This window comes from Solanum dulcamara, chromosome 5, assembly GCF_947179165.1.
Source record: "Solanum dulcamara chromosome 5, daSolDulc1.2, whole genome shotgun sequence".
Taxonomy (NCBI): Eukaryota; Viridiplantae; Streptophyta; class Magnoliopsida; order Solanales; family Solanaceae; genus Solanum; species Solanum dulcamara.
The window spans coordinates 72,847,398-72,991,576 of record NC_077241.1 but is presented as its reverse complement, the minus strand read 5'-3'; the positions used below and the strand labels follow the sequence as shown (position 1 = coordinate 72,991,576).

The following is a 144,179-nucleotide window of genomic DNA, read 5'->3' as shown; positions in this document are numbered from 1 at the left end:
CTTTTTAAATAAATATTTGTGATTATAAATTTCTAATTACACATAATTTTATAAAGATTCACTTGTCAACAATAGGAGTAATTAGTTATTCTTTAATAGCTCCGAGCATGAATTATTATTTTTTGAAATACAACATATAAACTTATGCATCAAGTTTACATTTAAAAAAAAAATCGTGATATAAAATCTCAAATCATATTTTTTTGGAAAATTTGGGGCATAATTTAAACTTGTAATATCAAATCACATGTTAATTTAAAATCATAACTTTATACATATGTCCAAATACGAGCTTACACTCCTCCAATAACAGTTACTATCATCAAACATAAACTTGCACTCCCAGATACACAAAGATGAATTACCACTAACTAACTAATTTGGCACATGCTTAAGAATATGTGTGGTTACTGTTTATATTAGCAGTCATCGTGCTATAATTAAAGAAAATTTCAAGTAGAAAAATCATTCCATATACACATCAACAAAAGTCAAAACCTAAGCTAGAACTAGAATGACACGTAAAAGCTACAGATGGTGCAACTTTGAAAAAATCGTTACATAAATTAGATTATCGAAAAAAATAAGATTAACACGAAAGCGTGGGGCTTACTTTCAAGGTGATGTGATAATGATCTTGTCAAGACAACAGTCCAATCATTTCAATTTTGACTCCTTTGAGTTAATTAATTAAATTATTTTATTTAAATAGATGATCTTTCTCTATCAATGTTTCGATATATTAAATTAATTCAAATTTATGCCACCTAAAATTTATTAAAGGAGAAAGCTTTTTCAATTAGATATTTTTCCCAAACTTAGGAGTGAGGACTTAAATTCAAAATCTTAGAATGTTATCTAGTCTAGCAATAGAAAAGAATAAGATTGGGACTACTTTTTATTTAGAGAGCTTACTATAAGAGTACAACAACATATCTATTATAATTCCACAAGTATAATTTGAGTATGTTATTTAAAAAATAATTTTTTTTGTAAGAAAAAATTAAAGAAGTTGCGTATACATTTTTTTTCTTCCAAATCTCACTTATGAAATTACATTAGATATGTCGTTGTTGTACTCTTATAATAAGCTCTCTAAATAATAGATGCTCCAATCTTATATTTCTATTGCTAGATAATGATTTTAGATTTCAAATTTAAGTACTAACTCCTATATAAGTATGAAAAAAATTATAATAGAAAGCACTTTTTTCTTTAATATGTTTTACAAAACGTGATCCAATAATGATACCATGTACCAAATGGCAACCTAAAAAGATTGACATTGAAAGGCAAATTGAAACAAAAAAACATTAAAAAAAATTCTATGGCATCGTAGGTTTTAAGAGTGTTAATGACGAAAAGGAGGTATATATATATATATATGTAGTCAAGCATATAGATAGGAGAGGCCCGCCTATCTATAGATGTTTCAAAAGTGATCATTAACATTAAAGTAAGATACTTTATAATTCTAATTTTAGTGGAAATTAAGGTGCGGTCGATTTGGTTGGATTGTGTGTATTACTACTTACTAGTTTGATTAATCAGTTTTTGATTTGTAAATATCCTAAATTAATATTAAATTAATAAACTAGTTATTATTATTTTTTGATTAATTAATTTTTAATTCTTAACGATTTAATTTACGATTTAACCAATAAAAAATTTGTTCCTCTACTTTATTTTATTTTCCCCTTATTTTCATATATTCATATATATATACTGCCTTCGTGCATAAAAGTCTACACGAAGTACAAATACAAATAAATTCAAATAAATTATTACTAAAACAAATTTATTTTCATTTTGGTTAAATAGAAAATTTGAATGCACTGTAATAATCTCTCTAAAGACAAAAAAAAAAACAAGGCCAATTGATGCTGATAGATAAAACCCCACCAAGCCAACAACTTTTTTTTAAAAAAAAAATCACCAACACAACAATATAAAACGAAAAAAAAGAGAGTTTGTACTTAAAATATAAAGTCATTACATATTATGTAATTAGGGGGGAAAATAAATTAGTATAATCTGAATTATCCGTTTAACTACTAACTAAAACCTTAGAATCGAAAATTGAATCGATAGCCCAAAAAAAATTCAAAAATAAACTAATGACGGTTTTTGTACACACAGAAAAAGAGAATGGGGTGAGAGAGGCTCGAACTCTCGACCTCAGGATTACTCAGAAGCTATGAGACCTACGCGCTAGCCAACTGCGCCACCACCCCCTGATGCCTTTTAGGCTCTCCAAAAATATATTTCTTGTAATGATGCAAACGCAAATTTCTGGTCCCTTAATTGAGTTTAGATGTATGCTATCTTGTACTAACTATTATTCACTGCCTTTATTAATTTAACTGACTTCTCATCCTAGAAGGTACAAAACTGGAGGAAGTAAATGCACAATCATAGTCAATGAAGTAGATCGAGAATCATGAGCTCTGATCAGCTCTAATCATAGTGAAAGTAAGACACGCTAGTGCTTTCTTCCCATTTGTCCAACTATTGTTTGAGAGAGTTACTCGATAGTTGTGTTGGTGTGGATAGCAATATACTTCGTGTATTTGTTTCAGTTGAGCACAAACTAGTCCGAATACTGCACAACGATAGACACATGCTGGTCTACTTTAATTTTAATTTCTTTCATAATTTGTGTTCTTTACTCTTTTGCATGAGAAAATTGAGTATTCTTTTCTTGGCTGCCACTGCCATTTCATCTATTTGTGAGAAATGCTTTAGAATTTGCAGCATATACAATAACTATGCTTTACATACAAACTTGCTGAGGAGCGTTATATGAATTATGAATATCCATTTCAAATAATTATGCATGATCACTTACCAATAATGTTGTATGGAATCGAATGTTGGGCTACTGAAGCTTAAGACATTCACAAGATGAATGTCACAAAATTATTGATGGTAAGATGTGCGGTCATTCAAGATTAGACAAAATTGAAAATGGCCACATCCACCAGAAGATTCAAGTAGCACATATTAAGTACTATAAAATAAGAGATGTCATTTGAGATATATAGTTTGGTTATTTTCTGCGTGATTCTCTACATGCAACAGTCTAAAAACGTAAAATAATGGTGAGTGAATGAGTTAAAATGGTCAATGTAGACCTGAAATTATCACATGAAAGAAAATTGTCTCGAAAGACTAGTATCTCTTATAATCAATACAAACTTAGCGAAAGAATAAGACTTATTTTAGTCATATTAATATGTTTATTCTAGGTCCTATATATATGCTTTCTGTTACGCCAGTAGGAAATATAGATAACATCTAGTTCTTTTTCAGTTTTATTTTTCTTTTGTAAAATATATATTTGCTTGAAATGAATATAAATAGGCAACATGGTCAGCTTGTTTTATATAGTCAACCCCAACTTATTTAGAACTTGAGTGTATTTTTGTTGGTCTATTTGGATTCAAGACTCATTCCATTAAGTGTACTTTTTTATATATAGTTAAAATTATGTTTTATGTATATATAGTAGATGTTGAACGTCCTTCAAATTCTTCGTGTGTTTACTTCTTTATATTTTGAACCCTTAGTGAAAAATCCTCGTTCCGCCATTATCGGTATTTATAGAGTTTATAGCACATTTAGCTACAAAATCAAGAATTTTGGTTCTCTGTGATTGTTACTTGTCGTCTATTGCTCACCGGGAGACATGATATAACTCATGGACTCACTTCATCAAATGAAACATATTGAAGCTCGATATATATGTTCCGCTCAGAAAATTATTGCTTCTGACTATCAGAGCTGCTATTTTAAAAATTTTAAACGCCGCCTTAATTCTTTTATATTACCTTCCTAGTGTACATGTAAAGATTGAATACATTTGTTAAGTGTCTCTTCTTCTTTTGATCAAATTCTGGGAAAGTTCATTAGTTGCTTCAGTATTCCTTGTTACTGGTCTAGAATCTGGATAGCAAGTAGAGTGGCATCAATGCTTAAGTGACAGAGTACTAATTGTTATGTTTAGTTTGAATACAATGTTTTTCTTCTGTGGGAGTGATGGGGATATTCTTTCAATTGGTGTTAACAGCACTAGAATATCTTAAATATTGTTTGAAGACAACTAGTGATTCAAATTTTGAACCATGTTTATGTTAGAGTGGGTTAGAGTTCCACATCTGTTGGGGAATAGACTGACGGTCTACTTATATAGACTTGGGGATTCCTCCCTTGCATGAACTGACTTTTGGGGTTGAGATAGTCCGAATGTCGTATCTTTTCATGGTACGAGAGTCAAGTCCATTCCGTATGAGCTTCCGGTCCACGCTTCAGTTGGACGAGTATTAGGGTGGGTTAGAGTCCCGCATCAATTGGGGAATGGAATGGTGGTGTGATTAAATTTGGGGATTGAATTTGCCATCTTTATTATGTAGACTAGAATGAGAGTGACATTTCACGAACAAGTAAACATTGGCAATTAAAAGAGAGTCCATTTCAAGAATATTGAACAGTGAATTAGCCTTTATAAGTAATTCACCAAAATTGGCGGCTAATGCTACTGCAAGAACTTTTTTGCCTCTTCATATTTACAGGACCATATGCTTTTCCAAATTTCTCAATAAATAGCAATAGGAGTAATCTAGAGAATTAATTTATGCATCACATTTTTTGGTTTACATTGTTACTCTAAAGATATAATCTCTCTTTGTTGAATAGTTACTCTATTTATGTGTCATAATTGAGGTGTTTGTAATCGTCGAGAACAATTACTATTAAGGATAAAGTGGGAAAAAATAATTAGTTTTGTTTTGAACTTCTTAAATAACAAATATTTTGACTATATTTAATAAAGACGACAAGTATATCAGAAAAAATATAATATATTGATTGCGCCTGCTATATATATGTTACAAAGAATGAAAAACTTTTTACGGAAAAAAACCGAAATTTATACCAAGAATACATATTTATACCTGTACCCCTTCTAATCCAACTTTGACCAAAATTACAAGTCAAACGACATACTAGTATAATTCACAAAAAGGAAAAAAGATGTTAGTAAAATTGAAATGTTTTATCAGATAAAATTACGGAATTGGCCTTGTGATGATATATTTGTCGATGATCAACCCTCATTCATCTGCCTTCAGAGATCCTCAAAACTCCAATCTCTTCTCATCCCAGAGCACCGTTGCAGCCTCGGTGTGACACTCGGAAACTCCATCGGACCACCACCGCTGTTTTGAAGCCGGTGAGCACCGTTATTCGACGTTCAACTCATCATATTCTCATAGCCAGTATTAGGTGCCAAGCTCCCTGGCCAATTCCTGTCAACTCGTGCCAAACACGACCTAAAATCAGACATTTCTTGACTATTGTTGTCAACATTGTCTGAATCTGTCCTCCTCAAAACTTGGCATGTCAAGCAATTAAGATTCATTTTGACTCTAAATTAAATCAAAGAGATAGAACCAAGAGGGTTGTGTATTTGGTTTTGGAAAAATATAGTAATAGGAAAGAGAAATGCTAATTGTTTAAAGCCTAGACAGACAAAGTTACTGGAGGTATCAGTTGTTGGTGGAAGGTAAAATATATCCTTAAAATTAATTGAGATATGTGTAAGCTGGTCCACGAATGATTGAAGTTTTGTGAATGAATGTAACAATTTTAATTGCAAGAGAAAATGAGGAATTAATTTTATATGTTATGGAGAGGGTGAGTATTTGAGGTAGGTTCTGTTTTATTTTTTTCTTCTTATTATTCCTACCACCCTCACACCTTTTCCATTGTGTCTTAATCCCCTATTTTAAAGGAGAAGTTTAAGGGCTTGTGTTAATAATGTCCATTAATTTTTGGTCTTTGAGGTTTGATTCCTAGATTAAAACTCAATGTCAATTTTTAGTTAGTGGCTACTATTAATTTCTTGCTTTAACTCTAAACTTTGAAGGAGATTAACATTGCAAACACATGAATCATGATAATGATTTGTAGGTAACCATGCATTTATAAGAAATAAAAGAGTATTTTTCAATAGAAAAACAGATAGAAAATGATGAAAATGATCCCTTAAGGGTAGATCCAAAATTGTTCTTCAAGTATGCACTAAACAATTTGATGGGACATGAAGTTTAATTTAATAAATATTTTACCAAGACTCGACGAATTAACTTTTGACAAAAAAAGCATTTGACTTATTTTAAATAGTTTTCAACCCTAAAGATTATTTGGATGTTTTAAAAAGGGAAATTTAAATAAATGTACTATATTAAGAAAATATTTATCATTTATAGCAATAATATTTTTTTACTGAACACTTATAATACAATTATAATATATATTAGCGAGAATAATTTATAAAACTCATTTAATACAAGTTTTATTCATAGATAATATATTTATCACATACTTTAATACACTTATAATATTGTGTCAATTTCTTATCAAACAAATATAATATATTTTAAAACACTTATAATACATTTATATTGCATGTATAATTCACTTTTAATACATGGCAGATATATCTATATATTGCTATAAATGATAATAAATAAAAAATATCACTAAAATCAGTAATTACTTATTAAAAAATATTTCTCTTAGTAATTTCTCTTTCAAAAATGACTTAAAAAGTTATGGGCCCTAAATTACCAAGTACATGCTTAGGGGCTATTCGAACCAGTCCTCAAACTTAGGGGACAATTTTTGTCATTTTTAACAGGGACATTTTGAATCACGTTGAAGTGTTCAATAGAGGCTCCACTTATCATCACAAGCGTTGCACTTCACTATGGAGTATTAACAAAGACATTAGCCTGAATTTGCAAAAATTAAACTATAGCCTAATTTGCAAAAATCACTTTAAATTCAGTTTGTTTTAGTTTAAAACTTCAGAACAATGTGTCCTTAAATTCATTTTTTTCAACTGAAACTTCAAGATTTCAATTTTGATGTCCTGAATTTCAGCTTTTTCAGTTCAAACTTTAAGGACATTGTGTTCTGAAATTTCAATTGTGTAGTTCAAACTCTTTATCTATGTCCTGGAGTTCAATTTTTGTAGTTCCAACTTCAGAAAATTGGAGAAGAAGAAAAAAAAAACAAGAAAAACATACTTCCTTCGTCCCAATTTATATATTAGTTTGACTTTACACGAAGTTTAAAAAAAAGACTTTTAAAATTTGTAGTCTAAAATAAGTCATAGATATTTGTGTGGCTAAAAATTATTTCATTAAGAGTAAAATGAACATTTTAAAGTTAAATTATTACTAAATATAGAAATATGTCACTATTTTTTAAACGGACTAAAAAGAAAAGTAAGTCATATAAATTTGAAGAGAGGAATATAAAAAAGGAGCAATAGTAATAACCAACTTGATATAGTTTTCTTATGATTTGGTTATTAAAATGATGAATATATTCACGAAATATTGTGTCCTTAAATTTAAACTGTATAGCTTAAACTTCAATTAGTAATTATGTATGAATAAGGTGACGAATCTTAAATTTATGCTTAGTTGTGAAATAGATATTAAGAGGACGATAAGTATTTGCTAAAGTTTAAATAATTTATACATCTTGATTAAAGCTTAAATAGCGGTCCATCTTGATTAAAACACCCATTTTGATTGATGGTTTCTGCAAAGATAAAGCATAGATAAATTATATGGTAAATTAGGCGGATAAGCAAACGTATACTAATTAATTAGCTAATATAGTTATAGTTTGAATTAATTATGGCTCGCGTCAAACATCTAGTTGTAATTACAGTTTGAGTTTTGTATAATTCGCGCGATTATACAAATGTTGTGCGTGAATACAGTTTGAATTGTGTATAATTCGCATGATTTATACAAACGTTGTGCGCGAATCAAATTGTATAGCGAAATATACAAACATTACAAATTATATAGCAAATTATACAAACGTTGTTCATGAATTGTATAGTGAAATATACAAACGCTATATAAAAACTGCGAAATGTATAGCGAATTATACAAACGTATACAAACTCTGCGCGAATTATATAAACATTGTTATAACTATAGCAATGAATTGTAATTAGCAAACTATAGTTATGGAGCATAATTAAAGTATTTTTCAGTGGCTATATGCGAAAATTCCACTAAATTATAAGTATAAACCACCTTTGAACTTTCTTGCATCTTTCGTTTTAATTTATTTTTCTTACTCTTTTTTTTTAGTTTATTTAAAAAATAATTGTTTTCCCTTTTTAGCAACTTTATAATTCTAACTTTCATCTGATATGTTTAAAATTATAAAATTAAATTATATTAATTTAATATATTTTATATATTTTTAATTTAAGATCATAAAATTTATAAAATTTTCTTTATTTTCTTAAATTTCGTATCAAATTAAAATAAGATAAATAAATTGAAGTTGCAGAGAGTACTATTTACTATTTCCAGAAAAACAAAATGAACAAGATTTTTGCTACTGTTTTTTAATTAAAAATGACAATACCGCTGCCAGACAGACCCACCTACCTTGCTCTCAACAATTATGAAGACACAAACTTGATGGACCAAACTTTTATTTTTCTATTTCGCTTGGTTCATAGAAGAAAGTGTGTGAAAATAAATGAGTGCAAACAAATTGGTGGGTCATATGATATTTAGACTTATTTAAATAATTTAACCAATTACACATGTAAAACATGATCTTTTTTTGTCTGCAAGTCTACTTCCAACAAATTTGCGTCACCTCAGTCGTCACAATTCTTTGTTTTCTAGTGTATAAAAAATGTACTATTAAATTATAAATATTATACAGTACATGATTTTATATACATTAAATTTGTCCCTACACTTTTGTTCAATAATTAGCCGTTGAAGCGAAGGAGGATCTACCGTTAGGGTGTCCGGTTCATATTAATATGAACTCTCACAATAAAGTGGAGCATAAATTTATATGAAATATTTTATTAAAATTATAATAATAGTAAATTTAAATTTATAATTTTAAAAAAGATTAAGTTTAATATTAAAGATTAAACTTATAAAATTAAAATTTTGAATGTTTTTCCAAGTTAAAGTTGCCACATGTCCACCAATAATAATAATAACACATCTAATAAAATTCCATTAAGTAGGATTTGTGAAAAGTATGATGTACATAAACTTTATTATTGCCTCATAAAAATAAAAAAAATATTTCCAAAAAACACTCGACTCAAGTGAATACTAATATTAAATTGACCACATATATACACTGTACATGTGTATTAGTACATATACACATGTACTAATATATGTGTTCAAATGAAGTGCATTTGAAAAGTTGCTGTCAGTCCCAACCTACATGGCATTGTCATGCCAATACGATTATGGAAATAATTAATTTATTCTATTATAAGACCATAGGGTTGAGACCAAAAGAAGAACCAAGTTCAATGTATTCTCCATAATATAAACGAGCAAGCAGCCAAACGAATAAATGGATTAATTCCTTCTAGTTGCTTTTTTTAATTTTTGATGATGCATCTAATCTAATCTAGTCTACAAGACTATTTTCACCTGATATTATCGTTCTTTCAAGAAATTCCTTTCCCTCCATTGTAATTTGTTTGTTTAAGTTTAGACTTTGAAAAAAAATAAAAATATAATTAGAATGTATCAAAATATCTTTTAATTATGTGATCCTAAATATATCAATTAAAAAAAATTATTAATTTTTTTTAAATGGATTAAAAAAACAAATTAAAACGGAAGGAGTGGTACTTTAACAAACTCATAGGAAAGATAGTTTTTTCCAAGGTATATTTGTTTGTATATATAAGTAAATCCAAATATTCTAATGAAATAATCCCTTGTTATTTTAGTCAAAATGTAATGAAATGAAGGACGTAAGCAATTACATCCATTACAATTTTTTTAAAATTTAATTTAAACATGAAGTTTGAATTGAAGAAATTGTGCATAGTGTTGCTTCTGAATGATCTCTTTCACATTTTTCTCATGAATGAATTGCTTTAAATAATTCCCCCAAATCCTAATGCAGCTCAAATTTGAGTATAAAAAATCCCAATAGGTGTAAAACACAATTACTTCAAAATCAAATTTCTTCTTCATTTATTTATATCTAAACAAAGAATACATAAAGCTGCAAATTTATCTTTAATTACAAGAAGTAAAGCCCCGCCCCCATTATGTTGACTTATGGGGCTTAACATCTACGTACAATAATATTTTCGACAACCACCTAGATAGCCTTGGTCTTAATCTCAAGCTTCATAACAAAAACATTAATTAAGAGCTTGCAGCCTTTAATTTAAGCATAGCCTTGAACGCACTTCACAAGGTTAGGTTAATTCAAAGCCCTCAACACTATCTTTGAGCTCTATCTACTTTCTAAGGTCTTATTTAGTGTGTTTCAGCAATTCTCGATGTCAATGCTATCCTAAGCTGCTCTTCAGTGTAATGTCTGCTACCCATTTTCACTGTGGCTTGCTGGATCATCAAATCGTTGACAACTGAAACACTGGCATGGTGCACGTCTAGGTCTAATTCCATGAGGGCTGCCATTAACCTTGCGGCTGGATGATTCTTTTTATTGCATTGTATACGAATCATTGCATCCCATCCGATTATCTTAACGTCTATATCCACGTCTATAATCTTGCCTCCGGTGTGGCTAGACATCTTGAGATCTTGGTTTGGTGGTGGAGGACCGGGGCGCCTTGATTCTTTACTAGCTAATTCTTTCTTTATATCTTCTATTTGGATCTTCAAGTCTTCTTTATCTGACTCTGTATTATGAAGCTTCGATTTCAACTCGTTTATATATGAAATTGCATCTCCAAGAAGTGATGCCTTGTCCATCTTCGACACATTTGGTACAACAGCTCTAAGAGCATAGAATCTTTGGTTCAATTTCTCCCTCCTTTGCCTCTCTGCCTCGACGTGATTCAAAGGTTCCTCCCGTCCATTAGCTGGCTTCCTTCCTCGCTTCCTTGGCTTCTTTTCCTGTTCTACAACTCTACTACTATCAGCTTCTTTCACCACCGAAGCCTCAAGATCTGAATGTTCAGAGTCTTCGCCTCCACCTCCGCCTGACTTCACACCGGAAGAAGCCAAAACTGTACCTGAAACAAATGAAAGCATTCCTTCTTCACAGCTTCCCCTGGAAGTAGCTGATCTTTTCTTGTTCTTATTAGTCTCTTCCCCTGCCCCAAATTGGGACTGACCCGAAAACAAGTTCCCGTTTGCACTACAAGCACTTTTCTTAGTACTATCACCAAAATTCAAGATTTCCCCTGACTCAGGCTTGCAAGAAACTGATGAATTCCCATTCCTATTACTACTTCCATCGAACCCGAATTCCGAAAAATTCAACTCCCTCGTGAAAAATCCTTGTGTTTGTTGCTGAGGAGGATTGTGCTGTTGTTGCTGATTATAAGAACTGTGACCATTTCCAGACTGTGTGGTTGTATGGTTGTTCTCACTCCCAAAAGCAATTTGCTTATTACTATTACTGGATGGAACTGAATTTGTTTGAACTGTGTTTAAAGACTCTCTAACTTCCATACCTGAGGACGATGGATCAGTGAGCCAAAGCACCGACGGGTCGCTCTCCGGCTGCACAGCCCATGAACCAGACCCCAAGTCATTACTGAAGTTGAACAATACTCTAACCTTGTTCATGAGATCAGAACTCTGGATTATCAACTCCGTCGATCCCAATTCAACCACGCCGTTAGCTGATGGAATACAGACAATAGTCTGAAGCCCGAACCCTTGCGCCTGCCTAACCCGTTCGCAGTGGGAAGCAGCCAATTTCTCAGTTCCGGCGACCCAAGTAGGGCTGGAACTGTACAAAGCCTGACCCGGAAGCCCGCTTCCGCTGACAAACGATTGAGTCATGGAGATTAAAAAGAACCATTCGGTGTCGGTAACTTCTTCATCAATAGCATCATCGGTACCGGTTTGTGTTCCGGAAATCAACGAATTCAGCTCCCGGAGAACCTTCTTCCGGTGCTCCTGCTCAGCAATATAAGCTGGAGAAGAAACCGGTAATTTCCTCTTGGCTTTATCTTCTTCACCTTTGTAATAACCATCTCCCCAACCCAACACAGACGGACTCGAGAAATCAACAGCAGACGATTGCCAAAAGATAGCGTAGGTCCACGTCTCCCTAGCACCGTCGATGAGGGCTTGAAGACGCTGCTGGAGTGATTCTTGGTTGAAAAAGGGCATAGATTTGGAAGCATCCACAGGCGCAGCAGCAGCCGTTACAGTGGATGCACAAGCAGATGTAGAAGAAGATGGAGGAAAAACACATGGGGTATTATTAGTATGAAGAAGATTTGAATTGACGGCAGCAGTATTAGTAGTAGTAGAATTAGTAGCCCAAAATGAAATATCAGACGACATAAAAGCTTCCATCATAGAAACGTTGTCATCGCTAGTACTATTGTTCCACAAATTCATGGTGGGTAAGCTGTATTCAGTCATTCCATAAACTCAGCAAGAAACAGATGAAAATGGTGGATAGAGTTAGAGATAGACAGAGAAGATAGAGGGTGGCGGAGATATATGAGAGAGAATAAGCAATTGAAAGCTAAAAGATTTTGTGGATTTTAGTTAAGAGTGGAATTTGAGTTTGGGTTTTATTTGAGGTGAATTTGAGCTGAATTTAGGGGAGTGAAGGAAGGAGAGTGGACAGAGGATGGCGGGTTCCACGAAGGCCCCGCCAATTAATCCGTAACTCTACTCCTCCTTTGTCCTTTGTAGTAAAACTCTCTTTAACCCCTTCTTTGTTATTTTATAATCCTTCCGTTCATCTTTACTTTTTTATTATATTCAAAAAAAAAAAAAAAATTATATCAGGCTAACACATTATATATTCCAAAAAAGGTAAAAAAAAACTCATTTTCTTAATTAATTATTTAAGTAAACAATTATTATTTAGGTGGTACTTTCTCTGTTTCATATTAATTAAATTTGTGAGGTAATACACGTATATTAAAAAAAATATTTAAAGATATAATTTGAACCATATTTTTCACTATTGCTCTTTGTAAAATTATAAATATAACTTTTAATGTTGTGTGATTTATCTCTTACAAAAAATATAAAACTTCAATAAATAAAAGGACAAATATAAAAAAAGTTTCAAACATTCATTTTGAACTTTAAACAATTCAATTATTTTAAATAATAATAAAAAAATTAATTAATATAAAATAGAGGGAGTATTCCGGAAGCAAACAGGGACATTGATCAAATGAAAAAGGAAAGCAATTAGAAGTGGTACATCATAAAACCAATTGAAGTAAGTTTTGTGCGGCCATAAATTTATTAGCATTAAATATTCAAACATTACTCAAAGTGTAATTATCAACCTATTAGATAAAGGGTCTTCTTTATCTACATTTAGTGAATAACAAATAGGAGGGTTGAATCAAATTTAGACGTATTAAACATGGATCAACATAAAATATCTAATAATTCAATTCACCCATACTTAATAAGAGTAAAAGTGAATTGGGTGATAAATAGGTTGGGTTAAAAAGTGGATTGTCTCATATTCCATGAACAAATGATACTCTATTTTAAAAATCAATATACGAAAAATACTTTAAAGTTTACAATGAAATAAAGTACCGCGTCTTAAAAGTAGTTTCATATACCTTTTCAACATAATTTTTTTTATGTAATATATCATATGTTCATTTTTATTTATCTATTTTAAGTTTTTACATGTTCATTAAAAAAAATTAATCTAGGTATTTTACGATAATACCTATGTTAATTAATTTATAGTCATAAATTTTAATAAATAATTAATATTGAGAGTATACCAAAGTGAAGGTGAAAGAAAAAGTAACAAGTGAGAAAAAATATTCATAACAGGATCTAGACACAAGTATTTAGAATCTTTCTACTTTAAGTTCAGAATATTAAAATTTGTGAGAGCTAATTAACTTAATCAATCAACAGGTAAAGTACTTTCTGAGGAGGAATAGTTTGGTAATGTCGGCCTTATCGATCGGTTAGAGTAGGGGTGTTCATGCTTACTATTTGAATAAGTTATTGATTAAAATAAAAATTATAATTAAATAATTTTAATTGATTTTTAAATTTTCATAATTAAATCAAATTAAATTAAACAAATAATCATTGATTTGGTTGTTGACGATTTGATTTGATTTTATTGATTTTCTTGGTTTTTTCGATTTGAAATTAAAAAATTTGTTGAGGGCATATGCATTTTGATAGATAAAAACATCTAGTACATGAACAATTTACAGTAAAAGCTACCATGGATACAATTGAATAATAATAAAGTTATTATTATACGAACAAAGTAATTTAGTTAAGCAATACTTAAGTCATTATACACCAAAAATTAAAAAATTTAATCTCTATAGTAAAAAAATAACCCAAAACTCAACAATTGAGGAACTACCTGGGAAAGGGTACAAGAAAATTATATACCAAGACGTTAGACATATACATAAGCAAGCCCCAATCTTGTAGGGCCGTTTGCTACAGTGTATTAGGAGAATTAGTCCATGTATTATATATCATATTATTTAATACTGTGTTTGATAAGAATTTCGGATTCATGTATTAGTTATACACCTTACATGATATTATAAGGGGTATAACTAATACCTTCTATTTGGTGGTACTAGTAATATAAATGATTTAATACCATGAGATTAAATACATAAAGACAAAAATACCTTTCAAATCATTTTAATCATTTTTTTTAATTTTCTTGATTCTATGTTTTATATTTGTAGTTTTGTACTAGCAAATTTATTTAAATAAATTATCTTATAAATTTTATTTATTTGTGAGTGCATATTTACATAATATAAAAAAATCAAATTTTTAAATTTTGGAGAAATAGCCGCCGATCAGATAGTCCCAAAACTAAAAATTTGGAGTAAATGTTTTTTTTTCCGGCTTCGAGAAATAGCCGCCGATCAGAAACCAATTAATCGTCGGCTGCGTTCCTCAAAAAGTGGCCAAACAGTTCAACAAACTTTTATTCAAACAAATATATTCAATTAGTGACGTCTGACCTTTTTCACCATATTTTAATTATAATCATTATCCTTATATTCGAAGGAAGAAAATGCTAATAAATAAATAATTAAAAAATGAAAAAGATTAAAATATCAGAGTTGAGTGCGTTGGCATCACGAAGATGGGTTACTAGTTGGTCCCTCCATGTTTATTCCTTTTTCCAAAAAGTTTTGAATAATATTATTTTTTTCTGCTAATAATAAAATACAGTTAAGACACGTTTTTTGATATGCCTGGCGTAGAAATAACGTGATTTTTATTTTTAATTCATCCACTTCTATTTTCTACTTTATTTTATTTGGGTTTGTGTATCTAAAAATATACCCCAACCCCACCAGCCAGAAAATGAATATATCAAATAAAACTGAAATCAACAAAGTATATTATAAAAACTGCCTTATTCCTATCTGATAAAATTTTACAAGAGGAATAAAGAAAAAAAGTGAAAAAGAAGATCAGGATCCTCGAAATTATTGTTTATTATGTATTTTTTGTTTTAATTTATGTAGCACAATTTATTACATATAAAATTTAAGACAGAAATAAAAAAATTAATTTCTTACTTAAAATATATTTTAGATTTATATAATTATAAATTATTTTATTAAAAATATGTCAAATAAATTATAACGGGAGAACACTTATTACGTCTCTTTTTCACTTAGTAGTGGACTATGTCGATCGACTTAAAAAGTTAAATCCAATGTATTGTCTTATCACAAGATTTATGTTCACATAAAAAATGGAAGCTTTCAAATCAAGCTAATTGTATACAGGAAATTACTCTATCCTTCCATTTTTATTTTTTGTTATACTCAAAATAGATGTTTAATAATATTTATTTAATTTTAAAATTTAATGAATTTTTTTTTTTATTCATTGTACTCTTGTTATAAATATTTAATATCTATTTCATTTTTCAATGCATTAAGTTAAGAAAAAATTATAGAACAAGACAAAAATATCAACACAATTATGAAACACAATTATAATTTTAAAATTACAATAAACTATTATATATTATTTTTATAGCAAATTCCTCTCTACTCGCTACTCTCTCCCTCTCTCCACTGCCTCTCCTCCTAATACCCCCCTCCCTTTCGCCTCTGCCAATAAGAAAACTACATTCAAAGGTATTATATATCAATTGTATTCTATCAAATATACGTGAGAGATTTGTATTTTATTTTATATTAATTGTATTCAAAAAACTATATTTGTATTTTATATCAACTATATTTGTATTCATATAAATATAATATGCATTCATCCTCTCTATCAAATGTATTATATATCAATTGTATCCAATCAAATTTAGATGAGAGATTTTTGTATTTTAGATTAATTATATCGAAATATTCAAAAAAAACTTAATTTGTATTCAACTGTATTTGTATTCTGTATTTTTTGTATTCGAGATACAATGAATCCAACATGTACTCATCCTCTCTCCACCCTCTCTCAATCTAGCTCACCTCTCTCCTCCCGCTCTCGATTTGGCTCGCCTCTCTTCTTCTAATATGTATTTATTTTGATACAAATCAGTTTGTTTTTGTATTTCCTTCTATGAAAGCTGCGAAAAAATATAAAAATACTAATGTGTAGCAAACCAAAGTGTAACTGCAAATTGTAATTAGTGAAACTGTAGCGAAGGAGTCCTATTTAAGGCCTAATGTTTGCCTTTTTGAAAATTTCTCTTAAATTTATATATTCAAACGGTAATATAGTTATATAGCCCTCATTATTTATTATTTCTTAAGATGTGTGTTAAGTGGACAACTATTGTTAGACGAAGAAAGTAACTGCTTTTATTTATATGAAAGTGCAATTTTAATAGGAGTAGTAGTTGTACAAAACAATAATCTTCAAAGCTATACCAATTCGATTTAAATTTGCGTAATTAATGTGCATGGCGTAATTTTTTTATTAAACGGTCAATCTAATTTATATTTTATTTTTTGGCAACTGTTATAATGAAATCATTTTGGGTGTTCCTCGACTACATTAATATATTCCTAAATTGCTTATACCAATGTGAAAAATTGATGGACCAATCGCTTCCTATAATTAACAACTACAATAATATAAACAAATGATAAAGAACGAAATGGGGAGCTAGAATTTCTATCGCTAAATAGAAAAAAGTCACTGTTTAATTGTATTTAATAATTGATTAGCGACGGATTATTAAAGAATCTTATCATTAATAACTATTGTACTTCCAAAAATTTATGTCTTGTTATTTATCTCATCTTTGTTTAAAATTGTTTATACCTAGGTAGTAAAAAGAAAAAAGAAATTAAAAAAAAAATAATCAACAGCTTCCTCTATTCATGTACAAAACTTCCACCATGTAAACAAAAGATAAGAGAACAAAATGGTGGACTAGAAGTTTTGTACATGAATAGAGATACAAGACACAAAAAACAGTAGATGCATATGTTATAAAAATAGAAAGTACTAATCTAATTGGTTCATTGACAATAACAAAAAATATGTTTTGACAAAATTCATAAATAGCACTACATATTTGTCACAAGATTTATGAAAATTGTGAGCAGTGAGCTTTTGCTTGCTTACGTAATATATGTAGCATTATTTTAATTTCGCAATATAGTGTACTATATTATTTCCTCGCCCTTATGGGGGCGCCCGCTCTATCATACACATGCACCACTAGATTATAATTTTATGAATTTTTTTAGAAGACTTTTTTTTTTTGAATATTATTTAAGAAAATTTCATATTGTCCAGTATTCCATCAATTAGTAATCCAAGATTTCAAACATTTATTAACTGAGTGCGGATGTATAGGGCGGGCGAAGTGCGAAGGGAATGGATGTTTGAGTGGTTAAAAGATTCGGTCTTGAAAACTGAAATAAAAATACATTGTATCTGCATGCATAATAAGTATATTTGCGCATGCGCATGCATATACAATATCTTTGTAACAGGATACAATGTATATATCCGTGCGCGTAACAATAGTGAAATACATTGTATTCAGACACTTAATAAATATATCTGTACGTATACAATATCTCTTTATAATTTATATCAGCACAAATAATAAATGTATCCACGCGAATTTACTATAAAACCCTAAACTATCACTAAATTATTTAATTTTCTTAAACTATCACCATTTCAGATAATTACCTTGAGGAGATCTTAATATGTCCATGACTGGAGAATAAGATCTTTAAAAGAAGAAGTCTTTCCATAGAAAATCTATCTGAAGATATTCTCTTTTTTTTTCTTTCCCTTTGATATTACACATTATACAGATTATACGGACTAATACATTTGGATAAAGTAAACATAAATTCACTAGAGAAAATATATTATTCTTTTAGTAATGTATTATTAAGTTGGTGTAAACAAGAAAGATATAAAAATAAAATGGAGTAAGAAAGAAAGATAGTGTTTTTTTTTTGTTTTGTTTGTTTTTTTGTATTTATTCAACGTCTACCAACTCCAAAAACTGCTGTGGCCTGTGATTAATTAATTAAAAGAAGAGATTATAAGGATTAGGTTTTTCAACCTAAGCATTTTCTTGAGGTGGATCTTAGCGACAAGTTTGAATAATTAAATGTAAAATGGCTTGGATAAAAAATATTTTCAACTGTTTTTTCTGCTGTCCACGTGCTTAGTCAGATTAATATTAAACCTAAATATTAAACTAATTGCTTGTTATGAGTTCGAAATTTATATTGCTCCAGTGCATAATCATCTTTATTTTGCTGGTAAGAGTTTAGTAATTTATATTGAAAACGAAATCATCTTTGAAAGAGCATTTAGCTTTTAATGTGAAATTTTTTAGTATAAATTTAAATTAGTAAAGCTTCAAAATTAGTACTCGATACTCAAATAAAAGAAAAGAAAATGGTGTATTCTTATAGCACTAAAGGATCGTTTGATTTGCGAATAAATTATGTTGAGATTAATTATTTTGATATCATTATTATTATTATTACTATTATTATTATTATTATTATTATTAATTTAGTTTGTTGTATTAAAATTATCTTACATTGCAATTTCTAAAAAACTAAATTTCCTTGTTTACAAAATATCCTTCATATTATTTAGGAGAAAAAAGAGTTTGAGGACTTCAACGATAATTTTCTTATTTTTCTTATTTTATCACATGATAATTAATCTCGATACTATTATTTCTATCATCTGATAAATACAACTTATAAAAATATTAATTACTAATCTTAATATTTATAACTTATCTAGAATTAATAACCAAACAAAAAATAAAACATCACTACATTTTTATCTCAGGAATCAGGACTCCATATATGTTTGTAAATTTTAAAATAGTATAAAAAATTATAGTTTATTGTCATTATTGATCAAATCAGTAAAGTTTTTTTAGACTATTACACTATTTGATGAGCTCCAAAATAATTACTACCACCTACCTCTTCTTTTTTTCCCCAAGATCTTCCTTGAAAGAAAAAGTTGACCTGCACGAAGATTCCTTTTCACTTTTTCTTTTTTTTTTATATTTGAAGTGGTTGTTTGAATTAACTTATAAGTTGTTGTTGTTTTTTTTAATATTTAATTGATCAATTTAAATTATTTTGTGCTTAAAATAAGCTCTAATAAATAGTTGAATTTATTGAATGAATTTATTTTAAACAGTTTATAAGTTGAAAATAGCTTATAAGTCAAAAAAAAATTAATCTATCTCTATTTTTTTTAATTTATAAACAATTTTCAACTTATATTTAAAAATAAATCAATTCAAATGGGCTATAAATCATGTCCATTTTTTCACCTGAAACTAATTTAGGTAAGTTCAACTTGCCTTTTTCAAACACGAAAACATTTTTGACACATCCAATTAGTGGCACACGTTTCGATTAGGTAGGCCCCATAAAAATTAAATGGGCTTAACCAAAACGTGTACGTAAAAATCACGTGGCCCACACAGCAAGCAGAGTATCCACATAAAAAAAGACAAAATCCACGTAATTCAATCTCCGTATTTATTTTCAATAATATTTAAAGAACAATGACTATAGCTAATAAGAAAATAAATTATATATTAATTTTTAAATATAATAAATAAAAGCAAGCGTTTATAAATAAATATAAGTGGAGGAAAGGTATTAGAGTAATAAAGTAAAATATAAAAAAGCCGTTTGGTACTTTTTGACGCAGAGAGGTAGCTGCACGTGAAATACGCTTAGAAATGCCATACTCGGTCTCTTGGACGACCTCTCTAAAGTTATGTTTGACCAAAATGATAATATCTATCTTGTTTTTCTTTTTTGAGCTGACGGTCTTTCGAAAACAATTGTTTTTATTTTTTAAGGTGAAAATTAAATTTGCGTACACTTTACCCCTTTCAGATCCTACATAGTGAAATTACACTGAATTTGTTGTTGTTGTTGTTGTTATTATATCCGAATTCATAATTTTAATAATATAATTAGTTTAATATTAAAGTATGTAAAATATAGCCTATTAAATTCAAATTACACTTAATAGAAATAAAAGAATATAATTAAAAAATGTTTCCTAGCCTATCGAAAATTCAATTGAAGCTAGTTAGCCAACCAATCAAACATCGAATTAGGTTTGACCTTTCATTTTAATTTCTAGATAATTATGTGTTTTTTTCCCTCTACAATATGATAAAAGTTAAAATCAATCCAATTGAAAGTCTTCATTAAAAAAATTAAACTAGGAAGATAATAATGTAAAGTTAGAAAGAAAATAAAATGCCATCATAAGGGAATCGGCATGTAAACTTAAAAGACTAAAAACTCTTTTAGCTCAATAATAAAGTTAGGATCGGAAAAGGCCTTTCCTCTCAAATGACTCAAGCAAGTCATTAGGCGGCATTGCTTAGTTAAATTTTCACCTTATAAATTGAAGTAATTTAGTTTATAATTTTTAAATTATTGGGTCTTCACATATAATCATGGAATCTGAGTTTTTAGTGTAATTTCATAAATAGAACTCGAAAAAAATGATGTGTAATCAAAACTTATCCCTATATATTATATTTATATTTATTATATTTTCTTAATAAACGTAAAATAAGTTAAATGCGACATTTATTTCGCAGCGCATCGAAGGGAGTATAAAGTATGCTTTCAAGTGTCATTCTTCTTAATAATCACTGGATAAATACTTGAGGCTTAATGAAATATGACTTAAAACTCACGATTACAAAAATATTTCTCATTAAATTTCACAATAAATATTTGGTGCCTATTTTTTATGGATATTTTGATTAAATAATTATGAATAGAAAAAATAATAATTGTTTCATATTAGAAAAATAGAAATTTTATTATTATTTTAATGAGAATTTATTTTCCATTTTGTATTTTCCAAGTGAGCCAGCTCAATAGGTAATAACTAATTAGTAAGAAAATCAGGTTATATAAGCACAAATTTTTCAATTCATGTAGGAAAAAATCCTTTATTACTAGTAGTGAATATATAATAGCACAATAATTTAATTTGATCCTTTTTCATGGAAGTCCCCACAAACTATAGAATAGTGACTTAACTTTCCTACAATTAAAGCAGCCAACATTACAAACATTGATACTTACATTCCAACACTACAAGAGAAACCAAACATTTCCTCACCACACAAATACACAACATGAAAAAAATCCTATTCTATAAATGGACCAACTTGCTGTCTGTCTCTCAGGCAAAGGAGGGGGGGGAGGGGGAGGTAGACTAGTATTTAAATTTGACATGAATTATTAGTTGCACATTTAAATTATTCGTGTCAGTTATCTCAGATTACCTACTTGGTTATTTGATAGTTCTTACTCTCTCGATGTTGATATGACAAAGAATGTGGCTACACTCCTTTTTAGGATCGTAGGGATAGGGGGAAAAATTGAAAAAATCATTTCTCAAGTAAATTATTTTTCAACCATTAATCATCACATAGTCGGTGTATTTTGTATGTAAATGATTAGTAGGTAGAGGGGTGAAAGAATGTCAAAAAAAAGAGAAGAGACCAGAATATAGTTGCATATTTAATTTCTTTTTCTTTCACTTTCAGTGTTGTAAAGCACGCGGATGATGGTATTATTGTTGTAGGGACATTTATAAAAGGAAACAAAGTCACTCCAATTAGACTGACACTTATAAAATGTGCATGTATTATGATCCGTCCATCAATTTCAATTTATTTATCAATATTTTTTTTAAGTTAGTTAAAAAAAAGAATCTTTCTTTTAAAAAATTCTTTAAATATTTCAACTTTCACAAGATATGTGTAAGACTAGAATATTAAATAAAAAATTTAATATATTTTCTTACTTTGTTAAATTTTATGACGATTCAAATAGGACAAACAAATTAAAATGGAGGAATCAAATATTTTCCGTTCAACAATTCACCTGTGTCCTCATTATATGTAATTGCTGCGTATGTTTTTGGGGTCTCTTTTTTGGACGATGTTCTCTGTTATATGTCTTATTATCTCATATACCACTATCTCACTGTCTAAAATTATGGCTCAAGTCGCTTAAGAAGCAAAAAAGTGAGAGCTTCTATAGAGGAGTAAACAAGTTTTTTTTAATAAAAAATGTATTTTTTGTTATTTTATTGCAAACAGTATGAAACATATATCATATTATATTATTAGACGGTATATTTAGAAAAGAATAGTAGCTATTATAAATAAGAGCACTTAGGCTCACTTTAGGGAGATTTTAATTTGATGAATTGGTGCTCTTGACGAGCCTTTATTTTACTTTATGATTTTATGTTTTATGGTTATGGTCATCTTAAGTTTATCTTAAATTCTCTTAATTCAATCTCCCTCTAATTACACTATTATATTGTACGGTAATTATATTCTTGTATAGGTTCTCTTTCTCCCTTAGATTGTTCAATGATTTGAGTATTATCTAATAGTGTCAATTAGTCCTCTGGAATATTCTTCAGGTTAATTGATTGTGCTCTAATTAATTAAATAGTTTCTTCTTTTGTGCATGTTTATTATAGGAATTTCATTCATAATTAGATTTTTATAATTTTCTCTATTCTAAATCCTAATCTTCTGCCCCTTTTATTTTCTTGTTTTTCCCTAGTGGTGAAACTACCCATTACTTAAATCTTGGGTTCCGTTCCCTATCAAAAAGTGAGATTGAACAATATTATACAAAGAAGAAAAAAGATAGAGATTGAACAAAAATGGGTATAATTTTTGTACTATACTGAAGATAAAAAGAAATAAAACCAATACATGACTGATTACTACATTCTTCCTCCCAAAAATATGTATTGTGTTCACTTTTCGGAAATTAAGCTATATAAATTTGATTGCCTAGTAGTTTTGTCACGAGCCTAATCTATTGTGATTGACTCCCATATTAACTCTCCAATGGGAGAATCGATACTACACCCAAAACTTAACATACTTAACGAAACAAAAGCATTTAAAGATACGGCAATAGTTTTAAATAATGAAATAAGGATTGGATTTCCATAACTCAGTAAGTTAAACCATTCAATCAAAACATGCGAAAATTTACCTCTAGAATCTGAAAGTCATTATTCAAAACTATTAATAAATCACTAGTCTAAGAAAGGAGATGCAACTCCGAAAAATCATAAAAATAAAAGCGTCTAAAAATCTGAGTCCGACTCATACGAAAAGACAAAATCATCACCTACCTCAAAACCAAGTTTTGAAAACTCTAATGAGCTGGAGCTTTCTCTTTACGATCTCTCTCGACTTGTTCTTGGTGTAAAAACAACAATTACAAGGAATCAATAAATAATGGTCCACAATACTCGAATTATATCAAAAATCTTACACGTGACCACTTTCATGACCGTATCACCCATCTAGGGCTATTTCCCATTATTAAATTCAAGTCAAGAACCCTCTCCTAAGTTATCCCTCATGGATTCTAAGTACTAACAATCAAGATACGAGTTAGGGAGTGACTAACTTACCTGAGCACGAAATTTGGTGGAAAACTATAAGAATTCGCCCCAGGTCACTTCCGGCTTCTTAAGAACGGAGTGGGATGATTAAAAATGATTTTGGAACTTTTTCCCATTTTAATTCAAGAGTGTCTTGCCAAAGAGGGACCATCCCACTACAACGGCCCCGCCATGGCAGGATGCACGGAGATAGAAAGTCGATTTTTGAGTCTCAATCTCTCATTTTACAACATAGATTACCCTAGACCTCATCTGACTCAGAGTTCGTCTAAGTCTGGCTTAGGCTCACTGTTTTCAAGTCACGATATACCCAAAAGTTTTCTGACCCGATTTTCTTTTCCATTGGCTTATCCATAAAGACGAGAACAAGTCATTACAAGCTTAAGATGATTTTTTTTCATCATATTGATATGATCGAATTACAACATATAGTATCTTTATAGTCCTTCTATCACTTATACTTGTCAATTATTTCATAAAGAGATTTTATCACTTTTAATAGCATATCAAGAAAAGACAATTAATTGTTTCATATTTTTTTCTTTAAATTACTTATTCCCCAAATCATTTTTCAAGATCTAGTACTGTATATCAATAATTAATAGGATTAATGTGATAAAATAGTCATGTCAATTATTATTTTATGAATATGTGTCAAATTCAAATATAAAAGATAAAAATAAATTAAGAAAGTATATTTTTTAAATATCTATATTTTAATTTTTATATTTTAAATTACTTTAATTCAATTTAATTAACTCTAAAAAGATAAAACTTGACAATTATTTCGAGACAGGGAGTAGCACCAAATTGGGGTGTTTATGAATTATATATTATATTCCTTCCTTAAAAGAGTGGACGTCTATAGAGAGGATAGAGAGATTGATATTCTTTTTGATTTAAAAATTTATAAAGAAGAAGAAGAGGTAATGATTATTTGAAATAGTAATTTGTAATTGTTTTCCGTGAATTATTGAGTGTCTTAATTGATATCGATATCTTGTGAGGTGACTCATGTAATAAAGCAACCTTTCTAATAATTAATGTTACACCCATTTTTTGCATATCTAAAAGTTATGGGGGCATCGGGCATGTGCGTTTTCGTTAGTGCTTACGATATACATATGAATCCTAATGGATTTTTTTTTTTTTTAGAGTTTCGGATTGAAATTCGATTAAATTTAAATGACATATTATAAGGCCTATTTGGATGGCAATGCTCCTAACAAAAAAATTTTTGGATTCGGATTTGAATTGGATTAATTTTGTTTTAGTTAATTGATTTTTACAATGAATAGATAGTGACACGTATTAAATGTGAATGTTAATTAAATAAACTAATCAGGTTGTTTGTGAAAATGATATAAAACGGCCACAAAGGTTAGCCTCAGGGGTATTTTGAGGTCAATAGATTAACGAAATATATTTTTGTACCAATTTCAATAGTTTAAGTATATTTTAGGCTATTTTCCGTTGTTTTTATGCAATTTATTGATTATATATTGCGAACATTACCAAATATCAACCCCGAAAATAATTCTTAGTTAATCAATTAAGGAGACATTTAGGGTGGGGTTTTCAAGAAAATAGTAAAATTTTTACTTAATTTTTTTGTTTATATGTAATTAAAAATATTATTTAAAAAATATATGTATATAATCTTGATAAAATACGATGAAAGATATGGCGGAGGTTAAGATGGTGATTTTGAGGGCTATGGAGGAGAGGGTAAAAATGAAATGTGTTGAAGGGTAGGGAGAACATAACTAACTAACTTGAAATGCCACAGACTTATTTTCCTAGAATAATATTTCCTGAAAACCTTAATCAATCGTAACTATTTTCCTCCATACCCTACACTCCCTTACTATTGATTGGTAATTTAAAATTTTAAACTGTGTGTTTGAAAATTATTTAAACTGTGAATTTGAAATTAATTCAGAAAAAACAATATTGAAAAATCTAACTTCGTGATTTGAAAGTCGTGTTTGACAATTAAGTCTTAATTAGTCATTATCATTTGCTCTATAATTGATATGAAAATCACTTATCTAATTAATCCTAATCTGGAAAAAGCATAAAATGCTTTCCATTTTTTTCTCTTCGTTTCAACCATTGACATACGTGAACATTCTTTAATTTATTTTCTCAAAACTCAAATATTAATCGTTTTGACAAGGTAAATTTATTTTTTATTTTAAATAAAGTCAATACCTTTATAATTAAGAACCTTCGATATTTCCCAAGCATTTTCCACCATTTTTTTTATTTCAAGACTCAAATTCTAGACCTAATTTGATTAGGTAATATCACTAATATTGTTCAATTGTCTAAATAAAATTTATTAATAAATTTAATAAATTATCAATACCTTTAAATTTTAGGAAAAACTAAGTTCATCTCTCATAAAAGCAAACTAATACAGACATATACCTTTTGTCCTCTAAGTAATTATAATTAATACCCCTAATTGATATATGTAGTTTTTAGAAACTTGATTGAATTAGAAGAAGGACGTTAAGTTCTTGATGAACTCTATGGAGAGCAGTACAAAGAGACTTAGAAATAGAGAGAGTAAGCTTTCATTGATTAATTGTGGTAATTGGAATGTGTAGTATATTGATGTATATATACACAACAAACTAATAGATTTCTAACCAACTCTGGAAGTTAACTACTTTTCGAAATGGCTTAACAAACTAACTACTTTTTAACTAACTACCTATTGCTAGTATTAACACTCCTCCTCAAGTTTGAAAGTGAAAATATGTTTTGAACTCCAAACTTGGAGCTAAGAAACTAATGCTGAATTTTGATCAGTCCTTTGGTTAGCATGTCAGTAGGTTGCTCCTAAGTTGGTATATATTTTGTGCACACTAGACCTTGTATAATCCTATCCCTTATAAAGTGACAGTAAGTTTCTAAATGCTTTGTTCTCTCATGATAAACTGGATTAACAGCTAATAGAATTGTTGCTTTGTTGTCTGTGTAGACATTTACTGGTTTTTGGACTTCAATACCTAAATCCTTCATGAGACCTACTATCCAAATAACTCCAGCCACAGTAATGACTATACTCATGTACTCGGCTTCTGTAGAACTTTTGGACACAGTGGTCTGCTTCTTTGATTTCCAAGAGACTTCAGAGTCACCAACCTTGACAAAGTAACCAGTCACGGATTTTCTTGTTAGAGGGCATGATGCCCAATCTTCACCACAATAGGCTGTAATGTTGTTATTTTTTGTACTTTATAGAAGACCTCTTTGACCAGGTTGACCTTTTATGTATCTAACAATCCTTAGAGTTGCTTCCATGTGAGTCTGTTTTGGTTGTTGAAGAAATTGACTTAAGGTTTGTACCCCAAATAATATATCAGGTCTGGTCATAATGAGATAGAGTAGCTTTCTTATCAATCTTTGATAGGCACCTTGATCAGCTTGAGGGTCAACTTCAATAGTATCTAAGTTAATGCGATTATCATACTGTTTTGAAGTTAATTTGCAATTGTTGTCAATAGAAGTAACTGTTGGCTTTGCACTTCCTAATCCAGTTTCTAAAATGAGCTCTAATGCATATTTTCTTTGGTGTATTAGTATTCCTTATCCTGATCTTGCAAACTCAATGTCTAGAAAGTATTTTAGATCATCTAGATCCTTTATTTTGAAGGTTTGGCTTAATTTGATTTTAGTTTCCTCAATAAGTTAAATGTTGCTTCCTGTAATCAGCATATCATCTACATAAATAAGGACAAACATAGTACTTGTTGAAGTGTGGCTTGTGTATAGATAGTTATCATGCTCACTTTGTTTGAATTGAAAACTTAACAATGCTTCAGAAAGCTTTGCATTTCATTGTCTAGGTGTTTGTTTCAATCCATACAGGAATTTAGTGAGTCTACATACCTTGTTATCCCCCTGGCTCTTAAATTCCTTTGGTAGTTGCATATAGATTTCATCAATAAGATCTCCTTGAAGAAATGTATTGAATACATCCATTTGATGAAGGTGCGAATCTCTTTGTGCAGCAATGGCCAACACAATCCTGATTGTCTTCATTTTCACAATAGCACTGGAGGTTTCTTGATAGTCTATTCCCTCTTTTTAACTATAACCTTTAGTCACCAGCCTTGCTTTGAAACTCTCAACTTACTCAGTAACCTTGTACTTAATGTTAAATATCAATTTGCGACTATTCATTTCTGAAAAGTTCACAATCTCCCGGTGTGATTATCTTGTAAAGCCTTGATTTCAGCATTCATTGCTTCAATCCACCTAGGATCAGTAAATGCCTCATTGTAGGATTATGGTTCTATATCACTTGACATTTTAGATAAATAGGCCATGTAGGTTGAGCCAATATTATCATATGAGTTATATTTGTCTAGACTATTGGTCCTTCATGAATATTCATAGAGATAAATTCTTTCATCCACAATGGTGGCTTAGTTCCCCTTCCTGATTTCTTGGCTGGTGCCTGAGGGATTTATAGTTGACTTATCTGAGCTCCCTCGGGTGCACTAATTTGAGTTTGATGTATATCTGCAATCATATCTATAATAGGATCATCATCTTGAACTTCTGATATTATGTTCTGATGTGCAACACTTATTGGTATAACCTTTTTGAGCTTCAGCATACCCCAAAAGTACACAAGCAATAGATTTAGACTCTAACTTATCAGTTTCATGCATTTTTTTAGCAAAACATTAACAATCAAATTCTCTTAAGTGATGCAATGAAGGTTTTCTATTGTACAGTTTCTCAAATGGAGACTTATTTGCAATCACTTTACTTAGTAGTCTGTTCATAATACACACTGCAAATTATACACATAAACCCCAAAATCTTAAAGAAACATAGGCTTGAAACCTGATAGCTCTTGTTATTTTTAGGATATGTCTATGTTTTCTTTCTGCTATTCCATTTTGCTGAGGTGTATAAGCACATGAAGTCTGATGTATTATGCCTAAATTTTTAAAAAGTTCTTTATAGTTTGCATTATAAAATTCAGTGTCATTGTCACTCCTTATAACTTTTACCCACTTTATAAACTGAATCCTTATGTAGGTGAAAAATTCTTTAGAAATGGTACATACACCAGATTTCAACCTTAACAAAAATATCCAAGTCATTCTAGAGTAGTCATCAACAACAGTTAAGAAGTATTTGTCACTATCAAGGTTGTCTAACTTGCTTAGCACACAGACATATAGTACATTTGCTTATAGTGTCTATAATATCAGATAGCTTTAGATTTAACAACTTTTGTAGGGCAGAACTAGATACATGACTCAACCTTTGATGAACTAACTAAATATCTAACTTTTTCATGCTATCAGTAACATGCCTAGAATGACTAGCACTATTTCAAGCTATATGAGAATGAATTGCTTTCAGAATGAGTTTTTCTTTATTTATATTGCTTGACAAAATGTACAATCCTCCATCTTATTTATCAATCATCTTCACCTTCCCACTGAAGAGTTCCTGAAATAAGCAAAATTCAGGAAAAAAGAAAGATGAACAATTCAATTCCTTAGTTAGTTTTGAGACAAATAATATATTGAACTTAAACTGAGAAATAAAAAAGACTCTTGATATTGTGCCTTTGCCATTTAGTGTACTTGAACCTAAGTGTGTAACTAAGGCTGTGTCATAATTGGAAAGATAAACTTTCTTTGGATGTTCAATTTTGGAAGTGGACTAATCATCCAACAAACTCAGATCAACCACCATATGATTGATAGCTCATGTATCTATTATCCATTCTGGATTTCCTTTATGGGCTACAAATGCAGTATGCATACCTGCCATATTTGCACAATGTGGAACCTCTGACTTCATGTTGAGAAGCTGCAAGATTTGTCTGTATTGTTCCTTTATTAAGGTACATGACTCCCGTTCACTAGACTGAAGAGGATTAGTTCTTGAACTTTAACCTTGATCATACATCACATTACCAGCTTATGTAGACCTATAGTCGTTAGATCTCTAAACTACCTTCTCACCTCGTGATTTTCTGGTATCCTTCATTTCAGTAACCACATTGTAAGCAAAATTGTTCCCTCTTTTTTTTCTTGAATTTGGAATCATTTGAATAACCAATAATCTTGAAATAATTTTTTGCTTGTATGACCCTTGAGCTCACAGAAGTCACAGAACAAATTATAGTTCTTCTTGAATTTTTGTCGACTCCTATTTGCTCTTGAATACAACATAACATCAAATGCCCCTACATTCCTTGTAGATATGCAGGACCAGCACCTAACACTCTTGCAGTAGCCACTACTGATCTCTGGCTTGCATCACTGAGGATCATAGAGAATGCCTGATTAATATTAGGCACTGGATTCATCATAAGAATCTAGCTTCTTGCCTACAGATATGAGTCATTATGACCCATAAGAAACTGAAACAACTTCAATTTCTGCAGATGCAGGATGTATTCTTTCGAACCTTCACATAAACAACCAGGTGATGAAACTAGAGCTTCAAACTTTTCCCACAAACTCTTGAGTTTAGAATATTACACTGATATAAAATTAATTCTTTGATTCGGAGTTACAATTTCTTTATGAAGGTTGAAGGTTCTTGACATATCTACCTTGTTGAACCTTTCATATAGATCATCCCACATTACTTTAGCACTGGAATCATACATTATGCCTCCTAACAAACTCTTGGACACAGAATTCATGATATAAGACAGAACAATTGCATTCACGCTTTCCCATTTCCTCCTAAACCTGGAAAGTCTTCTTTCTTACAAGAACCATCTACCATCCCCAATTTGTTCCTAGCCAACAAGGCAATCTTTCTTGATCTATACCAAAATGAGTAATTCTCAACTCCAGTTAGTTGAAAGGAGATGATCAGAATACCGCTTACATTTGAAGTATGCAGGAACAATGTATAGTTATGATCAATTCCCAATAATGATCCATCATTGCTTCCAGTGTTTAGAGGTTGAGGGTCAGCAGAGTTTGACACCATTCTTGAGTTTTTCAAGGTTTAACAGATTAAATCACAGAGCAAACAATAAAATTCTTTTATGGAAAAATCACATAATCAAGCAAAAAAAATTCTACTTTAGAGCTCTGATACCATGTAGTTTTTAGAGACTTGATTGAATTAGAAGAAGTAATTTAAATTCTTGATGAACTCTATGGAGACTAAAGAAGAAGAAGAGAGTAGTACAGAAAGACTTAGAAATAGAGAGAGTAAGCTTTCATTGATTAATTGTGGTAATTATAATGTGTAGTACATTGAAGTATATATACACACCAGACTAACAGATTCCTAACCAACTCTAGAAGTTAACTACTTTCCGAAAAGGCTTAACAAACTAAGTACTTTTTAACTAACTACCCATTGCTAGTATTAACAATATATCACCCAACTCTAATTTAGAGGCCGCAACTTTCCTTCCTTCAGCAATATTATTTCGTTTGAATTAAGATTTTTTAGGGCATTTAGTTCAATTGCTTGTATTTTCCATTTTCTATGCAATTCAATTCACTTAATGGCTTCAAACCCAAGTTTGGGTTACTTCACGCGGAAGGAAACAAAGGTAACGCTTCCTACAACTATGAGGGTGAAGAACAAAACCCTAACCCCAATCCAAATCACGGTGGAGCAAATCTATATGGCATATTGTTATGGTATTATTGAGGAACAACTAGACATTCAATAATATCATAACAATATATTACATAATAGAAAATTGCACAAATATTAATTGATATCATCATATATATACTGTGATGGTATCATAAACAAGGACAGATCTATTAAGACCCCTGGGGGTTCCACACTACCCACAAGCTTCGACGGAAATTCTATGTATATAGGTATATATATAGAACATACATATAAATTAAAGTCGTGCCACCTAGAGAACAAAAGTACTCTTAATGTGCCAGTGTGGGCGGAAGTTTGAGATTGAAGTTTCGGGATTGAATTCTGCTAACAACTTTTCTTTTTAATTTTTTTTAAAAGCTGCCACAACCAAGCTTGAAAAACGTTTTCTTTTGCTCTTTTCCTTTTTAATTTTTCACATAGATCGAAAAGATAAATAATTCGATCCGAACCTAGAGTTGATTTAATCAATAAATCTACTTGGCACCTAGAAACTCTAAATTCTGAATCCGCCTATGATCATAAAAATTTCCTAATTCATTCGATGGTATATGAATGATATTATCACAGTATATTTATATATTATCATTATATTGAAATTGTATAATTGAGGAATAACTACTATTTCACTAAATCAATCCTTAATGAGATATTTTTAAAATCCTCAATGATATCATAACATACATTAAGGATAAAAAAAATATTTAAAAATTGAATGATACTATCATAGACTAGAAAAGAGGCACGCAGAGTAATTTAGTTTTGATCGAATGTACATTAAGAGAGTTAAGTAAGAGTGGACTATGGACGCATAATTAGTTTATTTTTGTGTGTCCAATAAATATAGTTTTCCCCTAAAGTTTATATCTAATCAAGCTAATATGGGGTGAGTGGGTGGGTGCGCGTGGGGGTGGGGGCACCGGAGTGAGTAGGACAATTTATCATGTTGCTTCCTTTTGTCACCTTTCAATATAGTGCATAACTTTATCAATTAGTAGGAAAAATCTACTTCTTGCAACGTTAACCATTCGTACAAAAATGAAAAGTAAAGGATGAAGAAAACAAATAGAAAATTAATTACTCCTCTTCTATTTGAATTAATTTTGATTAATACTACCTACGATCCATTCAAGAAAAATGATTTTATCAAGAACTTTCTATACTTAATGCTTAAAATTAAGACTTTTAATTAAAGAAAAAAATAATCTTATTCATCCACTGCACAATAATAGATAAAGTTAATTACTCTTTACAATGTTTCATCTCTTCTTTCACTTTCATTCACAAATAAAAAGGAGGTTGACTCTTAAGCACGTGGTTAATTTGTAGGGATTTTATCTAAATTCCATTCACTCCAAGCCTTACATTTTAAAACGTCCAATTAATAATCTTTTGGTCCTTGTTGTAAATGATCTTTGCATATATTTTGAGGGTCCCTTTTAGACGGTGTTTTTCACTGCAACCTCACATTCCCTATCCAAATTAAGAGCCACTTAAAAAAACAAATAATTAATAAAAAATATATTAGTTAAGTAATAATTTTAATTGATTTTTTTAAAAATGGTGTCAAATTTTATTATAATAACTAAAAAGGACGGATAAAATATTTTATTTTTATCTCCATGAATTTACAGGATTTTTGATTGCATGGTATTATTTTGTTTAGGAATTGATAGCATTTGAAATTATGTAGAATTATACGCAAAAAAATCTTTTTTGGGTGCCTCTCTAATCCCATATCTCAACTGATTTGTCTGGAAATATTCGTACCCATATTTTTCCACCACAACGTGCATTTTGTGTCATTATTTCAAGGAGGTTTTTCTTCATTAGTAGTGTCGTAGTCAAGTTCTTCCAAAAAAAAATATTTATTATAATGTGGACAGCAAACAAATCTATGCTTTTTGATTTTAATAGAATTTTTTACGACCATCATTTTGATCTATTATTATTTAAAATTAATTAAGTTATAAATGAACACACGAAACAAAGAAGTAATTCTTCACATGCGAAATTATAGAAGATCCTTTTTTAAAATCAAACAACTCCATCAAATTAAATATGATTGTATGATATTTATACCTGTGAAATAGCAATTATTACAATTGTTGAAGATAACCTTTTAAATTTTTAGGATCTATTTCTTAATTTAAAATCCCTCTTTTTAACGGCTGGAATCAAAGTATTAGTAGATTTAATTTTTGAGAATTGTTTTTATACATATATCATGCACAAGAATTTTGAAGACGAAAACTCTTACTATATTAACTTAATTTGATCATGAACTATTGATAATTACCCATTAAAAACAATCTCTTTTACATATAATTAAACAAATCAATCCAGATATATGAACAAGATACTTTTACATTGACCGCCTAAAACCATACATGTCTAGTTAATATTATTCTATGACTTAAATTGTCCATGTGAGCTCTGTTGCTTGAATATTCTTTCTTTCTTGCATTTTTAATTTTTGGGAATCGTGAAACAGTAAAAGTAAAGCACAGCAGCTAGAGAACATATCTTTAATTTCAAGAATTAATTTAATTCCAAGAATAGTGAAAACTGCCTCAGCAATTGAGAGAGTGCAATGATTATGTGAGAAAAAAAACTAAGATATATACAATGTGTGGCCAAAAATGAAACCAAATGATTTTTTATTTTTTTTTATGTTTTCAGTAAAAAAATGTACACGGCCCCCTCCTTCCCAACACCCTACAACCACTCACCCAAAGACCTCCCAACTACTTTTATATATATATATATATATATATATATATGAGTAGGTGTGGTCTGTGTGTATATAAATGGTAAATTAAGTAAATATCTACTTAATTTTCTATATACATTGTAAAAAACAGGAAACTACACTATGAGATTTACTTGAAAGTATTACAAGTTATTCGGTTTCGTTTCATTTTATGTGACTTGATTCAGATAATAAAGTCAAACTCACTATTTTCCTATGTGAATTTAGGTATAAAACTTTTTTTAAATTTATATATTATAAATTATATAAAGAATACTACACTATAGTTATTTAAAAAGTATTTGATTAGATCATGGTAAAAAAAAATATTATAGGTGATCAAACCCAAAGTTAACATAGATAGCTAGGTATATGATTTTCCTTTGGAATTTAAATAGGGAAATTAAGAAGGATGGTTAAGACCATTGCATGGAGACTTGGATATTAGAGATTATATGGCCCACATTCATATATAAATGGTCATTTCAACATTGTAATTACTAAATGCATCATGCATGCACTTTGTTAAAACACATTGTTAGGTGATTATTTTTTTGAATGATTATATTGGTTGAAATCTAATTAGTTGGAATGCTAACAAGTAACAACTATATAAGCCAGGGAGGAAGGATATTGGTTCAAGATCGGCCACTTTAGGTTGCACTTTTTCCTAACAAGTACCTCATGGAAGGCATAATGAGAATTGAGAAATGGTCATGAAGTCAAATGAAGAATCATGGTGTAGTAGTTATATTAGTAATAAATTAATACTTTAAAAAAAAGGAAATAATCAAAACTTTAGGGTGTGTTCAATAATTTTTCAATTTTTTCATATCTGATTGGTCAATAATTTTGGAGAACATTTTATCTAGAAAGCTTATACTTCTAAATGGCTTTCTTCATAGTTGGAGGTTAGGATTCAGAGTCATAGGCATTCTTGTAGCTGTAAAAGGCGAGGCCACCCGCTTAAAATGCGGGTGGGGTTGACAGATGAGGGTAAAAACAAGTTTCGTAAAATGAGAAAAATGATTTCCCCAGTAAAATAGAAAACAGAAGTTCCACAAATGGCATTTCATGTGTATTGTATCCTCTTCCCCACCGTCCAACACTCCTCACCTCATCTTCACCCAACCTCTGTAGCCCCGATTCCCACCTCTCATAGTTTTTGTCTAGATTATATATAGAAATATGTTTAGAATATTTTTTTTTTATTTACATACCAAACACGAGCAAATAAGTATGAAATCCACCTATTTCATGAAAACATGTTCTTGAAAAATGTCAACACACCCTAATTAGTAGTTAAAAATATTGAGCCTTCACGTAGGCTTTAAACAACCAATCGGGGCCACTTTATTTATCTCAGCTAAATAGCCTACTTTGGACTTACTGCTTATCAAGTCAGTAAACCTTGAACCTTGGGATTTCTTTTAGAGTTTGTAACTTCTTTTTTAAAGATAATCAAATACAGATATTCAAAAACTGAATTTTAAAAAGAGGTTAAGAAAGAAACGAAAATTTGGAATAATACAAAAAATGAAAAGGGTATCTTATTTTCTTTGTGACCTAGGTCTTTTAAATCTATGTTTATTTTGAACTTTTGTTTTCAAGGTTGAAAATGCTTTTCCGTATTTAAAGATTCCTGCCAGATAATCAACATAAGTTCTAAATTACCAACCTGATTTATGGTGAAACGATTGGATCCCTCCATCTTTAATTAGCAGTCTCGAATTTGAGTCCTAAGAATTAAAAAAATCAGGTTGAAATCATTGCTCCCAAAATGGGTCATGCAACATGTGATTCGAATTTAATCAGACTCCAATACAAGTATCGGATACAAGTATCGGACACCAAATAAAAAAACAAAAGAAATAAACATAAGTTCTAATTTAGAAAATTCAAATGAAAATAAAATAGAAGGTAGCAATTTAATCTAAGGCGATGGCTACAGTGTTTACCCCACACAATGGGCCTTCATCTAAAGCCCATCCATTCTTTCCATGAACACACACATAACTCAAAGCAGCAGAGGGCCATAGATTTGCCTAATCCAAACCTAATCATTTAAACAGAAAATTGGGTATCTTTACCCAAATATCCGGTCAAATTTATTATTTACTTTTTTTAATGTGTGTAATAAATTATACATTTACATATATTTTATACATAGATTATACATAAATTATACATATATTACATATTCATCGACTATTTAAATTCAAGTGATTGAACAAACGGCTATTTGACTAATTCTTCAAATAGTTTAGCGAACCAAAAAACTCAAGACACTATAAAACCCAAACTAGACCCACTTCTTGTCTATTTCATTGAACCCTAGAAACAAGTTTTTGCACCGACCGACCCTATTTCGGGATGGCCTGTAATTTTTATTCCTTAAATTTGTGATTTTTAATTTTTAACTTTAGATTTTCTAGAGAACTTTATTTGGGGGCATAAGTTTGTCACTGAACTTATGTCTTGTGACATAATTTGTGTCACTGAATTTATGACATGTGATGTGACTTGTATCACTAAACTTATTTCATGTGGCATAATATGTATCTTGTACCATTAATCTTGGGCCAAACCCACCGATAACCCTTTAAAGTCGGTACCAACTTTCACTTAGACACTTAAACCAGGAAATATTCATTTTAGACACATAAGGGTCGAATGTGTCATCTTGACACTTTTTACACAATATGTTATTAGACTCAAGCGCGTGTATTACAATTTTGTCCACATGAATTAGTTGACCAATTATGTCATGCCAACTTTGCCTTCTTTACACGTCATATAGCTTTAAGTTTAAATGGTCAAAAATTGATCTTCAACACCAATTTCTCTTCAGTTCAAAGGCAAAACCTATCTTCAAGTTCACCGATCAAAACCTAGGTAAGAATATGAAAGTTCAATCTTTCTTGATTTTCATTCAATTCTTAGTTAGCACTAACTGTTATGTTAGTTTATGTTGCCAATTTCCAGGTTTAAAAGTTGAAATCAAGTGTTGGAGATTGCATTTTTGTTGGGCTTTTTGACATTTCTATCAACTACTTCTTGTGTTTGCATGTTTCATCCTTGAAGAAGAAGGTGTATGTTTTGGTTGTGTCCACCCTCTTTTAGCATTTTGGAACTAGTTTTTTTTGTGGAAATTGTCCTGATAAAGTAAGGGGATTTTTGGGTATTTCATTGTGTTGGGGTCTTCTTTTTGAGATATAGACGACTATATATTGACATGTTTTCATCATGGAGGTCATGTTATCGCAGACCCTAACCCTACTTATAGAGAAGAGATAGATTTATTTATCGTTGCCATTGATAAAGATCATTTTAGCCTTATCGAGTTTGTTTGATACACTAAAGACCTTGGGTACACAAATGTGAAGGCTTTTTACTGTCAAAATAAAATTAACAATAAATTTATCTAAGTTACTTCTGATATTCAGTTGTTAGACTATGTGAAAGACTTAATAGATGGTGATGAATTTCATGTTTATGTGGTCCATGAAATTGATAAGTTAGAGGAATTGCCAACTCCAGTTGGTCTTTGAGCATGGACAGACTCTGTTGATGTTGGAAATATGGAGAATGAGGTTGTTTCAGATGTGAATGAAACTAAGGATGTTTCAGATGTGAATGAGTCAGATCTGCATAGTAATGACTCAGATATAAATGTCATTCCTGATGAAGATGGTTCAGATGTTGATGAAGAGTTAAGATCCTTTAGATATAAAAAGAGGAACAAAAGAAATCTTAATCCTAAGAGAAAAAAGAAAGTACCTGAAGAAATACCAGTAGATGAAGCTGGTATTGATAAAGGCTTTGAAAATATTGGAAGAAATAAGAAGGATAGATATGTTGGCAGATTAGGAGGAGATGAAGAGTATATTGATATCTCAGACTGTGATAGTAATAATAGCACAGATGTGGAAGATGTAAAAACTGTTAGGGGTGTTGATCAACCAGGAAGAAGGAAGAGTAAAAATGTTAGGTATGATGCTGAATGTGAAGTCTCTATTTTTGAAGTTGGAATAATTTTTGAAAGTGCTAAACAATTTAGAAAGGCTTTGGCAAATTATGCTGTAGAAAATAATTATCAGATTAAGTTAAGGCCTAATGAAATTCATAAAGTGAGGGCTAAATGTAAATTCAAAGAAAAATACAAATGGTTGTGTTATGGTGCAACTGATAGAGATTCTGGTAACTTTTTGATCAAGAACTACCATCCTATACATAAGTGTTCTTCATCAAATAAGAACAAAATATGTATAAGTAAATTCCTAGAAAATAAATTCAGGGATGAAATAACTAAACAATCATCTATCACGATTTGGGAAATACTAGAATTGTGCAGGGAGAAGTTAGAATTGTATGTGGGTAGGATCATCTATTACAAGGCGAAGCTAATGATTCTTAGAGAATCCATGGGTAACTGAAATATGGAATTTGCAAGATTATGTGATTATGTTGAGGTTATAAAACATACCAATTCTAGTAGTTCTGTTTTTTTAAGAATGGATAGAGAAACTACACCATGAAAGAATTTGTTTGTATACTTCTATGTGTGCTTGGGCCTTGAAAAGGGGGTGGAAGGAAGGATGTAGAAGAATAATAGAATTTGATGGATGTTTCTTAAAGGGTGCTTGCAACGGTGAACTTCTAATAGAAGTTGGCAAGAATGGAAACAATCAGATGTTTCTTGCCCGGGCAGTTGTAGATAAGGAAACTAAGCATAGTTGGAGTTTCTTTATCAATTATTTGAAAAAGGACCTACAGTTGGGTACTGAACAAGGTCTTACTGTGATGGCAGATATGTAAAAGGTAATTACCTATTACATTTGCTAAAGCTATTAGATTATCTATTAAGTATTGAATTGCAATTTGTTTTCTTTGTAGGATTTTCATGCAGTTGTTGATGAACTACTACCAAATGTTGAAGTTAGAAGGTGTGCTAGACATATTTGGTCTAATTGAAATCAAACCTAGAAGGGAGAAGAAAGGAGAAAACAATTCTGGAGATGTTCAAAGGCAAGTTTTGAAGTGAAGTTCAAGGATGAGCTTTATAAAATGAGCAAACTTGGTAAGGATATTTGTGCTGACTTATTGCATTATCCAAAAGTGTCATGGGTTAGGGCATTCTTTTAAGAGCATTTCAAATGTGATGTAGTTGAAAATAACATGTGTGAGACCTTTAACTCGTGGATCATATCATGTAGACATAAATCTATAATAACCATGTTGGAGGAAATTAGAAAAAAGATAATGATAAAAACTGTGGACATGATTAAGTTTGCCAATACCTGGATATTTGATATTGCACCTATGGCTAGACTTATCTTAGAGGAGAATAAGGACAAGTCTAGGACATGCAAGATGCTTTGGAATGCTGATGTTGGGTTTGAGATTGGAGAAGGGGAGTACAAGCATACAGTTAACTTGGCTGATAGAGTTTGTAGTTGTAAAACTTAGTAACTGAGAGGCATTCCATGCCAACATGCTATTGCTGCTTTGTGCCACATAGAACAGGAGCCTGAACTTTTTGTGGAGCATTGATATAAGAAGGATATCTTCTTAAAGACTTATAGTCATTTCATCCAACCAATTCCAAATATGAAGATGTGGCCTGAAACTAACAATTCAAGGATTGAACCTCCTGAACCTAAACCAATGTCTGGCAGACCTGCAAGAAATAGAAGAAAGGGCAAAGATGAACCAAGAAAGAAGTATGAAAAAATGTCCAAATAAGGGGTGAAACAGACTTGTTCCATGTGTAAACAACAAGGTCATAACAAGAGATATTGTAAGATAACACCTAAACCAACAATCTTTACTGGTCAAAGCTCACAAGGAAGAAGCCAAACTGAACCAAAAAACTTCAGCCAACCTGAATCAACAACATTCAGCCATCCTGTATCAACAACATCAAGCAAGCATGCTTCTTCAACAACAGTTTGTGTTGATACAAATAGAGTTAAGAGGGTGGATGATACAAGCTCAAGCTAAACACCACCATATGTGGATACAAGTATTCTTTTTACAAGAGGAATAACAAGTCAACTACCTCGGAGGAGAAAAGAGACTGTTGGACAAAAAAGAAGAGGAGTTGCAACTGGAGAAGATTCTGTAAGAAGGGGGACAAAGAAGCCATCATATGGTGGATCAAGTAATGTTAGATTTGACATATTCACAAGTGCAAGTGGAACCCAAATACTCAATGTATGTTGTTTTCTCCTTTGGTTACATACTAATCTTCACAAGTGCAGTTTACTTACTAATTTTGGTTACTTTTTTTCTGTAAAAACAGTCAGGGACTTCAAGTCAAAAAATTCTACCAATAGGTTCAAATTTTAAGAATGCAAGTTCAACAGGCATAGATCTTGGTTTTAAGCCCAGAGGCTTAAGATGAAAAAACATAGATGCTGTCACTACCTCCCGATTGCAGTAAATGGCAAACAAAAAGAAAAAGTAACAACAACACCAACTTTGAATACTTTTTGCTATGTAACGTAATAAACACTTTTGAGGATTGTAACCTTGTTAAACTAATCCACTGATCGTGGTATTTAGCATAATGCTAACTTTGAGTTCATTGTGGATTATGTTTTTGAGTTATATTGTGATATTGTTAATTGTTTTTGGTATTAAATTATCATGTCACATAATGCAGTTGTCGCCTTGTTTCTCAAATATCTTAAAGTTTACCATTGATGAAGGCAATGAAAAGCTACCACAATATCCAACAATTTGTAGAATTTTGAACTTTTAATAAGTGAAATATGTATTCACTTCAACAAGATGTGAATTGTGAATTGTATACAACAATAACATCAAAATACATACAAATGTAGCCTAGCTAGAAATTTACAGCAACAACAACAATATGGAGATTCATTTCATTTAAAACATAGACAATTTTACAGCAACAACAACATCAAAATAATACTACACCACCACCTATACCTAATGATAGACCACCACCTATACCTGAACAACACAACACATTTTAACAATTAGGTTTCAATCTCCATATTCCAAACATTACCAACCTAGAAGCGATCACACCAACAATAAAAATATTTCTTGCTCTATTTATTTTTTCATCAAAAGCCTTGACTTTCTTCAACAAACCTCAGATCACCTTATTTACTCGAGGAGGTTGTCGATCTTCATACCAATACAAAAAATCACAGCCACCTATTTTCTACAAAATCAACCAAAAAAAATAAATTAGAAGCCCACAATTAACTATATAGTTAACTTTAAGTGTCACCTAATAAAAATAGAAAATACTAAATTAAAACATATAGTAATATTTTTTCTTGAAACAACAAATATATATAAAAAAGGTCACCTAATTAAAGCAGAAAATACTTATTCCTCTTTTGTTGTACTTACCGAAAATAAATGGAGCTTTAAGATTCACATTGAATAAAAGTTATAATATATGAATAAAAATATTAACATAATGAATTACTTTACCTTTGAAAGTTTACAAGTAAAAAATCTACGACCTGGATTTAGTTGGATTCAAGAAGTCTTTAATAGTGCTTTATTACCACATTTATAATATTGACATTCATCTAAAGAAGCCATGGAAGAGTTGGGGAAGCTCGACATGAAAGTGTAGGAGAAGCGTGACATGAAAGAGAGAAGAACAAAGAAGAAGAGAGAAAACTGATTTTTCTTTTTTCAAATCAGAGAAAGAAGCTAAGAAATTGGGACAAAATTGAAGAAGAAAGGGCATAAATATATAGATAGGAGAGATATGACTGTTATAGTCCAAGTATGATGCCACATCAGATTAAAAAACAACTTTTACGAGACTCAGATAGGTGAAAAACACTCGAGATGCCAACTGTGTAAAAAGTGTCAAGATGACACATTCAACCCTTACATAAGTGTCTAAAATGAGCATCTCCTGATTTAGGTATCTAAATGAAAATTAGTGTCAATTTTAAGGAGTCACCGATGGATTTCGCCTTAATCTTGTGCTCTGGAGCATAATTTGTGTCATTAAACTTATGTCTTAAGAAATTTTTTTACCTTGTGATTTTTATTTTTTGCCTTTCAAATTTTGTTTTTTGCTATTTGAGACATGTGATCGTTTTCATGTTTGATTCTAGTCTTTTTCTTTTTCTCTTTTTGTGAAAAGGGTATGATATACAGTAAAACCTCTATAAATGCATATGTTTAGGATCAGAAAAAAAAAATTATTTATCGAGATTATTAGTTTATCGATAAATGCATAAAATATTTATAGAATATAAAGAGATTTTATGTTAACTATAAAAAGAAAAAGTTAGGTGTTTAAAGATCATAATCCAAGTAAAATATCTTTTCATCATTTGAAAGGCATACAAAAATCATCTTTAACCAATAAGGATGAGATTAATTTTGGTTTTGGTGGGAAGAAACAACAATCAACTATAGAATCATATTTTAAAAAGAAAAAGTTATTGGTCTTGTATTATTGACTTATTAAATATATATAAATTATTGATGTATTATAGTAATTACTACTTTATATTTTTTCTAGGCCTTTAATACTTTATTTTTAATTATTATCAAATGCATTTAGCGAGAATATTACTTTAATATAACTGGCTCAAGTCGGGACTCAAAAAAATATATTTATTTAGCGAGATTATTACTTTATCAAATATTACTTTATCGAGGTTTTACTGTACCTCAGCTTTGCTATTTGGAGTTGATATATTCTTCGTTATGAAAGTGACTCATATATGCCCCTATTGATATATTACCTTTTCCCTCTAATTGAAGCGATTTTTTTTTTAAAATTATTTTTCATAAAAAATAATCCACATGGGGGTATATTTGATCTTTCTCATACATATTTTTTTTTTGACTTTTTTGTTTCAACGACTAATTTGAATTTATTATTTTGATAGTTGAATTTATTTATGTTTCACTAATTTTCTTGTAAAAATTACTATTGATGCCCTCAATTTTTTTTAACAAATACAAAAACTAAATTATAATATATCTTCAAAAAATAGTTGTAAATTACAATGTAGATGCAAAAAAATAGTTTTAAATTTCTTTCTTTTACTTTTTTCTCTTTTTCATTCACACTTCTTTCTTTTTATTATTCTTATTTTTACACTAAATAATAATTAAAAAAATAAGAATAACAAACTCAAATAATGATAATCAAATAAGTCAAAAATAATTTACGTGTGTAAAAAAAATTAAATATACCCCTAAACTTTGCTAGAAAGATCATATATACCCATACATGGATTTTTGTAAATTAAAAATCAAAATTTAAAACTAATTTTTACACTTTCGTTAGATGAAAGATATATGTGAGCCACTTTTGTAATGGTAGGGATATATATGCGCCATTTTTTGTAAGGGTAAAAATATATATGAGTCATTTTCATAACGAGGAGTTTATCCGCTCTAAATGAATTAACTTCATTTGCTTTAATATGTTGTAAGAAAAAATAATTAAGACTTCTTAACTTAGTTCTCGATCGTTTTTCTTTTAGGGGAAATTCATCTTTATTTTGTTGAAATCAAACGTGAGATTCAAGAAAGGAAAACCTTAAAAAGCAAATAAAGAATTGTGCCCTTTGCTTAATGAGAGAATTGCTAACTTCTTTGACTTTGAGATAATGATTGTAGTCTTTACTTGAAAGGTGATTTTGCCAATGCCTAACAGTCTATGATTAAGATTGCTAACGGTATATTTTATATTTCTTGTTTAGCAATTTTTTAATTCTAATCTAAAATAATCAGATTTAAGAACGTTTTGAAACATTTAACATATCTCTAATTTAAGATCATAAGATTCAAAATATTTTTTTTTAAAAAAAATTCACAAATCAAAATATAACAGACAAAAATTAAAATTCAGGGAGTAAAAGTTTCTCTCCATAATTAGTATAAAGTTTGATTCTGACCAAAATAATTTTTCAAGAACTCTTAAAAGAAAATCTTCTATGCTGTTGGAACTCTAGTAAGCTGTCTACCTCAGAGGACTACCCGTTTGTTGAAAAAGAACCACTATAGTATGTGATGAGTGGATGAAACTGTTCCGTTAAAAAATTTTAATTTTAAGTTTTTGATATAGAAAAATTCTTAATAAAGAGCGCTATCCTAAATGAATCCTATCCAGCGATGAAAATTCATATTAGTTGAATACAATATATTTATCGAACGTCGTATAGTATAATAAAAAAAAAGTTGTTGAATAAGAAACAATCAGCTGTTGGGATATTTCTAACAAAGAAAATAACATCGCACCGTATTCAGTTCCTAATATTCCCTTTCTTTTTTTAAAAAAACATAAAAGACAGGTATTTACTTAATATATATTAAGTAAAAAATTACATAAATTTGTTAGTAAAAGGATGAAAAGTGCAACACACTTAACAATAGTTTGATTCATATACTAGTTAGGTGAATATTATAATTCAAAAATTATTTATATGATGATTAATAATAGTAATTTTAATACAATAATTGATAATTAATGAATTATTACGCGTTGATTAATGATTAAGAGATAAACTTTTATATAAAATTCACTTTAAGTAGAATTTTTTTTCATGCAATTATTTCTTCATGTACAACCAACCAAATGTAATATTTCGTGCAAATTAGTTTGGTCAGATTTTTTTCTAAGTCAAAGTTTATCAAAAATAAATTTTTTATCTCACAAAAATAGAGATAAGATCGGTGTATCAATATCTTTTTAAGATACCAATTATGAAATTTTCACTGGATGGATATATTGTTGGTGTTTCAATAATAATTTGGCTAGAATTACAAGTGTCAAAATTTGAATAATTAAGGGACCAAATTAGATTTTTTCAAAAAATAAATCACAAAGAAAAAGAAAAAAATATATATTTTACATTTGCAGATTAGCGGTTTTACATATATTCCTCTTTCGTGCACCATCTCTTTACATTCCCTGAAGAGGCAATTATCGTCGCATTTCTCTCTTAACAATCTCTCCCATTTCAATTCTCTTCTTGGAACTTGTAGAATCATCTATTTCTACAGCCATGGCTTCCGAGAACTTCAGCGACAAAAACGCTGTTTTCCGGAAGCTCAAATCCAAGCCCGATAACAAGGTTTGTTGTAACTCTTTTATTTTTAATTTCTTAATTTTGTTTGATTACATAGTATTTTATGAGATCTGTTTTAGATCCGTTATTTTTGGCTGATTTTCTACATGATTTAATTTAAAATTTGTTTTGTTTTCTTGTTAGATGTGTTTCGATTGCAATGCTAAGAATCCTACTTGGGCATCTGTGACATATGGGATCTTCTTGTGTATTGATTGTTCGGCAGTTCATCGCAGCCTTGGCGTTCACATCAGTTTTGTTAGGTAAATTTTTATGTTTATTTTTTTCGTTTTAGAATTATTGTTTTGGCTTAATGAGCTGATTTCTTGCTTGGTTCTTGTTTTACGTGGCACTTGTACGGTTTAATATGGCTGAATTTTTAGTAAAAAAACGGTGAATTTGGTGTAAGTTAGACACTAGTGAAATGCACCTTGTCTTAAATGGCATGGTAACGTTCACTCACTTATATTATGATATTTGTGGTTTTTGGTAGATATGAATTCCTCTTGTTGTTCAATGTTTCAATTAATGTGAAGAAATATTGGAAGATGACAGATTTTGTTGAATAGTTGTGAGCGAATCTCAGATATAGATTAAATTGGTGGCGGTAGTCTTATGCACCTAGTTAGTTTCCGATTGAAGCAAACCCTTGCTTGGACTAGAACAAATTGGTCAAAACCAATAGGCAACTACCAATGAAATCACAGTATGACAGCCTTATGAGTTTCTTATTATATTTCACTCCCCTTTCCATTTTGGTTGGACAAGGATAAAAGAAAAAAAGGGAGAACAAGGAAAGTGCCTGGCTGATATTATTGGTTTGGAACATGATGACGAGTTTAGGAGCAAATTACAGGATATGCCATGGATAGTCACACGGCTTATTGATAGTTTGACAGAAGTCAAGGCTTATAATTGGTAAGGGGGAAGGTTGTTGGAGATGGGGAATACAATTTAGATCAGGATGTGTGGAAGAAGAAAGGGAGGCAGGGAGATTGTTATTGTATGATTTAGTGAAAAGTAAATCGGAGGATGACATTCAGCTCCTAAAACATCTTAATATGTACAATTAAGAATGAATGGTAATATAGTGAGACTAGTAAGGGCAATGTCTCCAGTACTTTGAAGAATATGAGGGGGGTCCTTTCTTACTTGCTGATAGATATATCTCCCCAAAAAATCCGTCAAATTCTGGAATACTATACCCCAAGCTATTTGGTGGACTGTCTGAGAAGGAAGGAACAACAGAATCTTCGAAGGCAACTAGTGAAACATACTTAGCCATAAGTACGAACTTTACCTTGCTAGTTTTCTGGGGTGCAAACTGGTATTTCTATGGGATTCAGTTTTCTTGTTAGACATGTGAGAGGAATTGCACAACTCGTAAGTTGTAATACAACTACATTTTGACGCTCTAGATTGGTGCTTATTCAATTTCAATACAATACCTTATCTTTTCTCAAAATGGACCCTGGTTCCTTTTGGTGGTGAAGTTAAAAACTATTAGAGAATAAAATTAGAAGAAAAGAAATGATATTACAAGGCAAAATGGAGTAGAAAAAAGTAGTGTCTCCCGGAGAGTACATCCTAGTAGTCAGGGAAACTTGTAATGTTTTGATATGATCTTTGCTTGTTTTTGCATTCTTCCTTAAATAACTGAGCATTGTTGGTGCCCTTTCTCATTTCCCACAATTCCATACACAACTCCTTTCACATGTGAACTACTGTTGTGGGACTTGTGGCGACTCTGCCTGTCCAGATTAAGATATGGCCTGGGGAATAAGATAATGAGTATCTTTGCTGTCTTGTTGGGATTGCTTGAAAAGCAAACAGTGACTGACGTGGAAAGGATATGTCAATTCATGTCCTTTTTTTTGGATTTATTAATATTATTAGTATTATTTATATACATTTTAAACAAAATTTTCAGTTTTAGTTTATTTGTTTTGATAATGATATGATATGAGCTTAAATGAAGAAATGAGGATTCATCTAGCCGACCCAACTTGTTTGGGACTGAGGCATAATAGTAGTAGTAGTAGCTGTTGATAACCTTGGTGTCTAGACCAACTGTCAGTTCATGTCATTGGTCACCCTTTGTTTTAATGAAAGGGAGAAGAGGGTAGACTAGCTGTTAGTATTTTACGTTTGTTGTTTAAAATGTTGATGGCAGTATGATAGGCTTTTTTTCTTTACCATATTAGGGTTGGGAAATAGGGGTTGATGTAGTCAAACAAGAATAATAGTAATCTTCTGTTGTTGCTCTGTCATAGACTCATATTATATTTCTATTTCCATTTACTGAGAAGCTGAGTCTTGCAGATCGACAAATTTAGATTCGTGGTCTCCAGAGCAGTTAAAAATGATGTACTTTGGTGGAAATAACCGTGCTCAAGTTTTTTTCAAGCAGCATGGATGGAACGATGGAGGCAAGACTGACTCCAAGTATACCTCAAGGGCTGCTGACTTGTATAGGCAGTTACTCTCAAAAGAAGTTGCTAAGAGTACTGCAGAGGAAGCAGCTTTGCCAGCATCTCCTGTTGCTTCTCAGGCTGCAGAGGCTACTAACGTATTTCCGGATATTAAGACTAGTGAACCTTCAAAAGAAACGTCTTCATTGAAGGACGAAAAAACCGAGGTTACTGCTTCACCCAAAGCCTCTCAAGTTGTTAGCACCTTTCTTAAGAAACCTACAGTTGCGAAGAAAGCTGGGAAGTCTGGTGGACTTGGAGCTCGCAAACTTACTCAGAAGGTACATATTAGACTTGCAACGAAGAAATTGGGCATATATGTAAAATTTATGCTTTGAAATTCCTGCATCATGCTTATAACCCCCTTGCCCCTAAGAAAAAAAAGAAGAAATATTCCTGCTGTTTTAACAAGTTTGTTCCAGTCATTTGGTTTCCAGTCTATTGACCCTTCACCATGTACAGCCTAGTGAAAGTCTCTATGAGCAGAAGCCTGAAGAACTGCCTGTTCAAGTTTCCTCCTCCAATGCTGCAATTAATGCACCAACTGTTGGTTCATCATTCGCATCTCGTTTTGAGTACACAGACAATGTCCAACCTGCTGAGACGAGTTCTGGAGGCTCTCGTGTTCTTAACCATGTGGCCCCTCCGAAGTCCTCCAGTTTTTTTTCAGATTATGGGATGGACAGTAGTTTCACAAAGAAGACGAGTTCCAATTCTTCAAAAGTTCAAGTGAGTTCTTATCCTAGCTTTTATTTTCCCTGATCATCTAGGATTTTGTTAAAGCTGCTTCAGTGAAATCTGTCATGTATGTTGTTTATTTGCCAAATTAAAGGAAGGAGAAAGGGTATTCCTAGACTGCCTAGAAGTAGGTTCTTGCTTCTCTTTTTGCATCATTAATTTTGGATGTTTCTTTTTGTGATTATGTTCCTTTTCTCTCCCAGTTCTTTTTCTCCTGATCTGTCGGTTGTGTACTTGTGATGTTTGTGTAACATAAAGTTTTTCCTTCTCTATGCCTCCTTGATCTTTATCCAGTGCTATAAATATGTTTTGCCTTACGTGTTTGCGTTATACTCTAATCAGATTGAGGAAACTGATGAAGCAAGGAAGAAGTTTTCTAATGCCAAATCCATTTCATCTGCTCAATTCTTTGGTGATCAGAGTAAAGCTGATAGGGAAGCCTCAGTTTCTCTACAGAAATACTCGGTATGCTTGCTTACACACCTCCTCCCAGTTTACGTGGCTTATTTTGACCATCTTCCAGAGTGATAATTGACTTCATTATCACGGTTTAATTAACAATAGAATAGACATTTATAAACTAGGATAGAATTGATATAAACTAATTAAATTTGATGTTCCAAAAGACTAAAGAAGTCACAAATATATTTTAATCATCAAAAGACTAACGCTGCCCTATATAAAACATCTCATTAGCCTTTTCAGATTCTTCTCCATTACCAACTATTATAAATATCCCAGAAAAATGAAATGAAATTCTTTTGGTAAGGCAAGAAAGTCGCCTAAGGAAAGTAGAAGTCTATGCACACTAATCGGATCTTTGGGGAAGGATGGTGGTGCAAATTGGCCTTTTCCCTTCTCCTTTCTAAAGCAAAAACGAATGTCAATCATTTTGATCGTTACTTGCGGGGTAGAGAGGCTGTTTCCAATAGACCATCAACTCAAAATATAAGTTATTCGAAGCAGGATTTTAAGAAAAATATGACAACAAAATATCAAGATACAAATAAAATGAAGCAATAGATAGAATATTCTTAATAATTATGTCACATTTAATTTGGAACCTAAGATTAAATTTTTTTTATTTCACATACTCGAACTCCTGTGTAAGGAACTTTCTTATACGTTGTTGACTACTCAATTCAATAAGTGAGATATAAAAGGCCTAAACATGATTTAATGATCCTCTTCCTATTGGAGTCTTTTCAGAGACTTCCTTTTCAAAAAAAAAAAACCCACCATTTCAGAGACTTCTCAGGACAACTTTTGGTAGGAGTTGAAGAGGTTTGAAACCATTACCTTTTCTCATCCAACAAGCCTTCCACGGATCATATTACAGACAAGTTGTAAAGATAATGCATCTGTAATGACTCAAAAATAGTGGAGCTCTCTAATGTAGTGCTTAAATATTCAACCCCTAGATTCTTCTAATAACTGCTTGGTGGCTGGTTTTAATTTAGCAGATTCAGCTATTATTATGATAATCAATAATCCAATTGTTTGTTGCAGCTAATAATTGTATGCTATAATTAGGTTATCAACTATTACTGTAGTTTGTCTGATGGTTTTGAATGTGCTTATGATGCATAATTGACGAAGTTTGCTTGGGTGCCTATCTTTTAAAACAAGATTGAAACTGTATCTGATAATAAAGCTGATGTTTCACTGCTACATGAAGTTTACCTGAAAACTGAAGTACCAAACTCAGGTTCTAAAACATATTTTCTTTCCCTCTTTGTATTCATAGGGTTCAAGCGCCATTTCTAGTGCTGACCTCTTTGGTCAAGATGATGGGACAGCTTTTGACATTACTGCTGGAGAACTTATTAATAGGCTCTCTTTCCAGGTATAGTGAAAATTTTGATACAAAATGCTTTGCTTTTCACCAGTTTCTATATGAAGGTGTTGATTGGATTTTCATTACCAATGTCTCCTTTTTATGCTTCCAGGCGCAACAGGATATGTCCTCTATCAAAAATATGGCTGGAGAAACTGGAAAGAAGCTTTCCTCCTTAGCATCCAATTTGATGTCTGATCTTCAAGACAGAATCCTGTGAGGAGACTGTAATGAAATGGAGATGACAGTATCTACATATTGCTTGTAGAGGTGATAAAAGTACGACATTTTTCAGAACTAGAATTCTAGGGGCTCTTGAGAAGCTTTGGTATCTTATTTTATAGCTTAAAGATATGTCTTTTCAAATTTCCTAATGTAATTTTTTTTTTTTTGGGGGGGAGGGGGTTGCTTTTTACTCTTATTCTTGCCCAAGGCTCATAGATGTTTGTGAGTCGAATTTTTTGCTCTGTATTATGTGCTGTTAGAGTTGAAATAGAAATCATCGACTTGTAATCTACCAAAAAACTGTTTTCTTTTATGTGCGCAAAAAATAGAATATGGTCTCTGACTTTTCTTTGACCCCTAGCATGTTCATGTTCGGAGTCTAACCCACGAGTTGTAAACTTTGCCGCTAAAATCATAGCTCTTAATTACAAAATTCGTAGGTTAAACAAGCTTGCTTCTATTATAGAGCGTGTAGGAACAACAAAATATAGATAATAAATTCAGTAAATTATAAAGAAGAAAAAGTATGATAGAGTGAGATTGGTCTAATTTTTGTAATTCAAGCGATGAAATCATAATGAAGTATTTACAAGTTTATGAAATATAGCTAGCCACTAAGGATGTGAATTGTGTCAGAACACGTGTCACAGGATAGTGACAAGTTTACACTTTGATTTACCACGTTTGTCCACCACAGTGGCACGGCAAGCCTCAAGGTTATACCAATAGAATCTTTTCAAATATTTTATTTTGCCAACAAGTGGAAGATTTAAATAGTTATTGTAAAATTATTTTAAGACAATGGTATAAAGAGATGAAGATAAGAAAAATAATTCAAGAAAATAGAAACATTAAAGATCAAGTATACTCAAGTGTGTACACGGTATAATTAGGAGTGTGCAAAAATTGAACTGATGAATAAATTGAATCGAAAAAAGTGTCATTGGGTAAATCAATAACCCATTAAGACTATAATAATTTATTATTTTAAATTTTTACTCATACATAAATATCAAAGTATCAAACAAAAGATATTAATATAATCACTATATCAAATTATTAGTACCCTACATAATTCACACTGTATTTATCTTTTAGGCGTTAGTATTATCCTTTAGGTGTTAGTATTACTTTAGATTCACAATGTCAAAATCTAAAGAACTAAGAACGGTGGCAGCTACGATTTGTAACGACAACGGCAAGGATTAGGCGATAACTAGAGTTGTGAATTGTGAGTATTCACAACAAGAACGTCTGATTTGCTTGTTTCATTGTATGACTATATTGCGTCAAATTATTGGAGAAGTCTTATATTTCTTTTGAAAGCATTTTCTTATTGGTTAAATCGAAAATCGAATCGTTAAAGACGAAAAACTGATAAACCAAAAACTGATAACAAGTATTTTATCAGTTTGGTTATCAATTTAGTATATTTAAAAGATGTAATCAATAAACCAAATCAATAATACTTCAAACCAAACTGAATCAATTGATACACACCCTTAAGTATAACTTTACATTCTCTATTTATAGAATTACATAGAGGTACGTAAAGAAAATGTTATAAACATGAAACTAAGGGGAAAGATCACGGAGGAGGTGGAAGACACAGCATTAAGGATTTGAGGTCATAGGTAAGGTGGAACATAATGATAAAAGAGTAATGGGGAGATTATATTCAGTGTACATCCACATAATAATATATTTTATAACAATAATCAAATTCTTTTATTAACAAATTAGGATAAATTGACACTGGACAAGCTAAACAAGGTTGTTTTTGTTTGTAGACTAAGTTAAAATCAAATTGGATGGGATAAAATGGTATATTCAAAATTAATCACGAAATATCCATCTTATCCTACGAACAAAACGACCCACAATACAACAAGGCTATGAAACATATACGACTATATACTTATTGATTACCATTTGAAATGAGTAATATTAGGACATTTGAACTTTTTTTCGAAATATTTTATTTTATTTTTAAAGCTTTTTAATTTACTAAGAGATCAGGACAAAATGATAAAATAAAAATAAAAAAATAAAAATAAAACTCATACATATTTTGTGAGATTCCATCTATAGTAAAAAATGTATAATTTTGGTAATTCTTCAACACTATATACATTTGGCTCCTTCCTAATTGAAATCATTCTTGAAAAATCCAAAATGGCGGCTGATATTTCCCTCCCATTTCAAAACTCTCCGTTAATCTGAATAATTCCTCGAGATTTCACTTCCCAATTTTCCCAATTTTCATATTCAACCTCTTCCCTCTTCTTCTCCTTTCCCATTCCCTCCATTCTTCAAAACCTTTTAACTTTGCAAGTATTCCCAAATCCAAAACCCTAGAAAACCAATTTCACCTATTCTTCCTCCAGAAGTCAACTCTTACAGTAAGTTTTTTCAACATTTCAATGAAAACGCTTTGCTCAGAAACCCCAGTAACCGGCTCTAAACCGGTTGCTTTAGTAAGTTCTGATGAAACCCTAGATGGGTCTTCACCAATTTCTGATGATGATGGAAATCTACCGAGTTCTGAAAACCCAGCCAATTCTATCGAATCGGAAGAGCTATGTATGGAGGAGGAAGAATTGGACGCATCACCTGTTCGTACATACTCTGCTCCATATTATTGCAGCCGTTGGGCTCAGCCTTGGGGTAAAATCACCAACTCCAAGCCTCTGTATTCACAACCGGCTGCTGCTGAGCCTGAGGACGAGCCATCTCCTGAGAATGAGCCATCGCCTTTTGATTGGACGGACGGGTCTTCGGAAAGTAAAGTAGAACCTAACAAGTCGGTACCAGTTGAGTTACAGTGGAATTCTTACAGAGACGAGGAAGCTAAGTGTTTGCTGGTATTAATCTTCAAGCTTCAGGAATTGCACTAATTTTTTACTGTGTGTGGCATATGTTAATTGGGATTTTGGTACTTTTTGTTTTGTGTTGATTTTTTTTTTGGATTGTTATCAGGGTGCAGGGCTTGCTAATTTAGGCAATACATGCTATCTAAATGCGGTTTTGCAATCGTTCATGCATACAGTACCTCTGATTCAGGGCCTTAAGTCGATTGATCACACCACACCATGTAATAGTAAGAACTAACCCCATTTGTTCCATTTTTTATGTCTCTATTAGTGTTCATAAAAAACTTTTGACTTGTAATAAATTTGTAAATTTTATTTTTGATAAATTAAAAGAATCTATGTTCAAATGATGAAATGAAAAATTGAATAGTTCAATCCCTGTACTCCAAACACTTGAAATTTTGTTTTGAAACAAAGGTAAGAATTAACTCTGCATTGGCATTGTTTTCAATCATTTGAGTTATGTTAGTGTGTGTCGTCTGATTAATCTGGTCTGGTGGGTAAAAAACATCTTTTTCTCTCTCTCTATTCCTGAGGTTGATTAGTATTTGTCTGTGTATCAATTGTAGGTTACCTGAAGGGATTCTGTGTAATTTGTGCACTGAGAAAGCTGATTGATGCTTCGCTGTTTTCTGAGGCTGGTGTAGTCTCTCCCTGGAAATTTGTTAACAACTTGAACTGTATCCTTTCAGATTTTGTTTTTGATTTTTGGGATGATATTACATTTTATACAAATATAGATGCATGTTTATTTTTTCTATTAATCTTGTTCATATCTTCAAATTTGTCCTAAGATGCTCGAGTTTTTACCAAAATAGAAGAAAGATGACAAGGTTTTGGTACAACACACACTATTTGTACATTTGTTTCTTCGTTCCCTTTTATTATGACATGTTTTGTTAGGATTATGTTAGCTGATCTAACCAGTTAGGATTATGTTAGCTGATCTAACCAGTTATTTGTCTATTGGAAATAGCCTCTCTACCTCCTAAGGAATTAGGGGTAAGGTATGGGTACACACTATATCCTCCTAACCCCACTTGTGTGATTGTATTGGGTATGTTGTTGTTGATCTAATCAGTTACTTTTATTACATTGTTCCATTTATCACAACCAGTGTTTAGTTTTGTCCAAAAATAATTTACTAATAATAACTAACTATTATACCTCAAATAATTTTTTTTTTCAATTCTCTAATAAATTTCCTTTTAAAATAGGGTAAATAGTACTTTTGGTTCCTCAATTATTGGTAAATCTTAATTTAGGTCATTATATTTGATTAAACACATTCAACCTTCAATTAATTGAAATTTGTACTTTTGATCCCTTTGCTAGTGAATAGTCACACATTTTACATAATTATTGGTTGTTCCACTACTTAATTACCCACATCTTAAGATAAACTTTTTTTTTTACTTTATATTTGATGTTAATATAGTTCTAATAAGTAGTAATAGTTCAAATATAACATACTTTCTTCGTAAAGGGTTTAAAAAACAAATTTCAATTAATTAAAGGTTAAATGTGCTTAGTCAAATATCACAAGGATCAAAGTTAAAATTTACCAATAATTGAGGAACTAAAAGTGCTACTTATTATCTTTTTAACTAATTGTTTACTAATTTGAAGATTCAATTGAGACATGCCAGCTAGGTATGAAGGTTGTATAAATTCATTGTTTTGTTTGCAAATCTGTAGCTGTGTTTCCCTGTCACCCTTAACTTTGTGAAAAACCAGATTTTTCTTCCACTTTCCATCGGTTCCAACAGGAAGATGCTCACGAGTTTCTACAGTGTTTTCTGGATAAACTTGAAAGATGTTGTGATGATTCAAGACCAAAAGACTGCCAAACTTTGGAGACTGACAACATTGTGAAACAGGCTTTTGGAGGTCGTTTAGTTAGCAAAGTAAGAATCAAACATTAGTGAATTCTTTGTGCCTTGTATTTTGCAATTGCATTCACATATATGCTATGGTTGTCATTTTTAAATACAAATGTGGAACTAATATTTTACAAATGCCTTTTTGAAATTGCAGTTGCGGTGTTGTAATTGTGGCCATTGTTCTGACACATATGAGACTCTAATAGATCTGAGTTTAGAGATTGAAGATGTTGACAGTGTAGACACAGCTCTAGAGTCCTTCACAAAGGTTGAAAAAATTGAGGACTCAGAAACAAAGTTCACATGTGAAAAATGTAAGGAGCAAGTCTCCATCGAGAAGCAGCTTGTGTTGGACAAGGCTCCCTCTGTTGCGGCCCTTCATCTAAAGAGATTCAAAACAGATGGTTCTATTGTTGAGAAGATTGACAAATATGTATCATTTCCTCTAGAATTGGACTTGCATACTTATGCTGATAACAACCAAGTTGATAATGTGAGTTCCTATTACTCCTTCTTAGTCTATGTTAGTAACTAGTGTTGCAGAGGTTCTTTTAATTTTAGGAGATGGAAAATATGAAATAAAGTGAAATTTTGCTGGTAGAGAACACTATGAAGAGTCATTACTAGTGCTTAGGAGTAATAGTTTTAGAGGTAAACTTTTCCTGCATAAGTTTTAGTAGCTGCAAGTTCTGGGATTCTTACAATGTAGTTTTGGTAAAGAATTAGCTGATAGCTCTAGAGACTTATTTTTGTGCAATGAGTGCAAATTTTTCTCCTTTGTTTATGTAAGATAAGATTTGGGTCTAAGCAGGGTTAATGTTGCCTACTGAATTTCACTTAATTTCTATTAAAGATCTTTCTTTTGTTTGCTTGATCTCTGAAACTTTAAATGATTTTGAATTTTCATTCTTGTGCACAGGAAGAAATGAAGTATGATCTTTATGCAGTTATAGTGCATATAGGATTTTCATACTGTTCTGGGCACTATTACAGCTTCATTCGTTCTGCTCCAAATGAATGGTACAAATTTGATGACTCAAAGGTATATACTACAAAGTTTCCTAATATTCTGTGGATTTCTAACTTTGTAACCATCTTTTTTTTGTACCTCATTAAACATCATTTCATCTTTGCTTATTTTTGTTATACGGTACCCTTCAGTTCCCCTGGCAAAAAGGGGAAAAACAAGCATTTATGATGAACTGATATTTTATTTGTTTTAACTTGATAGGTTGTTCATGTTCGAGAAGATTATGTTTTGTCACAGGAAGCATATGTTCTATTTTATGCAAAGAGGGGCACTCCTTGGTTTTCGGATTTTATAGAAGGGCAAAAGCCCTTTATAGATCCGTCCATCCGGAGTACTTCTCCCAAATCGGTTTTAGAGAATACAGATGCTGTCTGTGTTCCTTCTCCGCTTCTGCCAAATGCCCAGGCTTTCGATGTCAAAGAATCCAATGATGCTGCAAATGAGTCATCTCCCAATTCTCTCAACAAGGTTCAGGATAGTGAAGGAAAGGAAAATGTGCAGATGATGTCTACTCCTAGACCACCACTTGGTGCAAGTAATATTCTGTATTCCAAGTCACGTGAAGTGGATAAAGTGTCGTCACCTTCAGTACTCAAAGATGTGTCTAAACCAATTTCCAGGGTTTCAGTACTCAAAGAAAGCTGCAGTACTCTGGACCCTGGTTCAACCAGCAGAACTTTATATATCACACCCGAAACACCGCCTAGATCTCCAAGCCCGGAGATATATAGAGAAGATCCCCCAGGTAACCACATCTTCCACTTCTATTATACTGTCAACTTTGTCGCCTATAGTGAATATGGAGAAGCTGGTGCTAAATCATAGGTTTTCATTTGCAGATAATGATTACCATATTCCTTGTGGCCATCTAAGAACGGTAGGCCAGGTTTCTTGCAAAAAGCAACTGCAGAAGGACCTAGAGCAGGACATGGAAAGAAAGCAGGCATGCTCTCTGATAAAGAAAAACATGCCTGGGTCTAGAGCCCAGCAATTACTAGCTGCTGTGCAGGGTTCGTGCAGTGAAGGTTCTGCTAATAAGAAGAGGAGGAGAAGAATGGAAGTATCTCCAACTAGAGATGACACTAATTCCACCAGTCGCCGAAGGTCTAGCATTGGCTCTACGATGCGTACTGTAATGGCTGGCAGCATGAGATAAGTTATGGGCATATACTAGTAATTTGTAACTGGAAACTCTGAACTAACCGAATAGGGTCTTGATACCAAGCTCTAGGCGTCCAACAAACATGGCTCTGGTTAGTTTTATTGATGTTAGCTGTTTTGTTGTTCATATTTTAGAGTTTCATTGTATAGTGCAGAGTAGAGATTTTATATTATATTTCTCATAACTGAGAATTATAATTACTCTCTTATACCCAAGAACTTGGTGAGCTCTTGTAGTATGAAATTTTATCATCTACACTGAACTTTAGTATGGTAAATACCAATGCTTTTATTCATTTACTAGATTTTGAGCATGTGTGAAAATGAACTCATGTCAAAAGTACAAAATAGTTGCAGGAAAAATAGTTATTCTATGTCAATAGAACTCCCTAGCCACCAAAAATAAAATAAAATATAATTCTATGAACTAAACTGGTGAAATTTCCAGGGATTAATTATATTATACAGCTGCATATCAATATGATGAATGAAATTAACAATTCCTTGTTTGTGGTTTCCATCAAAAGGTTCAAATTAGTTTATTCGAACTAATATGCATGAGAATACGATGGTTACCTTTCTTTTTATTAATCAAAACTTGTAAATGGAGCTTGATGGAGGAAAAAGTCAGCTAACAGGGCAAAAGAAATTTGCATCAAGAGTCAAGTGAAAAAAGGCAGATATGAGAATATATAATTTAATGTCAACATACATGTATAAGAATTTAATGAAAGTTTCAAAAAATGTAAATTCACGTATCACGACTAGGCTTTATAGCTTCCAAGACAAACAACCTAATGCACTCCTAAAGAGGCCGTGGTTTACGTTTTGGGGTAATTAAGTGTGAAAAATTAAAGTACAACTATTGAACTTCTAATTAACATTTATGTAATTAAAATATTACTCTATTTAATTAGACATTTATGTGCTTAGTTGAAAGTTAACTTTGAGGTTGTCTGAAGAAAACATTTGGATTCAAGCATCTTCAATCAACAAATGGAGATCACCACAAACCAGGCAACTTTGTTTGGCTTCATTATACTACATCATAGGTTACATAAATCATTCTAAATCATTTTCTTGTTAATATCGAACAAATTACTTTCCTGTTTCAAAACTTGTCCTATATAAGTATCTGAAAGGCCATGATCAAAATTCCTTCTTTTCTCCTTCACGAATAATTATATTTCCCCATTTCACTTCAAAATATGGAGGTTTTGTGTGGTGATATAGAAGAGAACAACTTGTGGAAGCAAACACCAAAACAAGAATTCAACTTTCAAGAGTCATCAGATGTTCCCAAACATGTACTTATAGTGATGAATGCATTGAAAGAATTCTCCATTGAATCACTTGAATGGACCCTCAAAAATGTTGCCTTGAAATCATGTTGCAGTGTTACCATTATTGGCATCATGCCATGGCTCAATATTCCTCGTATATATACATATACTTCCATGTTGAATCATTTCAATATTCCTCGCGTCATCAAATTGACGAATCATGTTTTTCATGGACTAATTTTGTCAAACATAATCATTATATATTTAGGATATATACTTTTGTTCATGTGTATTTTGTTTATTTTTTTACTTTACAGTCTCATCGAAGACATGGTCGGACATCTGGAGCGTGGATTTTCAAGAACTTTCAATGATTAGAGAAAAAAGTGATCAATGGAGAAGTACTGAATATGCTAAGTATCACAAAGTTCAATATCTAATTGATCTTTGTGAAAAATATGGGGTATCAATTTCCCTTTGAACTTCAACTGTCTTAATAATCATATAAAATCTTGTTTAATTATTTTCTGATTTATCAAAATTCATTTAGGTAGAACCAAAAATCAGAACAGAGATGGGCCATCCACTGAAATTGCTCGTAGTTGATCTAATCACTCGCCTTCAACCAACTCTAGTAGTTTTCGACAGGTATTGATAGCCTCCATTTCAATTTGTTTATTTTACTTTATTTTTCAGTCCGTTTTAAAAAGTATTTCTCTCTTCTTTTTGATAATTCTTTAATTCTAACTTTGCACGTGACATGTTTAAGATCACAAAATTTGTAGGCACCACGACAAGAAGAATATAGAATACTATGCAGAGAAAGTACCAATATATGACATGGTATTAATAAACGAAGATGGAGAACTGGATATGATGATCAAAGCAAAGTCTCAGAAAAATATTAAATCCCCTGCAGCTTCAATAGTCACAAAACCCATGATTTCTGGACAAATTATTAATTTTTTCAAGCCAAATTGTGTCAAAACTTGAAACTTTCCGGAGGAAAAAGAGCATTCTGATGTCTTACAATAATATAAATAAAAGGTTTAAATGAGCTATAAAAAAATTGAATAACGTTCTACTCCATGCTTTGTAAACAGCAACAAATTAAAGAATGCAGCATCTTCAAGAGTCAATATTAGTAGTTGTATTTTTGCTACTATTATAATAAGTACAATTATATTAATTTCTCCCTTTCCTTTCTTTTGTGATTTTATTATTAATAGATCTTTGTTAACTTAAGCATTCAACTTCAGAATTAGAGCCAACAGATATTGAAGAACTTTACTTCCTCCGCTCATTTTTACTTATCACACATTGCTACACAAAAGTCAATGTTCGACTAAATTGAATCAGATTAATTCAATATTTTTAATTTAAATCCTAAATGTTCAAAAATGATATGAAAAATATTATAAGCTATAATATATCTTTTTTATATTAATATGATATGAAAAAATATATTTTAAAATATTAATCAAAATTTATCCAAACTCCTTGCTCTATTCCGCTTAAGGTGGCGTGCCTTAGTCCCATAATCTTATGCCTATACCTGACTAAAAGCGAAACATTAAAGGTAAAAGTGAATGGAAGAAATAACAAATTAAGGATGCAACTTGCAAAGAAGTGCCATCTGTTTCATCAACTTGTAAAAATACTTTTTCCGCATCAAAAGAAGTGTCTTTTAACTCCTATGGATGATGATCATACCTAATCAAAATAGCTTGAAGATCAGTTCTTCAAGGATTTTAACTTTACTATATGGGAAAAAAGGGTAATTTCACCTTCTGACTATGACAAGAAAATGCATAAAAGGAAAGTGGCAAAATGGAGAGTTTGATAGCTTTACCTTACTCATTGCGTCTACAATATCTCCCCCATATATTTATGTGCTCACATGGGGATCACACTCATCCCAGCCACCTACTAGGGGACCAATTATTTTCCAATAACAATATGATCATCGAAATTTCGTTTGCATTTTATTGGTATAGGGTGTCATGTATAGACCCTTATGGGGGTGGGGGGGGGGGGGGAGGGGGTAAATATCAATTTTTTTTCTTAATCTTAGTAACAGTCTAAGTTAGTGGTTATTGAACATTGGAAGAGAACTTTGTTGTAGTCTACTATTTCTACAAGTAGTAATTGCTATTCAATGAAGATTTAAGAAAAAATTACAGATGATAAAAATAAATTGATTATTATATATTTTAATATCAATATATATGAAGGTACATTAAGGATAACAATTGAAGCACAATAGTAATTGACACTACTTCAGTAATTCTCTTAAGCATTCTTTACTAATGGGAATCCAACCATGCATGCATTAAGACCACACTTCGACAGGAGGAGCATTTGTTATAGGTTCTTTTAAGGTTTTGAATATATATATATATAGAAGTTATGAAGTTCAAGGAATGTAGCCACCATGGCCACCTCCACCACCACTTCCACCACCACCGGCATGCCCACCTCCATAAGCTCCTCCTGCACCACCACCTGCTCCTCCACCACTTCCATATCCACTACCTGCAGCTCCTCCTGAACCATAGCCTCCTCCACTACCTCCTCCATGGCCTCCTCCTCCTCCATATCCACTACCAGGTAAACCCCCTGCTTCTCCATAACCACCACCACTTCCTCCTCCTTCTCCGCCTCCATAACCGCCTCCTGGAACCCCTCCCGCACCATAACCACCCCCTCCTCCACCACCATATGCACCTCCGTGTTCTGCACCTCCACTATATCCACCACCACTACCACTACCACCTCCTCCACCACCAGCATATGTACCTCCGTGTTCTAAACCTGCACCATATCCACCACCGCTACCACTACCACCGCCTTCTCCACCACCATATGCACCTCCATGTTCTGTGCCTCCGCCATATCCACCACCACTTCCTGTTCCTCCTCCACCTCCATATCCTATTTCATGATCACCACCTACACCATAACCTCCTCCTCCACCATGCCCACCACCACTACCTCCTCCATATCCTCCTCCATGCTCTCCACCAGGTGAATAACCACCACTACCTCCACCACTACCACCACCTTCACCACCCCCACCCCCATATCCACCATGATTAACTATACCTTCATAACCACCACCACCTCCATAACCTCCACCTCCACCACCTCCATATCCCGCAGCTCCACCACCCCCATAACCGCCTCCGGATCCACCACCATGCCCTGCACCATAGCCAATGGTGACACCCACATTGTAGCCAAGACCTCCCTCTAGATTGAGGAGAGCTCTAGAAGAAGCATAACATATGGTTACACTCAGTAGCATAGAGAAAAACACAATAGAAACCTTATGATTAGCCATGGAGGAATGTTTTGTGAATCCCACAAATTTGGTTTTGATATGCAAACAATTAAGCCTATATATATATATATATAGATATTCTCCCCCCACAAGCATGTTGTGGTAGGGTGATGGTCCAAAACCGTGTCAATGAGCAAAGAGTGGTTGAAGCACATGCAAGAAGAAATGTTTGCTTCCCCCACTATAGCAATCTTCACAAAAATACACAACAAAGTGGAAAATGGGGAAAAGAAGACATACTCTAAAATGAAATACCGTTTCCGTTTTAATTTGGTTGTCCTATTTTTATTTGATCGAAATTTAAGAAAACAAAGAATTTTTTTAATTCTTATGGTCTTAAACATGCAATGTGGGAAGTTAAAGTTAAAGAGTTGCTCAAATAGAAAAGATGCTTCCTTTTCAAAACGGACTAAAAAAAATAAGACAAATAAATTGAAACGAAGAGAATATCATCACTTATTGCACCTAGCTAGTAGACAACAGTATTGTGCTTTTTCTGGCATCCACAACTTTGATTATCACTGCCATTAACAACCCAATGCACATGACTTTGATGATGAAGTTATTCTATCCAATATTCCAATTCAAACAGTTATTAATCCTTAACGAAATATTACTTCGTCCATTTTAATTTCACATTTTTTTTTGGTAAGAAAGGATAATTATATTAACACTTAATATGCATCATTACAAGAGAGTGACAGTGCTACACTATTGTTAGTGTTTGGGGGTAGAACAATATTATTACTATTACAAAAAAATCTGTCACAAGATGACTTTGTTAGTCAAACAAAAAAAATTTCAGTCTTGTCTACCTTTATCTTCTCCAAGACAAACATCAGTGGAACTTCCCAGCAAAAAAAGGAGTTGGCTTGCGACAATTTGGTACCATCCTTAGCAAGTGCATCCGCCACTCCATTTTCCTCCCTGTAGCTATGCTGTATTTGGGAGGAGGGGGGGGGGGGGTTCCAGACGGTGTAGCAGATCCCTGCAATCAGATAAAATATTTGCATAAGATGGGTGATCGTTTAGTACTAAATTTGGGATTTTTTATAGTTCGTATGGATTTTCAGTGGTATGGCAGAAATGCAAGGCAAGACTGCGTACAATAGACCCTTGTGGTCAGGCCCTTCCCCGGACCCCGCGCATAGCGGGAGCTTTAGTGTACCGGGCTGCCCTTTTTTTATGAGATTCCTATCCAAAGCTATTTTTAACCCTTGTACCAATGCTAATAGTTTCGCTGTTATACTATTTGTACTATAGAGATTTCCCATGTATCCTATTACCCAATGTTCTTCACAGTTTCTAATTACTCCTCCGATCCCTTCTTTTCCTGTAGAGATGTTACAGCCATCCGTATTTAGTTTGTAGCCGATTAGATCAGAGGAGGTTTCCATCTTAGATAAGTGACTATGTATTCATTAGTACTTTTTGGACAGTGTGTGAGACGATGGTATTCCACGGCGTGGTTCATAATATGGTTCAAACAGATTTGTTCGCGGGAGTTATTGTGATGATTATTGTTTCTTACTAACCATATATTCCATATTACGAAGGGAAAGAGCTCTTCCCAATTTATTCTCTTGTTAGGGATTTTGAGATTGAGTTCCTTTAGGTTCTTTAGCCAGTCATGGTTACTTTGTATTAATGATTAGGTTAATCTTGTGGAAAGCTCCCAACTTTTGCCAAATTTTTCTGGCATTTGAGCATTCAAGGAAAATATGTCGAATTGTCTCTGTAGAGTTGCATATAAGACAAGTCGAGTCAGTGCCTATCCCTATGGATGCTAAATAGCTTCGCGAGGGTATTCTGTTATGTTGACAAAGCCAGAGAAAAAATTAAATCTTGTTAGGGCAATGTAGTCTCCATATCCAGTTGAAGTTTGTAGGAATGTTATTTGGGTTAGCCTTTTTTCTAGTGAGGAATTTATATGCGGAACTTGTTGTCAATATGCCTTGAGGGTTGAATTTTCATGCAGCACTATCCTTATGGTGATGAATTTGAGGAAAGTAGGTAGTTTTGAGGAGGTTATTTATTTCTAGAGATAGTTCAAATGATAATTGGTGGTTGGTTATTAGTTCGTTATTGTTGACAATGTCACTCACTTTATAGGAGATTTCATGTTCCGTCAAGGGTCCCTAGATTAATTCTTTAATGGTTTGGCCATTTTGTATCCATCTATCAAACCAAAAGGAGATTGATAGAATCCTCGAGTACCCACACTATTCCAAATTTTACACTATCCCAGCTGCACATAAGGTCTTAGGGCTATGTGATGGTTTAGTAGAACAAGTTCTTTCTAATATTCCTTGTGTTGTATATTTTCTCAAGAGGGTGCTTGCCCATAGAGATGTAGGTTCTTTAAAGGTTCGCCATGCTAGTTTGGCTAATAGAGCCATGTTCCTTTGATCCGTTAGTTGTATACCTAGCCCTCCCTCAGTTTTTTTGGTAGCCAGTATCTCCCATTTAAGCAAGTGTAATTTTCTCTTATCACTGGTGGAGCCCCAAATAAAATTCCTTTGTAGTTGATCAATTTTATTGGTGATGCTTTTGGGGAGCTTGTTAATTTGTATAACATGAGTCGGGATATTGTTGAGGCAAGCTTTTGCTAGGGTTGTTCTTCCTGCTATATTTAGGAAATTTATTTTTCATCCCGCCATTTTGTTTTTCATGTTATCAAGTATAGATTGAAAATCAATAGCCGATCTTTTTTGGTAAGATATTGGGAAGCCTAGGTATTTTTCAAAGTGTTTACCATTTTTAATACCTAATAATGGCGAAGTTTCATTTTGGAGTAAGTTCGGGCAGTTTTTTGAGAGGATAAGTTTAGATTTATTTGGGTTAACCACTTATCCTGACAATAGGAAGAAACTTCTAATAGTTTCATTGATAATATTGCAGTTTTCCTTACTATAATTAGCCCGTTTGAATTGACTTATTTTTAATCAACTTATAAGTTGAAAACTGCATATAAGTTAAAAAAAAGAGTAGGTGCAGGCCAACTTTTTTCTTTTGACTTATAAACTGTTTTCAACTTATAAACTGTTTAAAATAAGTTCATACAAATAAACATAACTATTTATTGAGGCTTATTTTAAGTACAAAATGACTTTAAGTTGGCTAGCCAAACACTCAAAAAAAGCTGAAAACAGCTTATAAGCCAATCAAAATGGCCTCCATGTCCTAATAGTACTAGATCGTCTGCAAAGAAGAGGTGAGATAAAGATGGGCCAATTTTTTTTTTATAGGGATCCATCTATTTTTTTTAACATATTCTTCAATAGATCGGGAGAGCATTTTCATATATAGGATGAAGATATATGGGGAGATAGGGTCTACTTGTCTTATTCCTCTGGATGGTTTGAAGTAATTTGTTCTAATTCCATTTACTAGTATGGAAATTTTACTAGTAGTGATACAAGACATTATAAGATTGATTATGTTGGAAGGGAAGTGGAAGAATTTTAGGGTGGTTCTTATGAAAGACCATTCTATCTTATCAAAAGCCTTTTTCAGATCTATTTTTGCAATAAGTTTGACTTTTTTTCCTTTCATTTTCATGAAGTGAGTGACTATTTCTTGGATACTAATAGCGTTATCCGAAGCTTGCCTGTTTTTTAAGAAACTGGCTTGACATGGACCTATTAGGTTGTTCATGAAGGGTCGGAGTCTTTGAGAAATAATTTTTGTGATAACTTTGTAAGTCGTATTACCAGGCTAATAGGTCTAAAGTCTCTAAGGTTGGCAACATTTTTTTTTGGGGGGATTAAACAAATAAATGTTTCATTTATTTGGCTTGGATTCTGGTCCACTTCAAAGGCATGTTTACAAAGATTGTTGATAAAACTACCTACGATATTTCAATATTTTTGATAGAAAAAAGGGTGTATCCCGTCAAATTCAGGAGCTTTAAAAGATTTAAAGGATTTTATTGCTTGAAATATCTCCTCATTTGTGGGTATTTCACCTAGAATAGAGAGGTCTAGATGATGATTATCACTAATCATAAGGAATCTCTCTATTGGTGAAAGATGATGATGAGTAGTAAATAGATTTTTGAAGTATTCGAATATTTCTAAGCTTATATCATTTTGGTTATAAGACCAGTTTCCGTTGTCATTTTGAAGAGCTAGAATTCGATTTCTTCTTCTTCGGTTGAGGGTTGTTATGTGAAAGAACTTTGTATTCGCATCACCTTCGTTTAACCAATTTACCCTGAATTTTAATTTCCAGAATTCCTCTTCAGTTTTTAGAATTTGGTTGAAATCTTTAATCAGTTCTTGCTCTAATTTAGTAAGGAAGCTGCTATGCCCATAGTATACTGATTTTTGGATGCCTTCTATTCTTTTCAGGATTCTTTTTTTTATTATTATTTATAAAAAATGTTACCAAAGACATTCCTATTCCATTTTATAGCCATTTTTTGAAAGTCGGGAATTGCTTGGAGGATTTCTTTCCCTTCTTCCCATGATTTTTTGATGATATTTATGAAGTCAGGATGGAATGCCACATTGTCTCGAGTCTAAAAATATTAAGACGTTTTTGTAAGATGACAGCAAAAAGTTCAAAGTAAGAACAAAGCAAATTCCCTTTTTCTTTATACATGTTACATAGAAGTTGATTAAATTCCTATTTGTATTATATATACATTTACAAGTTTTATGTAGTAATAAGGACTTCTCTATTTTACTACAGTATACGGAGACACATATTCAAGATTAATTATTAATTCGTAGTGTATATATAATTTTTTAGTTTTTCCTTTAATCAAACATTACTTCATTGTTTTAGAGGCCATCGATTATGTCATATTCTTATCTTCTGAAAGTTGAAACTCTCATTGAAGGGATAAAAGTAGCAGGTGGTTAGAAGATTAATAAGTCTCTCTTTATCGATCATTTAATGTATTTTCTGATTAATTAATATGAGAAAATTTTATTTACATAATTTCTGAATATTTAAATCCTGATAAAAATTAATTAATCTAGTTATTTATATATGGTTATGATAATTTGTTAAGTTGACCGTTAAAAAAGCGAAAGTATCCACTATCCATCAAATTGGACTTGGCAATTTAACCTTTTAGTGGAATGCAGTGCTACTTCTATCTTATTTTGTATAAGAAGATGTTTGATTAGATATGAAGGTTTTCTTAAAAAAAAGTTTTTTTTTGTGATTTTAAATATATCATAATATTTATGTGTCGATAAAAAAATGTAAATACAAAAGAGTATGCAACACATAAAATTGAATTGAGTGAATCTTATAATTAATTCACGAGGACCTCACCAGCCTTCTTTCATTTTTTTCTCTTTAATTTTTGTGGATGAGAGGACAGATTTTCAAATTCAAAATTACTAGCTTAATCAACAATCTTAATATTAAAGAGCCCAACAAGAGCCAAACATGTCCAAATAATTTACAAACCTCCTTGAATTTTGTATAAAATGATTGGGTAAGCATAAACTAGTTTCATCTCGATGATCATGTATAGATTTTGGTATACCAAATTCAAATATCGAACTTTTTGCACTTAAAATAATCAATACACAATACTTATTTATCTATTTTTTTACTAAAAAAGGGAAAAATGTTCCACTTGCTATTTTCGTTTGTTTATTAGACGTTTGATTAATATTTTATTCTATTTTCAACAATAATCTTCACTCTCGAGATCGTCCAATGTAATGTTGCTAATTAACTATAGCATATGCATGCAACATAGAGAGAATACACGAATTTGACAACACATTTTTTCTAACATTAAAATGCACCAAATTTCACAACACATCTTTCTATTTAGACGTCACATTCTTACATTCAAATTAAAAGAAAAGAGTATAGCCCTATATTATGAGCAGTCATTGCTTTTATAAATTAGACCTCTTCTTACTTTAATTTGATCATCTTATTTTTAATAGTATAGATAATTAAGAAGAGGAAATCCTTTGCATATTCTGAAGAGAATAAGCTTTCAAGGGGCATAACCATTACCATCACCACCATGTACGGATCCAATCCCTTCACCACCACCATATCCACCTGCATGTCCACCACCGGCTCTGTCACGACCCAACTAGGGCCGCGGCGGATACCCGATAGTGTTATTCCGAGCACCTACTATAATGTATCCTATTCCTACTACTGAGTGGGCCGAATGAGCGATACCATTGTCATTAGCATAATTATAACCATGTGTCAACAAACTTTGCTAACATATTACACAACGACGAACAAAGTTGCAAAACATCTAGCTGTACATATCTGTCTACGAGCCTCTAAAAAATATACATATGACCACAAGGAGGGCCAGTTTCTGCCGTGCCCAAATATATACACAAAAGTAGTACCAATAAAATGAAGCTCCGAAACAACTGGAGCGCTCTCAGTGTACTGCTGATGGAACTCCTAAGGACCGAATTCGTCTGCCTGCCTACCTGCGTGGCATGAAACGTAGCGTCCACAAGAAGGGACGTCAGTACGAGTAATGTACCGAGTATGTAAGGCATGAAAATCAGCATAATAAAGAACATAAGGTATGAGCAACCATATTATAGAATCATAGAACATATAGTGAGATAAGAGAGTAACCTGTACATATGAGTGCCCTTTTAGGCCGGATGCCATGCATGCTTGTCTTTCCTTTAAAAATATTTCTTTTTCATATACATAGAAAGTAGAACATGTCATAGCATCGAACGATGTCAGCTCGCCCACATATGTCCCGCGTCCGGGCATCCCGCGTCCAAGATGAAAATTACGCCAACTGATCAGGTGGCAATGCGTCTATAGCGCAATATATGGCCCTTCCCCATATCCCCCATATACATATACATATGTCATATAAACAGCATGCATGAGAGCCCAACGAAAGCTGTGTATCTATCGGAGTGACGGAAGGTCGGTAACCTCCGATTATATTATGGACTTACCATGGTCGCTTTATCTCACCTTGAAGGAATAATTATTATAAGATGAGACTATCAACGAAGGATAATCTTAAGAGAACGTAGAATAAAGTCACAATCTCATAAGGTGCCAAACCACTTACATATGCACATAGAGAAAATTGTTAAGACCGGTGGTTACATACATGGATCGACACATGAAGGCTCAGAAATAAGTTTCGAGTTCTATGAAAAGGAAATTTCATTAAAATCATACATATACATGTACATCGTTTGCTTGTTTATCGAAGATCATGCCAAAAAAGTAAGGGTAAGCCTTGCATACCTTGTCCGCTTCCTTAATCAATCCCACTCAACTCTTGGCCTTCCCAAAATCTATAACAATGTTAACGAATGCAAACATTAGCTGTAGATATCCAAGATTCTCATCCTAAACTAACATTTTGTCTATCAAAATTTTGGCAGCACTTCCCCTGTAAATACACCATCCCCGAAAATCTAACTCGGTCAATTTTATCAACAACAATTCGAGAATTCAACTCGGTCAAATTACCAACAACAATACCAATCAATATACTACTTCCTCCAAGACCTTCCAACTCCAATAAGAACAATAACAATCTAATCCCTTCTTTCAAATTCAATTGCGACAACCCAATAATTTACACACTAACCACAATATACTAACAACATTATCTTCCATATATGCAAGAACATTATATTCAATTTACATAACTTCTAAAACAAGTCTCCAACTATTACAATTTTACTAAGAGCATTAAGCTTTTATTAGCAACATAGAGTCCATAACAACAACTAAAACATTAAATAGAATCAATTCACCATAACTTGTCAAACCACCCCCACATCCGGCCACCACAACTACATGCATATTTTCATGAATTTTCCATCCATTTCTATACTTTACAACCACCTACTATATAAAATTAATCCATTCTTTCTACACAACATCACACATGCACGACCACACACCAACACACATATTTTCATATGCTTCATCCATTTCTTTACTCTACAACATATACCAACCATCCATAACATATAAAAGAAGATTGAAACCTTACCTTTTCCACTTAGTTCTTCAACTTAGCTAGAGTTGTGCCTTGCAAGAATGAATGGTTTTCTTGCTCCAACAACTACTCCACTTTGTTAAGGACCCTCCAATTAGTTGTTTGGCTAAGAAAGAATAATTTTTGGTGAGAATTTTTTCCAAAATTCTTGCCTATTAGAACATGGCCAAATGACCCTTTTTATTTTCTCCCTTTCTTCTTGCTCTCCAAGCTTCTTGAAACTTCTAGAAAATAAAAAATCCAAGATGACTAATAAGTCATTCTTTTGGGCCTTTTTCTTTTTCTTTTAAATATATCCATATGGGCTTTGGCCCATCACTATGGATGGCCACCTAGGCCCAAGTGATCAAGTCCATTCTTTTTTTGCACTTCATGAAAATTTTATTTCCCAATTTCTAAATTTGCCCTTATCTTTCTCCATATTTTCATGAGTCATATTGCGAATTTTCCTTTTTGCCCCTAGCCATTCTTGATATTTTCACTTCATAATTTTCATAAACAACTTGTGTGCTAAATAAAATAAAAATATGACCTTATTTTTAACTTCCCGTGATTCTTCTCGAATTATACGAAAATATCAAAATGTGGGATATAATAGGCTCCATCTCCATCGCCACCACCATATCCTCCTGCTCCATGAGTTCCACCTGCACTACCACCTGAACCTTCACCACTTCCATATCCGCCACCTGATGCTCCTCTGTCTCCCTCCTACTGAACCACCTCCACCACCATATCCACCACCTGGTGCTCCACCAGCACTGTATCCACCACCACTTCCACCTCCAGCACCTGCACCCGATACACCACCATGTGCTCCACTAGAAGTCGCTTCACCACTGCCACCACCACCTCTATGACCGCCTCCACTACCATATCCACCACCGATAGAGGCTCCTCCATCACCGGCTTCACCTCCACCGCCACCATCATATCCTTCTACTCCATGAGCTTCACCTGCACCACTGCCAGAACCTTCACCACTTCGATATTTGCCACCTGATGCTCCTCCGACTCCTCCGACTGAACCACCTCCACTGCCATCTCTGTGACCACTTCCACCACCATATCCACCACCTGGTGCCCTACTAGCACTGTATCCACCATCACTTCCACCTCCTTCACCTGCATCCGATCCACCACCATGTGCTCCACCAAAAGTCGCTCTACCATCGCCGCCACCACTTCCATGACCGCTTCCACCACCATATCCACCGCCTAATGCCCCACCAGTACCATATCCGCCAACACTTTCTGCTCCTTGACCTGCACCAGATCCACCGACAGCAGCTCCACCGCTATCACCATCACTGCCTCCACCACTTCCACCTCCGTATCCACCTCTTGGTGCTCCTCCAGCACCATATCCGCTTCTACCACCTTCACCGCTACCACTTCCACTGGCATAACCACCATGATCCCAGTTACAACACCACTTCCACCATCTCCATCGGAACCTCCCCCACCACCACCAGCATAGACTCCAACCTTGGCCCCAACACCAATATCAAGACCGATGAGAGTTCTTGCAGCAGAACATATTCCTAAACTCAATAAAATAAAGAAAATAATGTTAAAACGTCTAGTACTACTCTTCGCCATTGGAATAGATAGTTGAATATGAATATTGCATGGATTCATGAATGCTATTTATAGATGTTTTATAGGATAATAAAAGCGCGTCTATGCCAAAAGTAGGGGTGTACATGGACCGGGTTGGTTCAGATTTTTTACAAACCAAACCAAATCATTTGTGTCGGGTTATTAAATCTATAAACCAAACCAAACCAATAAAAGTCGGATTTTTTGATATCAATTTTTTTTGGGTTTTTTTGGGTTTTTCGATTTTTTCGGGGTTTTTCATAGTATCTAATAAAAAGCACATAGCAGTACTTCTTAAAAAGAGTTCTAGTACAAAATATCAACATATAAGATGGAGGCAGAACACTATTTGAAGTTTTAACTTTATAATATAACTTTATAAGATGAACTTTTTTTTGTATATTATTTAGATGGACTTCTCAAGTCCAAATCTAAATGTAAGAAAGAAAACAAAAATTATGAAATTTTTTAAAAAATATTTATAAATTACATTTTAATAAATATTTTTATGTATAACATAATTTAAAAGTAGTATATTTATAATCGGGTCGGTTTGGGTTCGGTTTGACTTTTTTTAGTTAAAACCAAACCAACCCTATAATGGTCGTTTTTTTTTCCAAACACCAAACCAAGTCAAACCAAACCACTAGTCGAGTTTTTTTCCCGATTTGATTCGATTTGTCAGTTTGATGCGGTTTATCAATTTGCCCTGTGCAGTACTAGCCAAAAGTACATAGAAAGAGCTAAGGATCACACCAAACTCCAAAGTGGAAATAAAAGGAAAGGAAGACAAACTCTAAAATGATCATTTAATTTGCACTAGTTAATCAACTGTGTGCTTTTGCTGGCATCCACAAATACTTGATCATCACACAATACATTCACACCCTAATGCGTCTATCCTAAGTCCGGGGAATATTGTAGCTGATCCATGCTATAGTACATTATATTTGTTTGGTGATCGTATATATTAGTGTTAATTTAAGGTATTAAAAGTAGAGATTAACTTAACGTAATTCAGACTTAATGGCTTGGAAAGAAGGATTCTTTTGAAGTTCTTAAGTAGCATCTTACTCCTTCTTTTTCAATTTACGTGATATAGTTGGAATGAAATGGTCACACAACAATCACTAGAAAAAACAACAAGGAAAATAAAATAAATGCATTAATTGAAGATAATCTACACATTTTCAATATCTTTTTTCATATTTGCCCGTCCAAACCTTATTACTTATTTCATTTCATATCATACATTTTCTTATAACTGGGACATTGTGGCCAACTTGCGTGTACTTGAACTAATTTATCGAGTTACCTATTGTTTCTCAAGTCACAGACACAAATACGGAAAACTTTGTCCACTCAAACGTGGACAAATGATAGTTAAAGAAATCACCCGTGTAATATATTTTTGCCTCCGTTGAAACAATTATATTTTTTAAAATTATGAATTCATATTTAATTTTTGTTATAATTTCATAAATGTTTATACATAAATCTATACATCACGTCAGAAATACTAAATTCAAATAAATCCGATACCACAAAGCTATATCTGGCTTTGCGTGAGGGAGAGAGACGGCAATCAGGCATCTCTATGTACTATAATTGTATGCATCTTGTTACAGCCGGATAGTATTTTCGCCTTTGGTTTCTAAAAGAGATACCCTAATTCGACTATACTATGAGAATTGAGGACAGATTATTGTCCAAATTCGACCTTAATTGTAATTTTTATTCATAATTCATAAATAACCTTAAAAGAGCCTAGTAACAAGCATAGGTTTAGCTGGAATAATTCTTTGTTCAGATACTTCTATTATATATGATAAGTAAATTAACCATCATATGAATCATTCTGTTGTGCGTAGTTTTTGTTTCCTTAGTAGCATGGACGGTTAATATATACTCATTTTGTATCATGTCTGTCTTTGTTTTTTTAGTTTATTTAAAAATGATGTCTCTTTTCTTTTTTGGTATTTCTTTACTTTTAATTTTTAATATGACATGTTTAAGATCATAAGATTAAAGACTATTTTGATATTCTACATATCTTTAGTTAATAAATATAATAAAATTCAAAAGTATTGTTTGTTTTTCATTTGTACGTTCATTTATAGTCCTCACTTTCTTTAAGGTCAAACATTTTCCTGCTGCTTTATTCTTTTCTTTCTTTACTTGGTCGTTTAAGAGTGTTATATTTTTATGTTTTCACCTGTAATCTTGAGATCGTCCAATGAAATATCACTACTGTATATAGCATCATGCATGCAATGAATAGAGAACGTACACAGGAGTTTGCTAAACCATTTTCTTACATTATATGCTCCAAATTGCAAGACACCTTTAATTTTCTTAGACATCTTCTTTTGCAATAAATATTTGAAAAAAGCAAGCGTGCACATATATAGATTAAAAGCACTTTTCTTGCTGCAACATTTTTAATTTGCTTTCATAAATTACACACGATTTGATCATTTTATTTTTAATTGTATAGATATTTAAGAAGAGGAAATCATTTCCAAACTTTGAAGAGAATAAGCTCTCAAGGGGCATAACCATCACCACCACCATGTCCGGATCCACCCCCTTCACCACCACCATATCCACCTGCATGTCCACCACCTTCACCACCCGCATAGGCTTCTCCACCACCTGCTCCACCTCCACTGCCGCCTCCTCCTGCTCCATGAGCTCCGCCTGCTCCACCACCAGCACCTTCACCGCCTCCATATCCGCCACCTGATGCTCCTCCATCTCCTCCTGATGCTGAACCACCTCCACCGCCACCTCCGTGGCCGCCTCCACCACCATATCCACCGCGTGGCGCCCCACCAGCACCGTATCCACCACCACTTCCACCTCCTTCACCTGCACCCGATCCACCACCATGTGCTCCACCAGCAGTCGCTCCACCTCCACCACCACCACCTCCGTGGCCACCTCCACCACCACCTCCACCGCCTGACGCCCCACCAGCACCATATCCACCACCACTTCCACTTCCTTCACCTGCACCAGATCCACCACCATGTGCTCCACCAGCAGAAGCTCCACCGCCACCACCACCACTGCCTCCACCACCTCCACCACCATATCCACCTGGTGCTCCTCCAGCACCATATCCACTTCCACCACCTTCACCGCTACCACTTCCACCGGCATAACCACCATGGTCCCCAGCTACAGCACCACTTCCACCACCTCCACCGGAACCTCCTCCACCGCCACCAGCATAGACACCAACCTTGGCCCCAACACCAACATCAAGACCGATAAGGGTTCTTGCAGCTGAACATATTCCTATACTCAATAAAACAAAGAAAACAATGTTAAAAACTCTAGTACTACTCTTCGCCATAGGAATATAACAAAATAGTTGAATATGAATATTTGCATGGATTCATGAATGCTATTTATAGATTTTCCGGAAAATAATAAAAGCGCGTCTATGCAAAAAGCACATATAAAAGTGGTCCATTATAATTCACTAACACTTTGTCACATGCTTAATTTCATATAAATTCTAAGTATTAGTAGTTTTCCTAGTGTGCTTGTGCTGTCTCCCATTATTCTCTCTCTATTTTTTTATATACTTCTCATAGGGAATCCAAATTCGGTTTCATATTATCTATTTATATAAAGAGTAAAAGATGGCTAATTCTATCCATCACATAAATATAGCTTCTTTTTTTTTGTAAATGCTTTGTATTTTCTTCGTGATATCATATTAGATAAAAGAGGTCTTTGAATTCAAGTCTCACCAACATTTACTATGAATTTTTTTTCCCTCTGATTGGCCCATGTGGGATATGTTAAATATATAATAAAATTAATAAAAATGTATTGTCTTTTGGATGGGACACATGGCACTTCAACAAATAAAAGATTTAACGATAATTATTTAGCGGTAATATATAATTGCCGCTATATTATATTTAGCAATTAGCGGCAATAATAAATATAAATATTTATAGCCAACACTCTATATAAATGCCGCTAAAAGCTTTAGCAACTCTGAATGCAATGATATTAATTCAATAACCACTAAACGAAAAATATATTGCCACTAAATGTCTGTTTTGTTATAGTGTAGTTACGTTATACAATTAGCTTAACAAATAAAATATGAGATATTGGAAGGATTTCGACTACATCCACCAATACAATGTTGTGCGTTTTGACTATTCGATTATGAGATTTCTAAGTGTGAATGCTTAGGTAACTAACCGTAGCAAATGCTGCCGGCCTGTTGTATATACATACACAATCATATACTACTTCGGCCCCATTTTATAGGAACGTATTTGATTGAGTTCAAAGTTTAGAAAAGAAAAAAAAAACTTTTAAGATTTCTAACCAAAAAAAAGTACTGAACTTCCGGTAAATATCCTAAAATATCATTAACTTAACACGTGCCTGAGTTCTTACATTGGAATAGAAGCTGATTGGGGCAGGTTGGCGCTAGGCTCAAGATTACTCTTGTTTTCTGGTGTAAGCAGAAAGGTAACGTTCTATTCATTCCATAAATATAATTAATCATTCGTGTTAGAATGTAAGCTTTCACCAAAACAATTGGAATGAGGTCCTTATTAGAAATTAATACAGAAATATAAAAAACAAAAAAGTAAAATCAGATTCAAGATTTTAAGTGGAAATTTTTTGCTTAAGGGAGAAAAACTACTATCTGTTCCACAACATTTCAGCTCAAAACTTCACGAAACAACTGAGCCAAAGATTTAGATTACAAGTTCTTGCAATCTAGGAATTGCACTCACAATCCCTTCCCTCTTCTTGTAACAACTCTGTTACAGATCTGAAGCAATAACTCTACTGCTTCCTAAATCGCTAGACTCCTAACTTATTTAGACTTCAAGTAGTCTCCATAACTAACTCTAGTTATTTTGGTCAGATAAGCAAAAACCAAAATAATGAACTGATCTAATTTCCTTTATATATTAGGAATAGACCTTACAAGATTAAGACCCAGAAATTATAACTCTAAAACAAGGACAAAATGACTGATAACTCTATGAGGTCCTTGATCTTCTTTAAGAGCAAATTTCAGATTCTTGAAACCATGAACTTCAATGGATTTTTTCTTTTAATTGTTCCAAAAAGCCGAATGAGAATGGTTGCAAAGAATGTATATATATCAATGATATATATTCCGTTGAACGATTTGTATTGGATAGACAACTGTCTCTCTGCACAGGGATTTGGCCGCGTACACACAGATCTGCAGACTTGGCAGGATCTGTTTTGTACTATTTATCTGTTGTCATTATCAACAAGATGTCCTCAAAAGGACCAAATCCTTTACTTGTTCTCTGAGTTTGTTAAATCATCAAAACCAACTCAGTGAGCATTATCAATTCAGAAATCTGTTAATGTGCACTCTAATAGGTAGAAATTGTGAATACCTCTTAATTTAAAATTATTATTTTAAGAATTTGGAGTGAACAGGAAAGAGATTTTCAAGAAGAGCGAAATAATAAAGATCCAAAGGTTTAGTTAATATTTTGGTATAACTCTTAAATCTCTCAATTAAGATTAGTTGATATTTTGGTATAAGTTGCTTCTATGCTGCTGATGGTCTGTTTTCCCCTGCTTTGTAAATCCTTTTGCTTCCTTGTAAATCTTTTAGCTGGTTTAAAAGTTGTATAGTAAACATTAGGTGATTTTTTCTTATCTGTTTTATCATTGGTGGACAAAGTTACATGATACATGTTATTGTTGGGAGAAAATAGATATCTCATGGAATAAATCAAGCTGCGAACAAGCTAGTCTACTAGTTATTAAAAAAATAAATAAATCAACTTTCACGGTCTTTCGGAAACAGCCGCCCTACCTTTTAAGGTGGGGGTTAGGTCTGCGTACACTCTACCCTCCCCATACCCCACATGGTGGGATCACACTGGGTTCGTTGTTGTTGTTGTAAATAAATCAACTTATCATTCCTTGGATATATTGGTTGATTTCCTAAAAAGATACTTCTATTCGACAGCTATGAGAATTAAGAAGACAGATTGCCCAAATTCGACATTTATAGTTAATATAAAGCTAGATAAAAGAAAAGTGACGTGGCACCTCTTTTTCGCCAAGGATCCTATTTATCTTTTGTCTCATTTTTTTGATAATTTTTTCTATTTATTTATTTATTGTTATTGTACAAAAATGAATTTGTCAATTACTACTCCATTTATTCATATGCTTTAATATAAAAATTTATTTGTCTTTATTTCCATTATTCCTATGACTTTTCATGGTCATAACTCCTAAATCATATTAATAGATCATTTGGTATTTCATATTTTTGTCCTATAAATGGAGGTATTAGAAAATTTTGTTACAAAAGAAACACAAATTTATATGTACAGTAAAGTTAGGGATTAAGTAGGTGAAGATTGCTCATCTTTTTGGCTATAAATCATAATTTTTTAAATAACTTTATGAAAAGTATTTTATAGCTTATATATTGCTTTTAGATTCTTTACTTATATGAAATTTGATTATTTTCTTGCAGGTGCTTTTTTGGTTGAATGAAAAATTTCACCTTCTTCATGATATTCATCTTTTGATTAATGGATCGAACTTCAATCTAGCAATTTAGTGAGAAAAATTTGAACAAGCTTTCGTAATTTTTTTTTCGAAAAGGTATAATTTTTTTCCCTACTTACATGTAAGTCATATTTTTATTATGTGAATTTATTGTAAAACTTGACAAAAATTTTAAGTAATGCAAATTTTAGTATATTATATCAATAAAAGTGTTGAACAAAAAGTTATGAAGTAAACACAAAGATAAATTATATAAAACTAAATTTTTTAATCTAACAACTAAAAAGAATTAATAAAAGAGGAAAACTAGCTATAGGAAAAAAATACTCGATCATGTAGGACAAAAATATCAAATAGTTGTGCAAATAAATTTTTCATCAAACTTACCTAATGTTTGTACTTTCACCTTTATATAAGTTTTGGTGATTTCTTTGTAAGATAAGAAGCTTAATTCTCAAAAAAATATTAAAAATGAGAAAAAAATAACAAAAAAAAGAGACAATAGACAAAATGATACTCTTTAAATGGTTGTTATGATAGATACACTATAAGTGAACAATGATAATTTATATTTATGTATAATAACAAAATTAGGAATACAAAAAGTGACACCTCTTTTTGGTCAAGAACTATCATTTTTTAAAATTATTTTTTGGAATTTTTCTCTATTTTTCCTTATTTATGTGCTATATTAAAAATATTTTTTAAAAAATACCCATTTCACTTTTTAATTATGTTAAATATGAAATGTTAAGAATCTAAAAAAAGGTCATTTTTTTTAAATTTTCTTTAATGCAAAATTTAATGGACTTTATTTTCATTACTTCCATAACTTTTTATTATTATAACATCGAAAATAATTAATAGTCATATTCATTATATTATTTGATATTTTATATTATAGTCTTATAAATAAAGATATTATAAAACTTTGTTGAAATAATTAGCATTCTAAGTTGTCAGTTTAAGTTCTCTATTTTCAACTGTTCATTCATATTCTTTTATGCAAAACATAAAGGTCTTTATTTTTATTACTCCCATGATTTTTTTATCATTATAACCCCTAAAATAATTAATAGTCACATTCATGACATTATTTGGTACTCATATTATGTTTTCTATACTTATTTTATTCATTTTTTAGTTTGGCTCAAAAAATAAAATGAAGGCTATTGAATGGTGATCGACTTGTGGGAATGGATTTCAATAAGAGCTTGGAAGATTGTCCATTTATTTTATATTTTTTCTTTCTATTTTTAATGATTAAGATCGTAAAAATGATGTTGCATTATTATTTATTTTTTGTAGTTCCCTCCACGATTTTCCTTTATTTTGTATTTTGTATAAAAAATTTTATTGTCTTAACTATATATTTTTTTTTGGTTCAAAAAATAATTTATGACTGTTGAAAATCAGCTAACTACTAACTAAACGTTTTTTCTATAAAATCAATTATATGCCTGAGTAAATATATATTGACATCTTATCGTCTTTCATATCTGCGCGAAGTGCGACTAAATTCACTAGCTATTTGTAAGTTTGAATCATAACCTTAAAACAGCCTAACAATTACTCAAGCCGTTTAGTTTATGTTATACAGTTGTTGTCACACCCCGATCTCAACAGGGTGTGATGGGCACCCGACCCCATGCTCGGAGCCGAGCGAACCCATTACCTCATATTACATACTTAATCTATTTAGACTTGTACATCAAAAGAAATAAAAAACATAGATATGCTTTTCAAATCTTGCTTTCCAAAATCCATCATCCCATAAAACTCGTGACATGCGACATAATAACCTATCGGCTGGTGACGCCACTTACAAAGTTGACACTACCCACGACTCTGTCTGCAAAGTCTTTAACTTCGAATGAAACATCATAACGCCTATACTCTGACTCGGCAGCACTCCAGGAACAAGTGGAGTTGCTAACCCCGCTGTAACATCTTCTATAATAGCTTCTACTCGTCTTGGTGTACCTGCACGGCATGAAACGCAGCCTCCGGAGAAAAAGGGGGTCAGTACGAGTAATGTACTGAGTATGTAAGGCATGAAAATCAGCATAACAAAGAACATAAGGTATGAACAACCATATCATAGAATCATAGAACATATAGTGAGATAAGAGAGTAACCTGTACATATGAGTGTCTTTTTAGGCCGGATGCCATGCATGCTTGTCTTTTCCTTTAATAACATTTCTTTTTCATATACATAAAAAATAGAACATGTCATATCGCCCACATATATCCCGCGTCCGGGATGAAAATTACTCCAACTGATCAGGTGGGAATGCGTCTATTGCGCCACATATACACCTCCCCATATCCCCCATATACATATACATATACATATAGACAGTATGCACGAGAGCTCAATGAAAGTCGTGTATTTATCAGAGTGACGGAAGGTCGGTAATCTCCGATTGTATATAGACTAACCATGGTCGCTTTGTCTCACCTTGAAGGAACAATTATTATAGGATGAGACTATCAACGAAAGATAATATTAAGAGAACGTAGAATAAGGTCACAATCTTGTAAGGCGCCAAATCGTATACATATGCACATAGGACCAATTTTCAAGACTCGTGGAATAATCGGAATGAGCTATAATTCAAAAATCAGGACAAGAGTCATGTCAAGTACCTTTCAAAAATTACCATGGATTATATCAAAATAAAACTTTTGGAATCATATACACGTATCTAAGCACGAGAAAAATATCCTTTGAAAATTCAAGAAAATGGGCCATCCTAGTGGCTCTACGAATAAGACTTCCTTGAAATTGTATAAAATATCATATACTTGTTTCATAAAAATCATGCCAAAAGAAAGTGTAGCTCTATATACTTATGTCAAAACATGCCAAGAGAAAGAAGGGTAAACCTTACATACATGAAGCCGTTCTTATCATACTATCATAGACATATTCTCATCCTCGACATCATCAATGTCGTTGTAAAACACATCCCTTGTTATTGTCATAAAAGCTTGTAATACTGTAAATCTTTGTTTTGGAAAACTATGGACATTTTGGAAAACATTGACGGGTTATAGGAAAAGTAGTCATTTCCTTGGGACCATTGACACCTAGCTTTTGAAAACAAAGAAAATATGGAAGCACTTATGAAACCATAACATCGGAATCATGCCTTGAAAGAAAAGGGTAAGCCTTACATACTTATGCCAAAGACATGCCAAAAGAAGGAACGGTTAGCTTTACATACCTGTGCCGCGCCTTACTAGCTACGCTTATGCGTCCAACTTATTTTTCTACATTCAAGAGAGTTGACATAGTCATTAGATTCACCACCATATACTTGTCTTAATCCTTCAAACAAATTGTCCACCATGTCAACAACCATATCAACAACAATAAACAGCAGTATATATACAATCAAATCACCTCAACTTTACACAACACAAGCTCCAAACAACTAGCATAAAACTACGATATCAAAATAGAGTTTTTAACCTTTATTTCGTAAAATCTTTAACCATACCAACCGGAGGATCGTGTGGCTGCAACCAGCAGCACCCACACCCTTTTTAAAACACTTTAAATCCCTACAACACGCAACCCAACCAGCTGCAACCGCAGCACCACAACGACAACACACTACGCGACTTCGATTTAACTACTACGACTTTAATTTAGTAGTTTCTAACATCAAGCATCCTTATACAATTTATCTACTTCCAGCCATATTTAAGAAATGTAATACACCTCATAATAGCATCATAAACTCCAACTTGAAAGAAAAACCCTTACCTTGCCCAAAACTCGTCAAACTCGTCGAAACTTGTCTCGGAAGCTCTCCTAACGCGGCTAGAACTTTGGGACTGCTTAGTGACGTTTTGGTGCTGCTCCAAACCATAAATTTTCATTACTAATACCTTCATAACATCATGGTACACCCTAGATAATTAATTTACGGGACGAAATCGGAAAACTTACCTCTTTCCTCCTCCAAATCCGTAGGTCTTTCTCTCTAGTCTAGAGTTTCTCTTCTTTTATTTTCTAGACTTTTCTTGAAATAAATGGAACTTATGAGATATTGATGACTAAAAGTCATATACACACACATATATATATATATATATATATATATATATATATATATATATGTGTGTGTGTATATATATAGGCCTACTTTAAAGGGGTGACATGTGTCAACTCCTAAGTGGTGACAAGTGTCAAGCCTTCATTGGGCCAACACCTCTCTCTCCTCCAATGGCGGGATGCCATGTGGCATGTGAGGCCCACCCCTACATGAATTTTCTTGAACACTTTGGTTGTGAAATTCCCGATTTACCCCTAGCCTTCCACAATATTACCATAGGCCACTTTGCGAATTTTCCTTTTTGCCCTTTGCCTTTCCCAATATTTCCACACTATTAATATTCATAAATAATATTCATAACCAACTTATATATATAAAAAAAAAATTGAAGATGGTCATTCCTTTAACCTTATCATGGCTACCTTGAAATATCCAACCGTATAAAATACGGGATATAACAGTTGTCTTATTAATGCTCTGTTTTAAAAAGTAAGTAATTTATACTGTATTACAATTATACATGCATTTAGACCCAATTTAACTTTAATCTCTCCTATTCATTCTTAATGAGGAGTTCTTATAGACTAACAAATGTGATGACATATAGTACATGTCTTATATAGTGATGACATATAGTTTTTATATCAAGCTCTAACACAAATTAAATGTGAAGTCCCCAAGTGAGCGTCTTATGAGGGGCCGTCAAGCACATACGGCAAGGACCAAGGAAGATCTCGTTGTTGTATATCTCAGGTCGGAGCAAGATGCCATCGGACGTTGAACAGGTAGTCTCAGTGATATCTATATAAAGCATGCATGCAATGTCTAGAGAACGTACAAAGGAATTTGTCAAGCCATGCATTTTCTTACATTAAATAATGCACCAAATATATTGTGCAAGACATATTTCTTACATTAGAAATTAAAAAGCAAGTGTGCACATAGCTTAAGAGCATTTCAACACTTTTAATTTGCTTTCATGCAATCCACCTATTCTTATCCCAATTTGATCATGTTATTTTTTAATAGTATTATAGATAAGAATAGGAAATCATATAGTGTTTGCAAATTGTGAAGAGAAAAAGTTTTCAAGGGGCATAACCGCCACCACCATGTCCGGATTCACCCCTTTCACCACCACCATATATACATGCATATCCACCATCGATAGAGGCTTCTCCACCACCGGCTTCACCTCCACCTCCGCCACCATATACTCCTGCTCCATGAGCTCCTCCTGCACCAACACCTTCACCGCCTCCGTATCCTCCACCTGATGCTCCTCCAGCTCCACCTGATGCTGAGCCATCTCCACCACCACCTCCGTCGCCGCTTCCACCACCATATCCACCACTTTGCGCTCCACCAATATTGTATCCGCCACCACTTACTGCTCCTTTCAATACCACCATATCCACCACTTTACGCTCCACCAATATTGTATCTGCCACCACTTCCTGCTCCTTCACCACCACCATATCCACTTATATGTCCACCACTGGCAAAGGCTCCTCCACTATCGGCTCTACCCTCACCGCCGCCACTGTATCCTCCTGCTCCATGAGCTCCTCCTACGCTACCACCGGCACCTTCACCACCTCCGTATCCTCCACCTGATGCTCCTCCAGCTCCGCCTGATATTGAAGCACCTCCACTACCACCTCCGTAGCCACCTCCACCACCATATCCACCACTTTGCGCTCCATTAGTACTGTATCTGCCACTACTTCCTGTTCCTTCACCACCACCATAACCACCTACATGTCCACCTCCGGCAAAGGCTCCTCCACCATCGGCTCTACCTCCACCGCCGTCACCATATCCTCCTGCTCTATGAGCTTCTTCTGCACCACCACCAGCACCTTCACCGCCTATGTATCCTACACCTGATGCTTCTCCAGCGCCGCCTGATGCTGAATCACCTGCACTACCACCTTCGTGGCCGCCTCCACCACCATATCCACCACTTTCCACTCCACTAATATCGTATCCGCAACCACTTCCTGCTTCTTCACCTGCACCAAATGCATGACCATGTTCTTCACCAGTAGTCACTGCACCACCACCATCTCTACCTTCACTGCCGCCACCACCATCACTATATCCTCCTGCTCCATGAGCACTGCTTGCACCACCACCGACACTTTCACCACCTAACGCTCCACCAGCTCCTTTGATGTTGAACCACCTCCACTACCATATCCATCGCTTGGCGCCCCACCAAAACTGTATCCACCATCATTTCTACCTTTTTCACCTACACTAGATCTACCTACATGTCCACCATCGGTGCAGCTCCACCGCCGCCACCACCACTTCCTCCACCACTTCCACCTGCATATCTACCTCCTGGTGCCCCTCCTACACCATATCCGCTTCTACCACCTTCACCGCTACCACTTCCACCGGCATAACCACCATGGTCCCCAGCTACAACTCCACGTCCACCACCTTCACTAGAACTTCCTCCACTGCCACCAGCATAGATGCCAACCTTGGCCCCAACACCAACATCAAGACCGATGAGGGTTCTTGCAGTGGAACATATTCCTATACTCAAACAAAGAAAGAAAACAATGTTAAAAAATCTAGTATTACTCTTCGTCATTTGAATACAAGTGAATATATATTCCACAACCACGAGTTATAAAATGCATGGAATGAAGGCTATTTATAGATTTTTCGAAGGATAAGAAACGCGCGTATATGCACAAAGCGTATTAAAGGGAAGCAACTTCAATCCATGTATAATTGACTAATACTATATCACATGTTTGGTTTATTTCATTTCATTTCAATTCTTACGTCCAAGTACAATTGCTAGTGTGCTTGTGCTGTCTCCCATATTCCATATCAAATAGTATAACATATTACTCCTAGAAAATATGGGTGTTAGCTACGATATTTGTCGGTAATTTCTAGCTAAATTGCTTCTAGTTGATAAATATTTATATAAACCATCGTTGATTCATAACTAAGTAGAAGTAACATGAGATTTTTACAGTCTAGTTACAAAATTTTATCTATCACAAATTCCCTTTTTCTCATAGTGTATGAAGACCCTACTGATTCTCTTTTTCTTGTTTTATAGTTCTCCTTGGAAATTCAAATTTTGTTGCATACAATTCCCAACCCCTGCAATAGTTCACTATATTTTTCTTGAATTTCACTTAGTTAATTTAATAAAATTAAGTTATATGCATATATATGGATCTTGTAAAGAATTTGTTATATCATTAGGTTATCTTTTCTTTCTTGTAGTAGGTAATATATCTTATTTTCAAGATTATAAATCTCAAAATTTAAGAAGACTGACGGGTAGATATATATAACTTAACTTTAATTTAATTAGATTACTTTACTTGGCTTCTGATTTGGCTCTTCTCTAGAATCTACGCATAGCGAAAATTTTAATACACTGAGCTGTGTTTTATTTGGCTTGGCGTTCACATTCTCATTTTTAAAGCGGGTAAAAAATAGTATGTGCATGCTATTGCAGAAAATAAAGGAAAAAAACACTACATTACACTGGGTGTTAATTATGGTATCCACAATAATATATAAATATATAATACGGAAAAGGGCCAAAAATACCCTGAACTATAGGAAAAGGTTTAAAAATAGCCTTCATCCATCTTTTGGTCTAAAAATATTGTTCTACTCATCTTTTTAGTCTAAAAATACCCTCTCATTTACCTTTTTGGATAACTATAACCCTTAAAACTAATAACCCTCTTTTATTTTTTTATTTTTAAAAATATTTATCATGTGTCATTTTCTTATTGGATAAAATAAAAATCCCACCTCCACTAATTTTTTTTCATAATTTATCTAAGCCAAAAAAAATATACCTCTTCAAGACCTCTCCCCCCCCCCCTTCCATTTTTTTTTAAAAAGCTACATTAATAAAAAAGACTAGATTTTTTATCCGGTTAACCAAAAAAAAGACTAGATTTTTTTAAGTTCTTAGCTTGATTTTTTTTTCCTGTTTAATAATACTGATTTTTTACAATACGTATAAATAAAATAACTAAAAGATTTTAGTTATACGTATAACTAAATTATTATTTTTTTATTACAAGATAGTAAAAAAATATTAAGCTAAATTAATTATTATAAAATAATTAACAATAAATAAATAATTTTTTTTATTACAAGATAGTTTTTAGATAGTTGTTATAAAACTATCTTGTAATAAAATGTACAACTAAAAAAATTTTAAATAAGTTTTTCAATTTTTTTTAATAATTATCCAAGCCAAAACAATATACATGCTTGATGACCATAAACAAACTATATTAAAAAAACTACAGCAAATAAAAAAACTATTTTTTTTAATTTTCCCCACAATTTATCCAAATCAAAACAATATCCTTCTTCGTGATGTCAAAACAAACTTAAAAAAAAAAAGAAGAAAAAGCTATAGCAATAAAAAACTATTAGATTTTTAAAAAAAAAAAATTGGAGTCTTGTAGAGGTATATTATTTTTGGCTTAGATAAATTATGATTTTTTTTTAATGAAAGTGGAATTTTTATTTCATCCAATAAGAAATGACACATGATAAATATTATTAAAAAAAAGAATTGTTAGTTTCAAGTGTTATAATTAGCCAAAAAGATGAATAAAATGATATTTTTAGATCAAAGAATGGATGAAGGATATTTTAAAACTTTTTTCTATAGTTTAGGGGTATTATTAGCTCTTTTCCGTATATAATAATACATATGAATTCAATTAGTTCCACATGCATGCAGGGTAATTACAATTAATTATTTTCGTTGTCCTAATTATGTAGAAAATCATCTCCAAGTGCAGAAAACCAAAGAAAGGCATACTAATATACTAATGAAGCCGCTAAAGAGTGAAGTTTACAATAATATTTAACCATAGTGTTCAAGTTGACAAGAGTTTAAATGTAAAGTTAAAGTCGTTGGAGAGTCCCACGTCAAATAAAGGATAGAAAGAAAAGTAGCCCTTTGACATATAAATCACCTAGTCCCAAGCAGAGCATGTGATTTTCGTAAGGATAATTACTCTTTTTATATAATATTGGATAATTACCTTTTTATAAGCTAGAGATTGAGTTAAGATGAAAGATCTATTTTATTACAACAGTCTTTAAGATTTGTATGAACAAAGATTTGAAATACTAAATTTAAAACTTTATTGGAAGAACCGATTCTCTCCCAGCTCATCTCCATGCAGAAACAAATGTTAATCTGAAGCTTCACTCGAAGCTCATCCGAAGTTCATCTCAAAGCTCTCTGAGAGGACTTCAAGCTTCTCTCCAAGCGTACTTTTCCAAAGTAGAGTAGAGGACTATCCAGAAGATTTGCTTGCGGATCTATCCAGAAGTTGAGGTTAAAATGCAAACTTCAAATTCTGTGTGGTTTTCAAATTTCGCAAATTGACATTCAATTGCAAATTTTTGTTTGCTGAATTAGTTTGGACGAAAATCCCTTCCGATTAGATCTCTCGCTTAAATTCTCTTAGTGGTTTGTTGATTCTCAGATTCCTTGTTTTGATTGACTATTGAATTAGCGTGTTATGCATATTTTGTCCATTTTCAATTTATTGTGATAAATCTGTGATGCTGAAATTGAGTTTGTATTGTGTTTTTGACTCATACTATTTTAGCTGAAATCGAGCGAATTAATCCGCTTAAAATTAGGCTATGAGTTTGAGTTGTATTGTTTTTTTTTTTACATTGAGATTGAGATACTTTTTATTTTGTTCGGAACTTACAAAGATGTAATCACTCCTTCTATTGGCTGCACAGAATGCTCGAAACGAAGTTTCTAAGAAACATAAGCTTAATTGGTTAGATTATTGAGCTGTTTGATTATACAAATGTTTGTTGGTTCTACTTTCAATTTCTGCTGCTCTTTTTTGTCAAGTTGGAAATTGTTCATTCTGAAATTAAAATTCTGTTAGAGTAGTTGCATTTCGATACAATGAAATTGCTTTCTCGTTGTAGTTTTCTGCTGCCAGAGTCTTCTACTAAAGTTGGAGCATATACCCCTTAACTTCTTTTTTCTTCCACTTCTATTGTTTATATGATAGCTATGTAAAGATGAAAGGTTGTTTAATTGAAATCTAAGACTTGAGACATCTGACAGACTGTTGTATATCTACTTTTTTGAGATATAAGTAGATAATGAAGCCTTCTTGTGTTAAGGAAGATGTTTATATAATTTTTCCCCTGTTTATCTAAGCCTTTAGCCCTTTTTCTGGGAGAGTTTTAAGGTTCTCTCACTAGGTTTGTAGTGTTTTGGTGAGTAATTTTCAATTAGTAAGAGAATTTGAACTTTTGTATGCTTGTCAATGTTCATTGAAAGAAATTTCTAACTAGTCTTAATAACATTGTTGAACTGCTTTGTTTAATAGTTTATTGTCACGACCCAAAAACTGAGGTCATGATGGCACACATCTCAAAACCCAATCTGATGTGTAACCCTAAAAATAAAACTCATACAAGACTCCCAAAGGGGAAAGTGATGCCACGATTTAAATAAAAAGAAAAAAAAAATAAAGAAATTATCCCAAAACCTGGTGTCATAAGTATAAAGAGCATCTAATACAAGGTTCGAATCTGAAGATACAACATAAGTCTCTAAATGATACAAAAGACTGAAAAATAAAGATAGACTAGTGACGATCCGAATTCTAGGACCTCACCACTAATCTGAGAATACACAATCCGCTAGAATATTAACTGCCACGTGGGGTACCCCGACTAGTATCTGCATCAAAAAGGGACACAAAAGTAGGGGTGAGTACAATTCACATGTACTCAGTAGGTTTTAGCTGACTGAGTATAAGGAATTAATCAAACCTATGAAATAAACTAAGGAACGCTTCCACCTGCATACAGAAAAGTCCCACTTCGGCATCGGTGCTGCCAGTTTATATATATATTGGCGCGAGTAAAGTAAACCCATAATAACAGCTCATAATCACAATTAATCAGATAATTCAAGCAGCACAGATATCAATGCAATGCAATGCAATATGATGATGCAATGATGTGGTGGTACGGTGGAATCAAGACTATCGCACAGCCTGTCGTATACACCTGCCGAGCTGTGCTACCAAGCAGGACCCATGGGGGTCTCGCAGACCATATACCTCAATCACAATATCTCATTATCCTTGCCACCTCCTCGTGGTCAAGGGATCACAATGCATCCACTACCCTGCCGGAAAACTGCCTCGGTCAGGGACTCAAGATACAAAGGTTGGGATCACAATGTATCCACTACCCTGCCGGAAAACTGCCTCGGTCAGGGACTCAAGATACAAAGGTTGGGATCACAATGCATCCACTACCCTGCCGGAAAACTGCCTCGGTCAAGGACTCAAGATACAAAGGTTTAAAGGTGTTTCATTTTCTTTCTCAAAAAGAATTTCCATATTTCTCAACTTCCCATGTTTCATGATATGATGAATGAGGATGAATGCATCAAAACACATATGCATGGAAGTAATAATCAACTCACATGTGGTATAAGGTTCAAAGTTCTCAAAACTTAACCTACACATGATATTCACCCTCAATAAATAGTAACGGGAAGAACACACTTTCATTTAAATATTCACCCCTTTCTCAACAATATTTCAATACTCAAGTATGCTCAAAACCCCCAACTCAATCTCTCAGGCGGCATCACAAGTCAAATAATATACTCAAGCCTCTCTCTTAGGCAAATCATAATTCACATGCTCTCAAAGCAAATAAGATAACAAATAAGGCCCCCACACGGGCTATGTAATACAAATAAACCCCGTCACGGCAACACATTAATAAATAAGCCTCCACACGGACATCACAATATATATAACATTCTCAACTCATACTACAACCCCATCCCAAAGTCTATAACATATGAATGACTAATTACCCCATCTCAATCTCAAAGAAAGATAGCCAAACCTACCTCAATTGCCGAAGCCGCACTCGAATACCTCCACCGGACAAGCAACTCTCGAATTCAGCGCCCGGAATGACAACCCACTATCAACAATGAAACATACACGTCACAAGGAGTCCAATGACACCCATATTGATAGGTTTCAGAACCGGGGGTAAAATGGTCCAAAAATTAACTATTTTCGAAAAGGGTCAAATCTGGAAATTTATTGAACAATCCCATTCTATTGGTAATAAGGAACTCATGGTTGAAAAACCCATAAAAATAGAGCTCAAAACGAGTTGGAAATCACAATTTTCCTTAAATTCGGATTAGGGAAGAAACAAAGATTTTTGGGGTTTGAAACTAAAATTTAAGAGTTAAAATCGTCAAAAACTTAATGAAAAAGGAAGGTTTTAGGTCAAAAATCACTTACCCAACACTTTGCCTCAAAAATCTCTTCTCAAATCACCTCAAGGAGTTCAAGAACTCAAACAAATGATGAAAAATATTGAAATGGGAAGAAAGGGGCATTTTCTGCCCAAAAAGTTACTGTTCACGCGTGTTACTGTTCACGCGTGTTTTGTACAAATTTTCGAAAATCACCCTCAAGGTCATTACATTATCCACCACTAAAAAGGATGTTCGTCCTCGAACATAAGATAAAATAAAGTACCTGGGGTCTCAAAAAGCTGAGGGTACCGAGCCTGCATATCAGACTTTAACTCCCAAGTCGCCTCCTCAGTAGGCCGATGCTGCCACTGCACCTTGACCGAAGCGACCTCCTTGGTCCTGAGTCTACGAAGCCGCCTATCTAGAATAACTGTCGGCTCCTCCTCATAAGTCAAATTCGGACTCAACTCTAGCGCATCATAAGAAATCACATGAGACTCATCCGGTATGTACTTGCGAAGCATGGAAACATGAAACACCGGATGGACAGCTGACAATTTAGGGGGTAAGGCCAACTTATACGCCACTCCACCTACTCTCCTCAGGATTTCAAACGGGCCAACAAACCTTGGGCTAAGCTTGCCCTTCTTTCCGAACCTTATCACACCCTTCATGGGCGATATTTTAAGCCACACGCAATCACCCACCATGAACTCTAAGGGACGAACCCTCCTATCAGCATAACTCTTCTGACGACTCTGAGCTGTCAATAGTCGACCCTGAATCAAACGTACCCGCTCCACAGCATCCCTAAGTAAGTCAGTATCCAATGCATCAACCGCAATAGAATCAAACCATCCAATGGGTGATCGACACCTACGACCATACAATGCCTCAAATGGTGCCATTTGAATGCTGGAGTGATAACTGTTATTATAGGCAAACTCTGCTAAGGGCAAGTGTTGGTCCCATCGGGCACCAAAATCAATCACACAGGCCCTAAGCATATCCTCCAACACCTGAATAGTCCGCTCGGACTGACCATCGGTTTGGGGATGAAATGCTGAACTCATCTCTAGCCGCGTACCCAAACCACGCTGTAATGCCTTCCAAAAGTGAGAGGTGAACACTGAACCCCGATCCGATACAATAGAGATAGGCACCCCATGCAGCCTAACAATCTCACGAAGATAGATCCTAGCTAACTGATCCGCATTGTAGCTAGTCTTCACCGGAAGGAAATGGGCTGATTTGGTCAATCGATCCACAATCACCCAGACAGAGTCATACTTACCCAATGCCATGGGTAATCCAGACACGAAGTCCATAGTGATACGCTCCCATTTCCACTCAGGAATGGGCATCCTTTGCATAGGACCACCCGATTTCTGATGCTCATACTTCACTTGTTGGCAATTTAAACACTTAGCCACAAAATCAATAATGTCTCTCTTCATGCCACACCATTAATAGTGTTGTTTCAAGTCATGAAACATCTTTGCCACTCCCGGGTGAATCGAATACTTGGAACAATGAGCCTCCTCCAATATCATACGTACCCATTCACTAACCTTGGGCACACAAATGCGACCATTAATCCTCAAAACTCCTTCCGAATCAAGAGAGGCTGATTTTGCTTCACCACTTAACACTTTGTCTCGAATGGCCCTCAACTTTTCATCTTCAAACTGGTGTGTACGAATCTGGTCCATCAAAGTAGACCTAGCCTCCACCAAGGCCAAAATACCATGATGTGTAGAAATATCAAGTCGGACCAACTGTCTAGCCAATGACTGAACCTCCAATGCCAAAGGCCTCTCCACAGCCTTAAGAAAGGCCAAACTACCCATGCTAGATGCTTTGCGACTCAGGGCATCCGCTACCACATTAGCTTTTCCCGGATGATAAAGTATGGTAATGTCATAGTCTTTCAATAACTCTAACCACCTACGCTGCCGCATGTTCAGATTCGGCTGAGAAAAGATATACTTAAGGCTACGGTGGTCAGTATAGACCTCGCAATGCACTCCATAGAGATAATGCCTCCACAACTTCAGAACAAACACCACCGCTGCTAACTCTAAGTCGTGGGTAGGATAGTTCTTCTCATGTACCTTCAACTGTCGAGAAGCATAAGCTATAACTCTACCTTTTTGCATCAATACACCACCCAAACCGACTCCCGAAGCATCACAAAACACAATAAATGCCACGCCCTCCTCGGGTAAGGCTAGAATAGGTGCTGAAGTCAATAATTCCTTGAGCTTTTGAAAGCTCGCCTCACACTCATCAGTCCACTGAAATGCCACGGTCTTTTGAGTTAGCCTAGTCAATGGGGGCTGCAATAGAAGAGAATCCTTGAATAAACCGACGATAGTAGCCTGCCAACCCAATAAAACTCCGAATCTCGGTAACCGAAGTAGGCCTAACCCAATCACGAACTGCTGCAACTTTGGCTGGATCAACCATAATACCATCCTTGGTCACTATATGACCCAAGAATGTCACGGACTCAAGCCAAAACTCACATTTGGAGAATTTTGCATACAACTTCTCCTCTCTCAATCTCTGAAGGACTGTCCTCAGGTGCCTAACATGATCCGCCTCATTCTTGGAATAAACCAAGATGTCATCAATAAAAACGATCACAAACGAGTCCAAATAAGGTCGAAATACCCGGTTCATCAACTCCATAAAAGCAGCCGGGGCATTAGTCAACCCGAAGGACATAACCACAAACTCATAATGCCCATAACGAGTCCTGAATGCAGTCTTCGGGATATCAGATTCCCGAACTCTCAACTGATGGTAACCCGACCTCAAATCAATCTTTGAGAACACCGATGCACCTTGAAGCTGGTCAAATAAATCATCAATGTGAGGGAGAGGATACTTGTTCTTGATAGTGACTTTGTTCAACTGTCGATAGTCAATACACATCCTCATAGTACCATCTTTCTTCTTCACAAATAAAACCGGTGCACCCCACGGTGATACACTAGGTCTAATAAACCCTTTCTTCAATAAATCTTCCAATTGTTCTTTCAACTCTTTCAATTCTGCCGGAGCCATCCGATAAGAAGAAATAGAGATGGGTTTAGTGTCATGCTCCAAATCAATCACAAAATCGATATCACGGTCAGGAGAAACTCCCGGCAAGTCTGTAGGAAATACATCCATAAACTCTCTCACCACCCTCGTAGTCTCTATATGAGATGACTCCGTGGTGAGATCACGTACATGAGCCAAATAAGACAAACAACCCTTATCCATCAAGCGACGAGCACGAATATAAGATATCACCCCCTTAGGATACGAACTCGAATTACCCTTCCATACTAAGCTAGGTAAACCGGGATAAGCTAAGGTCACGGTCTTTGCATAACAATCTAATATAGCATGATAAGGAGATAACCAGTCCATACCCAATATCACATCAAAATCAAGCATGTCTAGTAAAATCAAGTCTGCACGGGTCTCTCTACCCGAAAATATCACCAAACATCCCTTGTATACCCGATCCACTACTAAAGATTCACCTATTGGGGTAGAAATAGTAATAGGCACAATAAGGGACTCACTCACATAATCAATACCCACATCGAAATAAGTCGACACATAAGAATAGGTAGACCCTGGGTCAAATAATACTGACGTAAAATGATGGCAAACCAGAACAATACATGTAATAACCACATCAGAGGCCTCTGCCTCAAATTTACCTAGTATAGCATAGCATAATTAATGGTCACCCTTAGCTTGTGAACCACTACAACCACCACCTCGAGTACTCCATGAAGCACCTCAAACAACTAAAACTGGTGTATTGCAGACAACTTGTGACCCTGGCTAAATAGAAGAAGAATCACATATTTGCCCCTTATTCAAACTCACCATCACAAAACAACCTAAGTAAACTACTCCCAACTCATCATAGGAGGACCGACAGGTCTATGAGCAAGAACAGACCTCTATCACTTCTTAGCCATTCCCGCAATTATAAAAAGAAATAAGACATTCCATGTGCCTTCAAGATACCCAATTTTGAACAACCTGTCCTGACACTTGGTCAAAAAGATATAAGCCTTCTCAACAGTGATAACCTCAAACTTGGGAGACAATACCCTGACGAATCTCTCCAAATTTCTTTTGCTCCTAAGTAAACATAGCAACGCTAGAAGACATAGGTGGAACCACAGATCTCAAAGGAATCCAAAGTGGGCTAATTAGATATCTAAAATTTGAAATCTAACTATCAAAGTCTAACCGACCATCTTCCATACTTTTTTTTGTTGCTCCACATCTTCATACTCATAATCAGGCTCGAATAGGCATCACTAAATCATCCTTAAGCAAGAGCCGATATTTCGAACCCGACAGTTACTTTTAATGCGGAAGGAATAGATCAGAGGTAAATAACACTTGATATGAATAAATCGCACGAAGGGAGTAAAAAGAAAGAAATTCTCCTATTAAGTATCTTGTAGCCTCTCGAAGATAAGTACGGACGTCTACGTACCGATCTGCAAGACTCTACTAGACACCCTGCTCTTTAACTTATAAGACCGGTGAACCTAGTGCTCTGATACCAATTGTCACGACCCAAAAACTGAGGTCATGATGGCACACATCTCAAAACCCAATCTGATGTGTAACCCTAAAAATAAAACTCATACAAGACTCCCAAAGGGGAAAGTGATGCCACGATTTAAATAAAAAGAAAAAAAAAATAAGAAATTATCCCAAAACCTGGTGTCATAAGTATAAAGAGCATCTAATACAAGGTTCGAATCTGAAGATACAACATAAGTCTCTGAATGATACAAAAGACTGAAAAATAAAGATAGACTAGTGACGATCCGAATTCTAGGACCTCACCACTAATCTGAGAATACACAATCCGCTAGAATATTAACTGCCACGTGGGGTACCCCGACTAGTATCTGCATCAAAAAGGGACACAGAAGTAGGGGTGAGTACAATTCACATGTACTCAGTAGGTTTTAGCTGACTGAGTATAAGGAATTAATCAAACCTATGAAATAAACTAAGGAACGCTTCCACCTGCATACAGAAAAGTCCCACTTCGGCATCGGTGCTGCCAGTTTATATATATATTGGCGCGAGTAAAGTAAACCCATAATAACAGCTCATAATCACAATTAATCAGATAATTCAAGCAGCACAGATATCAATGCAATGCAATGCAATATGATGATGCAATGATGTGGTGGTACGGTGGAATCAAGACTATCGCACAGCCTGTCGTATACACCTGCCGAGCTGTGCTACCAAGCAGGACCCATGGGGGTCTCGCAGACCATATACCTCAATCACAATATCTCATTATCCTTGCCACCTCCTCGTGGTCAAGGGATCACAATGCATCCACTACCCTGCCGGAAAACTGCCTCGGTCAGGGACTCAAGATACAAAGGTTGGGATCACAATGTATCCACTACCCTGCCGGAAAACTGCCTCGGTCAGGGACTCAAGATACAAAGGTTGGGATCACAATGCATCCACGACCCTGCCGGAAAACTGCCTCGGTCAAGGACTCAAGATACAAAGGTTTAAAGGTGTTTCATTTTCTTTCTCAAAAAGAATTTCCATATTTCTCAACTTCCCATGTTTCATGATATGATGAATGAGGATGAATGCATCAAAACACATATGCATGGAAGTAATAATCAACTCACATGTGGTATAAGGTTCAAAGTTCTCAAAACTTAACCTACACATGATATTCACCCTCAATAAATAGTAACGGGAAGAACACACTTTCATTTAAATATTCACCCCTTTCTCAACAATATTTCAATACTCAAGTATGCTCAAAACCCCCAACTCAATCTCTCAGGCGGCATCACAAGTCAAATAATATACTCAAGCCTCTCTCTTAGGCAAATCATAATTCACATGCTCTCAAAGCAAATAAGATAACAAATAAGGCCCCCACACGGGCTATGTAATACAAATAAACCCCGTCACGGCAACACATTAATAAATAAGCCTCCACACGGACATCACAATATATATAACATTCTCAACTCATACTACAACCCCATCCCAAAGTCTATAACATATGAATGACTAATTACCCCATCTCAATCTCAAAGAAAGATAGCCAAACCTACCTCAATTGCCGAAGCCGCACTCGAATACCTCCACCGGACAAGCAACTCTCGAATTCAGCGCCCGGAATGACAACCCACTATCAACAATGAAACATACACGTCACAAGGAGTCCAATGACACCCATATTGATAGGTTTCAGAACCGGGGGTAAAATGGTCCAAAAATTAACTATTTTCGAAAAGGGTCAAATCTGGAAATTTATTGAACAATCCCATTCTATTGGTAATAAGGAACTCATGGTTGAAAAACCCATAAAAATAGAGCTCAAAACGAGTTGGAAATCACAATTTTCCTTAAATTCGGATTAGGGAAGAAACAAAGATTTTTGGGGTTTGAAACTAAAATTTAAGAGTTAAAATCGTCAAAAACTTAATGAAAAAGGAAGGTTTTAGGTCAAAAATCACTTACCCAACACTTTGCCTCAAAAATCTCTTCTCAAATCACCTCAAGGAGTTCAAGAACTCAAACAAATGATGAAAAATATTGAAATGGGAAGAAAGGGGCATTTTCTGCCCAAAAAGTTACTGTTCACGCGTGTTACTGTTCACGCGTGTTTTGTACAAATTTTCGAAAATCACCCTCAAGGTCATTACAGTTTAATACTTGCTGATTAGGAACTTTTGTTAATCGAAGATGAGAGCAAATCGAAGAGATTCTAATTTCTATATTTGACTAAAATCAACAGAACTTGTTGCTTTCCATGTGCATAATCTGGCTGTTTTTGTTGTGACCTAGAGACTATCTAGCTATTTAAATATATTATTTTTTGGTTCAGAAAATGAAAATTCTTGAGCATAAAAAATGGATGGTAAATAGACTTATTTTCGGTCGAGCGGGATATACAGATGAATTTATAAGTGGCATGGATGAGTTTATTAAATTTGCTTGTAGTCAACAGAAGTACTTGTCTGAAAAAGCTATAAGGTGTCCTTGTAAGCGTTGTAAAAATATGAAGCACCTGACACCCGATGAAGTTAATGTACATGTTTTTCAAAAAGGGTTCACACCAAGATATTGGTATTGGACGTCATATGGAGAGGAAGAACCTTCAATAAATTTGAATGAACATGTCGATTCAGGTGCTTCAAGTAGTCATCAAGGATGTGACTTTGACATGCTCTCAAGCAGTCAATGTAACATTCTAGGAAAAAAGTCTAAACACGTAAATAGATATCAAGGTATGATTTATGATGCTGCTGGTGTAGAATTTAGGCATCAAGTTAAATCTAATGTAGAAGAGTCTCCGAATATGGGTGCTGCCAAATTTTACAAAATGTTGAATTCAGCTCAGAATCCTTTATGGCGTGGATGTAGATATTCAGAGTTGTCTGTGGCTGTTAGAATGATGAGTATTAAATCTGAATACAGTATGTCTCATGGCTGTTTTAATGAAATGGCTCATTTAATGAAGGAGACAAACTATCCAGATAATAAGATACCTCTTGATTACTATCGAGCGAAGAAGCTTGTGTCAGGGCTTGGTCTAACTAGTCAAAAAATTGATTGTTGTGTTAATAGATGTATGTTATATTATAAGGCCGATAAAGAGATGATAGAATGTAAGTTTTGTAAAGAACCTCGCTATAAAAAATGTGTGGGCAAGAAGGATAATAAAAAGATTCCACACAAGCCAATGCATTACCTGCCACTTATTCCTAGACTTCAATGATTATATGCTTCGAAGAGATCTGGGGAGCATATGAGGTGGCACTATGAAAATTGCAGGGAGGAAGGTGTATTATGCCACCCTTCGGATGGAGAATCGTGGAAAATTTTTGATCGAACTTATTCAGACTTTTCTGTAGAGACTAGAAATGTTAGACTTGGTTTTTGTTCTGATAGTTTACTCCTTATAACCAGTCAAGATCAGCATACTCATGTTGGCTGGTTATTGTTACTCCATACAATCTTCCTCCTGATATTTGTATGACTGCCCCATATATGTTCTTAACATTGGTCATTTCAGGTCCTCATAATTCCAAGAAGAAAATTGATGTGTATCTTCAGCCGTTAATAGATGAGTTGCAACAATTATGGAATGATGGTGTAGTAACTTATGACATGTCCAAGAAACAAAATTTTCTCATGCTAGCATCATTGATGTGGACAATTAATAATTTTTCTGCTTATGACATGCTGTCGGGATGGAGTACAACGGGTAAATTAGCTTTCCCAATTTGCATGGAGCAATCAAAAACTTTCAGCTTGAAAAATGAAAGAAAGGTTGCTTGGTTTGATTGTAACAGTCAATTCTTGTCTCTCAATAATGAATTTAGAAGAAACAAAAATGTTTTTTATAAAGGGAGAGAGGAAATATCTAGACCTCTACCTAGGTTAACTGGAGATCAAGTGTCATGATCCGACCCACCGTGACTGGCACGCACACTAAAACCTCCAGTGCGAGAATCATTTTCAACAGCCCAACAATAATAATCGCGAAGTATACCAAAGTTTAAAGATACAAAACAGGTGTAAATCAAGAATAAATGTTGAGTTTTTATAAACTCAAAAATCATCTAATTATCAACCCAAAATATATAGAAGTAAACACATCCTAAGAACTGAAGGTCATCATACCAAAACTCTAAAAATAAACCAGTCTAGAAAGGGAAATACAAGTCCCAAAAGAATCATTAGTTAAAATAACAATTGTTTGAACATCTGAGTCCAGAAAGGACTAAGATGAATTAAGATGAATGAGAAAGTCCATGGAAGAATGACAGAATAGCTCACCCTTGATTTACTACTCCTCTAGGCGAGGTCTCTCCGCAGCCAGCAGAATATGCTCTTCACTCAACAAAAGGAAGAGCAAGTGTAGTATCAATACACAAAAACAACAGTGTACTGGTAGGATCACGCGGTTATCTAGTAAGCTGATCATAGACAAGTAAACTCAATATGACAAACACACATATATAGAATAAGTTAATCAATCTCATCTCCACAATATTCAGCAAGATCATAGTTCTATAACTTCAACATATTGTAACTTCACACAGAGTCCTCTCATGGGACCTATAAACCCTCAACTTTGTGTCAAAACGTGACACCCGATCCAAGGTCTGTGTCAAAACATGACACTTGATCCAAATATGTGTCGGAACGTGACACCTGATCCAAATATATGTCGGAACGTGATACCCGATCCCAGTTATGCAAACAACCACAATCACATTCAATATACAACATTTTATCACCAATAACATGTTCATTACACAACAGGCCAGCAAGTGATCATTTCAAATATAATCTAGCATGTTTCCCTATTCATATACACATATGCATATCATGAAGCAATTTAACAAGTATATGAAACACATACGGGAAAACAAAACCATCACCTACCTCGAATTCAAGCTTCCCGAACTCTAAGGTGCAAGAACTTTCACTTTCCGGGTTCAATCTGCTAGTTCTTGGACTAAAAAAAAGTCACATATACACAAGGATCAATAAAATAGCCCAATTCACAAGAATTATAACATAATTCCCTCCTAGGCCAAAACCCATGATCTTAACCCCACCCTAGGGCTATTTCCCACCATTAATTTCAGTTCAAACCCTCCCCCAATGATTACCAACCATAGTTTCAAAGTTCTAGGAATCAAAGGATGAATTTAAGGAGTAAAATCCTTACCTTAAGCGTGGAAATCTGTGGAAAATTCATAAAAATCGCCCTAGGTCACCTCCTGTCGTTCTAGAAACTGTTTATGCAGAAAAAGACCATTTCTGGGTTTTTCTCGACTTAAGTCACGATTGTCCCACTCTGGCGGGACCCATCCCGCTGTGTCGGGATATACGAAAATAGTGAGCTCGGAGTTTGAGCTTCAAGCTCCCATTTCACAACACATCCCTTTTCATGGACGTATTAAAATATACCCTTCACGCCAAATTCAATTTCGGGAGTTTTATTTGTTCGAATGCGATTTCGCGAAGCCGTAAATGCTTCGTATCTTCTTGGCTATCATCTTATCTAAATAAATCAGAGATTCTATCTCCCACCATTCACATGATCACCCTAGACCTCACCTGATTCAGAATTCCTCCAAGTCGGACCTAGGTTAAATTTTTTCGAAGTTATTACCCGAAGTTTCCTGACCCGAAATCCTTGCCCATTGGCCTATTCCTAACGACGGAAACTAGTCATTACATCAAGTGTGGGAAAAAGTTAGAGGGTTTCCTAAGATTGCTGAATCTAGTCCACGCAGCTTTTATGGTTATGGAAAATCACATAATTGGACCAAAAGAAGTATTTTTGGGGATCTGCCATATTGGAAAACCAATCTAGTTCTCCACAATCTTGATCTAATGTATATAGAAAAAACGTCTTTGACAATATTTTTCATACAGTCATGGACAACAGTGAGAGAACAAAAGACAATGACAAGGAGATGAAGGAGCATTGGGAGTCTCCTGTTCAAGATAAAGTCGAACAAAACAAAAAAAACATGATTCAGATGCTGGTGCATCACTTCATACAGGTGGTTGTATACCTCATCGCGTGATCTATAATAGAATGGTAATTATAAATCTTCTTATATATTTCTTTCAAGAAAATAATATGATATTTAACGTTGATAACTCCAATATCTTCCAACATTACATGATGTTCAACGTTGATAACTCCAATATCTTCTTACATTACATGATATTCAACATTGATAACTCCAATATCTTCCTACATTACAGAAAGAATCTGCTAGAAAAGATCCATCAATTTCAGAATTTTATTTTCGAACTCATCGCAAGAAAAGTGATAAAAGTTGGGTAAATGAGAAAGCTGAAACTGCTTATGTAAGTGTTCATTCACTCTATTCTTTTGTAGATTAAATATTTTCTCTAAGTTGTGTTGCATATGCACTCCACATTCATGGCAACCTGAAGAATTTTGTGTTTGTACATATTGATTTCTTGTCTTGAAGAACTCCGTGTTTGTACACATACTGGTTTATAAGACTAATGTTTACCCCAATTGTCTCTTTTGTCTTCTGCATAATTTAAGTTTCAAGAAGAAAAAAAGATAGAAGAATTAGAAATTGGCTAGTAAAAAAATTGGATACGGAATCGTTTTTACTTTTAAACTTTTATCAAAAATGAAATCAAATATTTATGATTCTTCAGTCAAGTTTTAAAAGAATGATGTGATGAATAGTCAATGTAAGAGATAAATAGTGAAAAGATTGAAATTGGCTTTTGTGCTTGTACAGTACGTCTGTAAAAGGAATTGAATTTGATCTCCAATTCTTATGTTCATATGATGGCTGCATAAAATATATAACAAATGGATTCTTAGATTTAAAAGCTTTTGCTCTTTGATATGTTATGGTCCTCTCTTTGTCCAGTAAGTTATTAGCTAAGGAGAATGTCCAGTGCACTTAGTCAAAGTAGGATTTGAGACTAAATCCTTGCTTGTTATAGGTAGACACTCGGATTTGAGACTAAATCCTTCCGGTTAGTGTTAAGAAGTTGCCTTGTGTGGATATTGAACTAAGACATGTTGCTTGGTACAAGTTGCCTATGAATTTTGTGGAGCAGTTATTCGTGGAAGTTAGTATATTTTGGATTAGGAAAAAGAGGTTGGTTAATTATGTTTCGTGGATGAAAATCACTTCGAGAAGTGAGTTGTGGACTTCTGTGGTGGCTTTGCTTTATATTTCTTTTATCAGATCGATTGGTGTCCCCACAGTTCATATATTTCACTTCTGTTTCGAGAAAATGCAATCAGAGATTAGCAAAAATAAAAAGGGAGTTATGTTTGATTGTCATGCTAAATTCTACAAATTTTTGTTTTCCATTTGATCCTGATGGCTTCACCGACAACATTAGAATTAACACTACTATGCTATTCAAATAATATGCTTTGATCTCGAATTGAGATTATATATGGTCTCAAATAATCTGTTTTGATGCAGAATGACTTTGAAAGAAAGAAACAAGAATTATTAGCTTCTTAAAGTGCATCAGCTGCGGAAGGAGAAACTAATTTAGCTAGTCAACCTTCTCAATTAACTGAAATGGATATTTGGGTGCAAGCTATTTGTGGATAGAAAAGAGAAAGAGTTAAAGGTCTTGGCTCACTGGGTCGATCTGTAAAGGCATTTAAGCAATTAACATCGACTTTATCAAAAGAAATTGATGAGATAATTAAAGCCCAGGTAAATGTTTCTAATGCTGACTTATATGCGCAATTGCAGGAAGAGCGTCGCAAAAATAAGAGGATGAGGAAGGAATTAGACTTATTGAAGAAGCACATATACAACGCATCATCTTCAAATGAGCAATCATCTCAAGAAGACAATGAAGCTTGTGAGAATGAAAGTGGTGATGACTCTGCTAACGTGACTCAAAATGATTCATTCTGACCGTGACAACATGACTGAAAGTGGCTAGATTAGGCTTGAGATAGATGATATTACTATTTAGGATTCAAATTTGAGTTGTATTTTCTTATTGACCATTTAAGAGTTAGACACTCTTGATATGGATGTTATGAATTATGTTTTTTTATTGAATGAAAGTGATTATAACGTGAATTGTGTTTTTTGTTGGTTCTTGTGGATTTTTTTTCATAGGAATTATCTTGAGCAATATTTTTATATATATCCGCAAGAAATTTCCTTTTGTTTCACAAATTTTCATCTCCAAACTCCTACGGATTTACTTGGGGATTTTCATAGGAAATTGCTTGCGAAATATTTCTATGAAAATTCGCAAGAAATTTCATTTTTATAAGAAATTTTGCCAAAAAAATTCGCAAGATATTTCGATAGTTATCATAGATAAATCCGTAAATAACATAAATGCAAATTTTATTTCCCCAAGTAGTTATCGAGGGCTTCTATAAATCCGCAAGTAAGAGTTACCTACGAAGGTTTTTCTATCCGATTTCAGTTTGCAACAATATTCGTAGGTAATCAAATTATATGAAAATTTTACTGTATTATCCCCACGAAAATTCCCATGTAATCAACACTTTTCTTTCTTGTAATGGATATCACTTGTAACAATTGTTAGATGTAAATTTAAAGGCTAGTTTTGCCTTGGGCTATTGTAAGATATATACATATATTATTGATATGAACTGCCTTGAATCCTTTAGAACCTCAGTTTCTAAAATAATTAACAGCATTATTATTAGGTTTAAGAAGATTTCTAGTTGTAAGATATAATTTGATGAAATCCTCGCAGAAATTGAGATCTTATTCAAATAAAGATCTTAAATATTTAGAGTTTGTTTGTCTATATTACACTACAAGAAAAACTGTTATCTAAGACCAACATTTAGGGACGAATTAATAATTTCATCTCAAAAAGTACATGTATTGAGACGAGATTATATTCCCATTCCTAATTCTATATGTTATTGTGAAGGTATAAAATCTAGTTCCTAAAAAAATTACTAACTGGTCCCAAAATCTAAATACAGTGGTGAGAAGCGGGAAAAAACATGCGCTACTATTAAAAAAAAGTTAAAAATTTTATTTTCACAAAACTCATCAAGCACCAAAAAATTTACTTAATTAATTCAAATTCATAAAGAAAAGTCTCTGTTTTTCAATACAGAAAAATTAAGTCGCTTCATATTTTTGAATACACAGAGACCTGCTTCTTCACCTAAACCTTCCTTTTCCTCCTCTACAGTTCTCTCAACTCGTGCCTGCCATGGCAACAGAAACTGTGCCCAAAAACATACCCACTTGTTGATTCGCAGCTAACAACGATTATAATGGATTTGGTTCAACAAACTGCTAATTATAAGCAGCTTAAAAAGGGTGCGAATGAAGGTTATTGACTTTTACACTTTATATATGCTCTTTTTATTACTATTATGGTGGTTATTATTTTATATTTACAGCTTAATTAGTGATAGAGAAAACTGTGTTTGTTTGATTTCAGCTCCAAAGAGAACTTTTTTTATGGGAGATAAGAGTGTTAAGATTGTTACTTGTACTATTTTGAAATTTTATTATATGGTCTTTTGGTGAATAAGGTACTCTTGTGTGTAGTGGTTAACTAAAGATAAAGATAACTGGGTTAATGTTGTTTCAGCCCCAAAGGAAGTTTTTTTCTTTTCTTTTTCATTTTTCTTGGGTATAAAGCCAGAAAGATTGTTACATTAACTTTATTATATGGTCGTTTGGTTAATTAGTTACTTTTATGTTAAGTGCTTAACTAAAGATAGAGAGAATTGGGTTAGTGTTATGATCCAAATAGGATTAGAACAAAAAATACACAAAAATCGAAACTACAAACACTTGGGATAATTTTATATATGAAATGGATTTCGAATTACAACTGAGAACAAGTAAACTAACTAATTTGATAGAAGCCCTAAGGCTAGCTGTAGATCTGTAGAGAAAGAGATGAGAAGAGAATTCAGAATTGAGAGAGAAAGAGGGAAGTGAGATTGAGAAGAAGAGAGGAGAAAGATTGTGACCTGATTTCCAATATTCATTTCATTCTCTCTGCTGAGGTTTATTATATAACTACCAAGCTACGTGGCACGATCACAACCCTTGCATTTCATATTTTTATAGTCTAATCTCGGCCCTTTATTTTGCAATTTTGTTGGCTTAACTAATTCGCGAGCTTCTCCTTCGAGTCCACTAGCTACACTTATGCTGACTGCTGTTGGATCATAACATACCCTCAGTCTTCAAAAGAGCCTTGTCCTCAAGGATCAGAATCAAAACCAGGGAACATGTACTTTTCCAATGTCGTTCTCTCCCACAAGGTGATGTGACGTAGAGCTTTGCAGTTTTGATGATCTTTTGATATATGAAGTTCACAATTTACATGAATATGCTTTTTGGAAACTTCAGGAAGTGGCTGGGAGAACACACCTTTTGCAAGATTTTGATAGACCTATATGTTCTCTAAGTGTCTCAAAATCATCCCAGTGGCTCAAAGGAGCAACATAATAAGTTGATATTAAAACTCCATTTGTATACTTGGGGCTACCATCTGATGTAGAAATATCAACGCTGCACTTATAATCACTCAAGTGACCACTTCCTCAAGAAGGATATGCCAGGATCAAACTGGAAGTGATGTGGAAAACCTCGAGTTTCTGGTGCTATACTAATCAAGCAATACAATTCCATAGCAAGGACATAAGACTCCACTTCCTTAATATTGAGCATAGACCAACAAAAGTTGTTTAGTTTCTTGTGTAGAAGGTGTAGTGCAAGTTTCTTCATCAACAGAAAAACTATATGAACAACATCAACAGAAAAACTATATGAACAACATTTGAGATGACTTTGCTTCTGTATACTGGAATCCAAGAGGGAATAGGAAAAAATGATGTCACGTATCCCATAGAGATGTATGTGTGCTGGAGTAAAATATTGAAATGTTGTAATTTTTGAAATCACAATTCAAAAACTTTGTTCTCCAGGCCAATCAGTATACCACCTGGGTCAAAAGTGAAATACAAATCATGCACCATTGTATTTACTGTTGCACCATGTCTGGAAGCTTTCTTGTCCAAAACATAAGTAACAAAAGCAGTAGTAGTCTGTTCACTAGTAATTATTAAATGTCTCATCCTAAGGATAGTCTTGAAATGCTTTGCAGCTTGCCTTTGTGAATCATTGAAATAAGAATGCGTAGTGACCAGAACCTTGTTCACTGTATTCACCAAAAAAGATTTAGTAGGTCCTTTCATAGTTTTTAACCGGATGAAAGTAATTTTCTTAGTTGAAATTTGCATTTTCTCACCCTTGTAAGTCACTTCAATAGTAGGTTTATTCCCTGGGCTAAACCGAATACAATTAGCAATGGTTTTTCCAAATCAACAATGACTTTAGGAGCACCACTAGTATTCACACCTAAGACTTTAGATTTCTTGCCTCTATTGTCAACAATAGTCAGTATGTACTGCTGAAAGATGTTAGTAACTGGCTTGAGCTGTAGAGCAAGAAAAATAAGCCAACCCAAATCTGAGCATGTTGAGAAAATAGTTCTAACACCATTAGAAGCACATTTGACATCCTGTTTTAGCAACTTAACATGAACTACCAAAATGCATTTCATGTCTCCCTTGTAGATTGCATCCATTTTGGATCTACTAAGTCCCTTTAAGTGACACGACAACTCAAATTCCCTCATCACAACACAAGTTTTCAATAGTCATGTAACTTGGTTCTGACTCAAAAAATTAGGGAAATGTTGCAGTTAATCAGATTATGTTTTCTTTTTGATTTTTCACCTAGTGTCTGGTACCTACTTTGGAATCTCGATTAAAGGGGGAAGTGCTACCTACTAGGATTTTTTTCTATATCCAGGTCTCGGAAGTGAGATCTCTAGTTAAGACTGGAGGATCTGATGCATTCCACCATAACCTTGGGTGGTAAGCAAAGGTGAAATCTTATTAGAACTATACAATTGCAAGAGATGCAATTATCAGTATAAGGGCTAAATTGACCTCTTTTACTCAAAGTTGTTTATTTGTTGCTTTATTCAGTCTTTTATTATTTCCAATTGTTTCTTAGTGGCATATGCACTTGGACAACGATCTGAGAGAACATTGAGTCTTTCAATTTTTGGTACTTTTCCTAGACCAAACTTGCTCTATTTTGGACTACTGTATCATTCCTTGTTTGGTGCTCAATTAGCGCCTACAGCCTACTATTCAAATAACTTTGATATAACAAGGGAGTTTGGTTTTAACTAAATATTTCTAACCTTTTCCTTTCATCAATTCTTTCAAAATGTGCCCTATGTCTTTGTACCTTCAAAGCAAGTTCTTGGCCGAGCATGTGGTGTTACACGTCCTGTGATTGATTAGTTAGTGACAAGCAATGATGGAAGCCAGTTAAAATCTCAAATACAACAACTAAAGGTAACATTTCCAAGCTTTTTCGTGTCTATTTATACGTTTATTCTTCTTCATATCAACTTCCATTGCTTGTGTTAAATACTCAAATCATTGTTTCTTTTCTTATGCAGGATGCCATTGAGAAGCTCCTCATCTAAATGTTGAGCCTTTGTAGCATGATGGGCCTCAACTTCACTTTTGAGTCTTGGACTGAAGTAGTTGTCCTGTTGACGCTTTTTTATCCTTGTTTCCTTTTTGTTCTTGGATTTTACAATTAATGTTCTAAGAGGTACAGATAGACGCATGAAAATTTAATATGAGGTTTACATTATAGTTAAAAAAATACACAGAGACCCTAAATCAAATTCATCACAAATCTCTGTAGCAGCTTTGTAAATCACAATTCTCTGGAAATACTATGTTATACTCTTAGTTTTCATCTGTACTTTTTTAAAATAGAGAAAGCAGATGTTGTAGTTCATCAAATTCTACCCTCTTGTGCGAGTTGATTTCCATATAATTGATTTGTAGGTATGCCTCCTCTTTTGCATTGATTTTTGTTCTTTTCTTAATTCCCTTCAGTGTTTGTTTTTAAGAATTACTCTTTATATTCTTCTTCCCCATCTGGTCATTTTCTATATTTGTAAAATTAGCTAAAGATTATTGAGTTGGGATTTCTAGTTGATAATCGTGGTTTTTTTAAGTATATGCAAGTTTGTAGCCTGAACTTTGTTTTTTGAGTTGGGAGTTTGAATGTCGTTTCAGTATACTGGACCATACTTTCTTTGAGAATTTGCATTTCAATAGTCATTTTAAGCTTATTGTTTTAAAATACAGGAAACAAGCAAAGGAACTCAACAGACGAGTTAAGTTGATGATGCCTCATCATATTGGTAGCAAACTTATTCGAGAAATTATATATCAGCATGTATAATCAAAAAATCATTTTCTTATCTCTATTATATATTACATAAGTTGGCCTAATAATGCAGATAGAGTACAAAACATAGTACAGAGAATCAATGGCTAAGTCTCAAGTTTACTTTGCTGTCTTTCTTTTCTGCTTCCTTCTCATTACAAGTATTATTGAACTTGGTCATATGGATCTAAATTCAATCTCACACGACATGTAATAGCACATTGAGAATATAGTACACGATAACAATACATCTATTTCAAACTATCTGAACAGAGAAAGCCTATTACACATAGAGCTTATTTATCGAGGCTTTCGTATGTTTAGGTACAACTTTAAGTAGTGAAGCATAAAAGTACCATTAGAACTGATATAAAGCTTTAGTTAGCTTTAGAACAACTCAAGCTACTTTCAGCAACTTCACCATCATCGGTAGCAAATAGTTTCTGCCCCTATCAGCTATCGATGCATTTTTAACAACTAGCAATGTACCAACAACTGGTTTTAGCACTACAATGATAACTAAATAGAATTTCTCACTTTTAACACCTCTATTTTGAGGTAGAATGGATACCATCATTGTCCCACCAAAATATGTTGAGCTTTTGTCCAAGTTAGCAATGAATTCAAAAACTTTTGATTCAAGTGCATTTTCAGCTAGTTCTTGTTGTTGAGATTTCAATCGAGTGTAGTCTTGGAGTTCAGCTAATGATTAATTCATATGAAAGCTTTTTTTAATAATTTTCTTATGTTATTGCAATTTGTTGATGTTTCTAGAGAATTGATAAATTCTACACTTCTTTTGCGGTGAGTTCTTTAACTAATTCTAGTGTAAGCTTACATATATTATGATAAATTTTGCAGTATTTTTCACTCACTCATTTTGAACAGGAAAGATCGTTTTGGCATGTTTATTATCTAGTTTTTCTATTCTGCAGTATGTTTGTGTGCTACTGTACGTGTAGACTCAACCCAAATAAATATTGAAATGTAAAAATAGCTTAGTATTATAGTTTCTTTATATTATTAAACATCGTATCCGATCAAATTAAGATGCATAAAATGAATTCGAGGGAATAATCAGTTTGAGATTTTTTGTCTCCTACAACGATTAAGGATGGAAAGGAATGTTAGTAAATTGTATTGTAAATATTAAAAACAGTAACAACAACTAAAGGTAATAAAACACAGAATCTGGAAAATTAATGCAGGAACAAAATCGAGCCCACTGAATGCACAGTGTGTTCTTAAGGAAATTATTTTCCTCAAAGTACCCGAGGTTTTGGAATCTTTCCTCCCAGGATAGAACGATTTACTCACCAAAGTAGAGGTACTGCAAATCTTTGATGACTGCGAACCACTTGAAGGATGTATATCACACGATTTTAGGAAGTGCAGAAAGAAGAAGAAGAAGAAGATGTTATTTCAAAATTTTCGTATGGAACATTCTGAGGATTAACAGATATATATAGACTGTTTACACCTTTTAAGAAAAGGCACCTGTTGGAAAAAGGTTTGCCTGTTGAGAAAAGGTTTGCAACTTTTCGGACAAGGTTGCAACCTTTCAAAAATCCGTTGGAAAAACGGAGGGAAATATTTTTAAATTAATCCGGGAAAGAAACGGATCGCGGATCAGGATTTTTTTACTTAATTAATTAAATAAATAAATAATATTAATTAATTAAAATTTAAAGAAAATTTGGTCCAAAAATATTATCAATCAATCATATCAATTGACCAAATCCAAATCCAAATCCAAATCCAAATTTGAAGCCGTAGCCGTAGCCGTAGCCATAGCCGAAGCCGAGCCGAGCGAGCGACGACGACGACGGCGCGAGGGGAGACCCTCTTCTTGACCCTTTAGCAACATGAAGGAGTGCTTCTACTTTTAAGTAGGAAACTTTTCATTTTCACCACCTATGTGGGACCAAAGCTTATTTAATAAAGCAAGAGAGAACATATCATTTTCCTCTCCACTTCTTTTTCCCTCAATTTTCCATTCAAACTATCAATTAAACCCAACAATCCCCCACATGAATGGGGAATGTCTACAAGATAAAGGAATGCACGGATAAGTGTGTGATATACAAGCGAAGATTAATTGCATCTGGATAAGTAGGTTTCCCTTTGAACTTTCCATAGTGAACTTATATAGGATATACTCGATCAATCGGTAGATGCGATATCTTTGAACCGTCGAACTTTGTTGTATAACTAGACAACATAAGTCACACAATTAATCATCAACCATTTATGGTTCTCACGGTTGTGTTCTTTTCAGCCATGAACACCGCCTGGTTTCGTGAATGCATAGAAAATGGGCCTTTACCGTCATTCCCCTTGAAGCGGCTTATACTTCACATTCACATAGGTGATTTCTAAACGTGTAGTCCTATAGACACACTATCTAGTTATTTTCCGCCAGACTTAGATAATCATTAAAAAACCTTTAATGCTGTATTAACTCAGTAAAAAGCCTTAAGGTTTTATCCTTTGTTTCTGAACATTGTCATCATCACGAGAATGGATTGAGTTATTTGACAATGTTGAACCGCCAATCATAACTTTGTTTGATCTCTTTGAACCTAGTTCTTGGGATCTCCAGTCTACTAGATAGAGTTACCGCCATGATGACTTGTCCTAGACTTAACCCCATTTCCCTCGATGATCTTTCAACAGCCTCTCTAGATAAGCCTTTTGTTAGTGGATCCGATACATTATCTCTTGACTTTACGTAGTCAATAGTGATAACACCACTAGAGAGTAGTTGTCTAACAGTATTGTGTCGCCGTCGAATGTGACGCGATTTTCCATTATACATAACGCTTCCTGCCCTCCCTATTGCCGCTTGGCTATCACAATGTATACATATGGGTGCCAAAGGTTTGGGCCAAAATGGAATATCTTCCAAAAAATTACAAAGCCATTCAGCTTCTTCACCAGCCTTGTCTAAAGCTATAAATTTAGACTCCATTGTAGAGCGGGCGATGCATGTCTGTTTTGATGATTTCCAAGACACTGCTCCTCCACCAACGGTGAAAACATATCTACTTGTGGATTTAACTTCAGATGATCCGGTGATCCAGTTTGCATCACTATATCCCTCAATTACTGCGGGATATTTATTATAATGCAAAGCATAGTTTTGGGTGTGTTTCAAATACCCCAAGACTCGTTTTATTGCCATCCAATGAGTTTGATTGGGATTATTCGTGAATCGACTCAACTTGCTAATAGCACATGCTATATCTGGTCGTGTACAATTCATAATATACATCAAACTTCCCAAAATTCGTGCATAGTCCAATTGTGAGTCACTTTTACCTTCATTCTTTTGAAGTGCAAAACTTACATCAATTGGAGTTTTTGCAACATTAAAATTTAAATACTTGGACTTATCAAGAATGGTTTCAATATAATGTGACTGTGATAATGCTAGACCTTGTGGAGTTTTATGGATTCTAATTTCTAAGATCAAGTCGGCAACCCCTAAGTCTTTCATGTCAAATTTGCTAGCAAGCATACGCTTCGTAGCATTTACATCGGCAATGTCTTTACACATTATCAACATGTCATCAACATATAAACAAACAATGACTTCATGATTTGGAGTATTTTTAATGTAAGCACATTTGTCACACTCATTAATCTTAAATCTATTTGCCAACATTGTTTGGTCAAATTTTGCATGCCATTGTTTAGGTGCTTGTTTAAGTCCATAAAGTGACTTAACAAACAATGTTGAAAATTAATGCAGGAACAAAATCGAGCCCACTGAATGCACAGTGTGTCCTTAAGGAAATTATTCTCCTCAAAGTACCCGAGGTTTTGGAATCTTTCCTTCCAGGATAGAACGATTTACTCACCAAAGTAGAGGTACTGCAAATCTTTGATGACTGCGAACCACTTGAAGGATGTATATCACACGATTTTAGGAAGTGCAGAAAGAAGAAGAAGAAGATGTTATTTCAGAATTTTTGTATGGAACATTCTAAGGATTAACATATATATATAGACTGTTTACACCTTTTAAGAAAAGGCACCTGTTGGGAAAAGGTTTGCCTGTTGAGAAAAGGTTTGCAACTTTTCGGACAAGGTTGCAACCTTTCAAAAATCCGTTGGAAAAATGGAGGGAAATATTTTTAAATTAATCCGGAGCCGGAGCCGGAGCCGGAGCCGAGCAACGACGACGACGACGGCGCGAGGGGAGACCCTCTTCTTGACCCTTTAGCAACATGAAGGAGTGCTTCTACTTTTAAGTAGGAGACTTTTCATTTCCACCACCTATGTGGGACCAAAGCTTATTTAATAAAGCAAGAGAAAACTTATCATTTTCCTCTTCACTTCTTTTTCCCTCAATTTCCCATTCAAACTATCAATTAAACCCAACAAGGAAACAATGATAACTTGCTTGTTTCCCCTGCAACAGTGATAACTTGCTTGTTTAATTTCCCTGCAACAACTTGTTTCCCCTACAATTGAATATACATCTTCTTGATGAAGAATTTCTCCATTTGTACATGCTTTTGTCACTGAATTTCTGTGTTTTCTATATAGATGTGGATTCTTGGTTGCATCTCAAAGCTTTCTTAATTATTTTTTCTTTTGTTCTTGCAGCCTTTTGATATTTCTGGATAACCCTTGGTGAATTTTAGAGTTACTTTTTGATATTGAAGCTACAAGTCAAGATTTAAGTTTAGAAGATGCATAAGATCACTATTATTTTTCTATGAAAGTTATGCAAAACTTGAAATCATCGTCTAACTTAGGAAGTTAATTAGATAAGTTTTTTTGTTAAGAAAATATTGCAACTAACATCATGGGATGTGAACTTATTTTTATATTTATATCAGCATTTGGTATGGAGATTTTCCGTAGAAATCTTATATTTATTGATAAAATTTATATTTTTGTGATATTAAGCTCAAGTACCATTGGTGGTCAATTAGAGACCAAAAATATTGCTAGTCTCTAAAAGTTTCATCTAGGACGAGATAGCTTCTCATCTGTAAAGGTTCATTTAGGATGGCGTAACTATTAGTCGCGAAAGAGTAATCTATGACGAGATGTTGCTCGTCAAGAAAAAGTAATCTAGGATGAGGTAGTTTCTCATCCCAAAAGAGTATTCTAGGACGAGGTATTTGCTCATCGCTAAAAGAATTTAATCACCAGAAAATGACTAGTTTTCAAAGAATAAATTCATCTATTTGGGATGAGATATGTAATCTCTAAAAGTATTTTGGCGACCAACATTGTTTCCATCTCTAAAGACATTTAACGACCAGCCAAAGAAATCCGTCACAATTGACCTTTAGCGAAGAGGCCTATTGGAACGGGTGGTGATCAACCTTTTACCATCTCAATAGACTATTTGGGATCAGATTTGGATTTTTTGGGATAAGATTTCCTTTTCTTAGAGGTTGTTTTTCTTGTAGTGTTATATGGACGATCCAATCCGCAAGGATCATGATTCGAAATTGTTTGATTGTTCTTCTCTGAGAAAGAGAATCGAAATAGAATCAAATTGGAATTATTATTCAAAATCTTAGTGAAACACTAAGTTTTTTATTTCTACATCTGTTTTTCGTGAGAAAAATACCAATTAAAGTGGAGAAATATATAAATTATTACTAATAATTTTTTAAAAAGATTAAAATCTCTAATTCATCAACTTCAAATTCTGTCTTTATGTAACTAGCGACCATAGAATGTGCATGTCAACAAACAATGACTAATTTCAAGATTCATCATGCATGTTATAACTTTATACCTTATTATACAAACAAGAGAATCACTCAGTGTGAACAGTATTTGACACCATTTGGTCCTTTTAATCTCTCAACTTCATTGGATTGAAAGTTTTTTTATGCTTTAGGAGCAATATAATTTCCTTTTTCATTTGTATGACATCCAAATGAGATCATCTTTATTTATAAATTAGGATACTTATTATTTAGCAAACATAAACATTATCAAAACCCTAAAGAAATGGTCCTTACCTTCTAGAGCTTCACATGCTATACCACCTTCTCTTCCCTTAAGTAGGACCACTCCATTTCACTTTGCTATGTTTTAGTGGATCCTGTTTGTTTCCCTTTATCAATCCCACGCCTTATTATGACACTAGTAATACTTATAACTGGCGTTTGGACATGAATTTAAAATTATTGATTTGGATAAAAATTGATTTAAAGTTGAACTTGTGCTATACGAGATTTTGAATTTTAGAAGTTGTATTTTTATTTATAACTACGAAAACCCCACAAAAACTATCAAAACTTTTTTCAATTCTTATATAATTTTACCAAATGGGCAATTCATATTTCATAAATAAGCTAAGGTGTCAGAACATCTCAAGGCGACACATTAATAAACCACATATATTTATGTTTCTTTTGTAAATAAATATGTGTGATTACATGCTATTACAAACTTTCAAATACACATAATTTAAGAAAGCATTGGTCTTATAAATCAATATAGTATATGGTGAGTAATTATTTTTTAATATAATTAATCCTCCGACATGGTATATATGATTACTTTACGTCAATCGAGTATGAGTCATTTTATTTACAAAATTTAAATTTATGGACCAAGTTGTAATTATTTTTTTAAAAAATAAAATCACAAACTTGGAATTAAAATTTTACATTTGAAATAAATTTGAAATTTGAAACCAATGTTTCCAAACTAAAAATTGAGTTCAGGTGTCAAACAAACAAAATTTTTAAAATTTAAAATTTAAAGTTCTAATTCGCACTTAGTCTAACCTATAATTTCATCGGATATTTCGGTGATGAATGAAATGAATGAATAAAATTATGAATTCCTTATAAGGCTCAAAATTTCGGACAGTATTTTTTTTTAAAGCTAATTTTTAAGATATGAATTAGACCCAAGACTTAATTTGACAGATGACAAGAGCATAAGATTTGAAAGTATAGAATTAATGCATAAGATTCTAGACCTACCACCTATATAAGATTAACTGTACAGGGTTAATTTACTTTCTATTCAAATGATGACAAGGAAATCGTCGAAAATGATGTAGTTTTGTGTGTGATCCAGTACAATGGAGTAGTGCTTTACAGAAAAGAAATTTTCCATGCATGTGATTATTGTAGATATGATAATAACATCAAGGGTGTGCATGTTTGGTATGGAGAAAGATGTTTATTTAGTTTGATTAATATATTTTTGATAAATATTTTCTCTCGAAAATAATTATATTTTAAAAATTAAGAAAATAATTTTTCTAATGAATTAAAGTAATTAAGGAAAATAAGCTCCATAAATAATACTCCAGTTTATTGTCTCCTTTTTTGCCACTCCCTAAACTCCCACTGCCCATTCCATCGCACCCTCATAATATTTTTTAGATTACATATAAATATTTTGAGAATAATACTTTTTTTTTAATTTGTATACCAAATACTAAAAAATAAGTAAAAAATTACTTATTTTCTAAAAAAATATTTTTCACGTAAATGTACCTGCCGTCTTCATATACTTTGGTGGCGGTGAATTAGTTCTTCTAAGTCATGATTGGTTTGTTTGTTTATTCGAATGGTTGAAGTTGATATGACACTCATTTTTACGGTACACAAATTGATAATAAACAAATTATGCAATGATTTTACTAGCTAAATTTTGTAAAAGATAATATGAGACACTTGAGATTGTTGTGTAGTGTATAGATCCTTTTTTATAAAATGGTTTTACACTGTATAGCAGCCACCTAAAATAATAATCATAGTCTCCACACAAAATAATAGCCAATATATGTATAATATAAAATTATTATAATAATTCACAAGTAAAATATATTTGGCTAGAGTATATAATTATTTGGGAAAACTAAAAAAAATGGACCTTTTAAACAAATTATTTATCACCCCATACACCGTTCCTAAATAATTCCTTTATGTACCCCTTCGCCCAAACTAATTACCCCCTGTACCCCATTTAGTCTAGGCTCAATTCGCGTTTATGATACCATCATAGTATATATATACTATGGTGGTATTATTCAGTATTTGTACCCTCTTTAGTTCTAGGTCCAATTCGCATCTACGATACCTCACAGTATATATATACTATGATAGTATCATTCAGTATTTGTGCAATTTCCCCTAAATGTTTGATTCCTTAATGATACCATAATGTATGCAATATATTATTATGGTATCATTGAGAATTTTAAAAGTGCTTCATTAAGAATTTTTAATATCATGATAATATACGAATATATTGTGGTAGTATCATTCATTTAATATCGAATGACTTAGGAAAATCTTTTTTTTGTGGTAAATACGAGTTTATATATTATATTACTAAGTTAAAGTAGTTTGGTACATAGCTGTTGATGGGGCATCCCCCATAGATAAAGTTTGGGTCGTGATATGGCCGAAAAAGAGTGTGTTAGTACATGCCGAATTTTTAACAAGGAAAGTTCATTCAATGTCTGCTCATAGTGCATCCCTAACAGACATTGGTGGAACTTCAAAAACTGTTGCCTCCCTGCTCTGGCTCTCTTCTCTAGCTCCCTTCTTGTCTAGCACATCCACTGCTCTGTTCTGCTCCCTGAATACATGCTACAGTAGCGGACTCCCCAGCTCCTCCATCAGCAACCTGTAGTCAGAGATTATATTAGCATAAGGTAGATGGACATTTAAGATCATGTCTATGGCTACCGTAGAGTGTGCATTGATTTCCAGGGGTGTTAATCCCTTTTTCTTTGCTATTTGTAGGCCATGAAGTATGGCTTGAAGCTCAACGTGGGTGGATGTTGTATAGGTGATTTTCTTCTTGAATCCCCATATCCATTCTCCCTTATGATTTCTATCGACCCCTCCTATTCCTTTTTGTCATGTGCCATGAATTGCTGAGTCATCAGTATTGAGTTTGTAGGAAAATACCGAAGAGGGAACCCATCTGAATTAAATAGTTACGCTAGCATCTTTCTTAGGAGTTTCAGTGCCTACTAACATACGGTATTCAGTAGCAGCTTCAATAACAAGCTTGGTGCTAGCCTTGTGTTTATTCTTATTGAAAACATTATCGTTTCTATTGATCCAAATGTTCCATAAGATGAACAGAATAACAGAGTCCCAGCAAAAATCTTTATGATACCATCACATTATATATATGCTATGATGGTATCATTCAACATTTATGATGGTATTGTAACACCTCTCAAAATTTTCCTAAGATTCGGGCCTTCTTTGCATACGTGTGGGGGCCCATCGTATTTATTTTAAAGTATGTGCTTGAGTTGAGATGAGTCCCTGGTAAATTTAAGAGCGTTGGAGGTGATGTGGGGTCATTGAGGGCCTCTAGGACCGAACTAAGTCCAAAATATCCGTCGTGGCTAAGTTTAGGACGAGTACATATAAGGGTCGACTTTTAATGACCCTATATTTCGAAAGACGTCAATCCGGGTGGCCCACGACCTATCAAATTAAAGGTCGTCGAGTCTTCTTTCCAACGCCACCAAGAACGTAAATTTTAGAGTTCGGAGTCAAAAGATATGACGATCCGAAGACAAACTAGCACGACAGGGATTTCATTTTGGCCTGGGTTACAACTGCTGGGGAAATGGCCTTGGGGCTGTAAGGGCGCGACGCGCCACTAAAAGTGTGCAGGGTTTTTCAGGCCAAATTCCCAGAATTTAGGATAATAGGCTTGGCGCTGTAAGGGCGCAACGCGCCACTATCGCGCCAGAAACATGCCTCAGTAGTTTGGTCCCTGGCGCGACGCGCCACTAAAAGTTGTGCAGGTTTTAGGCGTAATTGGCCTTGGCGCTGTAAGGGCGCGACGCGCCACTATCGGGCCAACCAAGGGCGTTTTTGCCTAATTTTCAGAATTTGGAGAAAGGGCAATTTGGGAAATTTCCCAAATTTATATATACACAATCCTTGTGTATTTTGGGATCATTTTTCTTCAGCCCCTCCCTCTCTCTAAAAGCCCTAGTTTCTCTCTCTACTCTTCTTCCCTACTTCTAACCAAAAAGGAGTCCAAGAAGCTTCAAGATTAGAGTCCTCCATTGAAGACCCAACCTCAAGGTTTTCTCCAAGTCTTCACTAAGGTATGTAAGGCTATCCAAAACATGGGTTGAGTCCACCCATGTGCCCTATTCTTGTTTTGAGGTTAGATATCCATGAAAATGGAGTTTCTTGGTATGGTACATGTTTGAGCGAGTATTGTTCCCATCTTATTTAATTATTTATGTGTTAATGTTGTTGAGCTAAGAGGTTCCTAAAATGAGCCCCTACATGAGTATGAGATGATGAAGAAATGAGTTGATAAATATGTTTTGTTGGTCTTATTAATTATGTAGATTTGATAAAGTATACTATCTTCTTAAACATGTTGCCTATTATAAGAATGTCGATTTGAAGTCTTGAAGATATGATGAGTCATAAAGATTTTTCTCAAATGGATGGAGGTAATGATTGATTTTATATCTAGATGATGTACATATATGCATTTTAACACTTCCTTGAAGATATGATTGAGATTGAGATTTGATTGTGATGGAGTTGATGAGTTGACAAGGTTGTAATGAGACTTGTCGATGTGATTTGATTAAATTGATTGGATGGAGTTTTATGAGCATTGAGTCTTGGGAGAAGTATCGAGCACCGAATTGGGCAAGAGTATAGTCCATACTCGAACCCAATAACTGCGTCGCCAAACGTAGGGGGGATGGAACCGTTAAATTCGGATGCTTCCCCGAGAGAGTTTTCCTGACATTATAGGACCTGGTTGGATTGGATCCATGATTTGTTGACTCGTTCATGCCCTGGCAAAGTATGAGCGGACACGGCAACAACGTCGGTTTGTTGTACTTTCACTGGCTCATAAGTGATGGTTGTCGGTTAAGAGAAACTCCCAAATAGGTGTTGATAGTACTCTGAGTCGGATTGAGTTGATTTGTATATGATTGGTCCCGTCTAGATCATATCCGTGTTTAGACTTAGGACATTTGATTGAGTTGTCATCCTTTTTGAGTTGAGATCCCGAGTTGATTGATTCTTTCTTGATGTTCGTTGTATTCGGCCATTTTACATACTCGTACATTCCATGTACTGGCGCCATTTGGCCTGCATCGTTTCATGATGCAGAGACAGGTACAAGAGATCATCAACCGGCGATCCGTTGAAGATCCACTACACTCCCAGCCAGTCGGTGAGTCCTCCTAGTTCCTGGAGGATATTGGGCCTTCTTGTACAGCTTTTGATTGTCTTTTCTTTATTTAGATTGTCGGTAGCCATGGGCTTGTCATTGGAACCTTTTTGACTTGAATAGAGGCTTCATAGACTGGAGTGTGGGAGATTGAACTGTTATTTTGATGAGTCTTAATCTACTACTCTTTTTGAGTTGAAATGTTTGGCCTTCGGCCCTTATGTTATGAGAAGTATTTCCTTAATTGAGTTTCCGCTAAGAGAATGTGCTTGAATGAATGAGTGACTGTACCAAGTGGTTCGCCCGGAGGTCAGAAATGGCCTTCGGGTGCCGGTTACGTCTAGGGTACCCTCCCGGGGCGTGACAGGTATCATGTCAGTATATGATATATACTTGAAGGACTGCTCATTGATGAATGATATCATGCTAGTGTATGAATATATTGTTATGGTATCATTAATGAATGGGTAGTTTTGTGAATGAATGAATAAATGAAACCTTGGTGCTATCACAACAGTATATTCACATACTTCAATTACATCATACATGATCTGAGGAGTGTTACTGATTATATGAAACATCATTGTATAGTATATGATGGTATCATAGAGATGTCACTAAAGGATTGAAATAGACATCAATGATATCATGACAGTATATAGATATAATGTGGTGGTATCATTACAGACTGGGGCAACCTCAATAATACAATGTCAATATATTGATACCGCTATGATATCATAGTAAGCGAGTCACATGCTTTGGGGGTATAAATTGTAAAGGGGTATTTGTTTGTAATTATTTTACTTTTATGTGATATGAGCTTAGTTTTCCCTAATTATTTTGGCCAACTGGCCCAATATGTAACTTGTTCATTTTATAATGGGCACCTTTTTAAATTTTTGACGTAAAAAATGACACAAAACATCCGATCAAGTTATAAGGTCAAGTTAACTAATTCTCATGTATATGCAATGTATCCATATTATATAAATAATATATAATTATATATATATGATGTATAATTATTTATAAAAGATGTATATACATCCATATATATTGTATTTATACATTATATAATGTATATGTAATGTATCTGTGTTGTATAGGTAGTGTGGAGTAGTGTCTATATAATGTAAAAATAATGTATCCACACTACTATACACAAAATCAAATGTCAACCAGGTTGTCTTCTTCATGAACTATTTAGCTGTGCTCGGATCGATTCGAAACACAAGTCTTCTTCATCAACTATTCACTACTCAAATCGATTTGAAACATTTGAGATTTCAAATAAATTATCAGTTATATGCATATATATTTAGTAAACTTTACCTAAATCCCATAATGGAAAAGTCTAATTACTATACATCCCTCATTGTATCAAAATTACCCGATATCCCCTTTTTTTCAACTTTTCTGATACATTAGTTTTGTATATGATACATCAATTATCTAATGAGTAATTAATGAAGATCATCTATTTATGGATAATATCTTAATATAATGGATGATTGGTTCTTTAAATCAATTATTAATCTAATTAATGGGATTACTTTGGTTAAAAAATAACGGTTGTGAAGTTAAAGATTCAAGCCAAAAAAACAGAGCATAAATTCAAACCAACTTCGATTTTAATTTTTTTTCAGTTTTGGTGATACATAAGTTATGTATCTGATACATCAATTATTAAAAAAATCAATTGTTATGTTCATGAAGATTCAAGCCAAAAAACAGAGCGTCGTCTCCAATGGAAAAAACAGAGCATCAATTCATACCGAATTTGATTTCAGTTATTTTTTCACTTTTGCTGATACATAAGTTATGTATCTGATACATAACTTTAGCTATATAATAGTTAATGCACATCAGCTATTTATGGATAAAAGATTGGCTCTTTATATCAATTACTGATCTATTAAAGAAGGCGACAGTTATGTACGTGAATTTTAAAAATTAATGTATCGAAATCATTAAATATTGAGAAATGAGAATCTTATACATGTGCATGATGTATCATAATAAATAAAACTTGATTCATGTATCAGAATTCACAAAATGTGACACTTATGAATATTATACTCGATACAAGTTTGATACAGTAGAAATATAAAACATAAACTTTGATTTTATATTCGATTTTGACACCAGAGAAAAACATAGTAAATCTGATGTATGAAAATATTAAAACATATTAAATCTGATACATTACAGTTTATGTATCAGATACATTAAAAGAATCAGAATCACCTAAAATGTTTACTATAAAAAAAAAACTACTGGACATCAATCAGTTCTCCTTGGTTTGGAGAGATGTCTCTCCTAGTTTTTTTTGGATCGTCGTTATCGCTAACATAACCATCCATGGCCTTCTGACAACAATATCTCCACCTATTGATGATTCAAAATCATCAAGAAAATTAGCCCTATATGCCGTTTCGAATCTCAATGGGTGGGACGGGATCTTCTTGATGACGTATTTCATTCCCTGCATTGACATAAAAATGCTTAAATACAACTTGAACTTTATACATAAATACGATGTATCATATGCATTAAAATATCTGATGCATGAGATGAGAATCTGATACATACAGAAGATGTATCAAAAACAATTATATATTATATTCTGATACATAAATGTAGAAGTATCAGAATCATTAAAACTTGAAACATCAAAAAATGACACTTACACATGATGTATCAGAAATAGTAAATCTCCAAAAAATTGCATTTGAAAAAAACATTATGTATCTGATACATAAATGTATATGTATCAAAATCATTAAAACTTGAAAATAACAAATACTGAGACTTAAAGATAATGTATCAGAAATAATAATTCTCAAAAAATTGCATATGAAACAGACATTATGTATCTGATACATAAATGTAGATGTATCAGAATCATTAAACTTGAAATAACAGAAACTGGGACTTAAACATAATGTATCAGAAATAGTAAATCTCAAATAATTGCATTTGAAAAAGACATTATGTATCTGATACATAAATGATATGTATCAGCTTCGTTAAAACTTGAAACAACATAAAATGACACTTAAACATGATGTATCAGAAATAGAAAATCTCCAAAAAAAATACATTTGAAAAAGACATTATGTATCTGATACATAAATGTATATGTATCAGAATCATTAAAAATTAAAATAACAGAAACTGACACTTAAACATGATGTATCAGAAATAGAAAATTTCCAAAAAAAAATACATTTGAAAAAGACATTATGTATCTGATACATAAATGTATATGTATCAGAATCATTAAAAATTAAAACAACAGAAACTGACACTTAAACATGATGTATCAGAAATATAAAATCTCCAAAAAAAATTCCTTTTAAAAATACATTATGAATCTGATACATAAATGATATGTATCAGAATCATTAAAACCTTCACAAAATTTCAATTCTAAAACAAAAAACTTAATTGACCACATACCTTTGGGAGATTAGGGCGTGTTGTAACCCCTTCAATCTTGTTGTCTATTTTTTGGGTGCATGTTTAACTGTAACTTTCGACTTCAATTTCTCACGTAGCTTATTCATCACTGTTGGATCGTTACGATGTTTGGATCTAACTTCGTCGTAACCTTCCCAAGACGAATCAGAACCAGGAGAAACAAGAATTCGTTGATTTTTAGTGGACTGTTTGAGACCATGAACAAATTTCATTGAAGGTATGAGAAACAAAAACAGAAAGATTTACAGAAGAAAACAAATGATAAAAATTTAGAAGATTTTTCAAAGATTTTCAGAAGAAATCAAAATATACAAATTTTAGGAGAAATCAGATTGAATGAGGATGAAGTAAAATTCCATATAAGGAAAGATTGAAATATACCTTATTTGGAACCTTGAAGAGTAACAAATTAACTAGAGCAAATTAGGGCAAGAATAAAGGAATAGGCGGATGTATCAGAGAGGTATAGAGAGAGAAAGGAAAAAGAGGGAATTTGGAAATTTTTTGAGGTATATGGGAATAAAAGTAAATATATTAGGGGAATATGTGTAAAAGGGTAATTTTACCATATATTTAAGCAATAGTTGGGCCATTTTGAGTTAGAAAGATGACCGGATGTCACTTTGCTTAATTTTTCCTTTTCTAAAACTTTAAAAAAAATTGGACTCCATTGTGTTATGTGCCTGGTAGAGCTGTACAGGGCAAACCGATAAACCGCACCAAACCGACAAATCGAACCAAATCGGAAAAAAAAACCGACTAGTGGTTTGGTTTGACTTGATTTGGTGTTTGGAAAAAAACCCGACCATTATAGGATTGGTTTGGTTTTAACTAAAAAAAGTCAAACTGAACCCAAATCGACCCGATCATAGATATACTACTTTTAAATTATGTTATACATAAAAATATTTATTAAAATATAATTTATAAATATTTTTTTAAATTTTTTCATAATTTTTGTATTCTTTCTTACATTTAGATTTGGACTTGAGAAGTTCATCTAAATAATATACAAAAAAAGCTCATCTTATAAAGTTATATTATACGGTTAAAACTTCAAACAGTGTTCTGCCTGCATCTTATATGTTTATATTTTGTACTAAAACTCTTTTTAAGAAACACTGCTCTGTGCTTTTTATTAGATACTATGAAAAACCCGAGAAACTTGAAAAAACCCGAAAAATCCGAGAAACCCAAAAAAAACCAAAAAACTCAAAAAAAATTGATATCGAAAAACCCGACTTTTATTGATTTGGTTTGGTTTATAGATTTAATAACCCGACACAAATGATTTGGTTTGATTTGTAAAAAATCTGAACCAACCCGATCCATGTACACCCCTAATGCCTGGTATCAGTTGTAGGTGTTCCCATTAGTGAAAAATTTTGAAATGTCATTATCAAGATATCATATTTCGAGTTATAAATTTTTTTTATAAGTTTCAAGTTGTAGCAGTAAGACTCTATCAAGATATAACAAATTTTAAAATATAATGCAGTAATAAATTTATTAATAAACGGATTAAAGAAAGAGGTAATAAATGTATTAATAATAATACTGAATTACCATTCAATCATGACTTTAGTTTTAATTTATAAATTAATTAATTATATTTTATTAAGTAATTAAATAACAATATATTTTTTCTTAAATAGTGTTTTATAAATGGTCAGATATATCAATCCTTGATTTTCTCCATTTAGTTGGACACTATTTTAGTTGTGAGCAATCTCCTAATTAATAGTATCAATATCCTGTTTTAGTTTCTCTTTCCTCTTTCTTTCTACGATTTTTTTTATTGTTTTAAAAATTGATATCATTTTTTAAAAAAAATAATTGAAAATCGGTTTTTTTAAAAAATTTGTATTCTTATTTCTTAAATTTGTTTTATTTTTTTTAAATTCGTCGTTAATATTCCCACACAATTTTCTTCCTTAATATACCCACATTAGTTATTTTTTCTTTAACTTTTTTCATGCACGCTTCTTTTCTTTTTTCTTTCCTATTTGTCTTCAATACAAATTTTATGCTTTCATCCATGATTTTGAATTAATTTATTTTTTATATAAATTTTGTAAATTAACATAAATTTTTCTTTATTTTTTCATTATGAAATATGGTAGCGTTCATTCAATCTTGATTCAATAAGGGGATAATAATGTAAAATTTTAATTAAAATTGGAATCAAGATTGAAATTTTAGTTTTGAAAAACATAGCATACACAAAGTAGTAAGAATAAATATTTTAAAATTTTATTTAGATACCAATTGCATACATTGTTACACTTTAGCTTTCCAAATGTATATCAATTGGATACAACATTAACTTGTTTCATATTGACTTACTCGGTTGAAATCTTAATTATATGTTATTTTTTTCAGTTGAATACCAATTAGATATCAATTGCATACATGGTTAGACTTAATATTTCAGTTGGATATTAGTTGGATAGCAATTGAAAACCAATTGCATACATTGGTGAACTTAATTTTTTAAGTGGATACCATGTGGTTACCAAATGATTACCAACATTAATCAGTTTTAGGTTTGAGTCTACATTTGAAAAACAAGGCATATACAAAAGATTAAGTATTACACATAATAAATATTCTGAAATTAGAATTCATTGAGTTAAAAGACCAAAAAAATTAAAATATATGTTTGTCACAATTAAAAAACTAAATTAAATAAAAATAAATTATGAAAAAATTTCAGCAGGATAATTTGAACATGTCTTCTTGTTGTTTCCCTTCCGACGACATGTGTTGCACATAATATATACTTTCCTCCATTTGAAAATCAACATACTTTTCTGTTTCAATGTGTGTGTATCTCTCTTTCCTGAAAATTTATATCTTAACATATTATGCCAATTTCATACCATTTACAATCCAATAAAATACACATAATAAACATTGCATACCAACTTTATGAAAACTACAAAAAAAAATCAAAATTATACAAGTTTAGAGGAAATAATGAAAGAAAAATTCATACCAATTTCATTGGAAGTTAATTCCAACACAATTGAAAGTTAATACCAAACTCCATGCCAAATATATAAGCACTATAGCTAAATCATATGACTTTCATACTAATTACATGCCGTTTATATATACATTATACATTCATAGCATAGCATTATGCCAAGTCTATACAAATTACGTGTCATTTTAATGCCAAATCTATACAAATTATATGTCATTTTTATGTCAAGTCCATTTCCTGCCATTTAGGTTGACAGAGTACAAATTCATGCCAAAATTCATGTCACTTTCATGCCATTTGATGTTCACATAGTGCACAATCCATGTCAAGTATATCACACTACAAAAATTCATACCAATTTCATGTCAAATACAAAAAATATATATCAAACTTATTTAATTTAACCCAATTTTAGATAATTATAAAATAAGTAAAAAATAGGTCTATGATACATAATCTGTAATCATATCAATTACAGGCCTTTTATATACAAATTTCATACAAAAAAATACTACATACTTTGTATATAAAACATGTTAACCCAATTGCATATTAATTTAATACAAACTTAAAATACATAAATAAACCTTCATCAAAATGTCAGATTTATACAAATTTAGGAATATTAAAAACAATATGTTCAAAAATAATTGTTAAATAAATACCTTCACAACATGTTTGACCTTTTTTGATTTGAGGATTTTTTGATCCTTTAATGTTGAACTATTAGGTCTTTTTTTTTGATGATTTTGAAGGCTCACCCTTTTCCATACTTTTTGCCTTTTTTGATTGATTCTCACTTACGAAATAAGAATCAGAATTTGAATCCGGAAAATCGAATAAATGAGAATCTAACATCTTCCCCTTTCTTTTTTTCCCCTTCTCTGTGATTTCTTTGTTCTTGACTTGGGTTTTCTGCTTCGTGGATGTATTTTGATTCCTCTTCAAAGGAGTTGAATTCTTCTTCGCCGGGATGGTATTCTTTTTGACAGGGGTTTGAGTTAAAATGTTGGAAGGCTGGTGGCTCAATCTCTACGTCATGATCATTTTCTACAAATCTTGGACTCTTTGTTGGTGTTTGACAAGATTTTTTTTATTCTTTTGCATCCTAATAAACCGTTTAAATCGTGTTGAAAATAAATGTATTGAAATAGTGTAGAAGAAAATATGTTGAATGAAGTTGAAGAGAGATGGGAAAGTAGAAAGAGAAACTGTTAGTATCCCTTGATTGTAGTGATTGAATTGTTCCAATAAATGTGTCATCTTTGTGATTATCACTCCCATTAATTATGTGGAGAGAGATAAAAAAAACTATAAAAGATTTAATTTAAATTCATTTTAAATAAATAGAGATATGTTAAAATCTGAGAATAAAATTTATAACTTGAACATACTTAAAACTATATTTAAAACTTGAAATATTGACTCTTAAATACGTGTATAGTGTAATTTTTCCTCCCATTATTGGTACAACGGTAAAAAATATTTAGGGGAGATTTCAGAAATGGCAAACATATTAAGCTTAATAACTCTCTATGGGTATTGTTTTCCTAATTACTCTCCATAATTATATTTATGTTTGCTATGGTAATTAACGTTTGTATATCTTGCTGCATTATACAAATTAAGTTTTTTTGTTTGTACATCTCGCTGCATTATACAAACTAAGCTTTCCTGTTTGTATATCTCGCTGCATTATATAAATTGAGCTTTTAAAGAGATTTGTATATTCGCTTCCAGATTTGCTTTAGAGATTTGTATTTTTACTTCCAGATTTGTATATGAGCCTCCAGATTTGTATAATAGCAAATTTCATTAAACTATACCCAAATCATGTAATTAATTGAAACTATACGCTTTATCGCATAATTATAGTAATGTTTGCCAATCCGCATAATTTTTCCAAAAATTTATGAGATGTATCTACATGTATGGAACAATTTATATTATAGATAATAATTCTCACAACTAAGTCTAACAAGATGTCAAATTAAATTAAATATCTACATTTAAAATTTGCTGTTACATTTTCCGTTTTAACTTACTTTTCAACTATAATTAGCATTTTCTTCACTACTATTAATATCATAACCTTACAAACATACTTAGTCATATAAACCGAAAACATTAGTTAAATTAAGTTTTAAGCTATTTTCTTGATAGAGATAACTATTTTAGAACATTTTAGACCTTAATCTGCCTTTGGTTATGTTTTTTTTTTTGGGATTCAAGGCCTTTTGGACAGTATATACACAAGCAGTATTCAAGACAATAGATAGATTACACCAATCCATTTTGGGCTTCGACAAGGTCCAGTTAAGGATATTCCAGCCAGTTGGAAGGTAAATGTTTTTGTTTAAAATATTATTTTGTGTTCGGTAGGTAAGCAATATTCTAAAAAGCAGTTGATTATAATTTAGATAAATACTACGAGAGAGTGGGGATGGGGAGGTAGAGATGTGGGATGATGGGGATGAGGGATATGGGGGGTGGGGTGAAGATCGATGTGGTGTGTTCAAAGATTGAAAAGACACAATCAATATGAAATGTCACTAGTAAGCTTGATTTTCCTATTTTCATTAGGAAGCACATTTTCATCATTAGAAAGCATCTCAAATGGGAAATAAGTCAGCAGATGCATATATACTGTATTTAAAAAAACTGCATATTGTAGGTTCAAATTCCAAAGAGTGTGATTTTTTTTCTTCTTAGATCGAATTAGAATAAAATAGATTCATTCAGTAACTTTCACAACAATCAGAATTTGACCTCATGTGCGTGTGAATTAAAGAAAGGAGGAGGTCAATCAAAAATAAATATTAACTAATCAAAAGTCCAACTGATCATCATACATATATTGTAATTATGTAATTACGGATATTCTAGTCAAAGTAATAAGAATTTGACCTAATAAAATTCCAAATATATATATAAGTCTTAGATTTTTTTTTTGATAAAATGGTCTTTTATATTTGAGGTAGGTGCAAAGTGGTTTGTTAAATATATTTCTGAGCAAATTTGTTCATTTAAGTTTATCAAACATGAGTACTTTCCATGCTCGTCAAATATATAACAAATTCTAATGGTTATATTCACCGAAAACCGTAGAAATTTATATCAAAATTTAATGTTTAAAATTTAATAATGACCCTTTTTCTTGATTGTTTCATTTTCTTAAAGTATGCAGTTTCATCAATAATGATCATATAAATATTCAATTAATGAGCACTTTTGGTGTCAAAGATATTCCTGATATTCTTGACCACATGTAGTGGGTTTTTTCCACAAAAGTGGTCAGAATGATTGGTAAAAGACAAGATAAAGAATTAGAATAATCACATAATGGAGCTCTGTTTGTAAATTGGATGGTGAAAACAACAAAAAAGCAAATTTGAGCTCGTTCGAATTAGTTTGATTATAAATAATCGATAAATATTACTTGACAAGTTATTGATAAATAATCGCAAATATTTAGAAACATGAAAATACGTAATTTATAAATGTGGTGCGTTAGAGCTTTAGGATACCTTATTTATTAACTATGATTTGCTCACTTGGTAAAATTATAATTTTTACAAATTATGAATAGTTCATTTTTATAAAAATAATATATCTTATAAAATTAAAATTAAATATTCAAATAAAATTTTAAATTCAAATCGACTTAATTTCAAACAGCCTATAATGTAATGTCCAAATAAGGCTTGACTTCGACAAGAGCCTCGAGATAGTAACGAAGCAAGAAATTTTGTAATATTTAAAATTTTAGTACATATTTTTAAAAAGTCGTTTCTGACTTACCTACACAATATTAATTTTTATATGTAGAATATAATTTTTTCGATAAAACATATTCGGGTGACTATCCTTGAGTAAATGTAGCTAGGCCACTGCCTTTGGGAATATTCCAGATAAGAGATAATGACAAGAAATTTCAAATATCCAAATGGAAATAAATAATCAGCGGCGGGCGGCGGCATCTATAAAGGCAGCTAATCAGATATATATGAGTGACCCGTAGTAACAAATTTCAGGCTAACAGATTAATTTTCAGCCAAGAATGGAGGCTCTTAGCTCAAGCCAGCAAACACTCAGGTAATTAGCAAACAGATTATAATTTCCATTTCAAATGTCATCTGTATTTCCTATAATTTCTAGCTAGCTTTATATTGATGTGAAGAATTTGAGAAAGGGGAGTATATATAAAGAGGGAATCTTAACAGATCAGTTCATTAACTATTTGAACTTCCACCTTACATATCTATCTGTGAGGTAGGGCTCGATTCCCTCCATCTAATCCCCTTCCCCTACCCCTATAGAATACTCCAACCAAAAATGAAAAGAATATATATATATATATCGAACTTATTTTTCTATGAAATTGAAGTACTAATAAGTTATGGCTAATTGTGTGTAGATGTTGTGAAAAAGTGGAAGATGGGAAAGTAGAGTGCAAGTGTGCAGAAGGATGGTCTTGCTCCCTCACTAAAACAGATAGTTCCAAGGCTGGCAAGCCCTTTTGCCAATGTTCCAGCGGCACCACCTGTACCCGCCTGTATGTACTCTAATAATTACTTTTATATAAAAATTTAAAGTTATATACATATAAAGATTTTTTATATTATGAATGAGATTTGAACCAATAGCTATAGGCTTAGGCTAATGTTTATGTTTTAAAAAAGTTCACTAAATATGTAGAGATAATAAGATTTTGTAAACTTCAGCTACCATGGATTTAGAGCTGGACATTTGAGATCTCTTGAATCAAATTCACAACAATTTGAAGAAGAAGAGAGAAATTTTATTCCATTGAACTTGAATTGGATCATCACTGATCTTCTAACTAACTGACTATTGCTCAGTGCATTGACTGAAATACTAACTGACTAACTATAAGTTAGTTATAACAACCTAACTAACTGACACGTCACTAGTCTCAATAGAATTTGAACCCATAAAAGTTTAAATTCTAAGATTTTCCTCTGTAATCAGAAAAGTTATATATTGGGTAATTATTATTGAATCTCCTAAAAAACTTCAATTGGTTATATGGTAAAAATAGTAACAAATCTGCCATCACAAGTTAGAATTTACCGATAAAGCATAAAAAAGGTATCTTCACACATAGCGGTATAGATAAACTGTTTATTTTTTCTAATCGATATACATAAATTATACAATTTTTAATTTAATTAATTGGGTGATGTTAATTCTTGTAAAATGATGTTTTACTATCATTATATATTACTTAAAGAGAAAAGTATTGAAAGCAAATATGAATTTGACACAAATTATTAGTTTCATCCACGAATTATTGACAGACTTAAAATCACACATCTACTTGACTAATTAAACTAATTAGATACACCCCTGGTTTGCCACAGCCCACATGACATATCAAGTGGTCTCAAACTCTTGTAGGAGAATGAGGCTCTTAATAAAAAGTTGAGAAGTGTATTTCACTCATGTTGCAAGATTAGGGGTGTATTTAAGTTCAGTTAGTCAAGTAAAGGGGTGTTTTTATGGCTGTCAATAGATCGGAGATAAACTATTAATTCGCGCCGAATTTAGGAGTGTTTTAAATACTAATTTCTAACTTAAATCCAAGTGTTATATATAGTAGGTTAGTGTGTATGCACTCTATTTTTCATGCTATCATACCAAGCATGATCCGAATAGTTGTTACATGTTGTGTATGTCAATTTAAACCATATAGTTTAAAAATAGAATTATCTACAGTAGTATTGAACTGTATAAGGTAACTAATTCAATTACACATTTGTAATTTGTTTAAAAGGGAAGCATCTGATCCAGAGACCCAGAAAGCACTAGAGGGGTCAGATGGTTGCAAGGTAATATGCAAGACAGATGCAGGATATAGCTGCAAAATCAGCAAAGCAGGGAAAGTGATAGCTGAATGTGGAGAAGGTTGCATTTGCATTGTTGATGAAAATGGCAATGTTAAATGCATAACCAAAGCAGAAGAAACCTCCTGCTGTGCCTCTGGTTGTAACTAATAATTAAGACACTCTCCAACTATGACCGGCAGCTTGCATGCTGGATTTGTGGCTTAGTTTGTGTTAAAACTTTTAGTATGTATGTGTGTTTTCAGTTTTTTGGTTTATCAAATAAATATGAATGTCAGCTTGTTTAAATTATTAAACTATGTAAATGAGATTTTTACTTTTGACTTTTCAGCAAGTTGCAGTTTATTATTCTCGAGATTTAAACAAATCTATTTTTTACAGTAATTTTTTTTATTTTTATTTCAAAAAATTTTGAAGATTTCATGCCAATTTCACGGTCAAACTTAATTTTCTTGACTGTCAAAATCCGAACAATGTTATTACATTAAATTGGGACAGAGAAAATAACTTTTTTGTTTAGTTATTAGATTAATGTGATCTAACAACAATAGGTAACTGTCTATAGTGTTTCTAATTTGGAAATGCAAAATTACAAGAACCAACTTGCGGAAAAAATTACCTTAAAATTTATGAAAAATATCTCTCCTCGAGTACACAAGCGGGATCTAGGAACAATTCAAGCAAGATCCGCAATATTTATGTCTCACGAATTTTTAGTCCCTAGACTCTTCAACACTTTACCTCGTATCTATGATTGAACATTTGGTAAGTGGACAATTGAACAAGGAGACCCAATATCAGTAAACTATAATTGGGATAGATCCTAACCCGATACCATGTTAACAATCATAAGTGCTGGAAATATAGGATGTTTTGTGATTTTGCTGGCTGCTTATGCACAAAGTTTGAAATATAGGAACCTAGCTAATCAATCATACCTTTGATTATAGATGCTATACAGTACTGTAGTTGGGCCCATTCGATTTGGATCTCAAATATTGGAATTTGGAGCTAATGATTTAGGACAAAACATGAATTTTTTTATTGGACTTTCATACACAATTCTATTCGAATTTAGTTCCAAGTTGGACAGTCCGATTTGGGCCATAAAAGTTGGAGTGACAAGTTACACAATTCTATTTGGTTTTCGTTGTAATCAGGTTTCTTTTCATATCTGTTCTTTTTATTATTACTACACTTGTATTATTATATTGCCTTCTACGAGGTTGTCTTTAATAGCGATTTCTTTCCTTTTGGCAGAAAATCTATTGATTTTGGTTGGTATCTTCTACGACGATGTGTTTCTTTATAATAACAGTACACATCAAACAACTCGTTAGAAAGAGTACTTAATATAGTATATCTACATAAACCTTATTTACATAAATCTATTGATCTAGTGCAGTAGAAGAAGATTCATGAATTTGTTAGCTCAAACGCCACAACATGCATATCAAGAGCAATGAGGATACGTTCTTGTCATTTCTTAAAATTTGTTTGGCGAAGATGTGTGTATGCATAAAAGGAATGTTGGAGGATGATCAAAAAAAAAATTTGTCTAGCTTGAGGTGTGTAGTTAATGACATCGTTCTTAATGATGATATTTCACCCATTGTAGAAACGATTAGAAAGAGAGAAGGAGAATCTTTTCTAGATTGGTGTAATTCTCATAAGAACGATCCTATGTATATATAAGTGGGCTATTCAAAACATTACACATATTAAATAATAATAAAACATTACACTCAAATAAATAATAGAATGTTATAGTCTAACGAAATTGATTCTGAAATAACGACCTATACGTATGTAGTTAAGACTCATTTAATCTCTAAGGAATATCTCTGGACATCTTTTGGTGAGCATGAGTTTTGACCTTTACTAGTAAGTTCAAAAATATAAATGTATTTAGTTTTTTTTTACAAAATAAGAATTGGATTAGGCAACACGTATATCTTGCTGGAGGGAGGGGAAAATTCACCTCTTTTACTTTCAGGATAATCTCACTCATGGCAGTCTAAGCATCTATATATTGTATATATATCATTCCACACCGAAAAAAGGAAATCTATTTTAATTTTTTTAACTAACTCTTTACCATCCTAATAAAAGATGACTCAATATGAAGTGAAAGGAAATGTTCTTTCCTAATTAATGAGTAACATTTTGTTTTCTAACATAAATTGAGTGGCGTATAAGAATCATCTTATTATGTTTTGTGATTTTGCCAGTTAATAATGCAGAATTTGAACAATATATACAGTACCTGCAACTGGGCCAATTCTAATTGGATCTCAAATATTCGAGCTAATAATTAATGATTAAGAGTAGAAAATGGAGTTTTCTTAATGGACTTACATACATAATTCTATTTGGATTGTGATAGTTCTAAGTTTAGACAATTCAATTTGGGCCCGTGAAAGTCAAGAGTGACAAGTTCCATCTGATTGAAATAACCTTGGACGACATATCATATAACAAGAATATGATATTATTTAATCTGATTTATCAGTTCCTTCATTATATATTTATATATTAAATGACACTAGTTTAATGATAAAACAACAAACGCACTAATTTGATTTCATTGAATTATGAAATAATTTTTTATTAATTGGAAAAATCTTTTTTCAGCACATGAGTAATCCAAGCAGAGAAAGATTTTTCTTAGGTTTTTTTGACTTCCCATTCCTAGTGATGATTTGGAAATTGGAAGGTAGCTAATGTCAGTTTCTATACTATGTTCTATTATGTGAAAAATATAATAATAAAAGTAATTATAAGAATAATGGATCTTGGATGAGATGAAATTTTCGGAACCAAAATGGAGAGATGCTTATTTGACTTGTGGCATAGTTCACAACTTCACATATATTGATAAGTGTTCAGATAAACACCCTTTGTGCTATATATATATATATATATATATATATATATCATGCAAAAGTAGCCAAATGAATCTATTTTAGTTCAATTTGATCTAACAAGAAAATAGTTGCACTCTATATATATAAGATTTGAATATATGTTATTGAGTTTTGAATACTTACATTTTACTTAACTGAACTAAGAGTGCTTTCTCATCACAATAAGTATGACGATAAAGATCTTATGCTGATCACACATTGGTAATTGTTGACACTTCTCGATCGAGCAATATGGTCCCTCATCATGTGATTATCGCCAATCTATAGACTTGTGACTTTTCGAATGTCTAGTTTATTTTTCGAGATAAGCTTCTCAAACTCTGTATAGTTTTTGGACTTTGCGAACTCGTATGTACATATAACACAAAATATCGTTGCCTTTTGGACAAGTTCAACGACATATGGCCACTATAAATCATCTACCATAAAATAAATAATCCCTTCCATCTCTCCAACGCTTTGTTCTTACATATAGTAGTAATAATAGATGAGCGGTGATCACATATGAGTGTTGCGAAGATGCAAATTGCTAAATAACTGTGCGGTCATATTAGATTAGAAACTGATCATACTCGTCAGTAGATGAAAGTGACACATATCGAGGATATAAATGCAAGAAAGTTCGTTGAGATTATTTGGACATGTTTGATATCGACCTATAGATGCATCGGTAAAGGTCTCGAAATGCTTGGTATCAATCCAGATTTGGCTAAAGATAGGACACAATGGAAAAAAAAAGATTACTACTACTACACTCTCTTTAAAGATATGTCAAATGTATTAAAATATCCATTAGTTTTGTGATATTAAACATGTCAGGAGGAAAGTTAAAATTAAAAAATTGCTAGAAAGGGAATGAGTCATTCTTTTTTTCTTTTTTAATAAACAAAAGAGGAAAGTAGATCAAATAAATTGAAACAGAAAATATATATAAACTTAATTTTCAGTTTCATTTTATTTAATATGATAATGATATTAACTTAGATAAAATAAAATTCATATAGTCGATCCCACTTTATTTTTGAATTTTTTTTTTTTTAAAAAAAAGGAGGAAGCGTGCGCGTATGTGTGTCCGCAGACTTGTGGTACCAAAGTGAAGGGAACGTGTACATTCACACAACCCAAGAAATCTAATAAAGACTTTAAAAATAGAAAAGATATGAGGGGAGAGATTCAATGAAAAGAAGGTATGTGAAAAAGGCATGACAAGAACAAAAGGCTGAGATTGAAAAGGAAGTACAGTGTTGTTCAAAGTGGTCTGCTTGACAACATAAGAACAAAGGAGTAAAAGCCAACTTCACGTGTACGGTCGGGACACTGCACACAGACAATTCATGAACTACTTTTTTCCTTCACTAAACATATTCAAGATTTAAATTTAGTTTTATGAGTTAGAATTTAAGATTTTATCATAATTTTTGTTGATTTACTAACTTTGAAATTAAATTTGTTGATTATATTTATTTGATAACATTTTTAATATGTGTGTTTTGAATTTGAGTCAAAACTAATGAATTTATAGAGTGCATCTTAAATTTGCCTCAGCCAATTGGATCTACGTACTTTACACTGCTGTGGCCTTCTTTCGTATCCACCATACAAATTATGGATAATGTATGAAATTATTAACTTTTACTAGCATCATTTGATATTTAAGGACTAGATTGGCGATTATGTTCAAAGAAAAAGTTGAGAGTTTGATTCTAATTATAGCACGAGTTGTTAGTTTAATTTAGTAAGCATATTGTTTAATTAGACTATCGCTACACAAAAAGAAGCTAATTAGGTAAATCTTAAAATTTAATGCATATATATGACATACTAATGTTCCATCTATATAAATATTGGGTTTAAGTAGAGTGTGAATTGAAAGAATAGAAAAGAAGAATTGAGAAATATAGGGAACCAAATGAAGAAAAAATGAAAAGTCATTTATCTCTCATTGGTAGAAGAAAGAAAAAGTCTTATCCTTTTATTAGGAAAGACTTACTTTAACTCATAAAGTGTTAAGTAGAGGATGCCCCTCGCGCCGTCGTCGTCGTCGCTAGGCTAGGCTTCGGTAACTAATGTAATTGATGAATATTAATTCGGAATTATTGATTAATTCGCAGATTAATTTGAATTAATTTAATTCGCGGAAATGTTTCAGAAAGGACTTGTTCCTTCCGAAAAGATACTATGTCTATTCTGAACAGATGAGACTGTTCTGAACAGGTATATTCGAACTCTTTATTGGCTATAAATAGAAAGACCTCCTCTCAGTTTTGAACATCGAATTTTCTTCTCTTCTGCATATATTTTCTTACAAACAAAGTTGTGTCTTTGTGTGATTACATTGTTGCTTTCTGAGTACGCTGAAATTGAAGAAGTTTGAAGTACCGCTACTTCTTTAATGTTCTATCCATTTTATCCCGTAGGAAATAATCCATAACCTTGGGTATTGTGATGAGATTAAATTCTTTAAGGACACACAGTGGATTCTGTGAACTCGAATATTGTTTTACCTTTATATCTTTACTGTTTCTGGTTTACTAATTTTAATACAGGAAATAACAATAAACCTACGTGACGGTAGGTTTTATATACTTCCTACGTTTCATATTACTTGACATTCATATTAAAAATAATTATTTTAATTTACTTATCCAATTTAAGAAATCAAGAGAATTATATTATACTTTTCTTTTTCTCCCCTTGGATTACATAACTACATAAAGTAGTGATAGTCAAATTTAAAGTTCCAAAACATCATTCATAAAGTTAGTTTAATAAAATGCATCTCTAATTAAAATTTTCATAAGAGTTGTGTCCAATCAATATGAGTCATGAAATATGAGCCAGAGGGAGTATAATTTATTTTTGAGATAACTGTCAAAAACACACTTAAATTATTTCTCTTTTTTGAGTTTCAAACCTAAATTATTGAGAGTGTGAGTTTCATACCTAAACTATCACTTATTTGTTTGAGAAAACACACCTCTTTCTTTTATTCACTCTCATCATGGTGTGTGTACTACACTCTTTTTCATTTAAAAAATATTGTCACATCACACTCCACATGGACAAAACGTTCCACCTTGACAAAAATAAAATAAATGATTAAAAGTTAAAATTAAAGATTAAAGTATTACTATACCCACTCTCCAAAAAAAAATTATAAAATAAAAAATATTTTTCTTATCCCACTCCACTACTTTCTCTCACCCCCCCCCCCCCCCATTTTTAGTTTTATTTTTAATTTTTAAATTTCTTTTATAATTTTTTTTTAAAAAAAATTCTTACTTCATCACCCCTTCAAATAATATTTTAGATATTATTTTATTTTATTTTTAAAAAAAAATTCTACCCTACCCCACCTAACCATCCGCTTCGAATATTTTTCTTATTTTGGGTTAAATATATACATATGATTTTAAGAAAATATTTTTTACTTGCCGCAAAATTTTTCTTAAAATACAATTTTTATTTCTGTTATATTTGGTACGCAAGTAGAAAAAAATATTTTCCTAAAAATATATGTACATATCTAACTTAAAATGAGAAAAATAGAAAAAAATAATAATAATAAATTAAGAACGGAGGCTAGATGGGATGGGTATAAATTTTTTTTAAGTAAAAAATAATAACATTTTTTAGGAAGGAGTGGAAGAGGGGATGAAGTATGAATTTTTTTAAAAAATATTTATAAAAGAAATTTTTAAAAATAAAAGGACAGGGATTGTCCGCGGGGGGGGGGGAGGTGGTGGAGTGGGTGAGAAAAATATTTTAAATTTTATTTTTTAAAAAAATATTTTTTTTTGGATAAAAATACTTTAGACTTAACTTTTAATTAATATTAATAGTTTATTTAATTTTTATCAAGGTGAAATATTTTACCCTTGTGAAATGCCATTTGAAAAGGTTTTTGCAAAAAATAGAAAAAGTAGAGAAAATATATTACACACACAACTGTGGTGTGTTTTTCAAATTAATAAGTAATAGTTTAAGTATGAAACTCACACTTTCAATTGTTTAGATATGAAACTCAACAAGATAAAATAATTTAGATATATTTCCGATACTTTATCTCTTTATTTTTTCATCTAAATGTGCGTTTCTTCAAAGTTTTTATGAGCTGACAGTTTTGTTCTCTTTAATTTCTTATAACCTATCAAATATCAACTAAATATCATATATTTGTATTTATTTAGTGCATCTAAACAATCGACGCCTTTGATTTATTAATTTTGTTTAATTCTTTTCACAGTCCATGTGTTTCCATGTCAGAAACAGATCAGACTTGAAAGCATTATGAATCTGTCAAGTAGTATGTGAGCCTTATAAGACATAACTAAGTAAATGTTTGCACTAAGCTCCAAGAATTAATTAAGAAAGAAAAACCAACCTCACATAATTAAATAAGACTTTTATGTGATCACCTTTATTTTTCCTATGATTAAGAAGATATATCGCTACAATTATGATTAAGATAGTACATACTTTGGAGCAGGTTACACAGCTCATGATCAACATGGGTCGTTAACAACTAGTCAGTCCTAACTAGTCCTGTATGTATGTATATGACCTGCAATTTTGCTTATTGTCTTTGGCTGTTTCCTCAAAAAAGTTGTGGTTTAATTCACCTTGTAAATTGTGATCTATGTGGTGGAGTCAAAATATATTATTAAAAGGTTCAAAATTTAAATAAGCCAATACACGATTAATCTAATAGGAGTTTCAACGTATAATATTATATATATAATATGAAAAGGAATTAATCATATATAGACAGTGTAATTTTTCGTTAATGAGTATTTTAATGATCTACTCTACCTGACTCCGCCTATTTGTGGGACATAGATATATCGACCCCGTATTTGAAGAATCGATTGTAAATGTCACTGTTAATGCATACAATGGGCTTAAATGGTTGGGGATCTTGTTTAGTTTGCATCATGTATGGGTTCAATTATAGTAATAGTTGGTGGGGTTCAGTCAGAGTTTGCAAGGATATTCAATTTGACTCTATAAATAATGTATTGTGCGATATATTTAGTGATGACAATAAATATATATATATATAGATATAGATATATGGACAATTCTCTATCAACCATTTTATTTTCTTGTTTTATTTCATGTGACAATTTATTTATTTATTCCCTAAAAGAAAGATACAAATCTATATTCAAATATAACTTAGATTTGAACCTTTCATTTTATTCAAAGAGTTTAATAGCCACCAGAAAGGCAGAAAATGATGCAAGAAATTTAAATACATGTGAAACGTCAAAAACCAAAGAAGTCAAAAACAGGGTTCAAAATCCTCTCTTCTGATGTTTTACTACAGTTTTATCATATTTTAAGCGTTTAATAATATTATTCCCTCCGTCTTAAAATACTTGTCATGTTTTTATTTACACTTTCTATATGGAAAAAAAATTAATTACAAGGGGTGTTTAATTCATTTTTTTCTTGAACTTTTAAAAATGATAAGTATATATTTTGAGCCATATATTTTTTTAACCCCTCCCTAGAAATTCCATCGTTTTTGCTCCCTTGGTGACTAAAATAGATGATCACAGAGTTATTGGTAGAAGGTACTTAGCATAAACATGTGGTGGAATCATTGAACTATATATATATATATATATATATATATATATCGCGACGACAAAAGAAACAAGGCAGAATTTCATATTACGACAATAGCATTGTAAAAGGAGCCATTAATATGATATTTCCAACAAATATACGCTTAGGAAATAAGTTCAAGTTCAGTGTTCTATGATTTACTACTAATTTAGAAAGATTAATTTAAACGTGAAATTCCAGAAACTTAAACCTTGGACGAAAATATGAAATGTGGGCCGATGTTCGATGATTTCTTTGAACATTTTAGTTAAATTATTGCTGTTTCTGTTGATCCAATGGTCCTAAATCCTGTACCCAAAAAATAAAAAAATGGTCCCTAAATCTTATATGAAGATTTTACAACCAAAAAGCCAGCTTAATCACGTGATTAGGCTTATAATTAACTATTCCAAAGATTCGGACAAAATACTATGAGGATTTGGTTTAGCAAAAACTCATAATAATATTTTTAAAAATACAGGCGTATTGGAACACTAAGATAATGCTAATTAAACTAGAGCTACAATGGAAAAATGAAGTTAATTTACCATCTATAGAAGGATATAGTCTGTATGTTTTTGAGAGGTTGGGGATTGTTTGGTATGTTGGATAAATATAGATAGTCTTTAGGTAAAAATTTAAACTACTATCTTATCTCTTGTTTGATTACTTATTTTGAAATAAATTATACCAAGATTAGTAATTATACTGGGATAAGTTATTGTTGTCAAGGGTGGAATAAAAGTACATATCAGATTTAGTTATCTCGGGACAAAATAAAAGAAAATGACAAAAATATGTATGAGGTCTCTCAAACTCTTTTTTTAGTAAATAAGGCGGGGGTATTCATAAATAAATAATTTCTTAAAAATTATGCTATGCATGTTATCTTTAATAAAACATAAATCAAATGATCAATAAAAAATATTTTTAAAATAACCAATCGCAATATAACTTGTTTTGAACCCAATGACCCCTTAAAGTTCTATTTAAATCCTCCTCCTTTTGTAAAATTAGGTTACTATATTATTTTACATTTTAATTTATCACTTTACAGCTTTAATAGAAGAAAATGAACTTTTGTTATTTTCATAGGTCTTATAAAACAAATATAAACTTAAAAAACAAATTTATAAACCGTTGCAAAATCAATGGCCCCGCGCAATTTTTGCGTCATAGTCACACCAACAAAAAGAAGAACCATTTGTTATTATAAGATTTTATCTTGACAAGTTAGTTTATAAAGCACTTATAGGTATATTGGTACTTGTCTTTGACTTCTCATTCATAAACTTTTTAATAATTACATAGGTTAAAAAGTTCATTTTGAACCATCAAACTAGGTAAGGTAGAGTACTGTCAAACAAACAAAAAAGAGTTGGTAGAACCTTAGTCAATGGACCATAAATTTAGAAATAAGCTCACATTATGTAACAGAAATCAACTACCATAATCATGTCAAAATATTCGTCAAAAGCAGTCTTATGAATATTATATAACGCTACTTGATTATTACTTAATTGAAAATTTGTTTCAGCCGTTAATTAGTCAAAAAAAAGCTTTAATTTATGTGTGCCTTACTTATAGTATATCAGATAATTCTGAACATCAAACTTAATAATTAATACTCTATTTCAAGAATATGCAGATCTATACTTATTTTCAATTCTCCGAAGTTTTTTCTCGATTATTTTGTACTACTTCCTCATCTCTGGTTTTTTTTATAAAAAAAAACTGCCTCTTCCGTCACCTGCCGCCCCGGCTTTGTCCAATTCAGCCCCCCACCCCCCTCCCAAACTATTGCCGTATAATATATTTGGTAGTTATTTGATAATATTTGATAGCATATTTGTAAGGAAATAATTAGTTTTCCTTAATATTTGGTAGCATATTTATAAGGAAATAATTAATTTCTTTATTTCAATATTGTATCACATATATATTTTTCCTTTGAGAAATGAATAAAAGCAAGTCAGATTGTTAAGTTCTTTTCATGATATCAGAGCCTCTACGATCTTGGTAGTGAATCAAAGAGCTTTCGCTGTCGGCGGGCGGCTATTACCCATATATGCCGCCCGTCTGACCCATGGTTATGTACAAAAGTAGGATCAATGTTATATGTATGAATCTCATATGCAAGGGAAGAAAATTCAGTCAGACAGGTCACTGTGCATCTTTTCGGTGACTATTTTCTTGTTTCAGTAGGGTCGTGCCATCAAGCCAATCCTATCCATATAATTTCTTGGGTTGTTTTGTGTCAACCCTATATCCCTCAGTGTTTATGTAGCACCGTGCCATCTTTTCGGTGACTAGTTTCTCATATCCAATTTGCGTAGCATCGTGCCATTTTTTCGGTGACTATTTGCTTGTTTCAGTAGGGTCGTGCCATCAAGTCGATCCTATCCATATAATTTCTATTTTCTAGTAAGGTCATCCCATCAAAGTTGTTTTTTTTCATCGTAAATTTTCATGGCTGGTGAGGACGTACCTCCTTCCACCACCATCCAAAATTAAGTCTAATTCTCCCTATTTTCTCGGCCCTCAAGACCAACTCGGAGACTGTATCACGCCTACTCGTTTCAACGGCGACAATTTTAATGAATGGACAGCCGACATACAACCAAAGCTCTCGGCAAAACTCAGTTTGACTTCTTGCTTTTCAAGTTGGGCATTTTTGATTCCCATGCTCCAACTTAAGGGAGGGTATTGCAGTATAATATATTTGATAGTTATTTGATAATATTTGGTAGTATATTTGTAAGAAAATAATTAGTTTTTCTTAATATTTGATAGCATATTTATAAGGAAATATTTAGTTCTTTTCACAAACCCATTTTTTAATAATAATAATTAAAGACGAGAAATTACAGAAATTACAGTTTTCTTATTAAAAAAAAATGCTACTTCCCAAGGCAGAGAAGACAAGTTGCATTATCCAACAGCATAAAACCACGGTTTTACAGGTCCAAACATATAAAATTTCACCCATAAGCCTCTTTTAGTATATGTTAAAAAAAGTAAAACGACTTTTTCCTTTTCAACTGGTGAAAAGTAAACAAAAAAACGCTGAAATTCACCAATTTTTAGTTTGATTAATTGTGGTGTGAAGTGGGAGAAAATATTACTTAGTAAATGAAATAAGATTGTAATTGCAGCATAAACTTTGTAAGTTCCATCTTGCAAAAGATCCCGTAAATATATTAAATGTACTCCTTCCCTCCATCTTTATTTGTCTACTATACTATTTTGGACTATTCAACAATACTTATTTAGTTTATAAAATTATTACATAATTTATCATGATGTGTCTATTTTAACCGCTATTAAATATTATTCATTTTTCAATATTTAGATGACTTGTATTTAATAAGGATG

At 32.8% G+C, this 144,179-nt stretch overlaps 9 protein-coding genes, 1 long non-coding RNA gene, 1 other non-coding gene and 1 pseudogene across 11 annotated transcripts; 5 read left to right on the top strand and 7 right to left on the bottom strand.

Annotated features, from left to right (window-relative positions):
- Positions 1 to 2,149: 2,149 nt before the first annotated feature.
- Positions 2,150 to 2,234, bottom strand: TRNAM-CAU (transfer RNA methionine (anticodon CAU)). Its single transcript is given in 2 exon segments — positions 2,150 to 2,185; positions 2,197 to 2,234. It is a non-coding gene; the product is annotated as a tRNA-Met (tRNA).
- Positions 2,235 to 10,046: 7,812 nt separating this feature from the next.
- On the bottom strand, positions 10,047 to 12,611 carry LOC129889698 (transcription factor MYC2). The gene has a single exon (XM_055965106.1). It carries the CDS (start codon positions 12,450 to 12,452, stop codon positions 10,362 to 10,364), a length of 2,091 nt encoding a protein of 696 aa, XP_055821081.1. The 5' UTR covers positions 12,453 to 12,611; the 3' UTR covers positions 10,047 to 10,361.
- A 32,670-nt stretch (positions 12,612 to 45,281) lies between these two features.
- LOC129889695 (probable ADP-ribosylation factor GTPase-activating protein AGD8) lies at positions 45,282 to 51,104 on the top strand. Its single transcript, XM_055965105.1, has 7 exons — positions 45,282 to 45,485; positions 45,624 to 45,742; positions 47,802 to 48,231; positions 48,413 to 48,679; positions 49,031 to 49,153; positions 50,436 to 50,534; positions 50,638 to 51,104. The coding sequence occupies exons 1-7, from the start codon at positions 45,417 to 45,419 to the stop codon at positions 50,743 to 50,745; spliced, it is 1,215 nt and encodes a 404-aa protein (XP_055821080.1). The 5' UTR covers positions 45,282 to 45,416; the 3' UTR covers positions 50,746 to 51,104.
- Positions 51,105 to 52,903: 1,799 nt separating this feature from the next.
- On the top strand, positions 52,904 to 58,000 carry LOC129889694 (ubiquitin carboxyl-terminal hydrolase 20-like). Its single transcript, XM_055965104.1, has 8 exons — positions 52,904 to 53,614; positions 53,730 to 53,850; positions 54,193 to 54,303; positions 55,361 to 55,530; positions 55,661 to 55,999; positions 56,426 to 56,548; positions 56,738 to 57,281; positions 57,376 to 58,000. The coding sequence occupies exons 1-8, from the start codon at positions 53,174 to 53,176 to the stop codon at positions 57,690 to 57,692; spliced, it is 2,166 nt and encodes a 721-aa protein (XP_055821079.1). The 5' UTR covers positions 52,904 to 53,173; the 3' UTR covers positions 57,693 to 58,000.
- Positions 58,001 to 59,308: 1,308 nt separating this feature from the next.
- LOC129888473 (uncharacterized) lies at positions 59,309 to 59,775 on the top strand. The gene is made up of 3 exons (XR_008766668.1): positions 59,309 to 59,443; positions 59,531 to 59,628; positions 59,750 to 59,775. It is a non-coding gene; the product is annotated as an uncharacterized LOC129888473 (long non-coding RNA).
- Positions 59,776 to 61,164: 1,389 nt separating this feature from the next.
- LOC129888471 (glycine-rich cell wall structural protein 1.8-like) lies at positions 61,165 to 62,339 on the bottom strand. The gene has a single exon (XM_055963444.1). The coding sequence runs from the start codon at positions 62,321 to 62,323 to the stop codon at positions 61,397 to 61,399; it is 927 nt and encodes a 308-aa protein (XP_055819419.1). The 5' UTR covers positions 62,324 to 62,339; the 3' UTR covers positions 61,165 to 61,396.
- An 8,650-nt stretch (positions 62,340 to 70,989) lies between these two features.
- Positions 70,990 to 73,517, bottom strand: LOC129890754 (glycine-rich cell wall structural protein 1.8-like). The gene is made up of 2 exons (XM_055966242.1): positions 73,429 to 73,517; positions 70,990 to 71,722 (listed from the first exon to the last, which is right to left on the bottom strand). The coding sequence occupies exons 1-2, from the start codon at positions 73,515 to 73,517 to the stop codon at positions 70,990 to 70,992; spliced, it is 822 nt and encodes a 273-aa protein (XP_055822217.1).
- Positions 73,518 to 74,153: 636 nt separating this feature from the next.
- Positions 74,154 to 75,297, bottom strand: LOC129888470 (glycine-rich cell wall structural protein 1.8-like). The gene has a single exon (XM_055963443.1). The coding sequence runs from the start codon at positions 75,283 to 75,285 to the stop codon at positions 74,470 to 74,472; it is 816 nt and encodes a 271-aa protein (XP_055819418.1). The 5' UTR covers positions 75,286 to 75,297; the 3' UTR covers positions 74,154 to 74,469.
- Positions 75,298 to 83,642: 8,345 nt separating this feature from the next.
- Positions 83,643 to 83,966, bottom strand: LOC129890753 (glycine-rich protein DOT1-like). The gene has a single exon (XM_055966241.1). The coding sequence runs from the start codon at positions 83,964 to 83,966 to the stop codon at positions 83,643 to 83,645; it is 324 nt and encodes a 107-aa protein (XP_055822216.1).
- A 10-nt stretch (positions 83,967 to 83,976) lies between these two features.
- On the bottom strand, positions 83,977 to 85,399 carry LOC129890752 (glycine-rich cell wall structural protein 1.8-like). Its single transcript, XM_055966240.1, has 3 exons — positions 85,360 to 85,399; positions 84,839 to 85,104; positions 83,977 to 84,747 (listed from the first exon to the last, which is right to left on the bottom strand). The coding sequence occupies exons 1-3, from the start codon at positions 85,397 to 85,399 to the stop codon at positions 83,977 to 83,979; spliced, it is 1,077 nt and encodes a 358-aa protein (XP_055822215.1).
- Positions 85,400 to 104,618: 19,219 nt separating this feature from the next.
- On the top strand, positions 104,619 to 108,341 carry LOC129890751 (uncharacterized; annotated as a pseudogene).
- Positions 108,342 to 130,309: 21,968 nt separating this feature from the next.
- On the top strand, positions 130,310 to 132,598 carry LOC129889692 (uncharacterized). The gene is made up of 3 exons (XM_055965102.1): positions 130,310 to 130,492; positions 130,815 to 130,952; positions 132,195 to 132,598. The coding sequence occupies exons 1-3, from the start codon at positions 130,458 to 130,460 to the stop codon at positions 132,412 to 132,414; spliced, it is 393 nt and encodes a 130-aa protein (XP_055821077.1). The 5' UTR covers positions 130,310 to 130,457; the 3' UTR covers positions 132,415 to 132,598.
- The last annotated feature ends 11,581 nt before the right edge of the window (positions 132,599 to 144,179 follow it).

Coding starts and splice junctions, on each gene's coding strand:
- LOC129889698 (XM_055965106.1), bottom strand. CDS start 12,452: ATGACTGAATACAGCTTACCCACCATGAATTTGTGGAACAATAGTACT.
- LOC129889695 (XM_055965105.1), top strand. CDS start 45,417: ATGGCTTCCGAGAACTTCAGCGACAAAAACGCTGTTTTCCGGAAGCTC. Junction 45,486..45,623: donor AATCCAAGCCCGATAACAAG/GTTTGTTGTAAC, acceptor TTTTCTTGTTAG/ATGTGTTTCGATTGCAATGC. Junction 45,743..47,801: donor GTTCACATCAGTTTTGTTAG/GTAAATTTTTAT, acceptor TGAGTCTTGCAG/ATCGACAAATTTAGATTCGT.
- LOC129889694 (XM_055965104.1), top strand. CDS start 53,174: ATGAAAACGCTTTGCTCAGAAACCCCAGTAACCGGCTCTAAACCGGTT. Junction 53,615..53,729: donor AGGAAGCTAAGTGTTTGCTG/GTATTAATCTTC, acceptor GATTGTTATCAG/GGTGCAGGGCTTGCTAATTT. Junction 56,549..56,737: donor ACAAATTTGATGACTCAAAG/GTATATACTACA, acceptor TTAACTTGATAG/GTTGTTCATGTTCGAGAAGA.
- LOC129888471 (XM_055963444.1), bottom strand. CDS start 62,323: ATGGCTAATCATAAGGTTTCTATTGTGTTTTTCTCTATGCTACTGAGT.
- LOC129890754 (XM_055966242.1), bottom strand. CDS start 73,517: ATGCCTGATTGCCGTCTCTCTCCCTCACGCAAAGCCAGATATAGCTTT. Junction 71,723..73,428: donor TTTAGTATTTCTGACGTGAT/GTATAGATTTAT, acceptor TGGTTATGCCAG/TGGAAGTGGTAGCGGTGAAG.
- LOC129888470 (XM_055963443.1), bottom strand. CDS start 75,285: ATGGCGAAGAGTAGTACTAGAGTTTTTAACATTGTTTTCTTTGTTTTA.
- LOC129890753 (XM_055966241.1), bottom strand. CDS start 83,966: ATGGTGGTATTGAAAGGAGCAGTAAGTGGTGGCGGATACAATATTGGT.
- LOC129890752 (XM_055966240.1), bottom strand. CDS start 85,399: ATGGGAGACAGCACAAGCACACTAGCAATTGTACTTGGAC. Junction 85,105..85,359: donor ACTAGCAATTGTACTTGGAC/GTAAGAATTGAA, acceptor GTTTGAGTATAG/GAATATGTTCCACTGCAAGA. Junction 84,748..84,838: donor GCGGTGGAGCTGCACCGATG/GTGGACATGTAG, acceptor TGGATATGGTAG/TGGAGGTGGTTCAACATCAA.
- LOC129889692 (XM_055965102.1), top strand. CDS start 130,458: ATGGAGGCTCTTAGCTCAAGCCAGCAAACACTCAG. Junction 130,493..130,814: donor TCAAGCCAGCAAACACTCAG/GTAATTAGCAAA, acceptor AATTGTGTGTAG/ATGTTGTGAAAAAGTGGAAG. Junction 130,953..132,194: donor GGCACCACCTGTACCCGCCT/GTATGTACTCTA, acceptor TTTGTTTAAAAG/GGAAGCATCTGATCCAGAGA.